This window comes from Camelus ferus, chromosome 2 (assembly GCF_009834535.1).
Source record: "Camelus ferus isolate YT-003-E chromosome 2, BCGSAC_Cfer_1.0, whole genome shotgun sequence".
NCBI classification, from domain to species: domain Eukaryota; kingdom Metazoa; phylum Chordata; class Mammalia; order Artiodactyla; family Camelidae; genus Camelus; species Camelus ferus.
Genome location: NC_045697.1, coordinates 61,028,452 through 61,172,630, shown reverse-complemented (window position 1 = coordinate 61,172,630; position 144,179 = coordinate 61,028,452). Strand labels below are relative to the sequence as shown.

General features: G+C 34.4%; 2 long non-coding RNA genes across 2 annotated transcripts; one reads left to right on the top strand and one right to left on the bottom strand.

The window, feature by feature from the left end:
* Positions 1 to 26,982: 26,982 nt before the first annotated feature.
* On the top strand, positions 26,983 to 111,369 carry LOC116657458. Its single transcript, XR_004312546.1, has 3 exons — positions 26,983 to 27,047; positions 29,393 to 29,428; positions 109,213 to 111,369. It is a non-coding gene; the product is annotated as an uncharacterized LOC116657458 (long non-coding RNA).
* LOC116657456 lies at positions 68,019 to 108,080 on the bottom strand. Its single transcript, XR_004312536.1, has 4 exons — positions 108,054 to 108,080; positions 93,322 to 93,372; positions 91,551 to 91,608; positions 68,019 to 68,119 (listed from the first exon to the last, which is right to left on the bottom strand). It is a non-coding gene; the product is annotated as an uncharacterized LOC116657456 (long non-coding RNA).
* Positions 111,370 to 144,179: the final 32,810 nt, after the last annotated feature.

The following is a 144,179-nucleotide window of genomic DNA, read 5'->3' as shown; positions in this document are numbered from 1 at the left end:
TTTTATGTTTGGTTTAGATGAAGGGAAGGGATCGAGTGGTATGATAAGATCATTGCCATATTACATTATTTGTAAACGTACTTTTCTTTTAAAACATGCTTTTACGTATTAAAAACCTAGGAGTTTGAAGAGAGCAATTTGAAAAATAAAATATTTATGTGTGTATAGATACATATTTTTTTCTCCTTCATATGTTTCTTATGTATTGTTTTCTTTTCTGGGGGAAAAAAACAAATTAAGCTCCCTGAATCTAAAACTTTATCTTGATTTTGGATGTTAAATTTTCTTACCTTATAAGACCCTTATAAAAATTGTCTAATAAATCCTCACTTTCCCTTTGTCCTGTCACAAAGCCAGCCTAAAGTTAATTTAACATCACCAGTAGGTGAAGATGATGTTGGAGACACAACAAACTGGGAGCCAGCCAAGCCCTGTAGTCAAGCACTGCAGGTCCATGCTGCTTCCCCCAACCATGGCCTATTGGTCAGTACTTCAAATTTTTGGTTTCTTAGATCTCATTAGAAATCCTCAAAATGCCTTTGGGCTACTTTTTAAACCAACACCCCAGTGGAGAAACAAAGTCTGAAACCCTTCTCACCTGTGGTTTTACTTTTGTTTCTTATAACTATGTGTATTCTGCTGATTCCATACGTACAAAGTACTAGGAATAAAATCAATACTGACATTTGTCTGCAAACAATGTCAAATGCCTGACAGTCATGCAATTCACTTCACAAAGTGAGAAACCAAACATTTTGATAAGTGAAATGATTACCTCCCGGTTCTCCCTGATATCAAAACTGTTACTTGCTAGCCTTCATCTTAAGGATGGAACTCAGCTGTTCATAAAAACTTCTCTTAATGAGGAATAGTTGGGCTAGTGACAAATGATCATTATCCTTCCTTCTTTTCAAAAAAAAAAAAAGCCTTGACATGATGAAGTACTCTAATCTATTCCAACCTCTCTTTTGTTGTCAAGAAATCCATTAACCTATGGGGAACTGTGGCCTTAAAGCCCAGAGATTCAGCATTGCTGATTGAGGAAGATCCGTATTTTTTGTTTGGCAGTGTTACCTAAATTAAAGGGATAAGAAAAATGGCCATGGTTTTTTCCCCCCCTTTTCCCCAATAGTATGTTTTTTCTTCCATTCTGATTACTCCTCCTGAAGAGAGAGGGTTTTTAGATAGATCAAAGTGTGTTCGGCCTGGACCTTTCCCATATCTGGGCTACTTCTAGAATTTTATAGGCATGGTGCAGCTCAAACTAACACTCCCTTCTCCTTGGCAGTGTCTCAAATATTTATCTGAGGTTTCCTCTAGACTCCTTGATGGTATCAATCTTTCAGAGTCAACTAACCTTACTTTTCCATAGGGAAAATCACTGTTTAAATCAGCATTAGTAATAGCATAGATTCTGGGTTCTACTTTAGAATGGTCTCAGTATTGGAATTATTAAATGAACTCGATATGATTGACAACTTTTGAAGAAAGTCATCTTTGAAAATTCTTTTGACACTATCAAATAATAAAATAGCTAAAACCTTTTTTTTAATTTAGTGAGTTACCATAAAATGTTTGCAAGTGCAGACTATATATATGCTAATTTTATAATTGAATAGAAATAAATATCTTAGGAAGATAGATAGATAGATAGATAGATAGATAGATAGATAGATAGATAGATAGATATATATGTACATATATATGTATATGAAGTTTTTCCCACGGGAGAGGAAGAATATATATCCACGATCTGAGAGAGAAACTCTAACAATCTAAATATGGCCATTCCTTGTCTTGGGATTCTTCTTTCTGTGAAACAGCTAAAGTATTTACCTTAGTGAATGGGTTACGACACAGTCCCTTTCTTACGGTTTTCCAGTATAAAGACAGGAAGGGTGTGCCAGAGAATGCAGATGTGAGCGAAAACAACTCTTAGGGAACAGACTCGATCAGTTTCTATTAACTCAGGCCTTCACTTTCCATACTTCTCTCATCCACCTCCTGGCCCAATGAGTTTTCTTTTATATTAAAAAATATACAGTGTATTCATGCCCTCTTATTCATTACTTTTTTTTTTCTTTGTGTGTGTGTGTGTGTATATTTTTAAGTATAGTCAGTTTACAATGTATCAATTTCTAGTGTACAGCATAATGCTTCAGTCATATATGAACATATATATATTCATTTTCATATTTTTTCCACCATAAGTTATTACAAGATATTGAATATAGTTCTCTGTGCTATACAGTATACTTACTGTTTATCTATTTTACATATAGTAGTTGGTATCTGCAAATCTTGAACTCTCAATTTATCCCTTTCTACTCCCTTCCCCACCAGTAACCATAGTTTGTTTTCTATATCTGTGAGTCTGCTTCTGTTTTGTAAATAAGTTCTTTTTTTTTTTTTAGATTCCACATATAAAGGATATCATGATATTTTTCTTTTTCTTTCTGGCTTCCTTCACTTAGAATGACAATCTCCAGGTCCATCCATGTTGCTGCAAATGGTATTATTTTATTCTTTTTTATGGCCAATTGTATTCCATTGTATAAATATACCACAGCTCCTTTGTCCAGTCATCTGTCAATGGACATTTAGATTGTTTCCATGTCTTGGCTATTGTTAATAGCGCTTCTGTGAACATTGGGGTGCATGTATCTTTTGAATTAAAATTCCCTCTGGATATATGCCCAGGAGTGGGATTGCTGGATCAAATGGTAAGTCTATTTTCAGTCTTTTGAAGAATCTCCATACTGTTTTCCAAATGGCTGCTGCACCAAACTACATTCCCACCAAAAGTGTGGGAGGGTTCCCTCATTCTTTATTAAAACTTAACTTCTAAAAATATATGTTTATAACATGTAAGATTTTCAAAATATTAACAACAGGTAGAGCATAGTAAGTGTCCAGTCAGAACTGGTGGGAGGCGTGGTGCTAGAACAGGGTCGTAGGGAGCCTCTACTGTGCCAGGCACTAGCCCTGGGAGAATATCTGTCAAATATACATAGACTTCCCAGCACCTCTGAAATCACATTAGGACTAGCTGCTTTTTTCTGAGGTGAGTTATAAAATAGTGTATAATTATGTGCACTTAATTGGTTGATTTATTTATAGCACTTTGGGGCTGTTTTATTATTGACATTTAGGAAATTTATATTTCTAAGGCCTAAAGTACATTGTTCCTGGAATTATATGCTAAGGGACTACCAAGTACAGAATCAATGAGTTTTAAATTTCTTTATCTTAATGATTGCTGAAATGTTGATTATAACAGTATCAGTAAAATGGTAAAGTCAAAATATTTTATTTCAGTAAGTTAGTTCAAGCTATATTCATTCAATATAATAAGACATTGCTTAGATATATTTTCTTTACCTTATAAACATTCTTTCATCACTTATGAAAATAGATGTAAAAATTCTGAGTAAGATATTAGCATTATAGTTCAACCGTGTATCAAGAATAATATACTATGATCAAATAGGTTTAATTTAAGAACTGGAAGGGTGGTTTCAATACAATTATATATGCTTATAGTATCAATTACATCAACACATAAGGGGGAAAAACACGAAGATAAACATAAAAATGTAGAACATTTGATAATATTTCACTATCATCATACATAAAACCCTAAACATACATAATAGACGAAAACTATATAAATATTACAAACTACTTAAATTTACTTAGTAAAAATACCATCCCACTGTGGAAATCTTAAAAATATATATGTTTTAATTAAAACAGGAACTAGCCAGTGTTGCCAGTTATCATCTGTATTTGTTTAATGTTGTCTTAAAGTTTGTAGCAGATGTACTGGACAAGAAAAGTAAATAAGCAGCATAAACATTGGAACATAAGAGGCAAGTTTCGCTCCTTTACTATGATTGAATTACTTATGATTGAATTCCTCAAAAGCCAGAGAGCTTCCAGTAAAAACTGCCAGCAAAAAAAAAGTTGATAATTTTGTTCTATATGATATTAACATGTAAGTCAATTGCTATTTATGCTAGCAATATGCTTCTAGTAGTAAAAATAGGAAAAAGATGCTATTCACAATACCACATAAACTCTAAAAACTTAGAAATGTGTTTTAAGAAGATAATAGAAATTATATTAAGAATCTTAGTGAAATATAGAAATGAGATCTAAACATATGGCAAAATACATATGTCCTTGGTTATGAAACCAGTATCTTACAGATATGAATTCTCCAAATACTTTTACCTTTTCAAAATAATTCCTGTGCCCCCAGGTAAACTAACTTCAACATTCATCTGGCACAGTAATATTTTACAATATCTAAGAAGAAATTTTAAAAAGAAGAAAAAGAGTGCTAAATTCTCAATATCATTATCTCTTAATATAATCATAACATCAATGTGGCACAAGCATTGGACTAGATGAATAGAGCAGAGCCAAACAACATGATTTGCAGAGACAGATTTCGGTATAAAAGAATATATTATATGAAAAATGTTATTTCAATTCAGTGGGAATGAGATACACTATTTGTTAAATAATCTGGCCTATACTGGTGATGCTTCTAGAAGAAAATTAAGTTTGTGTACCAACCTTATAGTACAGATGAAAGATTTTTCCAAGGATAGGATTGTACATGCAAAAAAACCAACATATATATATATATTTTATATATATATATATATAAAATCTTAGAAAAATCTAAATCAATCCTGTACAGTTTAGAATCATAGAAAATATCATTTGCCAAAAGTAGAATCTTAGAAACCATAAAAAATAATACAAGCATGCTATTTGGAGAAATTATATATCTACATATTCTTTAATTTAGAAAATACTCAATTGGTAAGAGTCTAGAGTCTGGAATTCACAAAGAGTTCTTCACCATTACAGAATTGACAAAGTAAAAGCAAGCAACTTCAGTGCATAAGTAGACTGAGATTTTGAATAAGAAATTGTGAGAAAAGCGTGTTCAAATGGTTAACAAATGTGAAAAAGTCTTTAATTCACCAGTAGATAAATAACAATTTCAGTAACATGAGATAGTTTATATACATTAGACTGGAAAATATTCGAAATAGACAATTTTTGCCAACTAGGAGGAAAATGGTATTCTCACACACTGAGATTGTAAAATGTGAAATTATAAATACACTGAAAAACAAACTGAAAAAATATATTAAAATTTTAATTTATGTACTTATTATCCTATCAAGCCTAATCACAGAAAACTATTTTCTCAAGCAAATTTTAAAGTACAAGTGAAAATAATAGGCTTTATTTTTTGAACTACTCACTACATAGTCTGAAATCTCTTCCTTGAAGACAAGTATAGGCTGATTTAATAGATCTGTCTTCAAAACGCCTGTTACCCTCCTCACCTCTCTTACCTCCCTCTTCCCCTCTGTGTAAACCAAGATAGATAAACGTAGAACATAAACATGTAAGTGATATCATATGATATCACTTGTATGTGGAATCTAATAAAATGATACAAATGAACTTATTTACAAAACAGAAACAGACTCACAGACTTAGAAAACAAACTTATGGTTACCACAGGGGAAAGTCAGGGGAATAAATTAGGAGTTTGGGATTAGTAGATGCAAAGTACCATACATAAAATAGCTAAACAACAAGGTCCTCCAGAATAGCACAGAGAATGATATTCAGTATCTTGTAATAACCTATTATGAAAAAGAATGTACATAACCTATTATGAAAAAGAATATATATATAAGAATGTACACCAGAAAGTAACACATTGTAAATCAACTGTACTTCAATAAAAATATTGTAAACATATATGAAAGTTTATTGCAATATTTTTATAGAAACAATATAGAAACCTATCATTCTTTGTGATGATCTAAGAAGTTATACCATATCTACAGCATGGGGTAATATGTAGCCATTAAATAAAGAATTAATTTAAGCTCCATCAATTGACTTTCAAGGTATTGCAAAAGGTATGTCAAGAAAGAAATGTGAGTTGAAGAAAAATGTGTCACACTTGAATCTTTTTGACAAAAATGATGATGAATAGTCTCTTATAAATCTATATTAAGTAGACACATAGAAAAACGTGGTAATATGTATATTCCATTATTAACTTGGTTTACACAGAGGGGAGGAGGTCAAGTAAGAGAGATGAGAGGGTAAGACAGGCATTCTAAAGACAGCATTTTGAATCAGCCTGTACTGTGTAAAATTTCATATGTGTGCATAAATGACCTTAAATTAAACTTATAAATAATTGTAAAGAATTTTTAAAATGAGGAAGAACTTTAAAGAAGAGACCTCAAGACTAGGTAATGAGTAGTTCAAAATATATAGCCTATTATTTTTATTTGTACTTTATTAATCAAGCTTATTTCAGTGTGGTAAAGGGGTTTCATTTAATGATGTTAAAAAAAATCTAACAAAATCACTCTTGCTTAACTTTGTGTATAATGCATATACTGTGTGAATTTCTTCAAAGATGGTCAGAAAAAGATGATCAAAGAAAAATAAGCAGTGAAATGGCTAAGTAGCTGTCATTTGTAGATTGCATAGCTGATGTCACATTTGTTTATACTTCAGTAACTATTATCTTCCTGTCTACTTCAGAAGTTTCATTTCACATGTGACAGACTGCCAAATTGAGGGTGTATTTCTATTTTCTTTATGAATATTCATTATTTTAGGGTTATTTAAAATGTATTATTGTCAGAAAACTTGGAAGATTATTATATAGTACATTTATTGGTATTTATTTTGTGTATGAAAATAAATGTTTCACCTTAGGACAGAGCTAAAAAGAACACCTAACAAAATCTTTTCTTTAAGAATTTATATTTTAGAGCAATTTTAGATTCACAGCAAAATTGAGGGGACTGTACAGAGACTTCCCATATACCCCCCTATTCCACACATATGGACCCCTTACCAGCATCCCCAACCAGAGGGGTACATTTGTTTCAAATGGTGAATTGTACATGGGCACATCATGAACACCTAAAGTTCATAGTTTATGTTATGGTTCACTCTTGGTATTGTACATTCTGTGGATTTGGACAAATGTATAATGACAAGTATCTGTCATTACAGCACCATACCGAGTATTTTCACTGCTCTGAAATCCTTTACGTTCCACCCATTCATCCCTCTCATGCCCCTAACCCCTGGCAACCACTGATTTTTTTTCTACTCTGTCCATAGTTTTGTGTCTTCTAGAATGTTATATATTCTGGAATGAATACAGTATGTAGACTTTTCATATTGACTTCTTCCACTTATAATATTCCTTTAAGATTCCTCCTTGTCTCTTCATGGCTTGATAACTCTTTTTGTTTGTTTGTTTTTGTACTGAATAATATTTCATAGTCTGAATATAGCATAGTTTATTTTTCCATTAACCTGCTGAAGATATCTTGGTTCCTTCCAAGTTTTGAGCAATTATAAACAAAGCTGATATAAACAGCCATATACAGTTCTTTGGGTGGACATAAATTTTCAGCTAATTTGAAGAAATTACTAAGGAGTGTGATTGCAGGATCATATGGTAAGAATATGATTTGTTTTGTAAGAAACCTCCAAACCGTCTTCCAAAATGACTGTACTATTTTGCATTCTCACCAACAATGAAGGAGAGTTTCTATTGCTTCACATCTTTATCAGCATTTAATGTTGTCAGTGGTCCATATTTTGGCCATTTTATCAATGTGTTTTAATTTGCAGTGTCATTTTAATTTCCCTCATACGATGTGGAGCATTTTTTTCATATGATTATTTGCCACCTGTAAATCTCTGGTAAAGAATCTGGTCAGGTCTTTGGCCCATTTTTTTTTTTTCAGTTGGGTTGTTGGTTTTTATTATTGCATTTTAAGAGTTTGTATATTAAGGATAATAATCCTTTAGCCAAAGAACACTTTTTTACATTGTTCATTGTTCTTTTTCTTACAACTTATTACTTTGTCAAGAACTCAGCTGACACAGATATACAATAAGAATCATTATGACTGAGATAAAGTGAAGGACATCTACCTGAAAGGACAGTAAGGGTACTAGCATGTTATGGGAGGAATGAAGAGTATAAAAGCTGAGAGCATTCAGCCTTCATTCTCTTGTAATTTAGAACCAGTTGAAATAACATTTTAATTATGTTAATATGAAGCAAAAGTATACCACATTAAAAGCAAAATCAGGTTACACAGAATTTTTAGTATAGCCTTTGTATTATTAGGATATTTACAGTTGCTAGGAGAAATTCTGAAGAGTGTGCTTTCTAACGTCTAGACATTGATATTTTCAAAGTCCAAGTCAGAAACATATTGCAATTAAAATATAGTAGGATAAAAATGACCCCAAATTGGAGTCTGCAATGTAGAATTTATAAGGAAAATATTCCTTAATTTTTTAAAGTGGTCATTAATCATTCCAACTGTATAACGCTCTGAAAATTTTGTATTTATAATGAAGACAACAGGGATTTCATATAGATTATGAAATAGTGAAAAGGCCACCAGAACTAGGAACACTGTTTTGTCCTTCTTTTTTTTTTAATACAAATGAACCATCTGGCTTTGGGGAAATCAGTTAATATTTATTCTGCTTCTATGTCCTATGACCATATAACCCAGTTTACTTTGAATACTCCTAGTTTGTGTCTGTGTCCTAGTGAAATGTTAATCAGGTACTGAAGCAGGAGGAAAGTGGGCAGGGCACAACCACTCAAGGAATAATACAGCAATTGAGGACAAGACAAACTAGTCAGAACCAAGGTGGTGGAAGATTTGACTTCCAGTAGACCTTGAGCCTCATGGCACACCCACAGGTGCCATGACAGTTCCTAGGATGACCATAAAATGTCAAAAGTGGGCGGAGGGCATTTCCTTGAAATCCTTTCCCCTTCCCCAAAGTAACTGGAATAATTGTCCTACTCATTAGCGTATGAAATTACCAAGCCCATAAAGCCTAACAACTCGGCACCTCGTGATCGCGCTGTCTTGCCTTCTGATGTGGCCCACGTTCTGCTTACAGAGTGTGTATCTCCTTCTGAGTGAGACAGACTGACCTCTGTCTGTGGAGTGTGTATCTTTCTAAATAAACTTGCTTTCACTTTAGCATGCCTTGTTCTTGAATTCTTTCCTGCATGAGGCCACAACCTATTCTCCCCCAGCAATACCTTTCACTGTTAAAAGTGTGTTGCTTTGGATAATGTATTATACTTGTAACCTTGCTTATGTACATAGACACACACACTTTTCTGCATGGTATTTAAGCCTCCTGGAAGACTATCCATGGAACCATAGGAACAGGGTTCTTACTTTTAGTGGTCTTATGGGAAAAAAAGTGTTGCAAGAATATCAAATGGTCACATGTGTAAAATGCTGTGAAGTTAAGTAAAATAAGGACTTAAGGTATGTATTAGATTTAGTTATGTGCTGACCATTTTTCTATTTAGCAAGGAAAAATTTCTGTGAAGAGTGTTGATAACTCAATGATGAAGAAGGCCATTTACATAACTAGTGTAAATTACTCTTAAAGATATTTTGCTTTGAAGGGAAGAAAAGCAATACAGTGGTATCTGGAAGACATGTGTATACTGGGAGAGATAATTTTAATTATATATGAGAGACTATAACAGAGTTTTTCAATCCTGTTCATTAAAATAATCTGGAGAATATTTTTTAAAAAGATGTCCAGGACTTACTAATGGCCAATTAACCGGAGTCTCTTGGTATTAGTTAAAGCACTCCGCATGACTATATTGTAGAGTTGCATTATGAGAACTACTGACAAAAACTTATTTGAATTCTAATGGGTAGAAATGAATGGATTGAAAATGACTCTGAGGGATGGAAAAGAAAATCTATAGCAAAAGAGTCCTAAAAATTCCAAAGAACATGGAACCAAAGCTCAGATGGACCTTAAGAAAGAGAAGACTTTTTTTTCCCACATTATAGCATCAGAGCAAGAGGAGAATGTTTATAGTGCATATTGTTCTGTTTATTGGAGAGAGACAGTTGACAGAGTCTGCATCAGATAGAAACTTCTATTTTTATCAGTGCAGCAGAGAGAAAGTAATATTCTTAGTGCAGAAAGATATAAGGAGGTCAGAGGTTTAGGGAGAGCTAACTTACTGGAGAAACACTATGATGTCTCTGGGAAATTTTGAAGTCCCTTGTGAGGCTGAAAACCACAAATTATTATAAAATTCTCAGATATGTAATCTTTCTCCAGAAATGTCCAGCTACCTGATTGTAGTCACGGGCAAAGCTTCTGATTGGGTTCACCGTGGATGTCTATTTGCCACGAAGTTGTAATGGGAAAGCAGTGGTGCAGAGATCTGGACATTTTCAAGATTGTGACTGAAATGAGGATTTTTTTTTATTTGGAATAAAAGCTTGATACGGAGGAAATAAAAGGAAGATGGCATTGATTTTACATCACATACTGTTGATCTGCATGATCCCTAAGAAGAGGATGTTGAAGAAGGCAGGGATTGTGGCCAGAGACTGGCATGTTTAACAATTTAGGAGATGAAATAGCTTTAGGTCGTGGGGAGAATATAAGATCAGGTGGCAGAAAAGTACTGGAGGATAAGGTTATCAGTGATACAGAGGCAGAAAGACTGGCTAGTACTCTGGAAAACTGTTTTCATTGACATTGAAATGTTAAAATAATGACAGGGGTTAGGTTGGAAAGAGTAGATTGGGAAGTCTTCATTGATCGATGACTAATGATTCCTGACTAATTGATTAGTGATAAAGACAGAGAAATTTGGGGACTGCTGCAATGAGGAGGAGGAGGAGTTGTAGAGTCGAATATGATTAACTCACAGGAGCAGCAGGATCTATAAAGTCGGGAGAGCAACTACCTAGAAAAGGCATTGGAGAACTGTGAAGGCGCTGCCTCTGCCTTCTGACCTTGAGGTATATGGGGCAGGAGAGAGACAGCTGTGAAAGAACATCATAGCTTGTCCCATTTCAGTTACAGTGTGGGTGGTGGGAATAGTGCGATGGCATGAGCTAGTGAACAAACACTACAGTGAGCTAAGGGAGTTGAGATGATGTTGGGAGGAGATAAATTCTAAGAATCTCATTTCTGAGGGTCTTTAGCTTTTGGATTTCTACTGATTTCTTAGAGGTGATTTCAGCGTCTTCTGCTTTGGGGAAGGAAGGTGGGTTTTGCCAAACAACCTCTAAAGCCTCTTTTCCAGTGCTCTGAGGCTTGAAGTGTTCTTGACTTCACATGAGAGTATCAGTGCTTTAAAGTTGCCTCAGGTAATTGTATAATACAGTGATGATATGGGAAGTAATATAACTAAAACCCCAAATAGAAAAGATTTAGGAGCGTCTAATAGGATATAGGCTACTTTCCTGAGAGACAGAGTTCTAGCCGCATGGCAACAGTATCCCATTAACTATTTTAAGCTGCTTCAGTTAACTGTTCTCTCCTTTGTCTGAACTGACTATAGAAATGATGGAAATGAATATCATTGGGAAACTTCTTCAAAGTCACAAAAAACTTCCCAAGGCTTCTAATATATATGAAACACTTACATAGGGAAAGACGTTTCTGTAATGAGTCAAGTAATGAATACAGTCGTTTACTAGATACATTTACCTTTATGACCAAATACTGTCTTTTCTCTGAAACCTAAAACACAAGTGTTAGAACAGATTAACCCCACCTACTTGAATTGGCATTTTGAACATCGTTTCTTTGAGATCTAGTGATAGTTTCTTATGAAGGAGTCACCACCAACACACTTTAAACTTTTCAGTGTGACTTTTTAAATATAAATATGTATTTCCATCTGTCACAAAGTAAAAACTAGATCTGCAATTTGAACTAGGACAACTTAATGTAAATCATTATTAACTAGTAAAAAAGGGTAACTACTAAAAGGACTCTAGGAATACTGAGAAAGCCAATGCAGGGGGCACTATCTTTGGGGCTGAGTGAGTGAGTGAGTGAGACAGGAAGGGGGCAGGGCACAGCCATTCAAGGAATGCCACAGCAATTAACATCAAAATAGTGAAAGATTCAACCCCTAGTAGGCCTTGAGGCTCAAGATGATGGGAGATTTAACTTCTAACAGACCTTGAGCTTCATTATACGCCCATTGTAATATGTTAGCATGGTGAATAACATGCCCCCAGGCACCATGGCAGTCCCAAGGCTAGCCACACAAGGTCAAAGAGTATGAAATGGCCAACTTCCTGGGAATCCCAGCCCCTTCCCCAGGATACTTAGACTGGTCCTTCCACTTACTAGCTTATAAAGCCACTAAGCCCATAAAAACTGGCAACATGGTGCCTCACGCCTGCCTCTCTCTCCATTCAGAGATGGCCTGCACTCTGTCTATGGAGTGTGTACCTACTTTTAATCTGAGCACCCACCCCCACACCTTGTGGCCTTTCTCTTGCCTTTCAATGTATCTCTCTGAATAAATCTACTTTTACTCAACTGTGGCTCGCTCTTGAATTCTTTCCTGCGCGAAGCCAAGGACCCACGCATGGCCCGGCACGTTCCAGGGGCTCAACCGAAGCCTGGGACACGGCCCTCCTCATGCCCCACATCTGTTTTCCTGCATCATGAGCAAGGAAGAGACTAAAACCTTAGGGAAACATCCTCTGACCCCACCTCCATCAAACAAGAGATTCTGAACTTGCAGGAGAATGTGTGGCTGCCGCAGAAACACTGTCTATCAGAGGCAGAGAAACCTGGCAGAAGGAATAGGGGAGGACCGAAGGGGTCAAGGATCAGGAGAGTGTGGGTAGGCTAAAGATGCCATAGCCTCACAAGGACCCTCCTCCATCCTCTATGAAAAGGCCTAACAGTGCTGTTGTTAGCAGAAGAGAAATGTTGACAGAATTCAGCCTCAGAATCATCATCGCAAAAAGCATCTCAAAAAAGCATGCACTTAGAACTGAGAAGAACTATATTGACTGTGAACGAAAAACACTGCAAACCATATCAGTAAACAGAAAATGCTGAAACCATCAAGTCATCAGCCGCTGCCGCCACCCCCCAGTGAAGACAAGCCTGCAGCCCAGCCTCTGCAGCCACTCACAATGGCGCACTCTGAGCAGACTCAGAATAAGAAAGGACAGGATACTGGCCCTAGACAGCTAGGTGCTTGTCAAAGGAGCGGATTCAATGAGCCCAAATGTTTGCTTCCTCCCATACATAGAAAAGCACTAACTTCTTTAACTTGAGATGCCTGGTTTTCTTTAGGTAACAAGTAATCTTTTATTGTTCCAACTACCTGGTCTTTGTTGTAAAGCTCTTAGGTATCCTAGCTTCTCCCCTACCTCTTCGGAGCAGTCCCTCAGAGCGATCTGAGAGGCTGTCATCCCAGCTCAAGTCCTCCTGCCAAATAAAACATAACTCTCAACTTTTAGGCTGTGCATTTATTTCAGTCGACATGACTGTCACAGCTTCTATATGGAAAAATCAGAGAATAGTCTCTAATTCTGAAGTCGCAAAAGCAGAGAAACAAAAGTAACTACGATGTATATACAAATATCTGTCTGATTTTATGCTCAGACATAGTCATCCCAAAGATGATTTTTGGAGTAATTAAATTTAGCATTGTAAGCAATGTCTTTACACTAAAATACCAATTCAAACTTAGATATGATTGAAGAATCTATTATAAGCCTTAATATACTAAGATTGCTGTTATAAAATACAAAGAGAAAAATTTAATAAGTGGTGAGTTTTATTTTGTAAGCATTTGAAACATTATGTGTCAGTTATGTAGGTTGATATAAACAGAGTGGGAGCAGCCCTGTGCCCAAATACTCCATAGGGTGGCCACCATCACATATCATTCACATGCAGTCTCTAATGTCTTGGGTTAATTGTCTTCTTCCCCAGCTTCTTCTTTGGAAATGTAAATATTCCCAGGAGGATTATCCTGTTTAACTGTTGTCAGCTACCTCTAGTGTCAAAAACATATGCAGCTTTTCAACAGTCATTACTATTCCTAGAGGCAAAAAGTACTCCCCTGATTCTCAGAGAAATCGTCAACGCTATTCTTACCAAAAGCCAAATGCAGCACTTAGCAATTAGCCTAAAATCATAAATATGAATGAATCTAAATTTTCTCAGACTTTGATATCCAAGTGGATTTGAGGCTATCTTGCTCAATTGCTCATCTTTTCCATTTCAGAGAGGGGCAAGTGAGTGTACCTCAGATCAGTTTTAGTTACTGTGGGAACGCAGTAAGTCTCACGTCATCAGACTACCCAGTACAATTCAACTTCCTCTATTACTGGTGTGGCAGAATGAAGACAATGCACACAAAAAAAGTGGAAGGGCTTAAAAAGATGCACAGAGAATCATGACAGTTAAAGTGGAATCATGTGACAGACACCTCAGAATTTTAACTAGGACATGCCCCAATTCTAACTCTATAATTGTCTCGACATCATTCCAACTCATTGTTTAAAAAATATTCAGTCAGCCACTCAGCTGATTTTTGTGGCTGTTGTTCCTTTTATTGGTCTCTCTCTATAATAGCATACAACTGACCTGCTATTATATTTCTCATTGAATTGACTTTTAGGCTAACCAAATCATTGCATCTTTTGTTATGCATCAAGCATACCTGGAATCCTGCTGGTGAAACATAAATAGCATTGTTAATCAGCATCTATAAACCATGCTGAACAAATGGCAATGCAGAAATCCCATCAAGAAAATTTAGTTTCGTTTCTCAGTTCGCCTTTACTCAATAGGTCTCATGAAGAATGGCAAAAGATTTCCAAACATTTATTGGACTGTGGGGAGAAATGAGATCACTATGTGCAGTGTGGTCACAGGGCACATTTCAAAGAGAATCTTACACTGGAAATCATTTGACATGAACATGAGTTTCTGGAAGGCAGCTAGTACAGGCCAAACCACTGACAATTCAGTCTCAAGAATAATACTGGATTCTACAGCTACATTTGAGGATATTTTTCCATTTCACAATGACCTCTTACTGCTGAGAGTTGCCTCCCTAACCCCCAGGGATTAAGTGCTATTGCTGTCCTATGTGACACTGTCATTTTAGCCACAATTAATCAGAAGAGATAACTGCTACCTCATGCTGGGCCGATCATATTCTGTCCCTGAGAACTCTGGGTTGGGATTCAGGGACACTGTTGAGTCTCTGTGTGCGAGCTGGAATTATAAATTGTAAACTCAGGAACTGTGGGGTGTCCATCCTCAACCATGAGAGTGGGAAATGATGTAGTCTGTAGTCTTGAAAACTGAGGCAAATATTAGAAGCAGAGCCAACCGTACGGGAGGAAATCATTCTGGTTTTTTATTTCCTGATTCGTATCCCTTGGAAGTAACCATTGCTTTTTTTTCTATCATTTCACTAATTCCTCCTTTTATTTTATTTATTTACTTATTGCTTAGGGTAGGTCTAGTTATTAACTTAAGAATCTTTTTTAAAATTATAGTTCTTTTTTAACGCGTACCACAATTCCTTTCATCAGACTTTCAAAATACAAATGCCTTACAGAGTGTGAGTGCTCAAATTAAACCATACAGGGAAGTAATGGAATTAATAACTAATGACACTTTGTGCCTTATGTTAAATTGTCAAGTAAACATTGTGCCCAATTATTTTTTTAACTAAAATAAACCCTTTGTAACACAGGTAACACTTTTTCCTTTAATATTGACTGTTTTATATGTGCTAACACAGGCTTCAGGAGAGTATTTTGTCAAATAATTTCTTCATGTGTTTTATTATAATTTTTTAATCAAAGAAAATGATTGGTGTATTATTTTTCCTAAATTTTAGCTGTTTGACAGCATTTCTTGGGAGGTTTTGTGACATAGATTATTGTAGCAAATGTAAGGAAAAGCAAGGATAAAACATCTCTCTTGTATTTAGGTTCTTATGTGCAAGTAATCAAGCAAAGAGAAGGAGTTATTAATAGGATATATAAAAATAGAATACCAATAAAAGCAGTATAAATTATTATTATCTAGATTAATATTTGTAATAGTTAAGATGTTCTTTGAAGTCCTGGTACTAGGATAACCGACATTTAACAAGTCCCTAGTCTGTGCCACGAACTCTGCTACAACTTTTATGATTTTCTCATTAAGCTTCATAGAAACTGTGATAACTGTTATTATCATTTTATAGATGAGAAAATGAAAACTTCCTGACATTAATAATAATTTTTACAAGTCTGTTTCAATTGAGTATTTTAATTTTATGTTTTGAGAAGATGGATTTTAGTGTATGAGACCCATACTTCACATACAAAACATACTTATTATTTTTCTTTTGAGACTTTTCTCCTACCATTTCCATCTGCCTTGAAGCAGACCTTCTCTATATCCTTAAGTATTTAATAAAGAGCATGAAAAAATCATTAAGTCTTCCAACTAAAATATTAAATCCAAAATATTTGCTCTAGTACCAGCCAGCTAAACATTATTGTCAGGGGAACAGAAGTACCATATCTTTTACTCTTCTTTCTTCAATTTTTCATCATTTTTTTTTCTTTCTGATGTTAATTTTCTCCTCAGGGTATGACATCTTCTGATATTTGAAAATGAATGGCAGTTTCCTCCAAGTTTAGAGTGACTAGGTTGTTAAGATTATAAATGTGTGTTCTCAGACACTTGAACATTGTTCACAAATTGGATTTTTGAAGTGTTAGCAATGTTCTCTTTGAGGGATTAATCTCTCCTTCAATAGAGTTGGGGAGGAGGAGGAGGAGTAACCTAAATGTAATATTCGCTCAACTTTATCACACTCAGCTTTTAAAACTCAAGACCCCAACTTATCTCTGGAGCAATTTTTCATCTCTTTATCTCATATTTCTGCCCTGCCAGCCAGACCACACATCACATTTTTATCGCATCTTCAGAATTTTGTCTATGTATCCAAAATATGTTTTCATCCCTATTTTCACATCATTCCATCTTATTTCAAGGATTTCAAGGCAAGTGCATCAGTAAAAACAATTTACTTTACTTATTTTCACCTTGTAAAATCTAGGGGAAAATGAATGGATCAGAGAAATGTAAGTTTGAAAGCATCTTAATCAGATAGGGATGTCCTTTCCCTCTTCAAGGAAAACTTCCCTTTTACCATGGGGGCACCTCTACGTTGGAAATTCTCATCCTAGGGAGGAGGTATAAAAGCACATTTTATTGTCTTTACTCCTAGAGAGTAAGTGAAACATCTAGGAAACTGTTTTGAAAATCCAGGAACTATACCCCTTTCTCTGATCTAAGGGAAGTGCCCGTGGTGTGCAGAAACTCGGCAGTGATACTGAAACTTGCAAGTAATTGACATGGTACTCCAGGGTCTCTTCCCACTGACATCTGAGAGTCCAGTTCTCATAGAGCATCCCATGACAACTACTTTTTTTCTTTTATTTTAAGGACATTCACAAACTGCCTCAATATTCAATCATATTGCTGCACAAAGTCTAACTCAAGTTCTCAGAAACATGGAGCCTAAGTATTACAGACTACATGGACATAGAAACCACAAAGGGCCCAAAGTTCATAAGAATAATTTTTCAATTATTGGAAAATATTGTATTAACTGTTACTTGATTAAATATATCTGAAGTGTCAAAGATTCTTTTTAAGAAAAAAGAGACAGAGAAAATGCATGCATGTGCAGGAGAGAAACAGACTTGCCGCAAATTAATTATTTTGAGGAACTATTTACCTTGTTATAAAGCAAAATTTTACCATCATATAAATAACATAATTTATTAACAGAAACAAATAAAAACTTAATATTCTTTGATCATATTTTAAAAGAGTAAATTAAATATGTAATATTTGAGACAAGTGCCTTTTTCAAATATTTCCCAAACTGAACTGTTTGAACAAGCTTAAAATCTATTTTAAAATCACTGTTTAAATAATAATAGTGAACTCTGTGATTAGACTGATTGGTTAAGGTTTAGATATGCAGATTATTCCTCTTAATACAGTCCAACACATTGAAAAAGTTTAAAATGTTTGATTCAAGCTTATGTTTGGTTTGGCATGCAATGTGTATACCCGCAACTGTGTGCTTTGTCTGTTATTAAAAAAAAAAAAAAAAAACCTAAGAGAGAAGGGGATCACATTTGCTAATTTGAGAAATATTGGGAGGGATTAATGCAAAATTCTAGATTTGAGAAAAACAGTAAGAAGATACACAGTCGATCTTCAGAAAGTGTAACTGTCTCTATTTCAAAATTATCCTCATTTATAAGTTTCTAAAAACATAATATGCTTATGCATTATTCATGCACTTGTACGCACACATACACATTCACAAACTCATGTTATGAAATAATTATGGAAGAGAATTAGGGAGAGACTTAACCCTTGTGAGACAAAGCACCAACTCCTATTTCTACAAACTTAATCTGTCACTGACAGATCAATTTCAGAATGCTTGACATTTAGCCCCGACAGCTGGCTCAAACCTTCTGTTAAATTAAAATATGAATGACGAGTTTCAATTTTAACTTTGCACTGCCCTTTATGTAGAAGCAGACTTTGTTCAGATCTAAAAATCTTATTCTCCTAAAAAAAAAGTTTCTATTTCAATGTTGAATTTAATAACTGAAGGAAGCTAATTGTTTCTAAAGTTGGAAAAGCAGACCCTCAAAAGAGATAATCGTGTTTACAAGGCCATCAGTTACTATCATGGTCAGGGGCAATTGCTAAGAACTCTTGACAAAAGAGATGAAATAACAAGATTGGGGGATGACATTTCAGCTTCTTTCTTTAGAGAATTTTAACTTCATATATTTCATACATGTTGACATGAAAATGGCTATGCTAATTATGATTGATGATAGAAATATATTTCAATATTTATATTTTATAATACTTTGCAGGATACACTATTCTCTTTGAAAGATTGTATAGGAAAGGCATGGAGGATTTTTTTTCACCATTATAAAGAGGATAAAATGATATATAGAGTGGTTTGTACAAGGACACATTGTTGTAAATATGATAAATGAAGCCCAATTTCAAGTCCCCGTGTAGTATAGGGCATTGCCTTCTAAAACTGTGGTTTACATTTGAACCTCTCAGAGAGTTTCTTTAAACCAATTTCTGAATGCCACCCCTACAGACTGACTCAGTACCTCTGAGTTGGGGCCAAGGTGGGCTTTTCCAACAAGCTCCCCTGCTGATACGAAACCCAGTGGCTCCATGGACCACACTCTGAGCAGCTGGTTCTGACAGATCTTGGTTTTAAACTTGGCTTAGCAAATTATAATTCTTATTTTTTAAGTCATTAAAACTTTTTAAACCATGTTCTCTTCGCCCTTACATTGAGAAAAATCACATCTAGTTTTGTTGTGAGAACTAAATGAAAAATAAATTTAAAACATCTATTCTGTCCTATGTGCTCCTACTGCTAATTCCATTCCACTCTCTGTGGGGCCATCCTGCGGAGCTTTACTGATTCTTCCAGTTCCTTTCTCCTTGAGATTGCCACTCTATTCCATTCTGATGGAGTTGAGCAACCTTTAATGCTTCATTCTGACATCTTCCTGAGAAGGTATTGAGCAGAAAATTCAGCAGTTGAGAGAATTATTTATTATTAGAAGTATTGTTGTTGTTTTTTTTACGACACCAGCTCTCTCCTAAGTTTGCGATACATTTATCATTTTAATGTTTCTTTCAGAGTTTTATCATAAAAATGACTCATTAATTCAGACTATTCTGAAAAACTGAATGCGAGAATTTGAGAAAAGGCAAGGCTGGAGTTGAGCTTTTCATCTGTGGGACCAAATTTCTTCTAGTGAACATATTGACATAGGAGTACAAAATTAGTTGAACTGACAGAGTGAACTAATCTAAAACATTCCAATGTAGAGTTGTTTTAATTCAAAACAAATTTTATTTTATACTATTTTCCTGCATTGCAACTATGAGCTTAGATTTTCAAATAAACACTAAAAACGTTAATAAAATACATTTCCATCTATTCAGTTACAAAAAGTCACAAAAGTATTTTTATATGTTTCAAATAATTATGTTTTAAAATATGTATTTTGTATTTATTGTTATTTTAAAATTGATTATATTTAGATGTTTATAAAGAAAATGCATGGCAATGCAGGACCATATTACATAAATTAATGCATATTAAATACTTCAAAAAAGTAAAATTGAAGTTCTTACATGTCATTTTTTTTTAATTTGGGAAAACTAGAAGATATCTTTAAAAAATATTTCTTTAAATGATAATTGTTGTAATTTCCATACTAAAAGGAAAAGAAACTTGACAGTACAATGAAAATATTTTGGATTCCACGTGATTTAAACCCAAATAGTACTTTCTAAATTTTTCCCAGGCATTGAACATGTAACCAGATCATTTCAACTAGTACTTAATATGGGTTGCATTTTGTTGATGACATATTGATTTATGTTAGTGATGCTTGAGAGTACTGGAAAGTGGGAAGTCACTCAATTGCTCTTCAATGCCGCTGCTGAAGGAATGAATACCTTCCTGGATTAACCTTCCTCTTTCTGCTTTGTCCTTATCTTGCATAAGATTTGGGGCTTTGCTTTACCAATGTCTCAAACTTGTAATTCATAATTGTATTTCCTATGTCAGGGTGTCTCATATCTGGCCTGGATGATGCTGAAACTTCTGGCCTCTAGAGATTCCTTTAAATTTGTCCTCATTTTAGTTACACTGAGTGCAACTAAATGTATTCAGGACAAGGAACACCTTTTTGTTACACCCCCACCAAAGAAGAGCAGGTAGTGGATATCCTGAACTTAATTCTGAGAATGTTTCTTAGACAGCAGGACAAATAGAAAGTCTGTAGACCTAATGGCATTAAGAATTTCTTCGTTAAACATTTCTTACTGAAATAAAACCAGTGCCCAAAAATTCTCTGAAAGGACTTCAGTCAAATAAATTATTATGAGCAGATTATTGTGTTAGGCAAATGGAATTTTTTAAAAACCTACAAAAACAAATTAAAAAATGTTCTTCATATATATCATACAGTCCTTTTTTGGACCTGGGAGATCTAGATAGCACCACTGCAAAATTACGATTCTGGAGCCTGGGAATCAGAACAACTAAAGGATGGAGTTGCTATCAACTGAGATGGTTGAGCAGAGTGGCTTTAGGGGGAAATGAGGGATTCAGGTCTGGACATACGGAGTCTGAAATTTTTTTAGACATCCAAATGGAGATGCCAGTGTGTCATGGCAAATTAGATATCTGAGTCCAGAGCTCAGCAGACAATCTGGAATCAACACATAAATTCAGGATTTATGGCCATTTGAATGTTATTTTAAACTATGAAGCTGAATAATACCACTCAAAAAATGAATTTAGGTATAGAGAAAACAACATAATCAAGGAATGTGCCCTAAAGCTGCCAACATTAAAGTGGAAGAGAAAAGGAGATTTTGAGAGAGGAAACTGAATGTAATAAGTCATGAAATAGACAAGGGAGGAGCTGTTGAATTGTGACCAATGAGATGGACTTGGGGGGCCAAAAAGACCAGAATATCATAATACCTTTCAAAAAACCTTGCCATTATCTTGTTCAGCTTATATTATGATTTAAAAATTTTTTTTTAAATGTTAGGTTTTGTTCTCAAAATTAGTGGGTGATTCTGGAACCATTTCTTTCATTATTGAGAAGGAAATTCAGCTCTTTAAAGTGTGAAAGTCTGTAATGCAATGATTACTAGATAGTATTTTCACTTGAGCTGAGACACTTGATCTTAACTTTCTCTCCCCAGTGAATCTGGACTTTGGCTCCATTCTCTGAGCTGATTACTGAGGCCCACTGAACGGTTCTAATGAATTATAGTGGCAACTCCCTGGTGATTATTGATTTCATCCGGCTCACTGAACAGAAATAAGTACTTTCTAATTTGTTGTGACATTGAATAGATGTGTTTATTTATTAAAGGATGTTGTAATGGCAGCATGCCACTTTGTCAGAAGAAAGAGCAACTTTCCTTTTCTGGGGCAGAGAGAGTATCAAGCAAAGACTGGCAAAATTAGAGTATGCTCCAAGAACCCAACAAATGGCCATCTATGTAGTTTTGAAATATGACAGAAGCAAGAAAAGAAACTAGAATTAGACTCAGATACCTCTGAGTTTCTTCTCAACTCTGTCACACACTGGCTTTGACTTTTGGCAAGTTACCCAACATCTTATTATCAGGTTTTTTTATCACAGAGTTTGGATGATGACAGAAACTTCAAGGATTATTTTATGAATACAATGAAAATAAATGATTGACTCTCTACAGTTTAAAATGGTCCAGAAATACAAAATATTATTATCGTTATTAGTGACTAGATTTCCAGTGCCCTAAATCCAGCTAAAATTAAGGCTAGAAAAATTGTTGTTACTCTCAGAACTTCTACATTACTTAAACATTTGTGCTTTCTTGAGTTTTAAATTTAATGCATTATTGAAGGTCACCACAATAGCATTAGGCTCAACGCATTTGTAGGAAAATAACCCAAAGAATAAAAATTATGTACGTCTTCCACTTACAAATATCTTGTTGAGGGATTTCTGCATTTGAATTAAAGGCAAAATTTTCTTCCAGAAAATACAAACATTGTTATCAAAAAGAAGTATAGTGTTGATGAAAGGATATTTTGAATAAGTTTTTTTTTTCATATCATGATGGATTCTTTAAAAAGTTAATCTCATTATAACAATAACAGAGGTATATAATGAAAGCATGAATTATATATGCCTTCTTTATCCCAACCCAACATTTCCAATTTCTTTCTCTTAAGACAGTTGATGTTATGTAATTAGAAATTATAGTATCCTCTCAAATATTGTAAATATTGCCTTTAAAACATATGTATACATGCATTCTTTTAATGAAAATTAGTTTGGTTCAGAATTATATATTCTTAAGGATCAACCACCATTTATGAAAAGAAATAAGGTCATGACATTTAAGTAAAATATAAATATTCTGAGTATAGGTCTTCTAATATAGTCTGCCAAAATTGCAGAGAAAATTGAAATGTGTTTTCTGTCTACCTGTCAATCCATAGATAGTGAGACAAAAACATTTGTAGCATGTTTCCAAATATGCAGCTGTTTGGTACCATACGAGTAAACAATTGGATGATGGGCAGAAGTATATAAATGAACAAATAACCTATGTGAAAGCAATATTGAATGAATTAAACTTTGACTTTCCTTCAGAATTTCCCAGATCCTCCTATAAACCAAGAATAGATTTCTCCCTGATGACTCCATTTTTACTTCATGTATCTTGTGTGTGTGTGTGTGTGTATGTGTGTGTGTATACATTTCCTCAAATAATAGTATAACACTAGATAAAATCTACTGTTTACAAATCATCAATAATTTTTTAGAATCCTTTTAGAATATATTTTTCAATTGTGGTAAAATGTACATAACATAAAATTTACCATCTTAAGCAATTTTAGCGTACAGTTCCATAGTGTTAAGTACATTCACATTGTTGTGCAACCAATCTCCAGAACACTTTTCTTCTTGCAAACAAACTGTACTGATTAAACAACTACTCTCCATTCCCCACAACCCCCAGACCCTGGTAACCACCCTTCTCATTTCTGTTTCTATGAATCTGACTACTCTAGGTACCTCATATGAGTGAAATCATACAGTATTTGTCTTACTTGTGACTTGCTTATTCTATAGCACAATTTCCTCAAGTTTCACCCATATTGTAGTGTGTGTCAGAATTTCCTTCCTTTTTAAGGCTGAATACTCTTCCATTGTATGTACGTGCCACATTTTGTTTATTCAATCATCTGTTGATGAACTCCTGAGTTTCATCCAACTTTTAGCTATTGTGAATAATGTTGCTATGTATTGATAAATACCTAATTAAGTCCCTGTTTTCAGTTCTTTCGTATATATACCAGAAATGAAAAATTTAGATCATACAGAAATTCTATGTTTAATTTTCTGAGGTGCCACCATATTGTTTTCCATAGTGGCTGAACTTTACATTTCTACCAACAGTGTACAAGTGTTCTAGTTTCTCCTAAAAGTTGTTCTTTTCTGTTCTTTTAATAGTCGCCGTCCTCTTGGGTATTAGGTGGTATTTCATTGTGGTTTCCACTCGCACGTCCCTAGGGACCAGTGAACTAGAACATCTTTTCATGTGCTTGTTGGCCATTTGTGTATCTTCTTTGGAGAAATATTTATTCAAGATCTTTGCCCACTTTTATTTGGGTTGTTTGTGTTTTTCTTGTTGCGAGATAAAGGAGTTCTTTATTTATTCTGGATATTAACCTTTATAAAAGATATAATTTGCAAATAGTTCCTCCCTTTCTGTAGGCCGCTTTTTTTGCTCTTTTGTATTCTTTGATGCACAGAAGTTTTCATGCAGTCCAATTTATCTATATTTACTTTTCTTACCACTGTCATATTTTTTGGTGTCACATCCGAGAAATCATTGCCAAATTCAGTGTCATGAAGCTTTTCCCTCAAGATTTTCTACTAAGAGTTTCATAGTTTTAGGTCTAATATTTAAGTCTTTAATCCATTCTGAGGTAATCTTTATATATGCTAAGGTAAGGATCCCCCAAATTCATTCTTTTGTATGTGGATATCCAGTTTTCCCAGCATATTTGTTGAAGAGACAGTTTTTTCCATGGAAATGTCATGGCATCCCTGTCAAAATTATTTGACCACACATGTGCATGTGTATATCTGGGCTCTCTATTCTTTTCTGTTGGTCTATGTGTCTGTCTTTATGCTAGTAGCATTTTGTTTGATTATTGTAGCTTTATATATACTAAGCTTTGAAATCGGGAAGTATGAGACTTCCAATTTTTTTTTTCAAGATTGTTTTGCTATTACTAGTCCCTTGAGATTCCATGGATTTTAGGATGCAATTTTCTACTTCTGGAAAAAAAAAAAAACACTCCTGGGATTTTTATGAGGATTTCATTAAATCTGTAGGTTGCTTTGAGTAGTGTTGACGTCTTAACAATATTAAGCCTTCCAGTCTATGAGCACAGGATGTCTTTCCATTTATTTGTGTCATCTTTAATTTCTTTCAGCAACATTTTGTAGTTTCCATTATGCAAGTCTTTTACCTCTTTGGTTAAGTTTAATCTTAAGTATTTTATCCTTTTTTGATGTAGGACCAGCTGGATCCGGTGGTACCAAGTCCATTCAAAAATCATCCAGGTTGATAAAAGGGTCTAGTTAGAGATTCTATGGGGCCATTATGTTCATCTGGGGTCTTGAAATTGTGATCTACTTAGTCTTATGGTATCATGTTCATGCTGTAGTTGTCCATGTGGATAAAAGAGTAGGTCTGGTCTGGGGAATCCCAGGTGCCCCTATGTTCATCTGGGCACCAGAGTGCTGCCTTGGCAGGTCTAGCATGAATCCCCTTGGAGTGCCCATTTTCTACCTGATGTGCCTCTGGAAATGAAATTTCTTCAATGTGCTCTTGTCAGGGACTTATAATTTCAAAATAGTTCAGAACCACAATTTTCTTTTGAAGCAGTCTACTTGATAAATGCAATGTTTCTGACTAGGATAAGTATGGGGTTTAAAAAAAAACTCACAATTTTGAACATTGCTAATTTTATGGACAGTGGAGCTTCCAACTTGAACATTGGAATCAGACAAGTCCTCATTGCCAGTACCTGTAAAGGTGATGATTATGGATTATGTTATGTTACATAGAACAATTTATCTGAAAAAAGGAGAAATTATCCAGATGGGCTTTAATTAATCACATAAGCCCTTAATTAGAGAACTTTTTCTGGATAATGGAAGAAGACCAAGGCAGAAGAGGAAACAGATGTAGCAGAAGTGGCTGTCAGAGATGTGAAGCGTGAGAAGGGCTCAATACCCTGTTGCTGCTTTGAACTTGCAGGGGACACATGAGAGGGAATACACAGGCCTCTAGGAGCAGAAAGCAGCCCATGACTGATAGCAACAAGGAAACAGGAACTTCAGATCTACAACTGTGAGGAACTAGATTCTACCAATATCCTGAATAAGCTTAGAAGAGTCTTCCCAGAGCCTACAAGTTAGAGCCTAGCCTGGTCATCGCCTTGATTTCATCCTTGTGATATCCTAAGAAAAACCCAGCCAGCCAAGCTAGACTTTTGACCTAAAGAACCATGAGGTAACACATTTGTGATGCTTTAGGACACCAAATTTGTGACAATTTTTAAGCCACAAAAAAACAAAAACAAAGACAAACAAACAAAAAACTAATAAAGGGCTTAAAACACCAGAAATTGGCACATTGTAAACTGACTATACTTCAATTAAAAAAAAAAATCAAGCAACTGAAAAAAAAATACAGCCAGCATTTGGTGCACTGAAGGTGTTCAGTAAATATTTGCTCTCTGCCTGCTTTACACAAACTCTTAACAGTATCGTTGGGCACACAGACTGATTTCAGTTACATTTGTCTAAAAGAACAAAATTCTTACAATGCAAGGCATAACTGAGTGTCACCTTCTTCCATAAGATTTCTCTGATCTTGGGCAAAAAAAGGTGTGTCTTCCTCTTTTTGAACTACGAAAATGGTTTTATTTATATTGTTTTACCACACTAACTGCATTTTGATGTTAATTATAACTATGCATAGATATCTTCAAAACTAGGTTACACATCCCTTGAGAATGTAGTCTGGACGTTATTCATTTTCACTTCTGATCTTACTATTTGTCCCATTAATTTGTGCACATTTACAACTCTTCACATATTTATTGAATAAATACGTATTTACTGCTTCACTACTTGATATATTCCATAATCAAATATACTCAATAGACAAAGATATTTTATTGCTAAAAATATAAGTGGAACAATTAGCTGATAATACCTGTGGAATAAATATCTGCTAATAAATACTGAGAAACACTGTTAAGTGGAATAATTAGCTGATTGTTCCTACTTCTGTTTTGAGCCCACCATTTTATTTGTAGCTGTCCTATTATCTGATTCATTTCCTGTCTTGCAGGTGAACTGATTTCTTAGCTGCCTCAAGGTTACAGGTGTCCCATGAATGTTAAACAACAGAAAAAGGTTTGTGAAAGTATTTGAAACATTATGATTAAAGCTTTAATGTGAAGAATTCCCCACCATTTGAAGAGAGCCAAAAGTCATCAATAATCATTACAGTATCTAAGAAGGGCAATATAATTTAAAAACATTTGTCAAACACTCTTTAAAAAACACTTACCTTAATGGCTAAGAATTGAAAAAGGTTGGAATCTAAATATTTACCAGTTCTTTATCTTGTCATTCCTCCTTAGTAATTCTTAGAGAGGTCAGTGACTTTCATGTAAGAGTATCAAAAGTCTACACTTTTCTTTGCTGTCTTTCAAATCTGAAAATAAATATAAAGAGAGAAAGTAATGTTACTTCTACTATTTATATAAATTTATGCTTTAAGTAGGTTTCAGGGCTAAATATAATAATGAGAAGAAATAGCAAAATTAGAATATTAAATAAATGATGAGAATTCCTATTTAACACAGGAATGAAATTGTGCATTTAGAAAGATCAAAATTAAGGCTTTCAAAGGGAACTGACTATACATTTCAATTAAACAAACAAGAAATCCACAGTCATATTTTTCATTTTGTTATAAAAATAAGCTGTTCATGGCTATAAAAGATGTTTGAAAGTTACTTCAGATATTGCTTTCGGAAAATCCATTAATGTGGATAAAAATACTTCCCCCTCCGGAGTTGTACCTTTTCATGTTCTTAAAAGTTTTACTTTCTCAGAAGGCTAAAATTTCATTATATTATAATATATATTTCATCCATTATAAACCAATTGATTTATTCTGTGTGACAATAAAAATCTGGTTTTGTGTCATCTGGAATTATTTCTGCTGTGATAATTCTTTCAAATATAGCACCTCTTAAAATAAAAAGTAAAGATACATATTTATAAGTATCCATATATAATTATTATCATTATCATCTTTAAGTATAATAATATAATGGAAAGATGAAGACAGTTAAAACCTACAGTCCTATAACCTAAATATTCTTAGAGATTTTAACACCTGAGAATGGGCTTGAGTTGAAAAGAAGTAAAAAGTCTGTGCTAAGGCAAAGGATATAACTAATGATTAAACAAAACACATAAAGACTGACGGTAAGATTGAACTGCAAGACTGATAAAGGAATAATTATTTTTATTTGAGTGTCTATAAACTAGTTCTATTAAAGTAAACTACCATTTAGAGAGACTAGGGGCCATTAATATTACTGCATGTTTAAGAGGAAATGAGAGAAAACCAAAGAATGTTTGGTAAAAGCCTCAGAGGAGGCATTGTATTTAGATGAAATAGGTTTGTATAAAATAGGTGCTTGCTGAAAGAAATCTTTTTGAAAAGTAATGAGGCAAAGTAATAATGATAAAAAAAAATAATGAAACAAAACACTTACCTAGTTTGTCTTTTAGAATTTCCAAACTTCAGCAAATGAGACAATATTCACAGGTCATACCTTATAATTAATACCATGATTACCAATATTATCTGAATCAGTATACGCACAGAACTTTCAAGTTTACAAAAGGTACGTGTATTGATACATGTACATACATTATACATATATACATAGCTTCTCATGGCATTGATGATTATTATCCTGATTCTACTGCTGAAGAAACTTAGGCTTAGAGAGTTTAAATGGTTTGGCTCACAGTATATAAGAAAAAAAAGAGCTATAGACAAGTCAGCAATCCTCATAATAGTTCTGATAGTTTTAATTCATAATCCACACTACCTTGCCACCAAAGAATACACTCTCACTTATTTAACACCTGAATTATAAGCGACAATATTGAGGACCTGTAAGTTAGACAATATTGTGGTAGTTAAAAAAAACAATAAGATAGGGAATCATTTCCTTGATTCTTAAAGGAAAGCCAATCCAAGGATACATTATGAATGTTTATATTACTAGACAGAAGAAGTTGGATATTATCTGTGATGGACAGAGTTAAGACTTCTCACCCTGTAGTATGGACATGTGGTATAATTGATTGTGGGGAAAATCTGTGGCTTCCACGCAATAGAATAAGCAATAGAATATAGGAAAGGTGATGGAATGTTATCCCCAGGATTACATTCTGTTATATAAATCATTTTTTTCAATATATATATATTTTAATTGAAGTATAGTCAGTTTACAATGTTGTGTCAGTTTCTGTTGTATAGCACAATGCTTCAGTCATACATGAATATACATATATTCATTTTCATATTCTTTTTCACCATAGGTTACTACAAGATATTGATTGTAGTTCCTTGTGCTATACAGTGTGAGCTTACTGTTTATCTATTTTATATATGTTAGTATATGCAAATCTCAAACTCCTAATTTATCCCTAAATCTTTATTTTAACAGATGGGAGCATGAAATTCTTCTCATTTGCTTGGCAAGGTAAGTGTCCTTGTTGAGAATGTCCACAAGGTTTGTGACTGTTGGTGACCTCAAAAACCTGAGAGCAGCCTCTAGCCCCCAGCCAGCTGAAAGGAAATGAATTTAAATGTTTGAAAGCAGGTGTTTTTTCAGTCCAGCCTTCAGATGGGAGCACATCCTCACACTTGATGTAGCCTTGGGAGATCCTTAGCAGAGAATGCAGTTAAGCCTTGATAGATAATGGCACACAGAATCTGTGTGATGAGAAATGTGTGTTGCTTTAAGCCACTAAATTGGAGTAAACTTATTACTAAACAATAGTAAACTGATACCAGTTTTTGTATCAGGACAGGATGCTTCTGTAACAAATATCTAAAATTGCAGGGGTGGCTTTGAAACTTGCTGATGAATGGAGGCTTGAAGGCATTTCAGGAGCACTGTAGAGAAAGCCTGAGTCACTCTGAAAAGGCTGTTAGTGGAAGTCTGGACTGTGGTTTGCTATATTAAGGGCTCAGAAGGAACATGTTATTGGAAACTGGAGGCCATGGGATTTTTATTTCATAGTGGCATACAACCTAAGGAGAATGTCTCCTACACTTAGGTGCAAAGCAGAAGTGATAAGTGGTGAAATTGATTATATAGCAAAGGAGATTTCCAAACAAAGTGTTGAAAGTGGTGCCTGTTTTTGTTTTTGTCTTTCTTTTTTTCCCCTGTTGTTTATAGTAAAATGAGAGATTAGAGAGATAAATGGAGGGTAATTTTTAAAATTATCTCCCACTGTAGGCAATGGAAATCTACTGAAGGATAAGTGTGGGAATATGTGATCAGATTTATATTTTAGGAAGATGGCTTTGGGAGTGGTATGACTGAAAAACTGGAAGTGGTATTGGCTAAGGATATTGGTGAATTTCTACTCACAGTCCAGAATTAACAATAACTGCTTATCCAGAAAGTCTTCCATAATCAATGAGCATTTGATGCCTCTTTTCTGGACTGCCATTAGTGTCTAAAATACTCTATAACACTCTTGATATTCTATTGTAATTACTGAATAACTTGTCTATATTATATATTGACTATATATTTCTTTTAGCAGTTTCTTACTTTCATATTGCTGCTATAACAATTTACCACAAATTTAGTGGCTTAAAATAACACAAATTTATTATCTTAACAGTTCTGGAGGTCAGAAGTCTAATCTTATAGGTTAAAATAAACATTTTTGGCAGGCTTGCTTCCTTCTGGAGCGTCTAGAGAAAAATCTGTTTTCTTGACTTTTCCGTCTTCTAGAGGGCTCCTGCATGTCGTGGCTTATGATCCCTTCCTTCATTTTCAAAGCACATCACCCCAACTTCTGCTTCTGTCATCATGTCTTTCTGACTGTGTCTCTCCTGCCTCCCTCTTTGGTTTATAAGGTCCTTGTGATTACATCGGGCCCACCTGAATAATTCAAGATAATCTCCCCATCTCAAGATTATGATTTTAATCAAATCGGCAAAGTCTCTTTTGCCATGCAAGGTAACCTATTCAGAAGTTCTGGGAATTAGGCTGTGAACATCTTTGATGGGGGGCATTATTCTATTTACCACTTGAAGAGTTTACGTTTTTCTTCTCTGTATCCTCTGCCTAGCATTGTTCCAAAGGCATGTTCCACAAAGCCTTAAATAATCAAAGGCTTATTGACAGAATACATGTGTTACCAACAACTAGCCTTCTTTTTTTAATGGGTCATTTTATCAAATATTTCTTGCGATGACATATGCTTTCCAAAAATCCTGGATCTTCTGTTGGCCTCAGCTAGCTTCACTCTTCAATAACACAGGGATCTGTGAGGAAACTGCTGCCCTGCCCTGGTAATGACACTGCCATCCTGTTTGTCCTTTTGACTGATACTGAAAAAGCCACAGCCCCATTTCTTCATTCTCCACATCATCATTTTACAAGTGTGTATGAATGTAACATATTTAATAAAGTTCTGATGGAAGTGTCTTAGGGAAGATTCTGGTACTTTTCCTTGTCTCCAAAATTAACTACTTCAGATCTCCAAATTATCACTCTCATGCCTTTAGGCAGGTCCCACTCTTTACCACAAGAAATGCTTTTTCTCTGAAGATTCATTCATCTGTTTCTATTTTCTCACATCTTACTTTGTCATCATAAAGATACTTCTCTGTATTTCTTTTGGCTGCATGTTTTCCCCAATTCTGATCTGATTAACTTAAGTCATTGCATGGAGGGCTTTTGAATCCCTTATATAAATCACAAACCTTCATAGTTCCCACCGAATCCACAAAATATGTTTAAGTATATACATTTATTGTTATGTGATTAATCAGGCCTCTCAGGGGCTTCTCACTTCCTCTCGTGACACTGTATGTGAAACTCATCAGAGAGGTACGGCAGAAGTGACACTTGCCAAGAGAACATTTTAAGCTCCTGTTTCCTAGTTGATTACACACCTGGAGGAACCACCATTCCTAGCCTTCCAAGGTCATGCCAACTACAATGATATGTTTTAAATAAACTAGTGCCTCAAGGTAATTCCTATCACCTGTCTTTTTATCTATCAATCACTGGAAATAAGTGTGTTGCTTCTAGATGCTTTGCAGTATTCTCTCTGACTGAGAAATTCTTACAAGGCAAATCAAAGTTGTCTTTATGTCACCTTTAATAATAGGGATTGAGTACCACTGATTACTAAATCTAAACACGAAATCACGAGCTTACCATTAGGCAATTTTGGACACAACCTATGGCATTTAATTTTAGAAAATATGTCCAACTTAAACTTGTATCTTTTTTTTAAATAAAAATCTTGCTATTGACATTGAATTAATAGGTGTATGGACGAAATGGTAAGTAGTTATTTAATGTAATACGTTAGTTTAGAAAATTCAGAAAGAGGGAGTCTGCCAGACTATTTTCTCAAATGTCATGAATGCTATGACAGTATTCAATAATACTTTCTCTGGGTGGCAAAAGTGAAAATGATGCTAGATGACATTCATTGATTGCTGAGCTGTGATATATATTGCCCTACATATTTAATATAGTGAATAATTCTTTAGCTTCTATTTTCTTCCTATTTTATGAGAAGAAGACCAGGAGAAAGTCTAGAGAAATTAGGCAACTTCTCCCCAGTTTTACACAACAGTGAGTGATGGAGCTGGAATTTGTTGCTAGCTTGTATGGCTCCAGACTGTTACCTGGACAATCATAAAAAAAGAAGAGTTTTTACTACTACCTTGGATTGATTCCTCAAACTCCTCCCCCATCTTTTTTTGGGTTACTAGTGAGTTCCAGAAATATGAAATGGAAAAAAATGAGACCTAAGAAGTTATTTATGTTCTTTTCTTATGTGATTTATTTACTTCCATATGTTCTGTTTATATTTTAATGGAACAACCTTGAGTTCTGTTATCTGCTGAGCATAAGGTCCACTAGAAAGTCAGAGGAGAGAGAATGGGTAATTTGAAGGAAAAGAAAGATGTAAAGGAGAAGAAAAGAAACGGAATAATGGGGATCTAGGAAGAACAATGATGAAGTAGCCACTGGCACTTTTCCTTAGAGACAGAAGATGAGTAGGTAAATGTGGGCATGAGGTCTGCAGGGCAGAAATAGGGCAGTTTATGCACATTAACGTCAGTTCCTCTTGGGTAGAGAGTCATTGTCAGCAGTGAGCAAGGGGGATTATGAGAGTTATGAGACTTGAATAAAAAGCAGTAACTGCTTGAATATTTCATGTGTCAACTCAAAAGACTTAGAAAAACAAACAGGCAAAATTACGTTTGTGATGGATAATGATGATATGTTGGAATCACAATGGAGGCATCACAGTTGAGGCACGCAGAAAGGAGTCAGGCGGCTGTTGAGGATCTGATCTCACATCCCTCTGGTACACATCCCTGTACCTTCTGTGAATTGTACCCAGTCCAAGGACACCAGCCATTTTTAAAACAACACCTGCTAGCTGCAACCTCATGATCTCAAGGTTGTTACCCTTGTAACTATGCAACCATTTCAGACCCCAACCAATCCTTGCCTAACAAGCACTCTTACTTCTTGCCAGCTTTAATTATAATTCTTTTTTAAATTGATGCAGAGTTGATGTACAATTATTATATAAGTTGCAGGTGCACATTATAGTGATTCACAACTCTTAAAAGTTATACTCCGTTTATAGTTATAAAATATTGGCTATATTCCCTGTGTTGTACAATATATCTTCATTGCTTATTTTATACATAATAATTTGTACCTCTTAATGCCCTTACCCCTATAATTACCCTAAGTATAATTCTTGATAAACAACTCATATAACTAACTGCAGCCTTGTGGTTTTTGCCTTTACAAGCTTCCTCTATTTTGTAGTCCAGGAAAACCCAATTCAAGTGCTTCTTGAATTGGTAACTCTTAGGCTGTTGTCTTAATAAACCTCAAACAGATGCCTCTTTATTTCAGTCAGGTATCCATTTATGAAATTTCAGTTAACAATAAATATGCAGGATTGTGGTTGCAGTTGTATCTGTGTATATCTGTGTGTGTGTAAATCTGGTTGTAGAGGCAAAGAAAACACTTAACCTGGATTCATTAAGGTTTAGAAGTTTACACTGTGGTGCTGGGATTGATAAAAGTGCCAGCTAGAAAGTTTGCAAAGGGAAATATGCAGCCCATGCTGGACAGAGAAAGAAGAAAAAAAAATATGTGGCGAATGTCCCACAGGAATTTAGAGGTTCTAAAGTTTGGGTTGTAAAGAATAGTATACTGACAATAAGGCTGTTCATGTACTAGAATGATGATAGTTTAGGTAAGAGGGTGTTATGTTATATGAACATATCAGACGTGGACTTTGTGCTTCTGTGATGTACTAAATGTACCCACGAAGTTTGGTTGTCACAGAGGGATTGAACTAGAGTGGGGGTTTAAAGAAGGTCAAAGAACTCTGAGTGTGGAGTGTGTGTCAGTTTCCACACATTAATATGGACAATACTGAGAATAATAGTTGGAGCAGGAAGATGAAGACTATGAGTCCAAGGGCAAAACTGTCATGGAAAGTGATAGGGTAAACTTGTCAGAAATTCTTAAATGATTATTTAGGTGAAGTAAGTCAAAAGAGGAATTTCATGCACAATTGCTGAAGAGACATAATGTGCAAGTAGCAATTTCACTATTTAACAAAATATATACTATACTTCTTTATCTCATTAACTGTCTTCCCTAGCAGGATATAAGATCATGAAAGCAGAGAATTTTACACATAATTTGTCATTGACTTCTCCTTATTCTTAAAATCTGCCTGACATATAGTTAGTGCTCAAGAAATATCTGCTGAATGAAAGCTGGAAGAATAAATCAAAGAATGATGAATAAAATGGTAATTGAAAAATTAAAATGTGGACTTTGCCTTCTAGTCCTTTGATGAATATGAGATATGAGAAAAAAAGAGTAGATGAAAGAAAACTGGTATCTTAAGGGAAAATCCATCCTGTTTTTAGTTAAGGCAGAGACAAAAGAAGATTTTGACAGATTATATTAGAAAGTGGCTGGGTCCAAGATGAAAATATGGACAGTAATAGGAGAAAGGCATTAATGACCAAATAGAATGCTAATTTGGCAGAGATGAGGTAAAAATGATACTAGTTTTATGGCATGAGTAATATTAGGTAAATTACTGTACCATTATATCAATTAGGGTAACAATAAAAAACAAGTGGTACATGCAAAGGATTAGTTGCAGAGAGTGTAATAAAGAAGCTATTTACAAGGATGTGGACAAAGCTAAAGAATCCAACAAGAGATGGTAAAGCATGCAGGCACTAGCACCATGGAATGTCAGTACCCTTGAAGGGTAAGGAAAAATGGTGGTGCTGTTAAACCTAGCAAGAGCGCTAACTGTCAGAGCAGGCAGATAGCTAGATATGAGCAGAGAAAGGGGGACACAGACCAAATGGCAGAAATTGGGCAGAAAGGAGGGGCACAGGCCAAATGCAGGAAACCACACATCATGTAAGCAGCAGGGATCCTTGGGCAGAGAAAGAAAAGCAGGAACCTTGGGGCTGATAAGGGATCATGCCTTTTGGGATGACAAGTGGTCTGGAGAAGAACAAAGAAAGGTGAGAAAAGGCAGGAATTTCTAGTGTCCGAATGTAACCTTTTGCTTATTATGCCCTCATTTCAAAAAATTAGCCTTGCAGATCAGAAGTTCCCATCATGCACTGACGCCATGACACTTCCGATCCAGACTAAATAAGGACAAAAATCCCTCCTCCCGTTGGGAAGGTGGAGTTGGGATGATAATCAGGGAATAGGACCCCAAACCCTTCCCTCCCCAATGAATATTCTGCCCATCCATTTTTACACCCTATGTAGCCAACTTGCCAAGGAAACTCAAGGCAGCTGCTCACCTGAGCCTTCCCGCTCTCCCCTGAGAGTGTACTATCCATCCTTTAATAAATCCTCACTTTACCTTTTTTAACCTCTAAGTCTTGTCTCTGAATTCTTTCTGGGATGAGACAAGAACCTGGAACACCGGTTGCATCTATCGGCAACATAACTATGAGATGGGCTCCAAGAAGGAACGATTGTTTTAGGTAGAGGATTTCAGCCACTGTCAAAGTGCAGGCTGCCAAGGAATGATGGGGGTGGGGGCAATAGACACACTGACCCTCCTCTATTTCCTCCTGCTTATTCCCATTGGTGTCAAAGGCTGACAGAATCAAGCCAGGAGCAGGAGGGAGTGGAGAATGGACCTAGAGATAGACAACCATTTATCATAATGTTGAATACCAATGGAGGAGCAGGAATATGTATATGGACTTTTATGTATAGTGTGTATGTGTAGGTTTGACACCTGTTTGGTTTGATATGTCCATGCTTCATGCAGGTGGCCATATCAGGCTGGCAGCCAAAGATACGGGTGTAGAATTGAGCTGTCCAATAAAGTAGCCACTAGCCTCATGTAGATACTGGGCATTTGCTATGTGGTTAGTCTAAATTGAATTGTGCTGTAAGTATGATTTTGAACAGCTAGTATGTAAAATTATATAAATATCTTCTTAATATTTTATATTTCTGGAATAGATTGGTCTAAGTATATATATATTTTAAAATAATTGTATGTCTGTTTTCACATTTCTAGAGGTGGCGATCAGAAAATTTAAAATACATTTCAGCCTTGCATTTGTGGTTCCCATTGTTTCTGCTGGGCGATCCTGGTCTAGGGCTACCGAGTGGTCTTCACAGGGAATATAAAATTAGATGGGGCTGGGGACTCCTAGCCTTCATCCTGGGGCAGAAGCAAAGACAATTTTATTCCAGGAGCACAAGCATTTAATTTCATAATCTTACACAAGCTTTACACATCTTTCTGTCCACAAAGATATATGGATCAAAGTTATGACTCACAAGGGAACAGTGGTATGTTTATATTGATGCTTTACAATTTCTATGGGGAATTTTGTTTCAAGTTTTAATTAAATGTTCTCAGCTTTTACTGTAGGCCTTGAAGAGTTGGACTTCAAAATTATAATTCATTATCAGCTAGACTGGGAACCTTGCAATATTTTCTAGGCTTATTCTTATATTCTCTCTTTTTTTTTTAGTACTTATTCTGTAGTATTTATCTATCACTTTGAAAAACTTTAAGAATATAACAGAGATTAGGTAAGTTTTGGTTTTAATTTGTTTCAGATCTATGGCAACAATTTCATAAGGTTCTTAATAAAGAAGAAGTGAATATTTTTAAAACCCGGAGAAGAAAGAATTTCAATATGCTTATAACTTTGCTATTCCTTAATTTTCTACTACACTAGTTCCTGGAAGCCGTCTGTAAGGTATGCCAAGCATTGCAAAACTGAACAGGACTCTTGGGGTTGCCTGCATGCCATTTGTTCCCATTATAATGAAATCTTAAATCCCAGATCCCTATACTTTGTGGCTATTAACATTCTATTGAACTTTATAAAAGAACTAAGCTATATAAATCCTATACCTTAGTGAAGTTGCATTGAAATAATAATATTATGCTTTCCAAGAAAAGGATACCTGCTTCCTAATCCATTCAAAGTATTGCAATATCCAGCATTAGATCTGCAAGAAAGATGTGTCAAAGGCTGCTCTCAGAGTTCACAGCCCCCACAGTACCAGCTGGAGAGAGGTGAGGAATGGTAGTCTCATGATCTTTTAGTGCTGATGGAGCAATCTGGAACACTGTGCTTTGTGTGTGCTGGTTGCTCAATATTTATAGAATTTAATTTCACTAGGAAACATGTACTTCAGAGACACATCTTTTCATAGTTTAGAAGGGATATGCTGCATCCCGTCTAAGTTTTAAAGTCGGGCACACAGGAGTCTTTGACTCCCAAACCTGTGTGTTTAACCCGAGTTACAGAAACACAAGCTCACAGTTTAGTTTCAAAGATGTAAGGGCTTGAAAAAGAAGAGTATGAGAAATAATATTCCCTTTTTTTTTGGTAAGATTGAGACATTGAAAATGTACAGTCTTTTGAACTGAATAATTGATACATAAATATTATTTGAGAAAATTTATAAATTAAAATCTGGTGAGAAATAAAACTTTGTTTAAATCGTTATTTCCTAAATCAAAATGAGCAGGCATCATTGCATAAGAACATTTTTTCTTCAGTTCTTAAAACAAACTTTCAATTAAACAACCAGTTTGTATTTTATAGCTCTAGCTCTTAATACTACACAATTATTTCACTTGACTCCTTTGTTTATTAAGCGTTTTCAGATTACTCATTGTATGGATTCAGTCAGCCCTTGGCCCATATCCTTAAGGCACCTTTACATTTCCATTTGCAGCTGGACTTTGCTTTGTGGAAGAGCTGCCCGCAGGCTGCTGGGCCCTCTTCGCCCACAAGCCCAGTGGATTGGGAATGCCTGAGAGATAACAGGCCCCAACTGAAGCCCACCCCATAACCAACTGTAAAAAATTAATAAACAGAAATCTCAATAATATAGAATTGAGAGACCAGAAGGGGGAGCTCTCATGCTCTGAGACAAAAGCAGAGCCCACCAGGACGAGACTCCTCTTCTTTCTCGGCAAAGACTCAGTAAAAGCCTTGGACTCTTCGTTTCCTCTGGTTGCAGACTCAAATTGCAGTTCTCTAGTGAGCCCCAGTAAACCCATCTTTGCTGGATAAATGTCCAGCGGTCCCTTTGTTTCAGGTCAATACAGTAACAGAAGGGTGGAGGTGAGTGAACAATACTCCAGGTCCCTCACTTTTGGCCACGCTGCTTCTGAAACATGTTTCACACGGTTTTCTGGGGTGTCCCTGCGGAGCTGAGCCAGTGATCACAGAAGCACATTTAACAGTACACCACCTGTTGCCTGCATTCCTCTCACTGCGTCACCTTCCCAGGGCTCTGTCAGCATTCTCAAATAAAGAACAACACCCAGCCCTTGTCTAAGAATTTTCTTCCGCCAGGCAAGCAGTTTGCTTCAGACTAAGGCATTTCTCATGTGCAGAAGCACTGTACTGGTAGTATATTTCTATGAGATAAACATAGTTCTTGACCACAAAGGTAAAAAAAAAAAAAAAGCGAAATCAACTTCATTTCTAATCACTTTTACCTACTTATATGTTTATATGAGACCATATTAGATAAAAGCAATGCGTGAATAATTGGCATGCATACAACATATTAGCATATACACATATATAGCACACATACAGTCATGACATAACCTTGGTAATTCACAGCAATTTTAGCTTCATGAAAAACTGGATACAAAATTTAGGTCTCTAAGAACAATTTTTCTAGTGCGATAAAGTGTTAATATAGATTTCTTTAATATAGATAATACACAAGATGCAAATTATAAAAATTTCTCAAGAATTGTATAACTTCAGAGTTGTCAGGAAAAAAGCATTTTGTTTTAGCTATGGCCAAATGGGAGATCTACTTAAGCTGGGAAACCAATATGTACAACAACATCAATGTCTTGACTACAGTTTTGTTGTTTAAATGCGCTGGATTTTTCTGTGAGTGATTTCGGGTGCCTGCTGTGCTGTTATTTTACTCTTACCCGTTTTTTCCAATTTGAAATATTTTCACTTCCAGTATCAGTGTCATCCAAGCTTGCTTTATTTAGTATTGCTAATGTCACTAATAAAAATCATTTCTAAAATCATGAATTCTGAATCGAAATTAGAAACAATACCAAAAAAAAAAAAAAAAAGAAGAAGAAACAAGTAAATAAAACGGGACAAACTCTGCTGATAATTTAGGATTTTATACCCCTCGATGCAGAGGTAATGCAGCAATTGTTTTAAAGGGCACTAAAGCAGAAATGCTCATAATTTAAAAACCAACATGTAAGCAGGCAAGGATGATGAAAAAGTGCTGGTGAGGTGGATCAAGAGCCACACAAAGAGTGTGTAGGTTCGTGTGCTCTGGCAGTGCCTCTCATGTACTTTATTCCTCTGGGGAAAAGTAAGTTTTGAATAATACAAATTTTGAATTACAAGAATTCTTCAAGAATAGATCTCTAGCACAAAATGCAAGTATTCTCTCTTCAAGGTTGTCAAGGTGCTAATTTTACATCATCTTTGATGAAGTGATATTGAAATCTACCTAAAGTAAGGATTTTTTTTAAAAAAAGATTGGTTTGTAAAAACCAACTAGAAATTAATTTTTTCCAGTAGTCTGCTTTGGTTTTATAAAATACAGTCGGCTTAGTTAGTACTGAAATCCTCAACAAATATTTATTACATCCTTCTGGTTGAATATTTTGAGTGGTTATACAGATTCAAATGGCATACAAATAACTTACATAAATGAAGTGAAAACATAACTGATGGCTATTTCATACTATTTCCTAAATCAAATACAGTATTTCTAATAGGGCCAATTTCAATGTCAGGTTTTGTTTGTTTGAGGCTTTGTGTTGTTTGTATCAAAAACGTTGCAGGTAGTCAAACTTCCCTAAAGACGAATCCTTCCTTACAGGGGTTCTATGGCATGATTAGAAATATGGAGACCGTTATGTACCACTTTGCCTCGATATAAAATGTGCCAAAAGCACTTAGATATTATAATTATTCCAACATTATGAAGTGTTTATTTTTATTATTAGTGCCTCAGTTTTCCATTTTTTGGTGTTTTTTCCCTCTTATCACCTATCTGGTCTATTCTTTTTACCATATTTAGTTAATATACACTATTGTATAGTTTTTTTTTTAATTCCGAGAGAGAATTCTTTTTAAAAAATGAATTTCTCAATTAACTTGATGAAGTAAAGTTTTCCCCTAATCTTAATAATTTAAGCCTTGTGCTATAGCACATAATATTTGCTCTTTGATTATAGTTTTGAAAGTTATAAATACAATTGAACAAAATCAAGTAACTGGAAATATATAGCTTTTCTTTCTGCATTAACTTCTCCCACTCTTTCTATGCCCTTCCTCGCTCCCACCCTCCTCCTGCATATTCCTCTTTCTGTTAAAACATTTAAAAATCTTTAATACAGATAAATGCTGTCGCTTTAGAGGAACACTTTGTACTGAATTGTGCTCAATTTTAGTAGTGTTTTTCAACTCAAGAAATAAACCAGCATTTATGTTTAGTGAAACAACCATCAGTTTATAAAAACATCAGATCATGTCTGTGAAGCATTAGAAAAAATGCTAAACATTTTTAAAAGTTTGTGCCTCTGAGTCGAGCCACAGAACCATCTCAGCTGTTCCATTTCCCTCCATAGAAATTGCTTGAGGGGCTTTGGGAAAGCAGAACACTTTTTACCTCTGACTTTTGCCAACTGCCCTGAAGGAAGGTTCAACCAGGAAGGAGAGTATTGATCTTGATTTCATCTGGGAGCTATATTTGGTCTGCCCTGGGCTGTACATCTAAACCACTGAGTGATAATTTCTACCACATCTTAACTGAACCTAGGGGCCCAGCTAAGGAGGTGGCACACTCAAAGTTTCTGAGCCCTGTTTTAACCCAGAGTGTGCAAAAGAAGACTGGTGTCAGCAACCTGTCAGAGACATTCTTGAATATCATGTCCTGTATCCATACCACCACACATTTACAAGATAACAAGGGACACACTGAGACCATGGAGACAACTGACACTTCCTCTGTATTGTGAGCAAAAGTATGTGCACTGGTTATTTTCAGGTGTTACCTTGGCTAGGCGACCTCACCTGGTATTCAAACAAACACCAGTCTAGGTGGTGTGGTGGAGACATTTTGTAGATGTGGTTAACGTCTACCATCAGCTGACTTTAAGATAAAGAAATTACCTTGATAATGTAGGTGGGCTTCATCTAACCAGCTGAAAGGCCTGACGTGCAAAAATTGAGTATTTCTTTTCTTTTCTTTCTTTTTTTAGGGAAGGAAAAATCCTTTCTCACATTTGCAGAATCAGCTCCTGCCTGGAAGTTGTCCATTGCCAGTCTCCACAATCACAAAATCCAATTCCTTGAAACAAGTCTATTTTATAGATAGAAACATAGAGACAGAGACACAGACACAGACGTAGAATGTAGATGTCACTGGTTCTGTTTCTCTGGGGAACCTTAACTAACACATTATCATTTACACAGTGCTCAGTAATAACATTCTATGCTAGCAAAACTACCTTTTTAACTTTTCCAATAGCAGGGCATCGTCTAGGTTGTTTATGTAGAATGTAATCTTATTAAAAGACTGTAGTCACAAAATAGGCCCGACACCTGTCTTAATTTTTTTCCCATAATACTAAGATTGCATGATATGATTTTGACTACAGAATATAATGACTTACATCATAACAATATGACTCGAGTCTGCTTTCACTTATTTTTGGTCTATCATACTTCTCTTTTATCCCATAACTCTAATTTTTCTATGCTTTAAATTTTGCTTTAGCTCCTCTGATAGTTCTACTAGTTATATTTGTGCTACAGTTATTAAAATCGTTCCTTTAGCTTGAAAAGGAAAAAAAAAAGGAATTGGTTTTATCTTATCTGTCAAATGTAATAATTTTATAGTGCTATCTGGAAGGTTAAGACTAAAGTTTCTTAGTCTGTGTTCCTGATCAGTAAGAATAATTGATGTCTTTGATTTTTGCCTTGTGTGTGGAAGAAAAAGGGTGGGAGAAAATATGGTACTTTGGGGAAACTTTTATCTATGTGGTGATGCTGGAAAAATCCTTACCAACAGCCTTGACCTCTCTTCTGAGCTCTAAACATAGACCCAATTATTTCTAGATTTTTCTTTTTAATGGCACTGCCGTTCATCTTATCATCTAAACCAGAAAAGATACTCATCTACTCATCTTAAGCTCCTCTTTTCTCCATGTCCTTCATTCTAGCTGACACTGAACCTTGACAGTTCTGCTTCCTAAAATATTTATCTGTCCACCCCTCACACGCAGCCTATCACAGCCCTTAGTTAAAGGTTACATTTTGACTCTTCCACGAAACAACAGCTCTCTTAAGGACAGACATTCACCTTTCTCCACACCTAGTGGCTAAAACTGTGCATGACACTGAGCAAGTGATCAACAAATATTTGTTAAATGTATGGATATCCCCTATGAAGACTTTCCCATTTCCACCAAGATTAGGTTTAACTTACTTCCCACCTCTCTGTGTTTTCACTTCCTCTGAAATGCTTCCTACGAGGGAAAGGACTGTAGAACTTGTTTGCACTTACTTGTTTGTATGACTGTCTCACACTAGTGCATGATAATTATTGATAGAAACCACATCCGAAACCATTCCTGTACCACTTGTACTCAGCACAGTTCTTGATTTTTATTCTCACAACAAAAGCCCAGTTATAGGAAAAGAGAACTAGAATTCTTTCTTTTTAAGCACCTTTATTGTGGTATGATTCCTGTACAGTAAACTACAGGTATCTCAGGTTACAATTTGATGAATTTTGGTAGATGTATACACCTATGACACCACGACCGCAGTCAAGGTAGGTAACATTTCCATCACTCCCCCAGAGGTGCGCATTTTGAACTCCCGATTTATCCCTTTCAACCCCCTTTTACCCCCTGGTAACCATAAATTTCTTCTCTATGTTTTTGAGTCTGTTTCTGTTCTGTAGATAAATTCCTTTGTGTCCTTTTTTTTTTTTTTTTAGATTCCACAAATGGCATTTTTCTTTGAATTCTTGAGGAAAGAAGGAATCAGAAATGGTGCTTATGGTCTAGGTGCCAGATGCATTTTCAGGCACAGAGAATGCACACAGTGTTTTTAATATTAACTTTTATTAATTTTACTCAGAATATATACATGAGTGTTCTGGATCAGAGAGATTAGTTGTTATTATTTAAATGATAGTCATAGCACTGGCCCTCTTTGGCCCAGTTTTACCCCTGAGATGACACAATGAAAACCAGATAGAAAAAATCTCCTACATGTGTGGCCAAACACTCCGTAGGTGAGGGACAAAGAAAACAAAGAACAATGGATTTTCTCTGCTTATATACGGAAGAAGAAGGCAGTTGCCTTGATCTTCTCTGCCGGGAGGAGGCACAGAAACCTTGGCAATGGGAAAAAAGAATTCTGGGTTCTCATTATAACCATATGGAAAGAATTCTGGGTTCTCACTCTAGGAGCCAGATATACCCAGTGTTTCTGGATTTCACTACCTAAGGATGCCTTCAAGGTCCTGCGTATGACTTTCCCTTGAAACATACACGCCTGTCTCAAGCGTTAGGTCAGTGCTCTTGAGTGCTCTCATTATCTATGTAGGTGACTGTTAACCTCCCAGTACTTGTTCTAAGACCAGGTCTCAGGTCTTAGCAAAATTTATTCAGAATGCTTCAACTCTGGAGAAACACAAAATTATTTTCTCTACATTGCTAGAATATGGGTGCAATCTTTCACCTCAGTGAAGTCTGTCTTGAGGAACCATAGCTGAACATGGGAATGTGAACTAAGACAACCAAAGTTTAGGAGCTTTAAGGCCCATGCAGGGAATGAGACCAAAATAGATGTGTCTGCAGAGTGGAGAGGCGTCTGTGTGACTTCACAAGTGTAAGCTTAAATAATGATGCCATGGCAATGAGAAGCAACCACATGATTGGAATGAAGTGAAAATCATTTTAGTATCAGAATATTATGAAGTTTATACCCCACACACATGCCTGAAATATTAGGTCTAACAGATGAAAAAGCTTAAATAAAAATGTTAGTAAATCAAGCTGAGTGCTACATTAAAATAATGATACATGATTACTTAGAATGTTTTTTTCAGCAATGAATACGAGACAGTTTAAAGTATTAAATCTATACAATTAAGCACAACAAAAATTTAAAGTTGAAAGAAAACAACTTCCATTACCACCATGTTTAACAAAGTAATGAAAAGCTAAATACATGATTAGTATCAAGTTAGAAAGGCAGATCTATGGGATCAGTTAGAAAATTCAGAAATAAATACGTGTGTGTACGTTTGTATGCCTTTAGTAGAGATATACAGTTAGTTTCTACTTAACAAGGAAAAGATGGGTCAGTTAATAAGTAATGCAGGCTAACTATTTCTTTGAGGGAAATTAGGTGAAAGTATAGTATCATTGCAGATCTTTTTTTAATGAATTTTTTTTTTTTACTTTTCAGTGCTTACAGATCCACAAACAGTTGTAAGAAGTAACATGAAGAGATCTCTGTACCCTTTAACTCAATCCCCCCGAAGCAATACCTTGTGAAGCTACTGCACAAAATCACAACCAGAATATTGACATTGATACAATCAAGACACAGAATATTTCCATCACCACAGGGTACCTCATATTGACATTTTATCACAACACACCTTACCTCTGAAACTGACCACTCTATTCCTTGAGTGTTTAGATTTTGTTTGTATTTATTCACAGTGGAAAAAAACTAAAATTATTTGTGGGCTGAGCCTGCATGTAAATGACATACTGTAGTAGATGAGGCAAAAAGATAACTTCTAGAAAAATTAGAGTTCAAAAAATCTTACAAATCAGATTTTTGAAAAAAAGATAGAGATGCTACAGGCTATATCCACATAGATTTATACATGCATACATACTACTTATACACACAGAGACATGTATGTGTGTATACACACACACACACACACACAACACACACACACACACACACACACACACAATAGATCTCCCCATGGCTTCATTAAGATATTATCTCAAAGAATCGCTTGGGAAGATGCGCGAGGAATTAAGTAGACATAGATGAACAGCACTGTGTTTGTGTTACTCTGATGTAGGAATTTTATTGCAGTTAAAGTTTTAGAGCACAGAAACCTTAGACTTACAATTGCTTTGTCGATCCCCAGGTTTTAACTTGGTTAACAACAATACCCTGATAATTTAGGGAAATGAATTGTAGTCTTTGGGGACAAGGGCAGGGTTTACAGAAGTAGATAAAATAAATCTTAAAGTTACCATTAAAAAATGTGAGATAATATTCTCCTCTGCTTTCACAATATCACTCTTTTTCTGTTTCCATTATTCATATTGTTTTGCTTTCTTCTTTCAGTTTCTCTTTGAAAATCCAGGCTGCAAAGAAGTTATTTGTTAATCATCTCATTTATTTTTAGAAAATGGGATACACATTAACTTATGAGTTACAATTAAGATATTTTAGCAATAAATCCAACTATAAAATAAATTCACTTTCATCATTCACTGATACTATTCATATTTATGTATATATTGTATATTGTTTACTTCCTTGAGTCTCACTTCAGATGTAGACATTAAGTTATGTCAGTAATTATGAAAGCTAGTATTGTAATAACAAAAGCACACACATACACACAGCTGCCCAAACACCTAACCGGACAGTAGGGCTGACATCCTGAACACAAAGGCAAGAGCTCAAAGCTGTTTTTCAGTTTTAGTCAATGTGCACGATATCCTCAAAACAAAAAACAAAAAACAAAAAACAAAACAAGTTGCTGAATCCACAACCTGTTTTTCAAAGGTTGGCTTGAAAGGAACTTATTCTGTTGTTATTCTCTTGTAAGTGGGACATTACATGAGGTCATGGAAAGATATCCCCATCATAGCCTCCAGAGCATAAATGCAATGAAAATTTATTCAACTTTTCTCAGAGCCGCCCTTGATTCCTATCATGTAACATCAAGGCACAATTTGGTAATGGAAAAACTTAGTTTAAATATATGTTTGATATAATTTCACTTGTTAAGACACTGCTTAGACTTTTCACTGATGTATCCTTATCAGTGAAAAAAGGTGAGCCCCTCGGGATGAGGGCAGATGCCCAAAGAAAGACGTTTGTGTGCAAAATCTATTTGTGTACATTTTTGCATTCAAAACCACAATATTTGCATACATTTTGGGTGAGTCATTATCAGTACTATTTCTGACAGATTTTGGAAAGAAGAGATTTTTGAAGATACAAATTTTTGACAATAATCTGGCAACCACATGGCACAACTTACTACCCTATGTCACCCCAGCCATATGCAAACACTCAACCCAAAACACCTGCATTTACTGTTACATACAAAAGGAAATATTATGATTTTGCAGATAAAAAATATGATTGAAAAGAAAAAGTTACGGTAACACACCTAATAGGAAAAAAAAAAAGCATGTCTTCTGCAAATCCATTAGACCAAATACTCACTTCTCTACAACACAGGCAAAACAAAATTCCACAGGAGTGATCGAAAGAGACTGAGTGAGTGAGAGCATGTGAGCTGGAACTTAAAATACTAAAGAAAGAGCAACTAATAATTTGAATGGAAAAAAAGAGGGAAAACATCTCACGTGGAAATAAACTCATCAATGCCGTTGAATGAAATATTGGAAATGTTATCTGATCTTAAGCCCAATTTTCTCTTCAGCAAAGAGAAGATTTAAACAAGAGCTCTGCCTCTAGTTGGACCTATGTATAAGCAGTGCCAACAGTACACAGTGATATTCTAGGGGTTATGCGGATAACATTCCTCTAAAATAGCTACTATTCTCAAAGTACTGAGAGAGATGTGTAATAGAATCATTTGTTCATTTATGTATTCATGCATCTGAAATATATTTATTAGTCATTTAATACATGCCAAGCATGGTGCTCCATCCTGGGTATAGAGCAGTGAACAAGACTAAGTCCTTGTCTTCACAGAGCTTTTGTTTGTGTGTGTTTGTGAACATGCTCTCTGCTTATTGGGGGTGTGAGGAGAGGGGAAGAAATATATGATTTTGAGTCAGAAAGGGGGAAATGACATATATTGAGTCACCAGTTCTTGGTACTGGAAAAGTATAAAAGTTTTAGACAAGTATATGACATAATCACTGATCTACTTAAGAAAGATAATTCTGTGGCCATATATCCTACAGACTCATAAGATGAGAGAATGACAAAGCTGGGTTAGGTTGTAGGCTATTATAAAAGTAAAATCACATCTTTTGAGATCTAAGGAGTAAGCTTTTTTGAGCAGCAGTGTTGTGTCAAGAGGGCGGAGAGAGAACATCTGATGTTATTTTACAAGAATCTAGACATCAAAAGCAGTACGGATAAGGGAATTGAGTCTAAGAGTTTGATATTAGCTACTTTATTTTTGTCTCATTCCTGGAGTAAGCCAATATGGAGTACTCCTGCATTCCCTGTGAGATTTACATCCACAGAAACTAAGGCAGGAACAATTGTTGAGAAAGAGTCAATTAGATCATACATTCCAGAAAGACCAAGTCAGCGCACTGAGGAAGGGCTGCTAGATGTGACAGTTACACTGTTATCAATGATGTCTAAAGCAGAAGTTCTAATAGAATTAGGATATATGCTTTGCAAAACAAAGCTTGTTTTTAATACCGCCCACCCTGTGACTATTTCATTGCTCATCCAACCACCATCGGTTTGGGGAACATAATAGGAATTCAGAAATGATTATTTAATGAATAAATAATGATCAAAATAAGAAAGGGTTAAGAATAAGATTAGATGTTAAAGTTGGGGGAATGAATGCAACACATAATGTCTAGAACAATTCAGTAAATAAAGATGTGATTAACTCCAAAGTATAGATAAGTCTACAATTCTTAAAAGTTACATTATGTTAAGAAAAAGCTGTTTTGGAGACTAGAAAACTTGACTATAAACATAGTCAGAGACAGTGATTGGAAGGAAACTGGGGAGAGATACAGTGTGAGAAAGGAGTAGAGAACTGAATAGAGGGCATAGGATGTAACTGTAGATAATCTTAAGAAAAAGGAGAAAAGTCTCTCATTTTTTTAAAAGATTTACCTTTTTTTTTTTGACCTGTTTTAGATTTACAGCACAGTTGAGAGGAAGTTACAGAAGTCTCACATGTTCCCCCAGCCTCCACACACACAGAGCCTCTCCTGTTATCAACATCACTTACCAGAAAGATACATTTGTTACACTTGATGAACCTACATTGACACATCATAATCACCCCAAGTCTCTAGTTTACCCTAGGGCTCATCCTTGGTGCTGTACATTCTGTGGGTGTGGACAAAAGTCTAATGACAAGTATCCGTCATTACAATATCATAGACTATTTTCACTACCCTAAACCTCCTCTGTGCTCTGTTCTCTTTCCAGTGTTACACTGAATATTAAAAGATTAAGAAAGTCAAACTTTCCAAAAGGCTTTCAAATATTTTTGATGTTGTTAAGTATTTTAGTAGAAAAGCAGACTTAGTTTCAAGGTAATCAGGCCAATCAGGCCTCAGAGCCATGTACCCAGGGAGACTGGTAAATTTCTCTTAAGGGAAATTTTTAATGACAAGACAGATAGCCATCTGATAGACTCCATTTGTTTCGATTGCTTCTGCACGGTTGGAAAAGGTGACTTTGAGATGGCTTCCAGCCCTACATTTTTATAATTCACTGATTCATTTAAACTGCCAGAACTAACTTTAGAATAATAATTCAAGCAAATCATAAAATTTTGGTCCCTAGGTTGCAGTCAATTTATGTGGGTTCTAATGATTCAAACAAATAGATTTTATTACAGTTATGAATACATACATTATAAAAATAGACAGTTTAAACTGTTATACATTATTTGAACACAAATATTACATTCTTAAATTCTCATCTAGTACTACTACATGTGATTTCTAATTGTTTGCTTAACTGCCAGAGCTCTCAAATTAAGGTTCAACATTTATGAATTAATGTTTCTAGTATATGCTAAAATGTGAGAAATAGAATTGCTGTATATAGAACACATTATTTGACATATTTATTTCAGTCTCATGCTATGCCTGTTGTATTTGTGCTTGTTATTTGAATAGTTCCTTCCTTTATTTACATGTCTAGGTAATCATAAAAATGTATTTATATAGAGGTTGCACTAACTTCTGATTTATTAAAAAGTAGATACGTGTCTTGGATTTGTTTTTGCTAGTGATTTTCAAGGCTGAAACAATAATTACTTCTATCCTTTTATAGTATCTTTTAAAATTGTTGCTGGATGAAACCAATATTACGGTTCATTGTTCTTAATTACTTTAGGTCAATTGGTCCAGCATAACTACTTGTAATACAAAGTAGATACACAGTATATCTCATTGTCTAACAACTTAAATCTATAGTAACATAATCATAGTAACAATTTTCAGTATAGATTTTAAAAGAAAAAGATCATGATCATTTTGTCAGTGTATTTTGCATAAATGTTCAAAAATTCATGTATGTTAAGATTAGCCAAGTATCCTGAAATGCCAGCTCAATAACAACCATTTCACCCCAGTCTGTGCTAAAATATTTGTGCCCAAAACCTGTACTGTGCAGATAGATTATACAGTATAATACTGGGGACAGAGATGAGGGATATAATAAAATGGTCCATTCCAAGCCCTTGTTCCTATTTGAAGTTTTCTCTGGCTGATCGTTGAATAACTTATTTAGCCCTACTTCATGATTATTGATACAACTCTATCTTGCTGTCTCTGCTAATGGAATTTTAAGTCTGGGACACTCAGATCTTGCCTACTACTCCTGCAAATCCTCAGAGCTTGCTTCACCTCACTCCTAACCTGCCATCTTGATATCTGAAGTCCTTTCCCTTCTAATTTATTCCCCTGGTCAGCCTAACATGTGGTAATAACACACAAACAATGCTAATAAAAAATTCAAGCACTACAGAAAAGTAGAAATTTAAAAAGTCAAAGACAGTCTGTTACTTCAGTGAACACCCATAAAGTAACCACTTTTGCTTATTTGGGTTTTGAATTCTTCTGGAAGTTAAGCCCATAACTTTAATATTATTCTTTTCTCTTTAGGCAATATCCATGCACTTTGCTTTGAAAGATGAAGATGACTTTATTTTTCATCTGTATCACTTATTAGATATTCTAGGGGTAGGGGAAACTGAAACACAAAAAATCTGAATGATGGATAACTAACAAAAAAAAATTTTAAATGAGCTTGATTTTCTGCATATTATGGGAAATATCCAGTAGTCAAGAATAAAGAGGGCTTCTGCTGAGGATACAGAAAGTGGCAGGAGAATGCAGCTCCCATTTTAACAAAAACAAATTGGAAAATCTACAAAATTATATGTTTCATCTTGAAAAGGCTGAAATAATCAAATAATCTAATGAGCCAAGTTTTAAGAAGTGACAAACCCTTCTTAGAGGGGCCAGGGCCCAGGCTGTATTACCTTTGCCAAAGCAGTAGGAAGAACAGGAAGACACCACAGAAACAGATAAAGAGCTAGACTTATAACAAATTCACTCATCCTGTGGGTTAGGTGGACAGATAGTTTTAAAGCCCAATAAACCCTGGAAATAAGGGACGTGTACCCCTATTCACTCTTTTTCATGATTTTTTTTTAATGTTTGGGGTAAGGCAGGGAAACAGAGGGAAACAACCTCATAATTACAGAATTACAGGCACTCGGATCTTGCCTAAATCTGAAGAGAAAGAACCTAGAAACTCTAATCATTCTTGCCTTCTGCGTAAATCACTAGAAGTGGGTATGCAGTAGCTGCATCTGTCTCTGCAGGATGGGAATGAAAACTGGAAAAAAAAAAAAAAAAAAAAAAAAGACATCCCCAGACTTGCAGGCACTCAGGGCCTGCATTGGTCTGAGAGCGGAATAGAACATCTGAGAAGAATCTTTCCATACCTTGGGCCCCACGACGAGTCCCAGGAAGCAGCAGCCCTCCCCTGAGGGAGCAGGGGCACTGAAAGAACACTCCTCCGAAGAGGAGGAGGGACACAGGGTCTGCCTAAGTCTGCCGGCAAAGTCAGGACACTGGAAAATACCCTTTCCGTGCCCCAGGCCCTCCGCTGAGTTTAAGTGAAGGCTACCGCAACCCCAGCGGTAACAGCAAAGGCCAGGCCACTGAGTAACGGTCTGATCAATTCAACTTCTCCCACAGTAATTGCCTGATAGAAGCAAAGTCATCTTTTCTGTAAACAAAATTAAACTTAGTCACTACTGTACTTTTACACAATGTCTAATACTCAATAAAAAATGACACACCCACAAAAAAAAGCCAGCACACATGACTCATTGGCAAGAGACAAAATAATCAGTAGAAACACACTCATATATTAACTAAATCTTTGAAGAAAAATTAGTATCACATGGAGAAATCCCACCCATGAATAAGGGAAGGCCAAACAATACAACAAACATAATGCAAAGGCTATAAATTTGAGCCACAGAAATAAATTAATTTTATTTGGTTGATCTTTTCCCATTGATTTTCACTTTTTCTACTGAAGCTCCCATGGTGAGATTTCATGACTGAAATGCCACATGTTAAATTTTTTTATATTTTTTTCCCTTTGATCTAGACTCTGGAAAACCTCCTAGTCTTTATCTCCCTGAACACAAACTTATTTAAAGATAAGTATTTTATTTATTTCACGCTTTATTTTCTTTTCTTTCAGGAGTATTGTTTCAAATTCCTTAAAAAATTTATTATTTGTCCATTTTAGTATAACCTGTTCTATTTGAGTAATTGAAAAAATATATTTAATAAATCTTACCTTTTCTTCAGAATCAAAGTTCTTCTTAGTCATCTGAGTCACTAACTATATTGTTAGCTTCCCATGGTTTCTACTTACACGAATTCCTCTAGTATTTTTTTTTTACTATTGAACACCTTAATCATATTTTAAATTTTGAGCCTTCAAAGTACATTAATAATGCCTAGGTTCTCCAAAATACTCTCCTTGAATTTGTATGATTTATTGAAATCCTATTTCTCCCCAAAAATGAAGCTTCCAAAATTACCAGCACACTTAAATGAACAAACTTTTCCAATACATACTTAATGGAATAAAATTTTTTGAATATGTTTTAGAGTTCATTGCTTCGTTTATCTTCCATTTCTTTCTTTTAACAAGACTATATTACAATCCGGTGACTGTTAACATAGTCTTTAACTAATGAAACATTTTACTTTTCTCTGGAAAAACCCATCCCTTTCCTTTTGCTGTAATATTTACATACTTAATGCTCTTCCATGTTATGTATCACTATTTAACAGATTAGTCAATGCAGTATTATCAATAGTCATTGAGTTATTAAGCAGAGATTGACCATCTACTATGTTCATATCACTGTATACAGAAATTAATAGAATAGATCCTGCTTTTTGATGGATACTCTCTAGTGGGAAGACAGACATTAGAAAGGACACAAATAAATGCATGTAACGGTACTTTGTAAGTAAAGATATGAAAAAGACATAGAGTGAACTAATATAAAAATATTTTCTCTCATTTTGTCCATAATATAATCCAGTAGTTTTTCACAATGCAGTTAGCATTTTGAACAAATTTGACCACTTTCAGTAGCTCACAATTTTGTTTTTGTTATACTTGTTAATTGTAAAAGGATTTCTGGGAATTTCCCTTTTTTAATGGTGATAATATATATATCTTTGGATGTTCAGAATATGGCAAACTATTTTATTTAGAGGAAAAACATTGTATATTTTTTCCTATGAAATATAGTCCATAAAAATCTTATCAAATGAAAAGACTGATTATACTACTTTCTATTAGAAACTAATTTAAATATAAATATATACAGAGGTTAAAAGTTTTAAAACATGGGAAAAGTTATAACATATAAAAAAAGATATAGCTAAGCATGAGATAGTAGGTGTGATTATTTTACTATCAGAAAAGTAGACTTCAGAACAAGGAATATTTCAGGGGGCAAAGAGAACATTTCATAATGTGAAGGGGGAAATCTATTAAAAATATATAGTACCCTAAATGTCTACAAACCTGGATAAAAAATCTTTATACCAAAGAAAAGGAAAAAAACTCTGTTTTCCTCTCAAAACTTTCAGAACATTTCATTTCGGACACCAGGTGCGTGGCATTTTTCCACACTAAGCAATTCTCCAATTCTTCAGACACCATGTGGGTGTCCTGCAATTCAACTCAGTACTGAATCTACCTGGAGTTGGCATCATGTCCCACAAGTTAAGGGTTCAGTCCTATAAAACCCTCTCCACTTGAGACACCAATTTCAAGTCCCAGGTTGTCACCTGAACTTATGACTGACCAGTTAAAAATCAGGCCTTCTTGGCTTGATAATTTGCAAGAATCATTCTCAAAACTCAGGGAAGCACTATGTTTACCAGTTTATTACACAGTAAAGGTTATGATAAAAGACATAGTTGAACAGCCGTATGAGGAAATATATAGGGCAGGGTCTGAAAGACTCTTGAACACAGGAGTTTGTGTTCCTCTCTCAGTAGGTGGATGTATTCACCATCCCAGAAGTTCTCCAAACCCCATACTTTAGAGATTTCTCTGGAGACTTCGTCGTACAGGCATGATTGAGTATTAACTCAGTCTCCAGCCCCTCTTCCCTCTCTGGAGGATGAGCATGTGAGGCTGAAAATTCCAAGCATCTAATTATGGCTTGGTCTTTTCTGGCGACCAGTCTTCATTATGAAGATTTAATTTTTAGTAAACATTTTAGAAATAATTTTAAACATGCATTCAAAGCACATATGCCATGAAATACTAGAAATGAATGAAATAGTCAAGAAGCTTGGGTGGATCCTAAGGAAATGACTGCTTTTAAGCACTAATCCAAAGAGAGAATTCACTCATATGGAAGGGTGGCTTGTCAGCATCAGCTTTGTGTTTTATTTTTAGGATTTCCAAAATTACACAGTTGATGTAGGTCTACAGGGCTTTATTTGAAATTTTAAAAGCCAATAAATTCTGAAAATCTGAAGATTTTAAAAAACGACTTACCTGGCAATAAAATCTGATTTGACTTAAACTTGTTTGGTGAAAATGCCTGACCTGAACTGGCAGCAGCCTAATGATAGTTTTTATTAGTTCCTATTACTGTGAATAGTTATATGTTTCCCTGAATATATAATAATATGGTCACTTAAAGAATACTACCCTAGATCCAATGAAAGATATTATAAAATAGATTGCATATACATTCTTACTGCTTTTTGTACAATCTGATAATTACTGAAATCAAAAATCCTCTGGTTTTAGTGGCTTTGAACAAGAAATTGTCAACCTGAGCATCCTTGTGAAAATAGATTTTAAACAACATGGTTGGGTGTTCATTGAAAAGTAATGAGCCTAAACCAATGCCTGGCATGTAATATGGACCAAATTAATGTTTATTTTCGTGAACTTGAATTATTGTTCTCTAAACAAAAAGAGTGTCAACTAGACATTAGATAGAACATAAACTCAACAAGCCTAAAACTGAGATGAATTCCTTCCCACTGCCAAAATAAACAAGCAGAAACTTCTCCACCTGCATCCCTTCCCATGCCAACTCACTTACTGCAAATCTAGTCTTCCACTTACTCAGATTCGAAACGTTGGTACCATACTTGATACACCAATACTCTTAATCCTAGAATACGACACATGCTAGTATCAGAAAATACTATTGGAATCTGTTGACTCTATCTACAAAATATATTCAGAACCTGACCACTTTTATTCACCTCCATTGTTCTAAATAACAGATCTAGCTCATCTGGGTGATTGTGATACTTTATAACTGGACTGCCAATTCTATTTGATCTTTCTCCAACCACTGTATTCTCAACGAGGTAGCTTAGTGATCTTTTTAGAACCTTATTCAAATCATGTCACTCCTCTGAAAAATTCTTGAAAAGGCTCTCAAATTACTCAGAGTAAAAGCTAAAGTCTGCAATAATCTTTAAGAACCTACATGATCTGTCATAACTTTCTTTCTGAAATTACCTGCTAACATCCTTTCACTCACTTAGCTCATTCCAAGCACACAGGCCTTCATGTTCTCTCAATATGTCAGGCCTCTTCTCACCTTTCAGCCTTTTCCTGGCTGTTCCCTAACCTCTGTAACTCTCTTCCTACAGATGTTTCCATTGTAAAATTCCCCTTCTCCAGTATTTGTTCAAAGAACATCTTTATTCTCAGAGTGGATTACTATGCGCACCCAATTAGCATATCAGCCTCCCTCTTCCAATCCTAATACTCTGGATTGTACATTTTTTCATAATGTTTAGCAGCTTCTAACATAATATACAAATTCATTTCTAAAGTTAGTTTTTTATTGTCAAAGTTGCCCCACAAGATTATAAATTCACAAAGACAGGGATCATTGTTTTGTCCACTGTTGTGCCCCAAACACCTAAAACAAAGATAGGCACATAAGAATTGTCCAGTAAATATTTGCTGAATCAACGAAAGAACAATATTCAATTTTTATATTATTTAAAAAGAAAGATTCAGGACTGTACATAGGTTTTGTTTTGTTTTGTTTTGTTTTGTTTTTTGCTACTTTCCAAGAAGCAAGTCTCACTTTCACTTATAAAGATTTTTTTTGTCCTTAATAATTGTTCATTTCCTGTACATCATTACAGTCCAATATACATTGTCCAGAACTGAGAGAAGACTGAAGGAGAGCAATTGCAAATATAGACAATACATTGCATCATCTCCCAACATAGAGGATGTGAAGTAGCTTAAGTATGACCCGTTGTTTCTTGTTTCCTTTATTGTTTGTTTTTCCAAACCAAAGTGTTTTCAACTTAGATCTGCGTGGTTGATAAAGATAAAATGGTAACATTTATACCATTAGGAGGTTAGGAGAGTGTGGAGTTTTCCTGGAAAATCAAAATCAATCACTTCAATACTTTTAGTATAATTTAGAAATGATTTAAAAGGATTAAAAACACAACTGCTGAAACTCATAGTTTTCCAAAACCCAAATTACAGCTCTAGAAATAAAGATGAAAAACATTTGCTTTTTATAATATCCTAGTTAATATTTGTTGCTAGTATAGAATGTCCTTTTGAGAGGAATGAACACTGGCTTATACCTATTCTAGCTTAACAAGTTACTTGATGACAGATTTTTATACCAAATCTTAACAAAATTTGTAATGCATAAGAATATAATGAATACAATTTGACAATTCATATTTCCCATATGACTAAAAATCATATTGTAGTTTTCATATTAAAGCTGGTGTGATTAATTTTATGAAGTCCATAAAATTTACAAATATAACAATAGTAAATAAATAATAAGAAACACTAATATTTTATATATAGTTTTATTTCTGTTTCAATGAAATAGCTGCAACTCTAATAATATTGTGCCTGCTCTACCTTAGGGACTGGGGTTTTTACAGCCAACCAAAACAGACCTAGTGTCTGGCAAAATGAAGCTTACTGTCTAGTGGGATGTGTGTGTGTGTGTGTGTGTGTGTGTGTGTGTGTGTGCAGAAGCAAAGATCTCAGTAAAGAATATCTGCAAGATGGAAGAATTGGTATTTTAGAGAAGGTGGTCATAACAAACTTTTTAAGGAGTTAAAATTTAAGTTGTAACAAAAAATGAATTAGAAGATGCTAGATGTTTGAAGATGGAATGGAAAATAATCCAGGTATGGTACATATCATATGCAAATGTCCTGAGACTGAAAGAAGTTGGCTTATTCTAAGAACTCAAAGATCATTAGGGTGCTTAAAGCACAGCTGGCAAGAAAGGGAGGAATGAAATTACATAAAAACTTTCAAACTGTAAGTAATATGGTTTGATTCTAACTATAATGGGAATCCACTGAAACACTTCATCTGCAAAAAATACAATGAGATTTATTTTTTAAGGTTGCTTTTGCAGCTGGATAAAAAAGGTTTGGAATGTAAGATGAATAGAGGTGGAGAAAGAAGCTTGGATGCTACTAGTAGAGTCTAAGCAAAAGGTGATGGTGGTGTGAACTAAAGTTATGAGTGTAAAATGAGCAACAGAGAATGAGTGGAACATACATTTTGTATATAAGATCAACAGGATGGCTGAGAGATTGGTTTGGAGAGACCATGGGGTTATGCAAAGGAAGAATCAAGATGAAGACTCTGGGATGGATAAATTAATTAGGGAAAAGTCAGCAGAGAGGTGGTCTTTAATTTCAGGGAAACTTAACAATATCACAGGTTAGAATGTTCAGAAACAAAAGAAGTGGACTCACGTTGGTACCCAGTGGAACCCAAATATGTGGAGTTTACATTCAGAAAGAGGAGTGAACATCAAAGAACAAGGCAAATTCAGAAAAGTAAGAGGGAAACAAGGAACGATGATATAAGTGATGCTGCCTCTCCCCTCCAAATCCAACACCACACAGTTTTTCAAGGAAGAAGAGATCAGTTTGAGATAGTAGATCATAGTTTAATGCTGATATTCATAATCTAGGAAGAGTTTGATGATAGAATGATGATAATAATAAGGAGAGGCAGGATTAACAGACATGGACTTTGAGAATGGGGTAAGAGATGAGATCTGATCAAAAGTGGTGGAAGTACTCTGACAAAAAAAGAAGAGGTTTTATTATTGTAAGAATAGGTTAGAGAGAAAATGGGAGTTCACACATATCTAGGTTTATAAATTCAGCAGCATTAATTGCTGAAACTGCGTATCACATTTGTTCAGGCATTTGTGCTAGATATAGACAAGATTCTTCCTCTGCTGTTGGTATAATTTAATAGATTGGACCTCATTAAGAAGTTACTTTCTTTTGCCTTTATTTAAAAATTCACACCTTATCATCATTCTATTCTTATGCAAGTGTAAATTACGATTTTAAACATTTAGATCAACACTTAAGTCAAAATGGTCTTTTATTAAGTTACTGTACATTGTATAGTTCATTACAGGGTACAAGATACATTATGAGAAATCGGTAATGCATTTCAGATTTGGTGACTTATTTTTCATAAAATTTCTGCATTTTAGAAAATTCTAAATTGAAATATTTCTTTCAACTCTTGAAAAATCTATTTCTAGTAAATCTCACTTGCTATAAAAGTAATAAATTACTCTTTTTCTAGTATTAAATGTCATTTGAATAATTAGTGTTGGGAAATTTAACTAATGAATAAAATCAGTTTTTGTTATTCAAAAGCCCATATTTTCACTGAAAGTCGAGCATTGTAAGGCACTAGAATCTGGATTATTCTGAGAAATTTCATAATAGCTTTCAGAATGTGGGTTAGATCTGGATAACTACTTTTTTAAAGTTAGGTTTAAAGGAGTATGTCTTTCACATAATTTCAGGTACTTGCAGAGTAACAAACAATATTTAGTTCTCTTTTAATTTCTACCTCTTCAATTCCTCCCCATGTAAAGATTTGTTACCAACATATTGACAGACCATATAAAATATACACCAGTGATTTGTGAGCAGCTTAATAACTCTCGGCTTTTTTTCCACATGATTCAACAAATGATTTAAATTAAGGAATTTCTAGTCCATTCCATAAATTTATGTATTTCTTTCTTGGATCAAAGAGATATGGAGTCCCCAAGGATGGAAACATGCTGGTTAAGGCCTTTTTTCCTTTTTCTTTGATGACATCTCATAGACTACCAGTACTATATGGTATTTAAAGAATGATAAATTGTGACAGAATTTCAGTGAGTTATAGAAAAAAATTGTTCAGGGCACATGATATGTATATTCAATTATTTCATTTTTCACATATGAGTCATGAAGCTAAGATTGGCCTAAACTGCAATAAATGGAAGTGTCATATTTAATCACACTAATAAAATGTATATTCTCAATCACCAGCTTGTTTAAAATACATTTGAAATTCCAAAGAGCTTACTAAGTGAACAAATTAAATTCACTCGGCCTTGGCAAATTTAGGATATGATACATAACACAGTTTACCTCTTAGGCACTCAGTATACATTTCCACATGATACTGAAATAGCTTTTAAAAACATATTATTATTTTGAATGTGTAGCATAGGCTTGGCTCAAGAATTAAACTTTGAGATGATGCAGAACACAATGTGAATTAATTCGTGTCTGCCAAGTATTTGTTCAATAACTGTTCTTAACAAGTAAACTTACCTCGAGTGTTGCAAGGAAAACTCTCTTGCATATTGAAAAGAGTCATCAAATACAAGTATCTTTATTCCTGAATGCTTGCTTTTACATGGATTATGGTACTAAAAAATTAAGATCTACTGGAATATATAACTTCCTAGATGTGGGACAGAAACAAATTGATATGGAAAATTTGGGACTCACAGAATTCACGAAGCAAATGAGTTTAAAGCACATAATCTGAATAACCTGCTGGAACCTATTCATGATATATGGTGGTACCACTGACAATATATGATATAGTTACTTGAATTTATTGAACACTGATAATGCCTGGCCCAACTTAGCACCTTTATCCCTGGGATTGTTTTACTGGCCAGGACCCAGCATAGGACAGGCCACATTCTGGTGTCCAGTATACCTCATTGCCTGAGATCCATTTAATCTATCTTACATTCTGCTTTTTGGTGCTTTTCTCATCCCTTAGAATTCTCCTTCTGGCACTCATATATTGTTTCTGGCTTTTCTCCTTAGTGATGAGTCACAATGACTGCTTTTATTATAAGGTTTTTTCAGGGGTTTCCAAGTTGGTGCCTCATCTTCACAGTCTGATCCAGAGACCTTATCCCCAAAGACAGGACCTCCTGGCATCTCCATAGGACAGATAATGGAACACTGAAGACGTGATGTGTCATTTTAAGTCCTTTGGGAACCATTAATTTATTACAGGACTAGGAAAGATCAGGAAGACACCTGTCTCATCATCATTATGCTAAATTGCAATATCCCCATGTTCCTTGATGCACACCACTAGTTCAGAAGAATAAATTGGTATTTGGGGGTGATGTTCTAGTCAAGGAATATGCATTTGGTTGGACTGCCCATTCTTGGAATTCTGGAAGAGGGCGTGTCAGCCATTAGAGGCAGGGATCACGACACTGACCGTATCTTTCTTTACTTGAGATTGGCTATAGGTGTTACTCCTGTTATTGTTCTGGCTAGTCACTTTTTCCCAAAGATAGAATCTTATATCTCTAGTTTCTACCTAAGACTCTATTTTTTATCATAAGTGGATCATTTTAAGATTATGCTGATACTACACACCCTACTTGCTGTATAATCAAAATTACCTGCTTTAACAAAGCATCTTCCCCATTAGACATCTTAGATACTACAATTTCATCCTGATTTATATTTATTACAGATCCTGGAGAAATGTGGTTTTCCTGTTGATTTACCAGCTCTAGAATAGCATGTTTCTGTATTACTTCTTTTTTGAAGAAATCTGGCAGTTAGATCCTAGAGACCAAGAGCATCATTAGTTTGACTTTGGTTAAAAAAAAAAAAAAAGAGAGAGAGAGAGAAACTCGTGCTCTAAAATGCAGAAGTTGACTACAACAGTTTGCCTCATTTTGATGGCATATCATATATTTTCTTCCATGGACTTTGCCATCTTTAGAATTAGAAACAAATGCTCCTAAGATGACTGGTGGTAGTCAGCAGTAGAATTTGTCCTGTACGTCCACATATCCCAAGATCTGGGCTTTATAGTTACAGTGTTTAAATCAACTGATTATAACCTGTTAATGATATAGCAAGACATTATCTATTAAAGTTTTTGCCAAAATATTTTAATTTAGTAGTCAAATCCAATTGAAAATGGGAGTTACATAAAAATCACTTAAAATTTTGCTTTATAGTCAAGTTTACTGGCACTTCAGTCAATGTAATGTAAACCATAATATTTAGTTAAACTTTATAGTGTGAGTTGCATTTTGGGAAGGTACTATTAAATTGTATAAAATTATTTAAGATTTAAAAATCATAATTTAGATGCAGAATTTCCTATCCTTTATTTCTAGTCCAGGGCTCTGTAGAAACTGTGGTGTAAGGCTCTTTCTTTTGGACCACTTACTTTGGGCACCTTATTGTTAAAATAATAAGTGAGTAAAAATCTAGATGACTTTCTTATCCTTGGAATACTCTGCAGTTGTAATGAGCTTTCTAAAACTTTACTTATAAAAGTTTGAATTTTTTTGTTTGCTTAGCTCTGTTATCTGAAGTGAATGTGTGCCTTTTATTAATTTACAAGGATTAAGATTGTTATCAATGGTAAAAATATTCTTTATTATTGCTCTTATTTTGAACCCTACTGTAAATGATAGACTTCAGAAATGCTGAATATCTGGCTTATAATATCAGTTCAAGAGTATTCCAAGACTGTGCTAACAGGTAATCCTTATCTCATTTCTGCAGGGTTCAAGTATTTATCCTGCGAAGTCATAAGTACTTAAAATGGAAATGTAGAAAAAGCTTGTAATATACACCATGACAGCAGGATAGACAATGAAGAAATAGTGCTGTTAGTGCCACAAGAACACAAAATAGATCAAGGTGACAAATGAGATGTGGATCTATTGTCTCTTCAGAATGTCAGAGGATTAGGTGGACCAGGCTTATTAAGCCCAAAGTCATTGCCTTGTTGTTACTCTTTGGTAGTTATATGAATTGACTGTAGCAGCAGTGAATTCTCCTGAGAAATATGTAGTCAACAGTTGGTGTTCATGAATACATAGTTAGTATTAATGAATTTTTAAAAACTTTTTAGCCATTGCTGAGTTAAGCGGTCACAAAAATAGAGTATGTACGACCAAATACAAACTGAAAATGACTAGTAGTAGTATGACTTGGACAAGTTATTTAGTCTTCTTCAACTTTAATTTACTCTTCTGGCAAATTATTTCAATCATACGTGGAAGGGGATTTGTCAGGATTAATTGATATAACAGGTGAAAACAATTAGCACTTCTTTGGCATTGTGGTTATTCAATATATAAATGTGCTTAGTTCCATTCTTGTTTGAGTGATAATTTTTTGGTGAACACTTTTACATGATAGATATAATTATTACTGAACATACAATTAGTACAAGTTGAAATGAGAGAGGAAATCAGAAAAAGATGAAAGAAGTACAAAATTTTTATCAAGAATCTACACTTAAATTCTATAAAAGATGTAAGGTAGTGTTTAAGAATGTCATTTCTGTGATCAGGAAGACTATTCAAACTTTGGCTCTGCAACTGAAGCAGCTAGTGACCTCGACCGCACTATTTACCTGGTTTGGGTAGCTCAGTTTTCTTACCCATTAAGGGGAAAGATAACAACAGCAACCACAGCAACGATACTACTACTTAAGTCAGAATTACTTTGTGGATTAAATATAAACGGCTAAAGCACTTAGAGCTTGGGACAGGTCTATTCTCCTAACTTTACAGATTAGGGCAACAAGGCCTGGAAAGGTTCAGCGCTTCCTAAATTCGTGGCAATCCACTGGTATCAGGACTGGAATCCACCTGCTTTTTAGCTAACATTCTTTCCACTGTACAAAAATTAGATTATGATAATTATAGCTGTAAATTATTACCAGTGAGATTGAAATACAAATGAACCGCGCCTGAATGAAGGACGATGGAAGGAGGTTGGCAGGGGAAACAAGTAGACTTGATAGTAGTCTTTATGTAATTAAAAGAACGTGAATGTACGGCAACACAGCAGTTGATATAGATGGATCACAAGACTTTTTGGAAGGCTTGAGGACTCACTTGGGGTGTTTGCTGTCCTGTGGCTTACTTCTCTCTGAAGATGTATTCACAGCCCTCTCTACCTGTCTTCTTCTCATTAAGCTACATGCATTGAATTTCTATGGAACTGCCCCAGCCTGCCATGGCTAAATTTAAAAAAGCTTTTAGTGGAAACACAAGTCTTTTAACAAAAGCATTTATCACCATAGTCAGTGACAGTCATTCCTCCCCTGGGCTAGTGTAAAGGTCTGCTTACTGATGCTTCTTCTGTTTATTCCTTATATATTAGCCAGCATGAACTTGTAAACAGTGTAAATCAAATGATATCCCCCTTTCATCACCCCCCACAAACCTTCCAAAGTTTCCAAATTTATTTTCACTGAGACCCAAACTGTTAACCATGGCCTCCATGGTCATAGATGACTAGGCTTCTGCACACGCCTCCCGTATCAATTTATAATGCTAGTTTAGTTTTTTCAGATCAACACACTAGACTTTCTTCTTTCTGTTCCTTGACATGGAAATCATACTTCCACTTTTTATTATTCCCTTTGCCTGGGATACTCTCATTCAAGGTCAGGTCTTATCACTTACCTCTATGGAAATTATTTTCTTCATTCATTTTTTTTAACTTCCTTATTTATCTACCTCCTCTCTCACTCATATATGAAATACAATATAAGTTTTATGAAAGCAGGGATCTGTGCATCATGGTCAGTTCTGTAACCCTATTATGCGTAAGTGATAAGGGAATAAAATAGCATGTTGCCCCTCACATGCAGATATGAATCATCAGTACGGCCCACAACTGGGATAGTGTTACTAGTGAATTTGCACTAATCCATTTCCTTTAGTGTTTCATTTACTACGTGACTGAAAGGAATTAAGGGTGTCTCTAGTGATCAAGTATGTACATGAAAAAGGAAAGAATTAAACATTGAACCCATATGTGTCTGAGGAATGCAGCTTGTATTTCTGAGGCAATCCACTGATTCTGGGATTCTCGGATCAGTATGCTGTGACCAAGCTACTCGTGATAACGGAGGATTGATTTCCCTCTTACACTTCCCTTCCAAGTTCAAACCCTACCATAAGAAGAAACAATTAGATTCCCTCTAAATGCAGTGTTAACTGATGAGCCTGTTCCATGCTCAATGGTGGAAATCAATTTTCATTTAAGAACCTACAGTACTTAGCCTTTTTCCGTTTTTGTAGTCTGTATCGATTCTTCTTTCCGTGGAAAGACGCTATCCATTCTGCTGTAGCCAAGCACTGTTTCCATGGTCCCAGGATAATGGGGTAAAAGTCCCAGAGGGCTTTCCTAAACTGGCTGTATGCCCACTTTTAATATGTAGATGAAGGCCATTCTATTCATTATGGAACGTGGGAGCCTTCTTTTCCATTTAAAAGAAACAAACATTATTGTGGCAAGACTCAAAATAAGTTCTTTTTTGGCCTTTCCAGTCAACTCAGGGGCAAGAAAGAGGTGAAAAGAATACTGTAATGAATTATAAATTATTCTTTTCAGTTAAGTGTGGCCATTAACTCCTTCAGATCCAAGAGGAGTTTGGAACAACTGTCTCTGTTCTTCCTAAGCCCTAAGCTAAGGGTGTTTCGTGTAACGAATATTCAGTAGATATTTGTTGACAGGAAGAACAGTATCCAGCAGTGATTTTTACATCAGTATTGTACACAATGTAGTTCCAGAATTTATACAGACAAGGAAGACTGCCTTCTGGGGAATGACTCCTTAAAGGCAAAGTTGTTTTGGGAACAGGTGCCTTTCAGATTAGGCAATCGTCCCCTCTTTGTGTACAGTGAAGATCACCATAAAAATGGTCTCTATCACAACGGTTTTCATTAAACGGTCTTCTCTGGCATGACTTTTTTAATGAACATTTTATGAATTTTCCTTCATGAAAAATTGTCGTTTCATGTCTTTTGTAACGTATCATCTAAAAGCACAAGTCAACAGGGGAAACAAGAACAGCAACATGATTTAACCTCATGATAGAACATAACATTCCTGCTATTTTCCTGTACAGATAACAGCAGGCAATCGCCATGTAGCCTCATTTAACAAGGGCAGAAAGAAAAAAAGCCATTTCCAGGATCCAAATGAAAAAACTTGAAATCAAACAAGTTTTTTACTCCAATACTTTGGCATTATACCTTGCCAACAAAATTGTATCTTAATTAACTTTTTTCCATTGTTTAAACAAGTGACTCTAAAATAAAATCATCTAGCTATATGTATTTTTTCTGCCCTACTTTATGAGTTATTTCTGCTATTTATTCTTTCCCAGTGAAAACCAGAGAACTTTTATTATTTGAATCATGTTATAAAGTATTCTTTATTATAAAATAAAAACTTCACTTGGCAATAAAATGAGAAAATTATTTTCTTTTTACATCATGCTTATGAACACGTTAATTATCTAGCATTTTTAATAAAAAAAAAGGCTGCTTGTAGTAGCTAATAACTTCCAAAATGAGCTTTAGCTGTGCTTACTAATTAGAAATTTATGTTCCATTTTTATTTGAAAGTTTTATACCGTATGTGTTTGACTACTTCCTAATCCTAGAGACTTGGTGTGGTCTTTATTTTATTTTGTTTTTGAGATCTCTGCTTTTGTAGCATTTTTTTCACTACCACATGTAGCTTTCACTTTCTTGGAGATGCTGGTAGATTTGAGCATAGTACTCGCTAGTCATTGGAGTGAGATAATCAGAACTAACCTGGTTTACTTAAGAAGAAGAAAGTCTTTTGAGTACAAAAATTTGAATTGCCTTGGCACAGCAGCCAACACTGTGAGACTTAATGGGTTTCTTAACAATAGTCTCTCTGTAGAATGTTTTTAGCTGCGTTGTGATAGTCAGTCTTTTCTCTCCTGGGAAACTGACCCACATACCGTGATGCTTAGAAGATTCCATGGCCCTCTGGATGCCAGTCAGACTTCTCTAATCTAGCTGTTAGGTCAGGCAAAAAAAGAGGAAAGAGCTAAATCGATAAAGTAGATCTAAGACATGCTTTCTCTCGTCACCTAGATATTTATACTTTCTAGAGTGAAAATGCATGAAAATCTATTTTTAAGACCTCTTGTAGGAAGGTTTGGAGAGCAATGTATATATGTGTATATTTAACTGTGAGTTAATGATAACAATATAAGTTTCTAAGTCATCTACAATAATATTTTGTCATCATAAAAGTTTGGTTTTGCTTATTATTGTTACTAGAGTTATTTATCCAAACAGGAAATTACCATTAATTGAAGGCCAGATCAAAAATTTAGAGAGGAAAAATTGAAAGGAAATATTTGTGCCAGAAACTTCTTCACTAACTGTGGGTTTGTTTCTAGCTGTTTCTTATCCACTTGTGGTTCATTAGTGTATTCAGATTCTAATATTCTTAGTGGTCCTTTTTATAGTTTTTATTTCTAAAGATTTTTTCATCATAAAATATATAATATTGCATCATCTGCAACTTAAGGAGGAAATAGCTGTATCATATTTGTGCATTTTCTTCCAAACCCAATAAACTAAGTATATTAAATTAAATGATACTTTTCTAAATAAAATAAGCATATTTTCTCCTGGTGGATAGAGTTACCAGATAAAATATAGGACGCTGAGTTAAATTTGCATTTGAAATAAATAATGGATTTTTTAATTATCATAAGTACGTTTCAAATATTACATGGGGCATAAACTAAAAATATTTGTTATTTGAAATTCACATTTAACATTACTGTAAGTATGACCTTTGCAATATTTGGGACATACTTATAATACAATTTTTACTCATTTTTTTCTGAAATACAAATTTAACTCAATGTACTTTATTTTTATTTGCTAAATCTGGCAACCTTAACTGTCAACAATGTGAAATTTGAAAATCACAAAAAACAGTTAAATACCTATAACTCTAAGATGTTCGCATGATTACTTGTAACATTTGAATGTACTTCCTTATAGACTTTTTATATGACTCTTTGACCAGAATTGAGCTCATAATTAAAAAAAAATACAAAACTAGTTATTTCTCAGGTAATCAGCGATCTCTTCAATTTACATTCACAAGTTTATCTTCAGCTTAGTTTTCTTATTTTCTTATTTTCTTACTTGTTGTTAATTATATCTTAGACTTTTTTTTCAAATGGGATAAAAGATTTCTGAACATAAGATCAACATTCTCTTTCCTTCATACTTGTGTTATTTTAACTTGCTTATAAACTTCCTTTTTTTGTAAGTCTTTTGAGACATATTTTATATATCATACAGTTCATCCATTTCACCTACACAATTCAATATGATTTAATAAATATATGGAGTTCTGTAATCATTACCATAAATCAGTTTTAGAACATTTTCATTACCCCACTGAGACTCCATTTACTGTTATCTCCCATTGTGCCAAACTGCTGGTCCCAGTAAACCACAGATTTACTTTCTGTTTTTAGAGATTCAGCTTTCTGAGCATGTCATAAAAATGGAATCATATGATATATAGTCTTTTATGACTGGCTTCTTCCTTTTCTTTTGATTGAGTACTGCTGTTACTGTGTTGAAGCTGCTACTGCCTGCCATGTGACAGGCCAATAAACCGAGAGGAGGTGTTGGGGCAGAGAGTAGCACATTTATCCGGAAAGCCAAAATACTCAGAAGACGGCAGACTGCTGTTCCAAAGAACCATCTTACCTGAGTTAGAATTTGGGCTTCTTTTGTACTAAAAGAGGAGGTAGTGTGGCTAGTTGTTGCAGATCCTGGAGGGGATGTGATGTGATAACCCTTTGTTCTTACAGCTGTCCACGTAGGTCTGGTCACCAAGTTCCTGTAAACCTTCAACAAAACAAATGTTTTTTGTTGTTGTTGTTCTGCAACTACTTATCTCAATATGAATGAAAAATGTCATTGTTTCAAGGTCAAGCCGGGAGGCAGAGCCTTGAGAAAGGGCTTTTATGCGTATTTCAGGCCATAGGCAACATTATTTTGCTGATTGATGAGACAAAGGAGCAGATCCAGCATGACTAAGCACAGGCTACAGAGTACAAAGGTTAGAGCTAAAGGACAGATCCAATGTGGAGTCAGGTTTGTTCTTCTCTGTTACACTACTTTTGCTTCTTCAGTGAATGCTTCTAGTTTGTTTCCTATATCAACGCTAAAACGTTCTACAGCTTCAAATCTATGCTCAACCACCTTCAATACAGATTTTGATTCTGATAATTGCACTTCCTTGAAATTCTTCTTTGAGGGAACACACAGACACACATTTAAATCTCATTCTGTTATTTTATCGTCTCCAGTAGTTGGCACTATGTGCTAGTTTGTAGGAGGTAAAAATAGTGTTATATCCTCATGAAAAGTAGCATCTATGAAATAAAGAGAAATTAACCAGTTTTGGGTGGAAGGTATTGTCTCTGGATCTTTAAGAACGTAGCATACATATGAAGACAATTGATATATTCTTTTTTGGTGGTTGCAAGGTCATTAGAAAAATCCTAAAAAAAAAAAAAAATTAATTTGTATGATAATTTTAAAGATGTGTCATCTAAGAGAAGACTATGATGAAGTTCAAGTGTTGAGACAGGAAGGGATGCTTTGCCTGGGCCAATTGCCACAAACCCCAAATGAACCAATAGCTGAGTGAGCTGGAGGCGGGCTTCAAAGAGATTTACTTGTGCCCTGAAATTTTATGTGTAATTTTCTTTGTTGATTCATTTTTATTTTCCTGGGGACTATTTTAATGACCTTCTTAAAGGGAGTTATCCTTGAACCCAAATTGTAAGAACTTCTCTCAAGTCTTAAATTAATTTCTTCTTACTAATAAGACAGTGTCATTTGAGGCATATAATTGTTCATATTTGATTTCTTTTTCCTTCATGTTATTTTGTCCAGGTTGCTCTACACAACAAAAAAAAGAACTTTTTTTAACTTTTCTTAATGGAAATGTAGATATTTTGTAGTCAACTTTCATAAAGAGAAAAATATAGTTGGTATTCTTATGTATATACAGTTTCAATCAGAAACAACTGTACTAAGGATAATTGTCCTCATAAAAATTTTATCAGAGAGAGTAGTCTCATAAAATCTGAACTCCTCCTTCAGAAAATCCATTTTTAGGGTATCTGACCTATGGAACAAAGCAACATTTCTGACAAGTTCTAGAAACACTAGAACTTAAAAAAGTTTAAAGTTTCAGAATATTAGCAAGTAGATGAACAGAAACCCTCCTTTTAAATTATTTTGGTGCTTAGATGTGTGTTGGCACAATCACAATATATTGTAAAAAATCATTCTCATTGTCTTTTGTAATCAGGTTCTAATCTGAGGGTAGACGCTGAGTTATATATAGAAAAATAATCATCAGTGTCTGTGGAACAAATAAATGCTAACAATGACCTTGATTCCTTGAGTAAGGGTACAAGGTTTGCTGAGCAAAATATTGGTAATTACTCTGAGTTTACTGTTGTTGAAAAATGTTAATTATTTAATGAGTCCTGAAGTGCTGAACTATGTTTTATTTCCTCAATGAAAAATTTATACAAGTAGGTAATCAACACATTTTTATTTGCCCATTGAGGGAAAGAAAACACACAAAGATTGTTTTAATAACTTTCTTAGTCTAAATTTTAAGAAAAGTGTAGCTCTTATAAAATTTCTCATGTTCTTAGGTAAACTGAAATATTGATGACAATTAAAAAAACCTAAAATGAAATTTTCTTTAAGGAATATAAAACATTTGTTCCTAAAACTGATCATTAAAAGAACTTGAAACATGTATTTAGACTCTTTTTGGTGTACTGGGATTCTCTTTAAAATTTTTCATTCAAAATGTAACCATGTGGTGAAAGTCAAATCAAATGATTCAGCTATAAACTATGTTACATCAAATACCTCAAACGCATATTTCAGATTCTAAAGTTTCGATTTATAAAAGTGATTAGAGTAATAATCAAGGATCGCTTCAAAATATTTATTGAAATCATTCATGAGAAAATTTACAGTAGTACAGAACAATATCAGCTTGAGTAAGCCTGAGATGGGCTTGGGCCCAGGACCTGGGACCCTTTTCTGCAGTGCTTGCACTTGGACAAATGTCTCCTCGACACACACAGCACACACACACAGCACCCCCAAGGGGGTGGGCAGACCACCTAAGTCACCCTTCTTCTAGCCCCACCCACCAACCTGCCCCTCCCCTCACCCCATTAAGGGACTAGTTCACCTCTGCTCGGGAAGCGAGCCAGAGAACCTGTTGCTTGTTTTCTCTCCTTTGTGCTGCAGCAGGAGCCCCCAGAAAGCCTTGCCTGAATTCTTCATCTGGCCTCTTATCAATTTCTATTGAGTAAGGAGTCTAAGAACATAGGTCGGTAGCAGACCGAATTTTAGTAGAGTTGAGGGCTACCGGAATTTTGGATCTATCACTGAGTTTGTCTTCTCTAATACATGGGAAAAGTGAAGATAGATGTAAGAATCTTGTATGCTCAGCATATGAGGCAAAATAATAAATACATAAATAAATACAACAAAACACATAAACAAATTTACAGACAGTTAATAGTCAACATATAGATTTCCAGGTATTCATCTAAACCATACTTCCATCAACACATGCTGAGTACATACAAGGCTGTCATGAAAGCCATAAACAAACAAATTATTTTTTTGCATATGACATAATGTAAACAAATTTTGTCCTGGTATGATGAGAGCTGTATCCAGTAAAGAAGGCTAACATGCAGAGAGCTTAAAGTTCCAGACTTGTTTTGTTTTAGAGTCATCTGCTTCTAAATGTGTAATTTCAGGTTTATATGAAGTGTGTCTAAAATGTAGTGCCAAGATGCATTGCTCTTACTACCTCAGACGAGAACAGTGAAAAATATAGTTTGCCATTTTAGAGAAAGAAATACTCTCAGGCTTTACCTCATATTTCAGCTTCTGGACAAGAAGGAGTTATTTCTGCTTAAACTTTTGTCATCTTCTAAACTGAGAGGAGCAGAGGGGAGGAGAATAAACACTTCTCTTTCCACCCTCTTACTACCTCCATGAAAGGGAGAAAGAGATTGCTATTCTTATGGCTCAAGCAGTACGAATCAGACTTTCTTTAATAGCTATTGAAAGATGCTGTGCATCCTTAAGGACCCCACACCCTATTTTTTAAGCTTTCCTTTTTCCTTAGGCAAGCCAGTAAGAACATAATTGTCGGGGCCTACACCTGGCAGCTCCAGGGTTAAGATCTTACGCATCCCTGCAGGTATGCTGCTGTATGGAGCAGAGCCTCTGCTTCCGGTCTGAAGACAGAGCTACATCTCTTTAGCATTCCAAACATGAGTCTCAATAATTTGCTTTGTAGAGGAAGTTAGAAAAAACTGATTCGTCCTTTCCTAAGTTTTACTCACCAGTTCATCCTTTATTAAAGTATGGCCTTGTGATCTGATGCATTTTTCTTACTACTAATCAAATATCCATTTTTCCCCCATTTGGCGATTGGCCAGATTGAAGGGGATCAGATTACTCATTCACTTTTGTGAATGGGTGATTTACTCTTTTTTGTATGATAGATTATTAGTCCCAATTTGTTAGCTTTCATTGCATCCATAGGAGCACATAATCAGAACTGTTAATGTAACATTTTATATTTTTAATAGGTTGATTGATAAATAGATTTAGCAAATATTTAAAGACTTAAAGTAGTGATCTTTTTAAAGATTTTTTTTTTCCTTCCACCAAGTTCTTATTTTGAATCTCCCCTCATTGTTTCCATATGGGAAATAGTTTACCCAGAACTAGGGTTTCCTTACTGGTTAAGTGGCAGCATCTTCAAAACCACTGATCGATGTAAGACATAGCCTGGCATTGATTAGTAAAAGAGCAACATTAGATGGTGAGAGGATATTAGAAACAAACTAAGAAAAGCCCTGAAAGAAATCTAAGCCGTCTGTGTTGGGAAGCAGTAAGGCTCCTTGAATAAAAGAGAAGAAAGGAAAGAAGAAAGAGAAAAAGAAGGAAGAAGTAGAAGATAGGATAAAATGTCAGAGAGGCACAGCTTATAGGCCGCAGTGGTGAAACCAGACATTGGAAGCAAAGGCTAGTCTTTTAATTGGGTCACTCAAAAAAGTTCTCGTGTGTTGTCTTTATTAATTATCTACATGAATTTATAAGAATGGGCTGTTCTAATTGTCCTTTTTTCCCCAAACTAATATTTTCTTATTTTATTTTTTAAAATATTATTTTATTTGGAAGCAATAGAACAGGGCAGTTAATAGAAAATAGCCTTTGTGAGTATTTTATAGAAATAAGGGATTTACATTTCATCATTTAAAAATATTTCTAAGTTAAAAGTTAGGAGATGAAACAGATGAACTTAGCTGGGTGGATTTTTCATTCAGCAATGGATTTAGTGTATAACACATGCTGTGACCTTTGAATTAAAAATGGAAAACTTAATTTGTTTATATGAATAAAAACAGTAATTCTGTTCTGAAGCATAAAGAAAGGCATTGCCTGAGTTCAACTTTAGAATTATGAAAGAGGTTGGCTAAAATTTATGATTCTGAAATATTCTGTGCCACTGTCCTAGTTCTTTATTAAATTTTATTTTCATATCTCGTTGCATGGATAATCCATATGTCATACTTTTAAAATAAAAGGAAATAGCATATGAACTAAGAAAGCTGAAACTGGTTGGGTATGTTTAAAGACTAGTTAGTAATGAAAACCCTGAATAACTTACAATACAATAATATTTTATTTTGCCTTTTGATGTCTTCCACACATGTGCAAGAGATTGATTTTTGTGTTTGAACTTTAGTTTTTTGAATGAAATGTTATTTTATTTTTCTACCTGCATTTTTATGACTGTTCATTAAAAGATAGCCTTTCATTAACCATATAACTTTTCTTCGTTCTATGTCAATGGATAATGAAATTCATACTTTTGAAGTAAGAAACTGCCTATATGTTATTCTAGACTGTAGAGCCTCAAAGGCAGGCTTTCTCTCTGTGCCTTTTGTTTACTTTCCACCAGTGCTTGGTTAAGTTAGGCTCTGAATGGGAGGAAGTTTATGAGGGGGCTCCCATGATCCCCACCTGCTGGTGTTCACATACTTGTATCATGTTATATCTTTGAGTGTGGCCAGGCTTATGGCTTGGTTCTAAATGTAAAATACCACAAGGGTGACAGATTCCATTCCCATTATTACATTATGTTACGTAAGACTCTTGTCTTGCTAGCTGACCCCATCTAGAGACGGTCTCTTTCATATCTGGCTTTTAAGAAGCAGCTGCCAGGAATACTTGAGATACAAGAAACTGAATAAAGCCAACGACATAAGAAGGGAAGTGGATACTTCCCTAGTCCAGCCTCTGTTGAAATGTATTTGAGATATAGCATTATGTAAATTTAAAGTGTACAAGATGTTAATTTGGAGCATTTATATATTATAATATAATTGCAATTGTAGCTATAGTTAGCACTTTTGTAACATCATGTAATTTATCATTTTTTTGCAATTGGGATAATTAAGATTTAGTATTTTAGCAAGTTTGATGATCATAATACAATATTGTTGTCTATGTTCACTATGCTGAGCATTAGACCTCTAAGACTTACTACTCCTTTCAAGTTTATAACCTTAAACAACATCTCTCCTATTTACCCTCCACCCAATGCCTTGTAAACACCATTTTACTTTGTTTTTATGAGTTTGGCTTCTTAGATTCCACATATAAGTGATATCATACAGTGTTTGTCTTTCTGTGTCTGATATCTCAGCATAGTATCCTTAGGCTCATTCATGTTGTCACAAATGGCAGGATTTCCTTCTTTCTCATGGCTGAATAGTATTCTGTCATGTATATATACACACATCATATATATATGGTGAGTGTATATATACATGACAGAATATTATTCAGTTCATTCACCCCTTGATGGGCATTTAGGTTGTTTCCATATCTCTGTTATTATAATTATAGATATATGCCATTAGGCATTTATCCAAATACATGCAATGAACAGCACCAAAAGTGAATGTGGTAAACTATGTATGGACTTTGGGTGATTATGATGTCTCGATGTAGGTTTCTCCTTGGTAACAAATGTATCATTCTGATGAGTGATGTTGATAATAAGGAGGCTACACATGTGTTGAGAAAAAATATATGGAAAAATCTCTGTACCTTCCCCTTAATTTTGCTGTGACCTAAAATTGCTCTAAAAAATAAAATGTTAACAAATTTTTTTAAAATTGATATTAAAACATTTTAAAATAATTTCTTAATCTGTTTTAAATATTAGAATAGATTTTATCTATAACAACATCTAAGGTAAAACAATGTAGTGTGTAGAATTTATGTATTTAAAACTAACAAAGACATTGGCAAACTATTTTGAAAATTTATAAGGGCTTGTAAAATTTATTATTACAAAAATCAATAATAATAAGTCATTTTATATAGATCCATCCCTTCTTTTTCTTTTATGAAAATAGCACAGTGTTTGTACATTAGTGGTTTTCTCCTGTGTTTGCAGTCAAAACAACAACAATAAAAACACTTGAATTAATTAAAACATGGGAGCGGTAATGGTATACCAAAAATCATTTTCTTAATTCTGTTAGAAAGTCACTGGTGTTTGCTTGTGACTAAAAAGAACAATTTTTTATTCTGGGAAAAAACTGGTCATTAACATTGCTTTGTAAGCCCACTGAATTGATTCTGTGCAATACTAGTATCTGCTCAACTATAAAAATAGGCTTGTGATTTTGAAAAAACAGTATTTTAACTGAACTTAAGTGCTTTGGAAAAAGTGTTTCCAACAGTGTTGTTTCTTGTAACCTGTTTCTAGTCTGACAGAACTGAATGCTGTCTAAAATAATCATTAGTGCTTGTGGAATAAGCAAATGCAAACAATGACATTGATCACCACAACAAACATGCTGGATTTACTGTGCATAGATACTGGATAATTAGCTGTGATTTTACTGTTGGTGAAAACATTAATTATTTAATGAGTGTTGAAGTGTTTGCCTCTGAAAATCTAAAATACACACACACACACACACACACACACACACACATACATGTACTCTTTGGTAGTCTACAGTCAGGCTACATCCAATGAAAGAAAACTAAAATGAACTGTCAAAATCACATTGACAAATTCAGTTATGCCTTTTGGAAACAAATAAGTACAGATAAGTTATTTAGGTTCCAGAGTCTATGGTCCTTGATGCTGAAAAACATATCAACATGACAGGTAAGAAGAGAGAGATTAGTTGAAAAAAAAATATTTTTAAGTAGAATAAGCATGTTACTTTCAGATTTATTTCAAAAATAAAATGTGAAATGTAAGCAAATTGGAGTTTCCCATTTTAGGAGACAGCCATGAAGGTATTCTGTGTAAAATTAAGTAAATCTTGGAATATAAAACTTTTTACTTTATATGAAATACATTTAAGAAGGCTACTTAATCTGAATGGTAGAGGGCTCTAAAAACAGTGCATAAAATAAGACAGGACACTTCTTAATAAAAAGCTTATAAGAAAAATATAAATGGTGGCAAAGAGGAAAATTGTCTCCCAATATGCTCTGTCCTTACTGAAAATTTTCTGTTAAGGGGATGAAACCTGGTCCAGTGCACGATAAAGTACTGCAGCGAATTACAAATATAAGCCAACATCATAAAAGCAGGTTATTAATGAGAATTTTACAGTTTGAAAAGAGAAGGAATGTTTATCCTTCAAAGAAAGGAAAGAAAACAGATCATTCAACAGATGATGTTTTCAGCTAATTAGAAGTTAAAATTGCTATCACTTAGAAGGATGTTGTGAAATGAAATTTTTAAAAAGGAAAGGAATGCCACGGACTGGAAAGACTAAGAATAAGGTGTAATGTCGTTAAAGTTAAAAAAAAATAAGTTGAAGTAATTTCAAATGTTTGATTTATAGAGCACAATTTTAAAAGGGGCTCTATATGAAGACATGGTTCAGCCATAAACAGTTTTCACTGTGAATCGGAAGAGGATCATATCCCTAGGGCATGATTATGGTATGGTACATATTTTCTTTACAAAATAATTATTTTGGGCAAACATAAAAAAGAATTGCTCTAAAAAGAAAGCTAAAAAGCAAGCTAGACTAAAAATTAAATCACAGCAAATATAAAAGAGGTAAAGTGAAAATCTACATGGAAAGCCCCAAATATATGATTTCTTTCCTTTTCAATGAGTTATCAATAACATGTAATAAAAGTCAAACATTTTACAATATCTTGGTCTGCATTTATATATTCTCATTTATGAGTTGGTTTTGGGGACCTCCATTCTGCAATTATTAGAAAAATAGTATTTGCTACAAATTCTATTCCAATCAGAATATTTCTTATGGCAATATAAACTCTTTAAATTGAATTTTCAAAGATATTTTCAAGGAGCAAGCAATATAAACTATTCTGTTGCCACCTGGAAACTTTTAGGATAATGGGTCTTTTTTCATAACTTCAGCAAAATTTGTGTTTATCCAATCCAGCTTTGTGCTATTTCTGATCAAATGAGTTCTAAATCCATTATAAGAGGAACATCATTATAATGAATAGTGCACTACGCTGAAAGTATTTTAGGATCCTAGATAATGGCCAAGAATAACACCACTTTTAAAAATCGTTTAGAATGAAAATCATTGTCAAAGTTATTCAGTACAGTAAATTCTTTCTTTCTCAGTCCTTCTTCATCTCTTCCTAAAGTTAAAAATAAAAGGCAGCCGAAACCTTGATTAGGCATCTTAGCACAAATTCAAGGAGGGCATAACCCTGACTCGTTGTCACTAGAATGAGATTTGACCTGCGTATGTTCTAAATATTCTCTTCTCACAGGGGAGCCCATATTCTATAGACTAAGAAGAGAGACTCCTTGCTTCCTGTTCCCCTCCTATATATTCTTTCTAAACAAGATCTGAACACCTTCCAATAGCAGGCCATTTTGTCCCAGTTACAATTCTACCTGCTATTCAGGGCTGGTGCCCCAGAAAGATGAGTAAGGCAATGTGATATAATGTGACTTACAGATTATCACTTAATGGGTCAAATACAGTTATAGGGAAGGTTCTTCACAAGACAGTCTTTTGAACCATCCTCTGTTCCCTCTATGCCAAGGCAGAATTGTGCTCCAACTTTGCCAAATTTTAGTCTCTGACTGCCAAATGCTCTCTTAACCCCTTGTGTTCTTTCATGTACTGCTCCTCCCAATTGTCTATTCAAGTTACATTTCTCTCTCTCACTCAGACTCTCTGCTGCTTTGACTTATGTAAAAGTTTCTTTTAATACACGTTATACTATTTAATACGTGAAAAATAAATGTGATATTTTGTACTCTATTAAGCATTGCACTAATGAACTATCATCAATAAAGCACTCAAAATGGAATTTTGTCATCCCAGCAGCAGCAGTGTTTTTCTTCTAACCTATACATAGTATAATCAGTTAGCTTAAGGTGGGTGGGGGGGAATTGAAGATGGCCCTCAAGTATTAGTATTTTAGCCTAAAGCCATGAAATATAGCAAGTTTTATTTAATTTCTTATTTTTCCTATGCCCTTTAATCTCATCAAATAAATCCCTCTTCCATGTTATATTAACCTACTTATTCAACAAATTGGAAACCCAAGTGAAAAATAAGTTACCAATATAAGGATTCTTAATAAATACTTGAGAGTTTCCAAATCCTTAATTTATAAACTTGGTAATTCTAATCTTGAAAATTAATTCAATGTTTATGCCAATGGGCAACACTTTTATAAACAAATAATCATACATATTTATTTGAATAATTACATTTAAATGATTGGATTATCAGTTAAAATATTTTGCATGTTAAAAATTGGTGAAAAAGCTTGTTTTTCTTAAAGCATTTTATAAAGAAAATCTAAGAAAAACATTCCTTGGATATAACGATGAGCAGTCAGTGATAAATTCTTGTTTCTAGTGAGATCATTTCTTTGTACCTTTGCTTTCAGTTGTAGAGAGCAACTAATAGTTATGTACGGCAGAGTCTGTAGCTCTTCACTGCTCTGTGGTGCTAATTAAAACGGACACGTTGTAACACTGGACTGAAAGCCTAATGTTTGTGGATCATGAATAATGATTAACCGAAAGAAAACAGCTTTTCGGTATCCATTAGACTTCATCATCAGTATCTACGCAACCCCTTCCTGATTGCCATATATACATACACTGGGTTTGCCTTTTTCTACATCTGTCTAATGCCTGGGATAGTAAATATCTTTTTGAAGGAAAATCAAGTATTATTTTGTTTTTGAAAATTCTGATTTCCTATCACAGATTGCTAACAAGGTTTGCAGAAGAAGAACAAAATCAGTGAAAACATTTGCTGGTAATTAAGGATTAATTTTTATGTTCCTCGATTTTGGGGGGAGTGGTGACAGCAATAACTGCTATTAATGATGATACAGAGAAAACATCAGTGTTCCTACCACTTCTCTGCGGGACTAAGAAGCCAACAATGTGGTGGGAAAGAAAGAGGGTATTTTTAAAAGATAATTTATTTTTATTTTTAATTCTGAACTTATAACCAACCAAGGTGGTTATTGTTGTTGCCGCTTCTGTAGGTTTAATTCTTACTCCAATTTTAGTCCTCCATCAAATATCTGAACACTCACTAAGTTGCACTGAATCAGCCACATTTTAATCTCTTTTATCTTGCGCGCTTGTAAAGCTTTGTATTCAAAGTTTTTTATTCCCACTTGTTCTCTGGCCTCTTCATTGGTGTCCTGGTAAATGTAAGTCAAATTGTAAAGTGACTCTAACTTCACTATGACTGCTCTTCCTTAATAGCTATTTCCCTGTTAAGTGGACATTTTGGGGTAGGGTAGATGGTAAAACAATATTCCATCTCTCCTCTGAGCCTGTAAAATTCCTATTCTGTGTAAAAGGGAGAATTAAGAGAATGTGTATCTTTTCATATCCGAATGTATATTTCTTAATATTTTGATTACTTATAAATTATTTTGATAAGCATCATGAACATTCCCAATATAAACACAAACTGACATCTGGAAAATATAATTTATTTTTTCTTTAAGATGGAATACAGTGATTAAGGTAGATGGGGTTCATGGGTAAGGGTGATTTTCCTTCATGGATCAAATTTGTTCAGAAATCAGGTACAATAGAGGAATTTCATTGATTGGTATAGTGACATTTAGGGTGACTTGTTATGAAAGAAAGCCAGTATCACTACTTTAAAATAATCTGTAAAATATCTATGGTTTTCCTTTAATTATTTTTCTTTTATTCATTTCAAAGCTTTATGAATATAGAACATAGTACTTCTTTACAAGTTCTCATTATTTCTTTTAATCACATTGTGCAAACAGGTGCTTGTAGATTTTTTTGTTCCTCGCTTATGCAAGATGTTATCATCCTTTGTTGCTATTTTAATAAATCTGAATTCCTTTTCATCTTTCTTTCAAATACTCATTCCTAAGACCTCAGGTGTTTTAACAAGTTTCTTGCTATATTTGGCTCACCATCAACATATAATAGGTTTATTTTGTGTGATATTTGAACTGAATAAAATAAATTGATTTTGCAGTCCTAAAAGCTTTCTCAATATTAGAAGATAATATAACTGAAATTCTATAGTTGTAAATAAGGAGTATTTGCTAGTATTATGCTAAAAGTACAATCCAGTGACAAAAGAGATGAAAAATGTAATCTAAAGATATTAATAAATATATTTTTTTGCTTTTTTTTTGAGGGGAGAGGTAATTAGGTTTATTTATTTAGTGGAGGTACTGAGGATTGAACCCAGGACATTGTGCATGCTAAGCATGCGCTCTACCACAGAGATGTATCCTCCCCTCTAATCAATGTTTTATTATTAAATAGAAATCAGAAAGATACACCTGAGAGTATAACAATATTTTGGAAATCACATTAAAAAAAAAGATTTAAAGGACAGTTGTGTGATGTATAATTCTATAATTTCACATTTATTAAGCCAGAGTTTGGCTTAATTTCCCTATTGGTTTACTGGTTTCCTTCTTTACTTCAATACTGAGTTTATTCTTCTCTCATGTGTAAAACCTGACCTCACAGATATATCTCTCAAGAATCAGGTGTGCAGTTTCTCCCACTGGATTCTCATAACTTCACCTGCCACATCTAGGCTTGGGGATTTGACTCTGGCGTGAAAAGATATCTTATATGCATAAACTATTTAATCACTTTACGTAGTTTAACTGCTTTCCTTAGGGTGTAAAACATCAGTAGCAAAAACAAAGTCTCTAACTGGTTTTGCACACATTAAAAATAAATAAAATGCTAAGCATTCACTCTTTAAAAACCACTGTCCTTAGTTGTAATACTCCAGTGCATGTCCACTCACTCTTCCTTTTCTCTTAACAGCAATCATGCCATCTATATTTTTTGCTCTCTTTTCAAATTCTGCCTGTCCATTCAGGGGCTCTTTTTCACCCTATGATTTTATTAACAGCATATTATTACATAAACAGGGTGTCTTTATTTTGTTAATTTTGTACAACCATAGATTTTTACACAGATGTTTAAAATAAAAGCAAAGCAACAAAGAACAGTCATTCCTTCTTGGTAACTTCAAATGTTATTTTTTCAATATAAATGTTCCACAGTCATCTTTCAGCCAGAGTACGGGGGGCTGGGGCGGGGGGGCAGTCCAGTGACTTATGGGATAGGAGGCATTTTCATTTGAATCTCAAAAGATAGAGTATTTCAGCTGATATCTTCCTTATATTAATTTTTGTTGTAATTTGTAACAAAAAAGTATATTCTAAGAAGCTAGTATTAATAAATATGGCAAATCAACATCAAATATGGCTAGAGTTTAACTTGTGGAGTCAGGAATCTGAGAATTATACTCTCAAGCCTGTTCCTTTGCTCTGGGTAGCATATAGAAAATAGACATTATAGCAGAGTCAATCCCACTAGGTAATCCGTGATAAAGTAGGTCAGATAGATCTGGAAGATCACTGCAGGCCAAATATAACCACATGTATTGTGCATATTCACTTGGAAAAAAGCACATGGAAGTAGATACCCTCAGTAAAATCCTCTTTGTGAGTTCAAATAAACACATAAAAATGGTTGTCCTTATTACAAAAGGGTAATGGAGTCAACAGGTTTTGGACTTAAGCCAGATAGATACATCAGTTAGGAAATGCCAAGTAATGTGACAGTAACAAACACCTCCCCTCCTCAGCACCCTCAGCTCTAGGGCAAACCTTTAGTTGTCTAAAACAGCAAAGGCTTATTTCTTATTTGCTATACATGTTATTCCCTCCAAATATCTATTCCATGTTGTCATCATTTTCAGTGTGGGACCCGGGATGTTGGAGGAGCCACAGTGCAGAATATATCCACTTGTTCTGATAAACGTTATATAACAGAGGATGTTATAGAAACAAATGCCCAACCTAGAAATGACACACACTACTTTCTCCTCATAACTCGTTGACTAGAATGATCACCTGATCCCCCCAAAGTATAAGGGGACAGGGAACAATGTCATGCTACCAGATGACATCTAGCAAACAGCAGTGATAAGTAACATAGTAGGCCAAGGTCTTTGTGTCCCTTATGGCCATTTATTTTTAGTAAAAGAGAACTATAATATCTACAATTCTAACAGCTTCTTTCATGGGAAATTTTACTTTTTTTTATGTTTCTATAAAAGATTTCTGTTTACTATTCATGTTTTAAAGATTCAAAAAAGGTATTTAAATATTTTTATAGACCTCCCATTTTCTGCCTTGTGTTAAAGAATAAAAGTAGTCAGCTGACTTCTTCCTTTAGAATATCATCCTGTACCCCTACACAAGTGAACTGTGTCAGTGGCTGGATTTCAGACAGGCAGAGATTTGAAGATTTCCACCCTCAGACAGAGGGCAGGAAAATGCGAGCAGCATCTAGATGCCACTTGACACTGCCTTTGAAAAGGAACAAAAGAAGAATAAAAATCATTTCAGATGTTTTCTGTCTCCTTCTACACTGGTATTTCTATCTTTTTTTTAAAAAATAGGCTAAATTAGAGCTTTGTAAAAAAGAGGTTAGAAATGTTTGATTCTGGGTTCGGTAGGATCGTATAGAAATTAAAATAGAAAGAGAATTACCTTTGCAATGTGAAGGTTTTATGCTTAATCCTGGATCAGACTACTTATATGTCCTTAGGCAATTATTTATTCTTTCAGAGCAGGGGTTATAGCCTTAGGGGACAGATTCAGCTTGCTGCTTCTTTTTGTGTGACCTCAAGCTGTTATTTTTTTAAATAGTTGAAAAAAAATTTAATTAAAAATATGTGAAATTTAAATCTCAGTGTCCATAAATACAGTTTTGGAACACAGCCATACAGCCATACTCATGCGTCTATATATTGTCTATGGCTGCTTTTATGCTACAATGACAGAGCAGAGTAATTTCAACAGAGACCATGTGATCTGAAATTCTAAACTCTAAACTCTAGGTGATTATTCCACAGAAAATCTGAACAACAGAGGCACTGAGATTGGGGAAAGAAGTCACAAGATAGTATAGAAATAGATACCGGACTGAAAATGCGGGGCAAAATTACGTCCAAAAACTGATTTCAGAGAGATGATGGAAGATATTGCTCTGATGAAATAAGAAAGAAATCTTTATTAAAAGAAGCATATGAGAATAAGAAAGGACATTTGGTATCTGATAACACAAATAAAATGTTCTAAGATTAATATAAACATTGGAAGTTAAAGAAATTTTCACAGAAAATAAAAACATGGACAATAAGAAGTAAGAGATAAGAAAACTGAAAGATAAAAACTGGAGATCCAACATCTGGTCTAATAAGAGTTGAATAAAAAAGACAACAGATGTAAAGCTGGGTGTGAGATTTTTAAAAGCAATACAGTCAGCCCTCAGTATTTGCAGGTTCTGCCTCCGCCTCTGTGGATTCAGCCAACCGTGGTGGATTCCCAGTTGGTTGACTCTGTGGACGCAGAGCCCGTGAATATGGAGGAACAACTGCATGAAACTTGAGCACCTGCAGATTTTGATGTCTGTGAGATGTCCTGGAACCAACCCCTGAAGATACCAAGGGTCAACTGGATATATTTTTTAAAGCAAATTTCCCACTAATTGAGGGATACGTGTCTCTGGATTGAAAACTACTATACTTTGAAACTTCAGAATATGAAGTACAAAGACAAGACCTAAATGCTCCCAAAGAGGGGAAAAAGTGATGTGTACAGTCATCTGATTGTTCAGTAGCAATACAGGAAACTCTTCTCTGTGCTCATTTGGCTCTGATCATACCAGGCTAGTCCTTGAATCTCTAAGTCCTTGTATCTGCTGTCCCCCATCTGTCCAAGCAGGTTTCATTTTATCGCACTTTGCTTTATTGTGCTTCCCAGATACTGCATTTTTTCTTTTCTTCCTTTCTTTTTTTTTCTTACAAATTGAAAGTTTGTGGCAATCCTGTGCCAAGCAAGTCTGTTGGGGCCATTTCCAACAGCATTTACTCATTTCCTGTTTCTGTGTTACATTTTGCTAATTCTCACAATACTTCAAATCCTCTACCAGCAAAAAGATTATGATTCACTGAAGGCTCAATCATGGTTAGCATTTTTTAGCAATAGATTATTTTTTAATTAAGGTATGCACAGAGTTTCATTAGATATAACGCTATTTTACACTTAATAGGCCACAGTATAGTGTACACATAGCTTTCATATGCACTGGGAAACAAAAGATTCTTATGACTTGCTTTATTGTGATGTTTGTTTTATTGGGGTCTGGAAACATATCTGCAGTATCTCCAAGGTATGCCTATAATGCCTCTTATACAGATATTCATGTGGCTTGCTCCTCAGTATTTTCAGAAATTTATCCAATTATTATCAAGAAAGGATAACAGAATCCACAGTCATGTCAATGTATCTCATTAATAATATACACAAAAATAGTAAATTACTTTATACTTTTGTAAAACAATACAAAATTTTAGGCAAGATTGACCATTTAATAATACGAATAATTTGGACACTTCAGATCTTAACCAATCTCTGTCATTCTTTAGTAACAAGTTATATCTTCTGATACTATTGCTTAGAGTTGTGTTTCTATTTAAAAATTATTTTGCCTGCCTAATAGTTCCGTATTTAAGAGATGAATTAATAAAAGTCATGCCTGAGATTTTCTAAATTCTGTTCCTCATATTTTTGTATATTAACATTTTTGTATTTTAACTTTATAAGCATTATGAATTTGCAAATTTAAACCATCTATATCCCACATCCATTCTACTCCTTTCCATTCGCAGAACAGTGGAGGTGATTAAGATTAGGGTGAGGAGCAGAGCTTTCAGTGCCAGGGACTGTATTTAGGATTTTGTATACAGCACTACAGGGGACACAGAAACTAAAGACTGAAACAAAACCATGATAAATTTCAGAAACCTAGTCAATTCTGAGGATATGGGAAGTGGAAAGTCACCATTTTAAGGTAGTAAAATTAGTATGAAAAATTGGTTTATAGAGTCAGCTTTATCACTGAAGAAACAAGAAAATACATAAATGGGGCAAGAATAAGTGTGTGTGTGTGTGTTTGTGCGTGTGTGTGATTGTGGTTATAGTGGTTAAGGGAATAGTGAGGTAGGATGGAGCAGGAAAATCTGGTCAGTTGTGAAAACACCAGCTGGCGTTTATACATTTATTTTAAGAGCTGGTATGGATCGTGGCGTGTGTATCATCAGGGTAGCTTAGAAAGGCAGAGGTCAAGTGGACATCACACTACAGATAACACAGCCAATAAAGTGAATCAAATCTATCTGACCACATTAAATTTCAGAAAGTCATCTGATAGCACTGATGTGACTGATGAATCCCTATTCTCCTTTTACAGGTAGGGCAGGTGCTGGTTCTGTGTCTGCTGTGAGAACTGTGGCTTGTACTGTAATCTTAATAGCCTGACTGATGATGAGACTGTCAACATTATAATGCTGTTTTCTAAACCTTGAGCCCGTGTACATCAAACACAGAATAACTGTATTTGTCCTAATACACTGTAGAAACTGCATCATTCATCTTCTCCTTCTTATTGAAGTAACTCCTACAATCTTTACTTGTCACAGATGTATAACCAGAACCACCAGTATATTCATACTTTCACCCAGGGTTCTGTTTTCATTATTTAAATACTGTCACTCTTCAAAATGTATCTATTATGGTCTCCCCCTCCCACAGTTTTTCAGGACCTTTCTCCTTACTTGATAATAATTTATATACACCTAAATATTACTGTGATTAAAGGTTAAAGTGACATCTCTATAGCTATAATTATTCCTATACTTATATAATGCATACACACATACACATACATACAATATAAAAGTTTATATACATATACATCTGTATGTATATAGGTAGATGTAGTTATCAAATAAAATCAGAATGTAAGGTCTCCAGCAATAATATAAACCTTCCAATCACAGTCTCTGTGTCTTCTTAAAATCTACAGTTTAAAAAAAAAAACAATAAAATCATTGTATAAATACTATTTAAAATACAATAAAGAAATAAATTACTTCTGTTATTCATGTGCTTTTCATATTGTTATAATATGCAAAAACCTTCCCCTCAATATGATTATATTTGGATTCACATATAGATATATATATGTGTATACACACATCACACACACGCACAATTTCAGAGTTCCTGCTTTCAACAGGGATTAAAAGTAGAAAGAACAGACTAGCATCCCACCTTTGCTTAGTTCTTCATTTAGCAGGTGGTGTGGTTAACCCCGTGAGACACACAGGGACCAAACACTGCCAGTCTGCCTAGACCTAGTAGGGGCCTCATGGAAGGGCTGTTAAAATGGAGAAGGCATTGGGCCATTAGGGTTGTCAGTAACATTAATGCTGTTAAGTGGGACATGGTAAAAGAATTTTAATTATTCGTCTTCTGATGCCTTTCTGTCACACACTGGCTCTTGGAAAGTTTCTGTCAGATAGAAGCCCCCGGGGCAGATTTCTGAGGAGATTATAGGGTAGACAAAATATGGCATGTATAAGAGACACGGACCATCCATAAACAGAACTGATACTGCTGCCCCATCAGGGTAATTTTCTCTGTAAGCCAAAATATGCACACTCTACTCAATACAGAACTCCAATCTATTCAAGCCCCCACTTGAAGTAAAACCTATTTCCCATTCCAGGAGGACTGAGAGTTCAAAACAATATGGTACAAGGCCGGTGTTCTTGTCCTAAGGTTTAAGGCTGGACTTTCTCTGATAACCCCATTCATTTAAAGCGCCTTTGAGAGGAATTCCTTGCACATTTAATTGACAGAGTATGCAAAATCAACCAAATAGAACTGTATACAAAAGAGTAAGTTGCCAATCACGGGTGATTTAGATAGCTTAGAAAGGGCTCTCTCATAACTACATATTTTTTTTTTCCTTGTGCAAAATAAACTGGATTTTAAGAACTTCATCTGTCACTAATTGCAAAATACAACGTGCCTGGTTGTTCTGCTGATTTGTTCAGGTAATTTTCTAACTATTTATTTAAACTTTGTATGCATAATGAATTTACAGCTGATCCCAACCATGATTATAAATACAAATGAAGTATTATAAATTATCATGTAAAATGCATAACTAGAGAGTAATATCTTAAACTAGCGCTACATTTAAATAGCAAAAATGGAGTGCTTACAAGTTGGATAACTATTAAGTTGAAGACAATAAATATATCTCCATTAGGGGCTGACTGCTGCTTCTGATTATCTAGTGTTAAGTTGTTCCCCACTTTTAAGGGCCTGTTTATTTCATATGAATGTTATACAGTAGAACAAAGCTATTCTAGATTAGAACATATTGATTATGTGCTTGTATTGAAAGGCGATGCTGTACCAATAGCATTCAAAATTGTGAAGAATTAAAATAAATATGCAGGCTAAATGAGACAGATCTGTAATAGATATATGACAGGAAAAGTTGAAGTTTGGCCTAAATAAAAGACTAAGCCAAGTAGCCATTGAAACCTATTATTTGTCAGATCTACCCATTTACTCAGGATCTTACATGTACACGTATACAAACACACAAGTCCAGCACACACATGCGGCTTCTGCCTTTGCCCGAAGCCTCCACCTTGGGCAGGTAGGACCACTTCACCTACACCTGTGGATTTACTCTCATTCCAGAGCCTGGGACCTGTTCTGATCTCAGCAAAGCTTAGTATAAGTAGTTCTAGGTTAATATATTGTCAGTGACACAGGCAACTATAGAGGAACTCTGCAGTGTGTTATGTTCAGATAATTGAAAATACAGTTAGCTTCTGGTAATTAATTTTTAAATGTATGCATGTATGAAGTTAATGAGATTAGTTGGCTTTTTCAGAAAGCACACAGATCCTGACTCAAACCTTTGCTCTAACACATCCATTTTAGAGACCCTACATAAACCACTTATAGATGTTTATAGTCTTAATTTATAAAGTGTGAGTATAACTTCCATATAAATACATCCATAGATAATCATTATCACATGAGGATTTTATGGAATTTAATGAATTAATACACAAAACATGCTTATTCTAATTCATAGTGCATACTGTATGCTCAGTAGATTTTCTTAAGTCGGGATGACTTCCTGATGAGAGGAGGAGAGCAGAAATGGAAGTGCATGACGATGGAGAAGCAGAGAGTAAATGTTTGATTGTGTTTCTCTAGGACTGTGCTGGCAAGAGCTACAATGAGGTCTGGAGACATGAATATCGTGTTGTGGGGGAGTGTGGTGCACTTGGCTTCGTCAATGGACCAGAAAGAGTATACATCAATACCAGAAAGAGTATACATGATGCTAGGTCATCTTTGATTCCTCCTTCTTCTGCACAGGCCACAACCAAACCATCAGCAAACTGATCTGACTAGGTCTCATCCCGTCCACTCATCCAATAAGCCAGGCACAGTGTCAGAACCGCCTCACTGGCTAAGGCTATTTTCAGTGCAGCAACCAGAGCTATTCTTTAAAATGTATGTCAGTTGTGTTATTTTTCCATGATAAACCCTCCAATGGCATCTCAAAGTAGTGAAAAGCCAGTGTTCTTTACAGTAGCCTGCAAGTCTCTAACCAGTCTGGCGCCTGCGTTTCCAGTCTTGCTCCAGCCCCAGGGCTGCAGGCTGCTGCTCTAGGGTTTCTGTACTTGCTGTTCCCTCTGCCTAAAACTTTCTTTCCCGGATACCCATGTGGCTTCTCTCTCATTTACTACTGGTCTCTGCTCATCATGCAGCTTCTACAAATATCATCCCACCCTGCCACTAGACACTCCCTAACTTCCATCTCTGACTTTTACCTCTCTCTGTAGCATTTATTATCTTCTAACATAAGGCATATTTTCTTGCTTTTCTGTTTATCTTTTCCTCTCCCCTCATGCATGCCTTCACAATCCAAGTTCTCTGAGTCCAAAAACTTTGATTGTTTATATTCCTAATGCCTAAAAGAATCCCTCGCTAATTGCAGGTGATTATTAAATGTTTATACAATTAATAAAGATTATTCTAATGCTGTGCTCTAAAAGCAATAGTATAATTATTCTTTCAGTTTTTCATACATAATATAGGAAAGGGGTATAATGTATTCCAAGCAAATACTCAGAGGAAAAGAACACTCTTTTCTTACAAAGCAGTACATTAACAAAAATATCCACTTGGTGGAATATAGTGGAGGAATTCCAGGATCAAGGTCTGATGATGTTTGACTAAGTAGAATTTTCTTAAACTAGAAAAGGAATGTCCAAAACTTACCTAGCAAGTCACTTTAGTAGGAAGCTCATAATATATTTTCATGGTGAATTCAGTCTGTCCTTCTACCCCTAGTGAGGCTGTCTAATTATTCCTCAATAGATATTACCTATTCTTTTCAGGTTCATCTTATATTTTTAAAAAGACCAAACACCTAATCCTTAGAATTTAAAAATTTGCACCTGTGATCATTTCAGCATTCTTAGAATACATGTATTTGAATGTGCAGTTTCTTTAATAATTTACATAATAATGATAATTCCCCCTGTATCTATAATATTTTAGTCTTATCAAAGTTTTTTGATGTTCATTATTATCAATGTTGATGATGTTTCGCTTATGAACTACCTTCTAATCCCCTGGTTAATTTGGTTATTTAGTCACAAATACTGGGTGGATAAAAGGTGAGAGTGCTTGAGAATCGGTTCTGAATTATTTTCATGAATGGCAGAATCTGCCTGTAATCTATTCACTTCACACAGCAAAAGCTTCTGGGAAGCACTGGAAAAAAACCTCAGAGGAGCTGTCATCTCCCCCAAGGGGGTGACTACATTTAGATTAATGTTGGTGCTACTGCATTTCTCTGGCGCTTAGGAAATTACTGCCCCTGAAAAGGAATATCTGAGATTAGGGAAGAGGGCAGACATAGGAGCTTCAAAAGAGGAGAAGCCAAATTTTCTCATTTTCTCAGAAGCACAGTATTACCATTTTTCTGGCTATTTTGCAAGAAAAAGCCAAATAAAAAGGCTGCTATTTAAATGCATATTCACTCTATAAAATTCCAGTCATCTGCTATCAATATAAGCAGATTTTTTATTGTTAAAGGGCTATATATTTTTAAAGTTTCCTTATCTCTTAAAGGAAGACTAAACAGATTTGAAAAGTTTGTGTTACACACTTGCGTGCCAAATACAGAAATAGTTTAAGTGTACATCATATTTTAGACAATGGGTTGGGGTTTTATATTTATTAATTCATTCAACACACACACATGACACAAACTAAAGATGAAAGATTGAAGCTCAGAAGTTCAGGACCATGCTCAAGGTCACGACACCAGTGGGTTCAGAGATGTATTTAGCCTTTGGTCATCTCATTCAAAGTCCAGAAATTGTTCTCCTATGGTCATCGCTACCTCTTTTGATGATCGAAAATAGAATGAATATATTCATAACTATATTTTTAACAGCATGTTTATATGCTAGTATTCTCTGTTATATACTTTATGTCCTGGCATGTCTTTGAAAACGACATCTTGCTTTACCTGAGGAAAAGTAATTGTCAAAGTTAGTCTTAATGATATCATTTCTCTTGCTTGTTCTACTTCTGAGTTATATTTATCTTGTGGTTTATTTATTTTGGCACAGCAAGATTCACAGCTTCCCCTGCAATTTCATAAAATGTTTCTTGCTTCATAACCTTGTTGGCTGCCCTAATTGCAATGTTCCTCCAAAATCAAGAGAGTTGGGGCTGTTACAGTTTTTCTGTCTAATTTCATATACTTTAAGCACATATAGGCTAGAGCATATTTGTGAGTGTCATGCACGGTTCTCTTCCTCCATTTTCCATTCTTGTTGTCTATACTCCATGATCTTCATGGAGATTATTACACCTTAAAGTTTTGGCTTCAGAGAATGTTGAGATAAATAGTTTTGATTAGTTTTCATATTGGATTTACATAATTCATTTTTTCTATGAGTGGAGAATATTGCTATTCACCTAAAAGTCGTTTTTTTTTTTTTTTTTTTTACAAATTTCAATATTTGCTGCTCTATTTGAAAATGCTAGCCAATTGGAATTCATTAAACAAGTTGCATAGTCATATCTGCAGTATCAATATGACACATGTGTTTTCACTTGACTCTTTTTTTTACATGCCTATCCTAATTTGGAGGACACTGTTACATTGTCCTTTTAGTGATGGTTTATTGTCTACAGTAAAGCAAACTTCAGGACAAGCCTTGGAAATGGAAGACAAATAATACAGATCTGCCCTCTCGAGCCTTATGAAGGTAGAAAGTATACCATGTATCTCAATACAATGCAGTGCTAAATTCATTCCAGATAGTCAAACAGGACACTGCAAGTTTATAAAACAATGAGAAAAATAAGAAATGTAAAATGCAGTAAAAAATTCATGTGTGGAGGCCAGGTATCTCAAACCAGATTTTTTTTTTAAATGGAGCTATTAGGAACCTGTGTATTCCAAGCATGAACTCTACCACTGAGCTACACCTCCCCACCTCAAACAAGATTTTGCTATTAGGAATTTGCAAGTTCTTTCTCAAAGCTGGAATGAAAATTGTATATGGGGGGATTGGAGGGAGAATTAAATAGAGAGAGAGGCAGGAATCTGCTTATAAAATAGCTCTGGAACCTAAGGCATGAAGTTAAATTTTACAATAAAAATTAAGGAGAACAAGAGTAAACATACCATCTATTGGGTCCTTTTCAGATTCGTCTATTTGTGGTAAAAGGACTGTTGATCACTGCTATATTTAAAAAGCCAGAGAGAGAAATTTTTTTCAGTTAAATGCATAATATGTATATGCTTGAGACTTTCCATTCTGATTAGCTTTTGGATAATTAACCTATAAGAAACATTCAAACTGCATTTCTCTCACCTTATGTTTGACTATTTCTATTAACTAGCAGTACTCTAATTAGAAATATAAAATCTAATATTAGAAGATGTATTTGGGATGTAGAGGAAAAATTAGGAGACCTGAGTCCCCGTTCCATTCTTGCCAATAATTGGCTAAAATATGGACTAAGCAAGGATATTAATCACATACCATTCTAGATTTAATTTTATTCTTACTGCTGTTTATGAAACTGGCATCATTAACTTCATTGTGTAGGTAAGGAGATTTCTAAAACACATTAAATGTAAGTATCTTGTCCAGGTTTACAAAGATAATATGTGACATAAGTAATTTTTAAACCTAGAGTACCTGATTTAGAGTATAGACTTTCTATCCCTTTTTCATTTCATCCCTAGGCAGCCTTAATTATGTATATTTTCCCAGGTGATTTTAAACATGTAGAAGGTTGAGTAACACTGTGCTGGATCAGTGCTTCTCATATTTAATGTGCATTCAAAGGATCTGAGCATCTTGATAAAATCTTGATAACCATATTCTGGTTAAGTGTGTCAGGTTGTGGCCAAGAGTCTGCAGTTCTAACAATCTACCAGACGATGCTGACGCAGCTGGTCCGCAGAGCGTCCTGAATAGTAAAGTATTGTATCCTATTTAGCGTGCCACTATACCTGAAATAAAGCATTCTGTGAAGCTTACCAATTTGCTGTCAAAAGGAGGCAATGCTGCGTTTTCTATAAGGGGGGGGGCTCTGTTGTTATTGTGGATTTGCAATCTTGCCTCACTGTGGACTAACTGCATAAACGAGCAAATTTCTGATCCCCTTGTGCCTCAGTTTCGTTGTTTTTTAAATGGTAGTAATAAAAATAACTACCATATACAATTTTGTGAATGTTTAATAAACTAATCAATGAAAAATGATTATTATAGTGTCTGCCATTTAAAAGTGATTAAGAACTCATTATTATTAATACTGTTCATTAGAATGTTTCATTTCTAGTTTGACCCACATTAGAGAAGTTCAATACACTTCTCACAGAAGTTAGAACACACATGGAAATATCTACCTGTAGTCTTATGATTTACAAAGGTCATGCTGAAAAATTATAAACAAAATATGAATAGAAAGACACGACATATTTATTTATCCTTAGCACCAAATTAGGCACACGTAAGATGTACAATATTAAAAAAATGCACACTACAATGTAATTTGCTACCAGGTAAGGCAATTTTAATCATCTATCTGACTAAGTGCTTTAAAATATTTAGTATGAAGCTTATGACCTGTTTAGGCATATGTGCTTTTCTGAAAGACCTTGAGTTCTGAGACATATGGCTTCTAACAGAATTATTCTTTGATCCAAAGGCTTCCCTATTAAATACAAAGAATTTCCTATGCATTTCTTCACAATGTAGTATTAAAAAAAAAAAAGTTTGTTGGATATAATAACGAACTAAATGTATAGTTTCTGATTTTAACAAACCCCAAATTGCTTTATATTCTCCCATAGAGAGTTTGACCTACTTAGTAGATTGGAGAACTTTGCAATCTAAATCATATTCCTTCCTGACAGCAGGAATTCAAATCCCTTGAGGACTTACCTTAAGTAGGATTCATTAGTCCTCTGTAGTCCAGTGCCCCAGCTGTCCATGCTAAAGACAAAAGGGTAGCCAATTTAATTAACCACAGCCTGGAGCAGCATAATTCATTATCAGTTTTTCCAAGTAATCTAAAACTATATCAATGTTCCCAGTGGAAGGATAGAGCCAACTGGTCTAATCAGGAAAGAAATCCCTGAAATCTAACTGCTCTTTTGACTGTTTAATTGAAGGTAAATTAAAGGCCATAAGAAGACCACAAAACTTATCATCAGAGAAGAGAGAACTATATTTCTTTTATGTGATAAGAAGTCAATAATGTATATAATTAAGCTTCTGAAGGAGAATTATCTGTAACCCATTATGCCAAAACACTGTAGCTCTTTTGTTACCCTTAGTGTTTATAACTAATTTTATGGCCAATGAACAGTTGAAGAGGTTATTTGCTGTTTACTGTAAGTGTCTGACACAAATCTAGTGACTAGAAACAGTTTCTTAATGACTAATTTACTTACTCATCTATGAATTAAGAGCCTACTTTGTGCTGTGCTAAATGCAGAGAAGGTAAGGTAAAATAAGACATTTTTTCATCATTTTGCAATGCTACCTGCTTATTAAGTGATGAGAGATGATGATACATAAAGTGACATTTTAAAAATTGAGTAAAGGGATGCATACAACAGTAAGGATTATAGGAATATTAGAGAAGATGACCTATAGGAAATGTTGTTTGAAGTGTTCCTGAAAGACAGCTTTAGAAATTATCAGGGCACAAATAGGTGAAAGAGATGAGACTTCATGACATAGGGAGCACTGTGTAAAGTGTGTCTGTAACTTTGCTGCGGTAGCGTGACTGGAGGAATAAATGGAAGCGAGTTCGACAGAAGATTTGTTGATGGCAACTACCCCCTGACAGATTATATACTTGAATATGTTTTTCCCAAATATTAACTCATTCAGTCCTCTCAATATGTATCAGGGTATTCAAGCTTATCTTTGCTTTGATAAAGACATTGAGAATTAAGAAGATATGTCCGTTGTTACTTACATTTCACAAATGATGCTCATGGCATCACTCACAAGGCTGCCTGATTCAAACCTGCAATTTTTTTTCACCCTCTGCACTAGCAAGAACTTGTGTGTTATATTAAGTCAATATTCTTTAGACAAGTATTGATCTATTATAATTATACTTGAAGTTCATGATTATACTGGATTTGGGATACACATACACAAACACATACATACACACATATACCAAAAACAAGAACAAACAACAATAAAACCAGAAATCTAGCAACAGATTGGGTATTGAATGGAAAGGATATTGAACACAAGTAAGAGATTAAGAGAAATTGACCTATTTTCAAATTATTTAAAAACTAATATGATAGAATACATGTTAAAAATGTGAATGTAACTTTTTTATCTTCTTTAATTAAAAATATGTATTGAATACATTGTATACGAATTGGCTTGCTTTTTATCCCCAACAAACATGTTCTTTTATTTGTTTATTTTTACATATATATTCTTTTTCAGATTCTTTTCTGTTATAGATAATTATAAGATATTGAGTACAGTTTCCTGTGTTATACAGTAGCTCCTAACTGCCTTTAAAAAAAAAAAAAACAGATATATGGTATTAAAGAAGCAGATGTTCCTTGTCATTATGTCTCTATTAAAAAAGATAGACATCAAACAAATTGATACATGCTTTAACATAAATTTCATTGAATTAAGAAAACAGTAGCAATATCACATAGTGTATAACTCAAGCAGAAGTACAACAACACTTCTTGCAAATTCCAGCACCAACAATTTTTGAATGCCTATTGTGTGCCAGGAACTTTTCAGACGACATCATGAACTTCAGCTGCTTGAGTTCTAATAAAGAATAAACCTGACATTTTCCCAGAGTAACTGGGTGTTGGGAATTGAAGGCTCTATATTGATTTTCATCTACATTCCACTACACTAACTCTTTGCAACTAGATGTGATCATTTCAAATTGCAGCATCCAATTTCAAAAATGTCTGTGTGCGTGGTCTGACAGAAACATAATAAAATAAGTGATTAGGGAAAACTGTTTTTGACAACCTCTTCCAACTCTTAAGTTCCCATTTATGTATGCCGGGCTCTGCTTTCTCCTCAATCCATGTGCCACTGAAATGTGTGCCATTCCTCTCCGCTCTCCAACCTGATGTACGAGCGTCTGTTTCTATAATTTCAAAAACTTAAGCAACAGATACACAAATAGGGTTTGATGGTCAATAATACTCACTTCTCACAGTAGTAACTTGAAGATTGATCAGATAATTGTGTTATTAAGTATAGAGTGACTATGATTTCACCAGGTGTAAATGGAAGGAAACATGGATTTAAATTTAAAATAAACAAACAAAAACATTTTGAGGAAAGCATTTTAATTACTCATGCAGAGTGAGGGCCAAAAAACAAAAGTGAAAGCTCTAAGAATATTTCAAAATGGACTCTGAATGTGAAGGAGCCTGTTTCAATTATCAGTTGTTGTGTAATAAATTATCCCATACCTTAGCACCTCAAAATAAGAAGTATTCATGGTGTCACAGTTTTTGTGGGTCAGGCACTCAGCACAGCTCACTGGGGTCTTCCACCTCAGGGTGTCTCACAGGCTGCCATAGGTGTGGTGTGGGCTGAAGTCATCTCAAAACTCAACTGGAAGAGAGTTTGCTTTAGAGCTTATGTAGGAGGATTTAGCTCCTCACTGGTTTTTGGCCAGAGGTCTACCTCAGTCCCTCGGCATGGACGGCTCTGCAACATGGCCGCTTGCCTTTTTAAAGCATGTCATCCATGGGAAAAATAGGGTCTGCTAACATTACAGAAGCCACAATACTTAAGTAATGTAATTGTGAAAGTAATGACCCATTATCTTTGCTGCATGCACTCTATTCAACAAAGCCAGTCAGTAGGTCTATCCCATTCTCAAGGCTTGAATGCCAAGAGACAGGGATTATTATGGACCATCTTGGAGTATGCCTACAACAGAGCTTGTGTGCATATCTGTGATGGGCGATCTCTCAAGAGACTGTAAATAGCCGTTGCTGTAACTTTGATCTCAAAAAGTAGAAATCTGACAAATCACCACTTACTGATAAAAAACCAAATTCTTTTTTGAGCTTCCAAATGTGTAAATGTTTATGAATATATTTTTAATCTAATGCTTATCAAACATAGAAAAAACAGAAATTTTTTCTCATTTCTCTAATTTTAGTGCAATTCAAAATAACAAACAGGACTTATTATACAATTCTAAAATTTTGAAAATTGCAAAGAAGAATATTTGTAATTATGTATCATTTCTTATCAGAGCAAATGTTATTGTCCAATACTATGTATGCCAGATGCAGCAATAAATAAAACAAAAACTGTCCCTGCTCTTATTGTGTTTGTATTCCAAAGTGGTAAAACTATTAAAAAGGCAAGTCAACTGCAGATAGTGATAAGAGGAAAGTAAAATAGGTGATGAGAGTGACTGTGGTGGGGGAACGCTACTGAAGATCGGTTAAGTATTGCAGGACTCAGGGGAGAGTGGTATTTGAGAGGAGACCTGAATTATATTCTGTTATTGTCTGAGGGCTGAGCACTCCAGAAAAAGGGAAAAGCAAATCAAATGGTCCTTAAAGCAGACACACTGCCAGCCTTCTCGAGGACCAGAAAGAAGATTAGTGCTGCTGTACAAAGAGTCAAGAATGTGGAGTCTTTGAGATGAGTTTGGACAAGCCATAGGGACTACCAGGTCCACATAATTCATGTAAGTAACTTGAGCTTTATTCTAATTCGGAGAGGACATTGGAAAGTTTTTAGGTGGACTGGCAGGAACTGGAGACAGCTTTTTGGTAAAGTCTTACTGCTGGAGGACCTGTATCTGGAAGGGCTATGAGGAAAAGTGAGGTAGTTTTTAAGATAGAAAACTCTAGACCATTTTACCTAATGATAGGAAGAATCCAACAGAAAATTATGTTGCAGAAGAAAGGCAGCCAACTGTAATTCAGGCGAAGACAGGAGGCAATTTCATAGGACAATTTGTCTTACCACTTTAATCAAGGTTTTAATATATTTGCATAAGGTATGGAATTAGAGCACTTACTTAAGGCAGCATGTTTTTTGCATTTGCTTTGGTTCCGGTTTGGTTTGATAAATAAATATCTTATTTCAGTAAAGTTGTGTATTTTTAATAACTTACATTTAACCAATTTTCCTCCAATGTCACTGAGTACATTCTACATATAATGAACTGACTTAAGTGATTGAGATATATATCAGTGAAGAAAATAGACAAAGATCCTTACTTTTGTGGAGCTGACACTCTGATCAGGAGAGACAAATAGTACAAATATGGATCAAAAGTATATGTTGGAATCTGACAAGGTACTGTGGAAAAAGAAGAATTTTAAAGCAGGATAAAGGGGCTGAGGGGAACCTGAACAAGGGTTGGGAAGTTAGGATTTAAATTTTGGTAAGGGTAGGACTCACCCAAACTGTGAAACAATAGTTAATAGATAAAAACTAGGAGATCTCATTAAAACATAAGACAGATTACATCAAAAACTCTGTTGATCTCCCTTCTTATGCAGATTAAAAAGCTCGATCTTTACTGTGGCCTGAATTTCCTACACAATCTGACTGCCTGTTAATCAGTGGTCTCTTCTTTATTAGCTATGACAGCAATAGTGGTTCTAGCAGAGAAATCTCAAATTTCAGTGAATTAACACAATGTAATTTACTTCTTACTCATTCAAATTTGAAAATGGATAACTGATGAATGAGAATTTCTCTTTTGAGCAGTGATTCATGACCTAGCTCCTGTCAGCTTGTGATCTGGCATTTTCAAGCATGTTTCTCCTTAGTTTGTAAGTTCCTCTGTATCAGGCCTGAAGGAATGTGTGGGTGCTACTGAGTGGGAGTATTTTGGGGCTACATTGGGTCTATACGTATAACTTTCACTCACATTCTATTGGTTCAAACTCAGTTACAAGGTGACTTCTACAAAGGAGGCAGGGAAACTACACTGTATGACCAGAAAAGAAGAGGTAAAGAGTTGGGCCATCAGGTTGCACTCTATAAGATAATTATCTCCTTTCACTCCCCTCTTTCTCACTCTGCTGTAGCCATACTAGCCTCTGTTGTTTCTGGTACCCTCGGATATACTCCTGCCTCAAGATCTTTGCATAGGCAATTCTAAATGCCATATGATTTTCCCTAGATTTAACGTGACTTCCTCCCTTGTTTATTTCTGCTTGGTTGCTCAATGCTGCCTTACTGTAATGGCCTTTCCTAATACTGCATTTCCTCTTTTTTCTGCTTTTTTTCTGTTTTATTGTTCTCCATATATATATATTTATATATAACTGTCAAATATATATTTATATTAACTATCTAATTATAAATTATATGTATTTATTTTATTCATATATACATACAATTCTGTAACATACAATATTTTTTTCACAAAAATACCCTCTCTTTTAATAACTACCCTTTAAATCTTGCTCTAGGAAGTTTAATATTGGATTGAGGGGTTATAAGCTGCTTAACTTCTTTCTTTCTAACATATTTGTTTATTATCTGTATCCTTCACTAAGCCAAAAACTACGTAAGTACAGATTTATTTTCTTTTATCATTGTATCTCCAGCACAAAGAAATGTCTGTACCACAGAATAGGTGCTCAATAAATATGTTTTGGATGAATGAATAAAGGTAGGAGTATGTAAATAACTCTACAGTGGCATTTATATTATTTTAATTTTGCTTTCATATCAATCTCCCTTACCAGGCTTCTTAAAGACAAGAAACTGCACATTTTCTGATACATAGACGATTGATGATAAACATTGGATGAAGGAATAAATAAAGAGATGAGGAAAGTGATGCCGAGAGAGTTGAATAAATTTTCAATCATAGTAACAGGTAGAAATCAAGTCCTTACTTATTCTGATCTTACTTGAAAACTCACTGTTTTCTCCACCAGATTGCTTCTGAGCACTTACAAATCCTTGTGTTCTCTGTGTTACTTCAGTGAACAAAGTTTTGTTCTTCATCATTGCAATAACCACAGTTCGACATCCTTACTTTATTTAATATAAACCCAATCAAATGATATACAGTAAGTTATTAAATGTGGGTGTGGCATACTCAGCTAGGTTTTACTATATTAAATGAAGATGTTTTTCATTTAATTTTGTTTTTGCTTGTTTGTATTTGGGGGGGGCAAGTAATTAGGTTTATTTATTTATTTTTAATGGAGGTACTGATGACTGAACCCAGGACCTCATGCATGCTAGGCATGCACTCTACCACTGAGCTATAACCTCCCCTAAATGTGAATTTTAATGAAACTAGAATATCATTATTTTAGAAAAGAAAATATAGTCATGCACACCAATGAGTCATTATTTCTAGAGAACATATTGAAATGTACTTATATTTTATGACATTCAAAGATATGCTGGCATTTTTAATCTGGCCTCGTTATCTCCTTTTGTGATGAGGTATTCCATCCTCACCTATTGTACTAGAGTATTTCAAATTATTGGTGATATAACTCTGCACACTTGTAATTAGGATAGGTATGTTTGATTATCACTGTCTTAGATGGAATTTTCTGGAGAACTGGAATATCATCTGTGGCTTGATTTTTTATCCCTAGTTTATGTCATTTTGCCCTTCACTTCACTTTCAATATCATCTTATTTCTCTAAGTTATAAGATGCTGTGACCTTTTATTAAAATAGAAAAAAAATTTTAAATCTTTTGAAATGAAATAGAGAACCACACTTTGTTAAATTCAAACCAAGAGAGCATCTGTGACTCATTCAGGACATAACAACTCTAAATTGCCCTAAGAATAGGAGCCATACACAGTATAATACATGATACTAATAGAGAGGGTATGATTGTGGCTGGCTTGTGGAATTAATTCAGAGAACATTCAGTGCAGGTGCTTGAAAACGATACTTAGTTTTAAAAATATTATTCCTTAAAGGTCCAGAGTCTTAATTTTTTAAGAGAAATTAAAACTTCATCTGAAAAATAACCAATGCAATAGACAACTCAAGTAGTACTAATTGTAATATGTTTGAATGAGAAATTTCACAAAAATAAATGTCACTTTCTTTACCCCTAACCTGTACATCCTGCTTTGGTAAATTAAATATTTTGATTGAGGGGCTATACATATTTTAACTCTTTTAAATCCCTGGCTTAAGGTAGAACTGTACAGTAATATATTTTAAATTTGATTTTGCTCTGAGCTGGTGGGCTAGAGTTTATTTATTGATATTTGTAGTTATTATTTTTTTCATGTATAATTAAGTTTCCTGTAAAAAAACCAAAAAACCAAAAAACAGCCACACAAAAGCTAACTAAAACAGAAAAAAATATTCTTGGAGTTTTGTGTATATAAAAAGTTTTGAGATTTTTTTATAACATGTTCTCAATATTGGACAAAAGAACAAATGTCACTAGCATCAAGAAGGTATCCAAGTCACACTCCCAGGATAAAAAGCAGTTTACTAATTCAATAAGTACATGTTGTAATATGAGCGTTTTCCATTATATGTCTTACAACAAGATACTAAGGATAATTATACTTAATAGTACTATTTACTTGCGTTTGATTGAAGTACATATATCTATGTCAATGGCAGTACAATACTATTATAAGAATTTTATACAGTTTCATTTAAGTAAAGGCCATGTAGGCACTTAATCTTTAGGATAGTTTCAAAACTTAAATTTCATAATCCATAGCTGTTGCAATAGTTGCAATAGCCCTCTATTTTTATAGGAATTTTGGATATTTTCTGAAGAATTCTAGGCAACATTTCACTCCAGTTTGCTCATTTGCTTTATTGAGAGTATAAACTAGCTATCAGCTAGATGGGTCTCTTTTTTTTTTTTTTTTTTTTTGTAGCAATTTGACCCTCGGACCTCAAATAGGCAAGAAAGTTGAATAAAACATTCATTTTCCTAAGCTATCAAAGTTCAAGAATCTTAAGATAGTCATCTGTTATTTATTTCCAATATAAGAAAGAACTTTTTCATAACACCTATTAAAATGGAAATTCTGAGAACTGGAATTGAAAAATCTTATGACACTTTGGGTAAATCTCAACTAATTTATTTCTCAAAAAAGCACACTATCGTCCTCTTGCCAAAGTTCTGGAGTAGTTTTGAGTGTTAAAATAAGACATTACATGGAAAAAATTTTATATTCCTAAAACTGCAAACATAAACCTTTACTGGTTTAGTTAGAATATTTAAACTTGTATTTTCTTTTTATATAAACTACTTGATTTCTAGTTATCTTCTGAATTCATCAATATTTATTGAACTTATTTTTTTTGTTAAATGACTATAAAAAGAAATATAACCATGATAACAATAATGATAAAGATAATAATAATAATAATAATAATAATAATGATGATGATGATGATGATGATGGATGGCATCCATACAGTCTGCATTGCTATTTCAAAAAAAAATCTCCAAAATTTTAGCCATAAGCTTCTAGAAAACCATATTCTCAGTATGTAGTTTATTAATCATTTTTATCTTGGAATAAGACATTTATTTTCTCTTTTGCATACACATAGGACAATGTTTGGATTATATTAAAGAAAGCCATATTTAACCAATGTCTTCTATCTGAGCTGGATAGATAAAGCTACACTGGGGCAATCACAATTGGATAATATGTATGTTTTTCAAAGTCTTTAACAGGCTTATCCAAAGTTTATAATAATCTAGAAGAACATACTTTTTTTTTGACTTTGCTATTTACTTTTTGTTTAGTATTCAGACACTATAAATTTACAGGTTGTTATGGACTAAACTGCATCCCCTCAAAATTCATATATTAAAGCCCTAACCTCCAATGTGGTGGTATTTGGCGATGAGGGCCACTGGGAGGTAATTAGGGTTAGATAAGGTCATGAGGGTATGGCTTCATGATTCTATTAGTGACTTTATAAGAAGAGTAAGAAAAAGAGAGATCACTCTTTCTTCTCCTTGTGAGGACATAGCCAGAAGGTGGCAGTCTGCAAGCCAGGAAGAAGGCCCTCAGCAGCAACAGAACTGGCTGGCATCTGAACAGGGACTTCCTGGCTTTCAGAACTGCGGGAAATAAATGTTCGTTATTTAAGCCACTCAGTCTGTGGTATTTTGTTATAGCAGCACAAGCAAGCAGACTAATATATGTAATCATATAGAATTCTAACATGTAGAATTGCTGACAGTAAATTTTGCAGCAGAATTTGTGTCAGCTGTAACCAAACCACTTGAAATTAGGACACTTTGTGAGTGGAGTGGTGAAGCAGGAATAAGGATAAGTGGCCTTCCAACCATATCATTGAAACAGTTGTCAAAAGTCACGCTGTCTGAAAAAAAGGACATGGATGAATTTATCTACAAAACAGAAAGACTCACAAAACTAGAGAACAAACTTACGGTTACCAGCAGGTAATGGGGGTGAGAAGGGATAAGTCAGCAGTACGAAATTTGCACCTCTTGGGGAGTGATGGAAATGTTCACTGTCTTGAGTGTGGTGGTGGCGGTTTCATGGGTGTATACATCCATCAAAATTCATCAAATTGTTCATCTGAAATATGTGTAGCTTACTGTACAGGAACCATACCATAATAAAGGTGTTTTAAAAAAGTCAGGCTTTCTAACCTAGAAAAGAAAATAGTCAAGGTGTACGCATTAACCATCTAATTTTTAGGTAAAAGGAATACTCAACTGTTTATATCATCATGAAAAGAACTAAGACTAGAAAACAAAAGTTTTGGCTTATTAAAAAGAGCCATTTTGTGACAGAGGGAAATGTATAGGGATGGAATGATCTGTCCTGGCATTCATTCACCAAAGCCATATGATCCCTAAGATTTTAGTTATTTGCTGGAGATGTCATGTAAGCATATCAAACATGGGAAGGAATAAACTGTCTACACAATTCTCTCTTAGCATAAAATATAAAGTAATAAACAAGCAACAAATTAAAATGGATTTCTTTACATAATCAGTTCTTTTTTCTTTGAATTTTACACTTTTTAATCCACAAACAGTTCAGTTGTTCATGTTCATTATTGAATATGATTTATTTTAATCTCAAATTTTTCTCCCACTGTGGAGAGAAAGTCTTTACATTCAAAGACATTTGGGTCTTATTTGACATTGGGAAAGTCTCTCAGGTTTTATAGCTTAGTTTCCTTATGTGTACAATGAATATTATTACATCTACCTTAGGTAATTGTTCTGAGAATAATCTAATACAGCCATGGTTGATGATTAATTTTATGGTGAATGTGCCTGGGCCAGGGCACTCAAATATATGGTCAACTATTACTCTGAATGCTTCTGTTAGGGTGTTTTTGAATAATGTTTACATTTAAATCAGTGGATTTTGAGTAAAGCATATTACCTTCTATAATGTGAATGGATCTCATCCAATCAGTTGAAAGACAACATAAGAAAAGGCTAATTTCCTTCTGAGCTAGAGAGAATTCTGCCAGCAAACTCCCTTTGAACTTCATTTGCAACATCAACTCCTCCTGGTTCACCAGCAGACTGCCTGTCTTCAGCCTGTTAAACACACTGCCTTCCATCATATTTTGGACTCATTTTGCCTTCACAATCACGTGAAACAATTGTGTAAAATAAATCTGTTTCTTTCTATATATGCATCCAATTGGTTCTGTTTGGAGAATGCTTACTAACACACCATGTAAAGTATCAATTTTGAATTCTGTTAATTACAGTTCCTTCTCAATACTGAAAGAACAGTTGAAAAGAAAATTTTAAAAACTATATCAATCTAATTCAATGGAATCATATAGGCACTACCTAATAGATATAAATCACATTGTTGTAGAATTATTCTCTATTATAGAAATCTAAAATGTCTCAAATTTTAATGATTTATATTTAAATATCAAGAATAGGTAAGAGAGAAAATATACTGTTTACTTACACTGTGCTAGGCAATCTACAACCACATCAGTTCTCAGTATTGTCCCAAAAAATCTCATTTCCCTTTGTAGGTAACCACTTTAAAGGCAATTGTTTAATTTAGTGGTTTTCAAACATTTCATTATGTTGTCACTAAAATAATTTATAAATGTATATACCTCCTTTACATTTATAAATAGATATCTAACATATTTATTATGTTTTCAATAATGTCAAAGGATGTAATTTCCATCTTATTCTAAATATTGACATTTTAAAGAAAATCATATGTATCATCTTTTTATATATTTTATGTATTTAGTTTTAATTTGAGATTATATTCTCTTTGATCTATTTTTCCATACTATTTCACCCAAAGAATTTTACCATAATGTAATATATTACATGTTTCTGTGTTACACATTTTCTCCAATACATCTTTTCCTATTATAGTCCTCTCCATGTTAAAATTTACTATTTGAGACAGAGTTAATATTATAACTATTATCAGTATATAGTTGATATTACTACCATATTTACTATATATTAATTTAGTAATTATTATGTTATAAAAGTTAATTTAAATTAATAGTTAATTTAAAGAGCAATTATAATGAATGAAATTATTACTTTGGAATGTATTTTAAAGGATTGATTTTTACTTCACTTAGTTCATATATCATACTAGAATGGTAAAGATTTCACTGTTAATTATTTTACTATATTTTGTTTTAAATGTATAGATTTGAGTCCTGAGAAGTTTTATGTACATGAAAAAAGTAGTTGGAATTTGAAGGAATTTTCTTACGTATTTTGGTCACCGTATGAATTATATGTGAAAAATTACACAGTGTTCTATCACTAAAAATTATTTTTAATGGTTTATTAGCTGAAAATGTGGTGTTCTCCTTCAATTTTCTTGAAAGCAAAGAGTTGGAAACTTGCTGCTTTACAAAATGGTTTGTTACTTATTCATTAAAGTCATTCACTTTCTAACTACTGATACCAATATTTCAATTGTTATTTTTTTTTGCATACTGGGGGTTTTATACCCTTGGGCAAAGCACTCTGTTAATATTAAGGAATGTGTAAGAAATATATCTTCCTTTTAGGATGTGGGACATGGAAATTTGTGGGGGAGAAATAGGAAAAGACAAAAATCACAGATGTTTTCTCAGGAGAATTAGTTTTAGATGAGAGAAGAGGCAAAAGTGGATATCCCAAAATCAATGCCTTTAAGCTGTGTGTGCCTGAGTATCTCTTGGAAAATTATCACACATACCCAATGGAACACTTATACTGTGTTGAAGATGGCAGGAGCTTGTTCACTGAAGTATCCAAAGCATCTAAGATACTGCTTGTCACTGCTCAACTTGAGGAACACTGTACATGTGAATAATGAATTAATGAAATAAATGAATAAAAAAACTCTATGTATGAGCTTTGGTAGTATGATTGCCCCCATAATATCAAAGAGGAAAGTTAAATCAATGTTGAGAATTCATCATATTTATTTTTAGGTTGATTGCCGAGGTGTTTTTCCACTGTTGTAGAAAACATATTTGATTGTATATAAGTAGTGGTTCCCCTGGGATCTCATGAAAGCGACTTACGTATCCTGGAGGCTATTTACATGGATTCAACTTCCAATTGATCATGGCAATTAAGATTGCTAGAGGAGACTGTCTTTACTCCATTGTATGTTCCTGTTTCCTTTGTCAAAGATTAATCTTCTAAGTTAAGTAAGCCAGAAAGAGAAAGAAAAATAACATATGATATCACTTATATCTGGAATTTTTAAAAAAGTCTAATGAACTTATTTACAAAACAGAAACAAACTCACAGACATAGAAAACAAACTATGGTTACAAGCGGGGGAAGGGGTGGGAAGGGATAAATTGGGAGTTTGAGATTTGCAGATACTAACAGTTGTATATAAAATAGATGAACAACAGGTTCATGCTCTATAGTACAGAAAACTATATTTGATATCTTGTACTAACTTATGGTGAAGATGAAAATGAATATATGTATGTATGTTCATGTATGACTGAAGCATTGTGCTGTACATCAGAAATTGACAAAACATTGTAAACTGATTATGCTTCAATAAAAATATCTTAGAAAGGTTGCTAGAGGAAATTTTAAACTGTAAAACAGTGGTTATTCCTATATCTCCCAGCCTGTTTTGTATAAAGTTATGGTATATACAGGATAAGTATATACATAGAAATGTATACATTTTATATATATATATTTTAGAGGCATATACACTAATATTATAAAAATGTTATTTTCTTTTTATAAAACATGAATATTCATATTATAGTTAACACAAACATGATTACCAATGCTTTTGTAACTCCAAATAATTTATATACAATGTAAATATTACATTGAGAATATGAGCTATTCTCTCTAGAATAGTTGTTGTTTTGAAGATAAAATTCTGAAAGATATCAAACAATCTTCTTAATATGAGCTTGCTTTATAGTCACAGAAAGTGTGTAGTTTCTTCATGTTTCCTTCAAAAATATATTGGAAGGAATATAAACTAAACCAGGATACAACAGGCCACTTTTACTCTTTATCTAGAGTGACTTTTTTGCCCACTTACATATTGAACATAGATACAGGAATAAGTGAAGATATAGATATATTTTTCTCAGGTAAATAGATACATAGTTAGACGTATCATCAATTTTTTCATCTTTTAATAAAACGATTTTATACTCTGGTAACTCCAGTGTGTGTGTCATATCTGAGTCTGGTTCAGTGAATTCTTTGTCTCTTTGGTTTTTTTTTTTTTTTTTTGAATTGCCTTTCAGCGTGCCTTGGATATTTCTTTCATTAGAAACTAGATGCATTGTGGATTATGAGGCTAGTAGAACTTTAGTGTGAGGAATTATGCTTATCTGGCTGAGACATAGTTGATGTCTGTGGTAGTTAGGTGGATGAATGGCTTAAAATTTCTCTCCCAAACTTACTTATCTTTCCCTTCTTGGCCTTGAGGCTTCTCTATGTACTGCTCTTCCAAGTTTCTAAAAAGCTCTTCTCTGTAATCCTCTGTTATTGTGACTGGACTTTATTAATATGGTGGTAAGATATGAAGGGGGGGTGTTCTCTAGTCATGAGTTATAACTCAATCTTTAGTCTTGGGAGAGTGGCCTTCACAAGTTTTCTGTCCCTCCTTCAAGGTTCAGCCTTTTTCTCCCTACGCCTTAACTTATTCCCAGGCTGCAGTGGGTATGCTCCCGTTTCTCCAGTCTGTGTCCCTGAAGCCCTCTCTTCATATTAGGGCTTTTTCCCTCTAGATGAGACAGTGCTGAAAATCGGCAGAGCAGAGTTCTTTTTCTACATTTGAGATAGAACGACACTGGTGATCTCTGGTGATGTGTAAACTTCGGGGATTAAGTGATTGGCCTGTAAGGGAGAGAGTGGTTGGTCTGGTGGATTTCAGGGTGACACGCATCCCTCTCTCTCGCCGGAGCTCTTGGTGGGAGGCACGGGAGGCTTTCTCCACATTCTTCCCAGTCTTCCCTGTGCGAGCCTCGCGAAGTTCCTAGGGGAAAATCCGCAGAACTGTGCCCCCTGCCCTGTGAATACAGCCCCCAGAGGGTTTTACTCTCACCTTAGCTCATACTTGTCCTCCAGCAACTAATCAAAATTTGTAGTTTAATGTTTCTACTGGCTTGTATGAATGACTTTTAGCTACCCTCTCAAGATAAGCAATTACTCACACCTTGTGTTTCCCTGGAGGTATCTGTCTCTCCAGATTTCAGGATGGTAGCTTCCTCTGCAACCTCTTTTCTCTAATGGGTCCAAGAAAAGTTGTTGTTTTTCAGTTTGCCCAGCTTGTCGTAAGAATGAGGATGATGAGGTCCAAGCTTTTTACTTTTCCTAATTGAAACCAGAGTGTTTACAAGATATTTTAGGTGAATAGTAACAACAACAACAAAAATGAGTCGATGAAATGATTATTATCATAAAAGAAGCAGTGATTACACCATACAATTGTAATAGTTTTTCACTCTAGTTAGAACAAAGAGTGGTATTATTTTCTTCTTTCTACTTTCTACTTTTCTGTTCTTTCTCAGTTTTCTACAACAAATATATCTGTAATTAATTCTATACAGAGCATGTGGTATATGCTTAGTCTATTTCAAAATCATATTAAAACAAATAGTATAAAAACAAATATCTGAGATTTAAAAAAAAGAGAAAAAGAAAAAGAAACAATAAGCATTCAAAGAGTGTGTTAACTTAACCAAAGGAACTGATGTTCACATTTGTTTCTAAACTTCTAGGCAGCAAGAGAAAAAATGAGATAAACATGAAAAATTACCTAGTGTTCTTCAGAAAGTCCTCAGAGAAATAAAAAACTTCTTAGTGCAAAATTACACAGTACATTTCTGACTTGGAAATATATTTCATAGGCAAAATTGTAAAATGGATAATGTCTTCAAAAATGTGACAATGAACTTTACAGTTATAGTAATTCTTGCAAATGTAGATAAAAGTCAAAAGCCAAACATAAATGATGGTCACAATTATAGATTAATCAGTGAAGACAGTTTTGTAAGTGATAAACTAATTTGGTCCAAGTATTCATTCTAATAATGAGTCCTAATTATTCATTTTGATCTTAGAATAAGATTTATAAAATCCATGGGAGGAGATATTACATACTGAATGTTGTTTTAGCCCACTTCCAAGATAACTCTCAGTAATAACAAAATACTTCTGGTATTCAATGCATTGTGTAGTAGTCTCCACTCACATTGTATCAGGTTTGGTCTGTATGATCAATAAAACATAGCAGAAATGAACCACAAATGTGGCTTCTGAGAATGGGATACAAAAGGCAATGTGACTTATTCTATGATGTCTTTCTCTTGGAGGTTTTGTTCTGGTGGAAACAAGCTGTCATGTCATAACTACACTCAAGCATCCCTGTGGAGAGATCCATGTGGCAAGGAACTGGAGACTTCTGCCAACAACCCTTGGAAGCGAAACTTTTAGCCTAAAATAAGCTTTCAGATGACTGCAGTGGAGGCCAACATCTTGACAACAACCTCGTTAGAGTCTGAGACTGAACCATCCAACTAAGCTACTGCCAAATTTCAGACCCACAAATATCAGTGTTGTTTTAAGCTGCTAAGTTTTGTTACCCAGCAATATATAACTAATTCATATTTCTTTTTTTAAGTTGTCCCTAAATTCCATATGTCTCATCTAGATTTGGGACAGGAACTGGAGAGCAGGGCATGGTTGGACTTCTGAAAAACTGGTTTTTAGTATTGCTTTTATTCTTACACACTGGTGGAATGTAGCGTATTTTGCTTTCAGAATAAGATCTTACCAGTTTAGGAACTTCACTAACTCTTACTGAAATTAAAGATCATTAAAACAATTAGGTAAAAGTGGGTTATATTCATTTATGTAATTAATATTTAAATTTCAATTTACTAAATAATAAATTTAAATAAATATTTATAGCATGCTTTCTCCCAAGCGTTGTATCAGCATTAGGTCATGCAGGAATACAGACTTATACTTTCTCCTTTTTTGTGAAATGGTTCTACTCCTGTTCTACTTCATAAGCAGGTTCTCGGTTGAATAATCAGAGGTGTTACACCAAAAACGTGGACAGTGAAATGCTGGGCTTAGAAATTTTCAATAGTCTTTACAACACTGGGGAAAAAATCAATATACCTCTCATGGATTATCTGATTTTAAGCAACTTGGTTTCTTAGTGCACCTGCCAGGATTAATTATGAGCAAACTGTTCCTGTAAGTAGCTGAATGAACTGACTTACTATATGAAGTAATTTGATAGAAACCTGCTGATTTTAGTAGACTACCTATCAAAACCAATGATTTTGGTTTAAGAATAATTATCATTGAGCCCTTATGTTTGATTGTACATTTATATAAAAATAAACAACAAAAAGATGAGAAGGAAGCAAAAATACTGGCTTGGAGAAGATTTTGATGAATAAAAGTAGGCATGTCTTCAATCTCAAAGAGTACTTATTCAATGTAAGTGTGTAGTAGTAGTTTCTGATAGCCCCTATTAATTTTAGGTAGAAAGTAAAACATAATTGACATAGATTCTTATTTGTTTCAAAATCCATGTCAACATGGTTAAGTTAAATATACAAACATACATTTTCAAAAGTTAAACAATAACATTTTAGACACAGTCACTGTTCTGCCCATGTGGATTGTATGCACATACACTTCTGCCCCAGCACCAGTGTGATCCTCTCTACTTCAAGCTTTAATGTCTAGAGCTGACTAAAAACTATTCATAATTACTCTATCGAATGTACCATACTTCACTCAGATAGATGATAGCTCTGGAAAAAAAAAAAAAAGGAGCATCAATGCAGAAAGAACTCAAAAGCACTTCAGTAATTTGCCATTACTGGGGTGTATGATGTTTCAGATAAGCAAAAATTTTCTGATTACGGAAAATTGGCTCATTTTCACTAAAAGGACCACAACAAATATATATATTTTTTTGAGGGGAAAAGGGCAAGAGTACAGATGGAAGTTCCAAACTGCTAAATAAAGTATGTTCAATCCTTTATGCAGTAAACTTCCATAATAACAAAACTGAAAAATATGTATAATTTATAATTTTATATGATTAAGAGTGGACAGAATAATAAAGATTAGTGAAGATGGTTATAATTGCATGGATCTAGGGGGTTCTGTTAATATTTCAGTAACGTTTAAATGAGTATTAAAGATACATTTTTAACAAAAACATTTATTCTATGAAATGTTTTTTGTCTTAGTTCAACAAAATTGCTAATAATGTTTTTACAATCATTGTCAAATCTTAGATAGATTTTTATTAATTTTAATTTGTAAAAAAATTTGCTCTGTTGGGACAATAACAATTGGAGTTTTCTACAAAATTCCTATAGTATTTCTAAATTCATGAAAATAAAGCATACATTTTACACATCATATGGAGACATTTTAATGTGGTTCCATACATTTAAAAAATACTGTCAATAATATTGTTAACCATGTACATCCCAAAAGACCACCATAAAAACATGTTAATTTAGCAAAGTTTAGACTACAGAAAGGAGAATAATACCTTGACTGAATCTTTTCTGTGCTTCTGAAAGGAGAGTTCAAGGAAATAAACACTTGTGTATATATATAAATTTGTATTTTTATATTTATTGATAAATGTATATGTTATATACATTTGTGTACATTTATATTTATATATAAATGTATATATGTATACATTATATCTTTTAATGTGTTGAGAATTGAAAACAAATACAATCAAAATTTTACTTTTTATAATATCTAATTAATTGGACTTTAAAGAAAAATATCAAATCAAGACTAAATTTCACCTGTAAGCCAGCATTTATGACCGCAGCCTTGAACGCTGACTTGAGTAGATTCTGTCATCTATGGGTTTAGATTGAGTGTCACAATGAATTCACATGTCTACCAAGGACACCAGTAGAAGAAGTTTCAGCAAAGTTGTGTTCGTCAGCTTTGTAATCTAGTTTAATACCCTTATGGATGTTCTGGTAGATGTTTGGGGCTCTGTATAAATTGAGCTAAGCTCAGCTGTGGTGAGGCAAACATCCACAAACATAAATGAATTAAAGTAAAACATTATTTCTTGCTGAGATACATATTAATTGTGAGTTATGGTGGTGGGGGGAGCACATCTCTGCTCCTGCTCACTCAGGTACTCACATCTCCACGGCAGGGGTGGAAGTATATGATTTAATTATGTTCTGCCTCTCAAAGACTTATCTAAAAGTGACTCTTCTCACATTTCATTGGCTCAATTGGTAATGATTAACTTCAAGGAGTTAGAGAACTCACCATGTGCCAGGAAAGAAGAGAAATAGCCCCATGTGTCAATGATCTCTGAATCCATGTCATAGTATAGTGGCTTTTGAAACAAAGTTATGTTTTGTAGCTTTATCAGAGTTGTGGTTACCAAAAGTCTGTTATTTAGATTACTGAAACATTTCCATATTTTATTAAGTAAAGCAAAATTATAAAAAAAATTAAAGTAAAATTTCAGGCTGATTTCTCATTGTTCAAACTTGTTTAGAAGCCAGAGAAGCAAAATTAGTGAATCTATTTTCAGTATGTCAGCAATTATAGGAAAAATAGTACCTTACTCCCAGAAAACTTAAGTGTATTAGTATAATTTTTCTAATCACCATTTCCTGTAAACTATATTTCAGTAATAGCAATCTATGTTTCAAGCAGCCTATTTCTCTATAATTTAAAATTAGAACTGGAAAAAATAGTTAAGTGGATTTATATCAGGACAAAAGAATGATATTTGGATTACATAGCAACAGAAAGAAGTTTTATCCCTTACATGGTTTTAAATAGTGGTTTCTCCATGTAGACTGCAAGGAAATACAAAACCATATTACATTACTGTTATATTTACACATTTAATAGTTTATAGATTTTTTAATTTTATAAACTGGAAGGTTTCTTTCCTCCTTCAAAGCCAGTTAGAAAGAAGTTAACAAAGCATTAAGTGTACACATGTTATGGATCTAGTTGTAGCATTTCTAGGATATACAGATAAATTTAAAAACTGAAAATCACTTCCATATTTTACTTTCTGCTATTCTGAATTTGAATATGGCTTTGTGTATGTGAGTGTGGAAAGACAGACATGATTAAATACAGGTTCCTTAATAACTTGCTAAGTTGCATGTTATTATAGGAAAAACATTGATTTGGGCATTTTGCTTGTTGAACATGATCATCTATATAACTTATTGAATATCAGCATATACAATTAGATAATGATATGTTTATAAATTGTTCCATAGTGGTTGGCAAATAAATTGAAGACAATTACAGTGATTATCAATCAGGATTGCTGATCTGTCCAGATCCATTTTAACTGTGAATTAACAGAAATAACAACAGCAAAAATATGTTTTATTGAAGTATAGCTGATTTATAATGATGTGTAGGACTTTTTGTTTGTTTATTTTGTATATAGTAGTTTGTATCTGCTAATCTCAAACTCCTAATTTATCCCTCCCCCACGCCTTTCCCTCTTTGGTAACCATAAGTTTGTTTTCCATGTCTGAATCTGTTTCTGTTTTGTAAGTAAGTTCATTTGTGCCACATTTTAGATTCCACATATAAGTGATATCATATGGTATTTGTCTTTCTCTTTTTGTCTTACTTCATTTAATACGATAATCTTTAGGTCCATCCATGTTGCTGCAAATGGCATTATTTCATTCTTTTTTATGACTGAGAAATATTCCATTCTGTCTCTCACTCTCTCTCTTTTATATATATATATATATAATCTATCCATTTATCTGTCAATGGACATTTAGATTGTTTCCATGTCTTGGCTATTGCAAATAGTGCTGCTGTGAACACTGTGGTGCATGTATCTTTTCAGATTAATTTCCTACTGATATTTGCCCAGGAGTGGAATTGCTGGATCATATGGCAACTCTATTTTTAGTGTTTTAAGGAACCTTCATACTGTTTTCCATAGTGGCTGCACCAAATCACATTCCCACCAATAGTGTAGCTGAGTTTCCTTTCTCCACACCCTCTCCAGCATTTATTGTTCATGGACTTTTGAATGATGGCCATTCTGACTGGTGTGAGGTGATACCTCCTTGTAGTTTTAATTTGCTTTTCTCTAATAGTTAGCAATGTTGAGCATCTTTCATGTGCCTATTGGCCATTTGTATTTCTTCTTTGGAGAAATGTCCATTTAGGTCTTCTCCCCATTTTTTGATTGAGTTATTTTTGTTTGTTTGTTTGTTTGTTTTTATTGAGTTATATGAGCTGTTTGTATATTCTGGAAGTTAAGTCCTTATCAGTGGCATCATTTGTAAATATTTTCTCCCAGCCCATAGGTTGTCTTTTCATTTTGTTTATGGTTTTCTTTGCTGTGCAAAAGCTTTATAGGTTTGATTAGTTTCTATGTGTTTATCTTGGCTTTTATTTCTAATGCATAGAGAGACTGACTTAAGAAAACATTGGTGCAAATTAAGAGAGCTTTTTGCCTATGTTGTCTTCTAGGAGTTTTATGTGTCATGTCTTATATTTAAGTCTTTATGCTATTTTGAATTTATTTTTGTGTATGGTGTGAGGGTGTGTTCTAATACCATTGATTTATAAGCGGCTGTCCAGCTTTCCCAACACCACTTGCTAAAGAGACTATCTTTTCTCCATTGTATATTCTTGTCTCCTTTGTTAAAAATTAATTGACCAAACGTGTGTGGGTTTATTTCTGGGCTCTCTATTCACAACAGCAAAAATATTTTGACACATTTTTGTGACAGATGATTTTTTCCCATATCTTAGAAAAAAAGAAAAGAATTGTTTAGTTTACAGTGTTATTCCTTCCAGCAATATGAGGAGCCAGGTACTTGAAGTATCAGGATAACAAGCCATGTAGGCTGAAATTCATAGTCTTTCAAACTAATCCTGTATGAATAACCTGTAGACACCTCCACTGTCTATCATCAAGGTTGTTAAGATATACTAGGGTCATTTTGGCATTGATTTGCTGGATATAAAATTATCACTGTCTTCATCTTATTTGGTAACAACACAGTGATATGTTAATATATGTGCTTTAGACAAAAAATTAATGACTCCTGCACAGAGTTCTTTATATCATTACCTCATTTTATCTGTATGGCAAATACCCCTGCAAAATAGTCATTATTAGACTTAACTTTAACGATGAATAGCAAAGTGCTCAGAGAGCTTATGTGGCTTCTCTAGAGTCCCCCAGCTAGTTATCAGAGGATTTAGAATACAATGTTGGATTTTAACACATGTCCTTTTTCCACTGTATTGTACTGAATAAAGTCTAAAAAATTTTTCTTTTCTTGTGGCTCTGAGCAAATAGAATTTCTTTTTTATCATGTGGTCTTAAATATATTTACATCAGTATTATAAACATTGGTACAGGTACAGATAGTATTTTCAAAAATTATCTAAATATTGTCTCCTATCCTGCTTTTTCCAGTGTGACCTTTGAAACTTCTCGTATGGAGAGGTGGCGGGTAGGTTTCCTCCCTTTGAGTCTGGGAGAGGATGTACTCCTGGCAGATGTGATGCTCTGGTGACAATACACCTTCCACTTGGTTCTCATGGGATGCTTCCTTTTGGAACCTGGCCACCATGCTCTGAGGAATCCGAATCACTCTATGGTAGAGGAACCAGGGTCCACAACACTGGCTGAGTTCCCAGCTGAAAGCCAGCACCAGCTTGCCAGCCAAGTGAGTAAGCCATCTTGGAAGTGAGTCCTCTAGCCCCTATTTCAGCCACGCCAGCTGACAACATGCAGTGCAGAGATAATTGTCCCTGTCGAACCCTGCCCAAATTGAATATTTGGGACCAGGATAAATTATTGTTCTTGTTTCGGACATTAAGCTTTGGGGTGGTTTGTTATGCAGCAATAGATAACTCAAATGATTATCTAAGGCACAATTTTCTCCAAGGACAGTTTCAAATTCTATATATTTCAGGTAGAAGCACAAAATGATTTAACAGATATTTGTAAGAGTTTTTATTTGCTTACACTCACAACTACTCATCTAGGATGTGACTTTGTTTTTTTTGGTCTAAACTACTGTAAAATAAAATATGCTCTACCTAACAATAGATAATTGCCTCATTAACTCATTAAAAGATTTTCTCTTGTTGAGAGAGTATGCATTTTAAAAGAGCACTTTCATAAGAGAAATATTTTAAAACCTCTGGTTTGGCAGGAAAATTCAAAGCTTAAAAGCATTGGTTGTATTCATGAAGCACTTTTCTTATTAATTGTTAGAGAATGCCAAGGTCCCTTGTGGAACACATGGCAAAACAAGCTGATTAAGAGGCTTAGTATTATTTTTAAATTACTTAATTGCCATTTAATGAAATAGGGAGCTCTGACTTCCATGCTACCTAATAAAATGGTTACTCTGCAAGGAATGAATTGCTGGTTGCACTGACCTTGCAGAGCAAGCTGGGTTTAAAGAAGCCACATAATACATTTCTACAATGATGGTATAGGGACTGAAAGCCATATTACTGGAAATGTGCATGTTAGCATTTATATCCCTTTTATAATTGCTCAAATAATGGCCAACATACATTAAGAAACGTCTGGGTATTCCACTGGGTGCCCTGATTGCAGTCAAACCACATATATGAACACCTCTTAATTGCCAAAGTAATTTCTAAGGAACTAAAAACACAGTTCATTTGCTTTTCCACCCTGCCCTTGGGAACCTGCAATTTTGCTTCATTACAACCACTCAACCTTTAGCCCTCATCCACTCAAAATGGTTTGCAGTGTTTTATATATAATAAAATAGCACCCATAAGCAGCCATGAACAAATCTGTTATTTTTGTTAGCACCACTGCTTCCAATTTTGAAATTAGCTAAGGTCGAAGCCAAGAATTTAGCCATATCAATGCATTTTTATTATATAAGCCTACTTTAAATATATATAAATATATGCATATATATATATGTATATATATGAGTGATTTCCCTCTCACGTAGTGAATATATTTTTCCTTGCAGACCTGGGAGAGCAAATGCATATTTGAGAAGGGAGACTAGGCTACCTTCTGTTTTATTTACTGCAGCACCTAATCAAACCAACAAGCTTGGTAAGGAAAAGGAATTTGAGAAGGGCAGACTGTACTCAGATTTTCCGTCACTACTACGAAACACTAATTGCTGTGGTGAATTTACTGTTAGGTTTAAAAAATAAATCTAGGTATCTATTTCATATATGTGTGTGTGTGTGTATATATATACACACACACACACACACGCATACCCTTATGTAAATTAGTATATATGTCACATATATGACATATATACATATATATGTTTTGATTATGATCATATTTTCAATCTTTTTTATGTCCATCTTATTTTCTTTTTTAACCCTACTCCCATTATTCTCATTTTCAACTTTTTGTTTTCATCCCATAGTCTTGTCTTTCTGTCACTGTATAAGCCACCTCTTCCTGTATATATTATTTGCTTATTTGTTGGTAACTGTCCAGAATTAATTCCCTCATTCTCAGATAACAATACCCAGACTTGTCTTTTCCTCATCCACTCTTAGTTCAGGTTGAGGTTATGATGTACATTTGGCCAATGGAGAAAAAAAATACAGATCTGCTAGGAAAGACACATTCTCAGTCTACTACTTCTGTTAAGCTTATTGTAGTAACTGGTAGTCATCTTTAACCTCAAGTAAGGAAAGCATGACTAAGAAAGAAAACAGAGTAAGAGATGCAAACAGATTTTAATGGTTTAAGTATTTGGATCCCACATGGTTTAGTTATGGACCTCTCAGTTTCATAAGGCAACATCAGTCCCCTCCCTGCCACCCCCATCACCCCAGACAGATTCTTTTCTATTGTTGTTAAGTCAACTTCAGTTGTTTCTCTTACTTGCAACTAAAAATTTTCTGACTACAGAATTCTTGATTGGTTTTCTTTTTCTTAGATTTCTTCCCTTTAGATCTCTCTGTTGTCTAGTACAACCCCCTAATCCCATGGTCTGTCAAATTTTATTTAGTTAACTTTACTTTTTCTTTTTTTGTTTTCAGTTTCATGTGGCATTATCTCCTTTTTCCCCTTAGTATTTCTTCCATTACTCTGGTACTAGCTTCATTCTTTTGCCTTCACTTATCTTTAGCTAGATCTGATGAAAACTGTTCTTCTCTAAGATACCCTTGCTTTTAGCAGCCAGCCCATTTTATAAGTAATAATGTCCAGAATCTTTTGGAACAAGAAAATTATCTTGAAATATATATGTAACTTAAGGGAAACTAGGGGTATATTATGCATGGTAATTATTAATAATAATTTATAATAAACAAATAATACAGTTGCATTCTATATATTATATACATGAAATATGGAGGAATCTGAGTATCAACACATGTGTTTTTTAAAAATGATTGCATCTGCTCACATTGAAAATTTTGCTGAAGAAAATTTCTTTCAAGCTGTCATTGAAATGAACTATGTTTATAAAAACCAAATTAAGTGTAATTAAAAATGATACATAAATGGAAATAGACATGTTCTCATCATGTTTAAATGACAATCAAGATTCATTATCCTTCAAATAGGAACTTATCTTTCCCTTGATCACAATTATCTTTGGTCCAAAACATTCAACTAAATTCAAAGAGTACTTATTAATAAATGTGTAATTATAGCTGATAGTGACAAGTTTCACAGATCATCTGGGTAACATCCAAAATTCCAGATAATTTTTGAGGGTTATCCAACTGTAAAAGGTCAAGAAGTCCAATTGAAAGTGTACCTTGTTATACTTGGGAACTAAAATATTAAATCAGACATACTCCTTGTGCTTAAAGCTAGAGTCTGTGACAGAAGATTTAAGCACAACATTACCCCATGATAAGTACTATCATAGTAACAAAAGTTACTATAGGGAGACCAGACGAAGTTATATCTCATTATTTCTGAGGGAGTTAATGAAAGACAGCATGAAGTGAAATAATACTTGGATAAGAGCATGAGGACACACTAAATACTGGGTAGAAGTGAGGAAGCTATTTCAGGCAGAGGGTTCTGAATGTTCAAAGAAATGAAAAGCTAAGAGCATACTGACAAAGACTCTCTCTTTGATCAAAATTTAATCAGGTTCTTCTGAGCTTTTTTTTTAACTAGTCCTAGATTTTGGTCCCTGTCCTTTCTTTTGTCTGCCTAGCCCAATTTTAGTAAGCATCCTGCCTATTCAGTTCAACAAGAATCTTCTCACCCTTGATATCTGATCAATTTCTTTATCTCCTCACCTTTAATATATAAATCCTTGGCCTGCCTTTAACAAAAATCCTGTTTAGGCCAGTTTAGTAAAAATCACCACCCCAACCCCACAAGCTTGATGTCTCCTCTTAGTAATTTTCCATCCATTACCATTCACATTGGCTATAAATCCCCAGTTGCATTTCTTGTATTCAAAGTTGAGCACAGCCACTCCTTACTGCTCCTATTGCAGCAGTCTTGAGTAAAGTCTTCTTTGCCATTTTAACAACTGTCAGAATAGTTTTTTCTTTAACAATATGACACATCTGAAAATCTTTATTCAGTATGACTTAAAAATTGTGAGAATTCAAATTTTTCTTATGCTTAGGAACTTGCAGTGTGTTTCAGGAGACTGATAAATATTAAGCATAATGCAGACAAAATGCAATAAAGTTTAAAATAAAGACAAAGATAAATATTTTTAGGCTCTGGGAAGCCATTTAATTCTAATTTGGTAAGAACTGGGATGATTTCAAGGAGAAAGAAACATTTTAGCAAGCCATCAGGGAAGAATAACATGTCAATAAGCAGAGAAGTGAGTGACAGTGGCGAAATGCATTCTAGCCAGAGGGAAATGAGTATTTTAAGCCATTGAATCTTAAAAGCTTAGAGACTGTTGGGAAACCAAATGCTATCAGTATAGTGAATAAAGTAAGTTTTGAATTTGGAAAAGTAGAGTGAGAAAATTCAGCTAATATTTTCTTTAAAGATGACAGATTGGACACAAGTGTCTCCTTTCATTCTCTATCAAAGTGTCCTATAAATGACATGGAATAGCATATATTTGTAGGACAAAGAGAATGAATAAAGAGATAAAAGTAAAATATTCTGAAATATGGAAATGGATGAGCGATAAATGACAACAAAAACAAACAAACAAAAAACTGATACTAAAGGAACAGTGGAATAAAAGCATAATATTTCAAAAACCCAAAAACACTCAGGAAATGGTAGCAGTGTATACATCTTGAAATGAGGATGCACTCTAGAACAGAATTCAACAGGCTGTAAAGGGAGACAACATAATCAAACTCTGTAGAACGTATCAACAAATTACAGCATAAATTTTTTTAAGTATATATGTGTTACATATATTAGATATGAAAGAAGTGAAAAAAATGGATGTATAATTAAGGGGATAGGAGTAGCCAATATTAACAATAGTAACAAGAAGACAAGGATTTTAAAACCTTGTCATAAATATGTTCAAGGTAACAAAGAAAAGGATGCTCATAATGAATAAAAAGAAGAGAAATAAAATCTATCCAGATGTCTGGAATGGAAAAGGAAATTCAAGAACTTAAAAGGTAATATCTGGAGTGAAAAATGAATGGGATTACCAGAAGGTTAGAGGCTGCAAAAATATTAAATAAATGAATAAATAAATAAAGAGAAATTGAAATATATATCAACAGAGATGATCCAATCTGAATTTAAAAAGGGATTTTAAAAATTGAGAGAATATTAAGAGATCCTCAGGATTATGCTGGACAATGGGACAATATTAAGGAGTCTTTATATAAATAAATTGAAATCCCTGAAAATGAAGTGAGTAAGTAATTCAGATAAAAAAAAAAAAAAACTTAAACAAATAATTGCCAAAATTCCCAATATGTTAAAAACCATCCAGATCCAACAAGCTAAATAAATTCAAGCAGGATAGATTAAAAGAAAACAGTCACATAATAACCAAACACCAAAGATAAAGAGAGATCTTAAAAATATCCAGAAAAATGTGATAAAATTTTAATTACCAAGGATATGCATATAAAGCCACAATGATATATAATCACACATCATGAGAATGGGTCAAATTAAAAATATTTCTAAGGATGCAACTCCACGTTTCTATACATCGATGAGATTAAGCTCCTATTAACTATAGTGAAAAAGTGCTTAATAAAGCACCCAGTATTTCCTTCCTTCCTTTCCCTTTTTCACTTCTCCACTCTTATCAGTCTTTCCTGGCATTCTGTTTACACTTGAGTTCTTGACTCAGAATCTGCTTTTATGGAAATTTAGATCAAGATAGTTTCTGTGAATGCTATTGATCCTACTTTCAGACATTCTTGGGTTACTTTCACTATCTGCCCTCTTCCTATTCCTCTAGCATGTTTTACTTCTAGGGCTACACTGCTCTCCCTAAGGGACTTCCCTTGGGCTACTAAGTATCCTTTTCTACAAGTGCCTTACTTAATTGCTTGCACAGATCTCCTCTCTCACTGTTTGCTTCTAGGGAATCTAGCCTCAGACAATTTTCTCTACCTTTCCTCTAGTTACCTGTCACTTCCCATAATTAACAAACTTATTATTTGAGTGTTTTACATTTATTTCTTTCATAGTATAGGGAACTACCCATCCTTACAATATTTTTCTAGGGTAATGTTTTTAGACTAGTCTGTACCATGATATAGGGCATTTTTTCCTTTAGTGGTATTTTTGCTTAGTCTTTTTTTCTATTTAATATTTGCTTTTAAACAGGAGCAATTTTGAACCAATTTATCAAAAATAGGGTAAGAAAATATCGAAGAAAATTTAGATTTAGAAAACTGTCTTTCTAAATTGCTGGTCATCTTTAAAATGTTGTGATGCAGCTTAAACATGAAAATATAAACAGTCATCATATGACTTGCAGAGATATTCTAGAGAAAAGAGTTCTCTTTGTTTCTATATGTTTGGTGTCTGCTATCAACATCTGCACAACTGATTTCTGCTGCTTCTCCTTCCTCCTATGTTTCTTTGTGTTTCAAAAGTTTATAGGATTTTTTTGTCTGTATTGAGATAAATATTTCTTCTGTAATTAAATGAAAGAGAGTAACATTACCCCTATTAACAGAATAATAATTTAATTTCTGTGTTTATTCATATTTTAAATGCCAAGTGTACAATCATACTAAGCAACTTCAAGTGTTCCCTGCTTTGCATAATTCTTGATTTCTCTATAATATTATAATGGATCCTTAGTTTTCTTGTCAGTTTGGGAAGATCATCAGTTCAAATCAGATCATCATTCCTTGTTTGAAAAAAAGGATAGAATACTTTTTGAGTTCTCTCTCTTCTGTATGATTTTTTAAATTCAACTCCATAAAAATACTTATGAGAGAAGAGTTAAGTTACAGCTAAGAAGCTTCTTCTCTAATTATGAAGTTATAGTTCAAAAATTGGTAAGATGCTAAACTTTTATGAGAATTTCAAGATTTGGATAATTATAAAAATTTTAAATGCTGGGGGGAAAAAAATCTAATTTTTACTAACCCACTTAAGAGTATTCCATTGAAGTTTACCTAAATGGAAAATTCAGATAAATGTATTATACAAAGATATGACTTGAAGTGGTCTTAGAATTATCATCCTTAAACTCCATTATACCTGAATTAATAACAGAGTAATAGTTCCAGGGCCATGTATTTAATTCTAAATGTCATTTTTAAACTACTTACATGTATGTTCTTCATTTGACCATAGAATTAAAGTTTTTAAGGGAGCAGGGAGAGCATCTAAATTCAAGCTGTCAATATTACAGATGAAGAGTTGGGGCAGAAGAACCAAATGCCTTTTTCTTTATCACATAATATGCCATTTTCAGGGCTACATTTGGAATCCACATCCAGAATTACATGCATAGGCCTCATTTTGTTATAAAAGAAATAGATTGATTTGGAGCCCTTGCTATTTTGTTCCTGATTATTCACTAAGAAGCTGAAAGGATTGTGGCACTGAATTTTTAATTAACATATATTCACTCAGATAATAAATAAAGGTTTTTCAACATTATATAGATATGGCAAAGACTTCTTGATCTACTTTCAAATCAATGCTAAATGCTTATAGAAGTGTGATCATTTGTTTTGGAAAAAAGAAAAAAAAAAAAAAAAGACTGCCCATAAATTTAAATCAGTTATCTCTGGAATACCTCTGTGACTTATACTTAAAAATCTGACAGGAGGAAATAATAAATAAGGCACCTTACCTTCAGCTTTCAATTTATCAGATTTCAATCACTGTTTGATCATTAATTTAAGAGTAGAAGTATAATCAGATTAAGAAAAAAAATCTATGATCTCAACTATCATGTTAAGCACTCAGTGCTTATTTTTAGGCATGTGTTCAGATTCTGACGTTAAGGATGATAAATTGTACACATCTGTCCTGGCATCTGTTGTAAGCATATTTGCCAAATTCCAAATTATTTTCAATTAGGAAATAAGAAAATCCCAAATTATGTAAATAATTTTGTATATGTTGATCATGGAGTTATGAAATAAGAATGTTTAAAAAAGGTGTTAACGTAGTGAAGTGTTTGAAAGGAATTCTAATATACAAGGCTGCCTAGAATGGCATTGTTTCTTTAAAGAGTTCAGGCATATTATATAGACATGTCTATGACATAATACAGAAAAGCAATGATATATAACCTGGTAATTTTTTCTGAGAAGCAGGTTACATTAAACACCAACAAGCACAACCATATTGGGACTCCCTTTCCAATCCTTCAGTCTTTTTAACAGAACCATTTGGAGAGAAGAAAAGAAAAAAAACCAGTAAGTGATTTTTTGTTTTTTTACGCCTATTGAAGTTCTGTCATGCAAATGCAGTCTTCATAGAGTCTTGGAATAAGCAATGACTTAGCATTTTATCCAATTACTTTTGCCAAGGTCTATATTCACCTTGTGTGAGCTGAGTTGAAGCATAAATTGATTCAAAGTCTATCCTCAATTTGAACCCCAAGAAATGCCACCTTATTTAGTATTGGAAAAGATGGATAACATTTGAAAGAAAAAGAGATCTTATATCAGTAATACACTTACAATGGTAAGAATCCGATCAGGCTATCAAATAATTGCAAGAATAAAATATATTATTTTTCAAAGTTTATTAACTCTATTTGAGACATTTAAGAAAAAAAAATAAAAACAATTGTTTTAATCAAATGGGGAAATAGCCAGAGAAGCTATTTCCAGAGAACTGGAAAAATCAAGGGAAAGCCAAGTTGCTCTGAGTAATAAAGTGAGGACAGTGGCCAGAGAGGAAATGATGGGTATGGAAGATGATGACAGTCAGATGACAAGTGTCCATAGAGAGGCAGAAAGGTGCAATTTGGAAGGCTTGTTATGTGACAGGAAATGCAATATCTACTCCATACCTCCAGGAAAGCTTCAGTGAAATCTATCATTTCTATCCATGGCTTCTGAAGGTTTTTTTTAATGCAAAGATATGGGAAATTATTCTTGATCTTTCTAAATTACACAAGCGTTTTCTTTCCTTATGATACCCAAGTTGTTCAACTCAGTAACAGAAAGAAACTAAGGCAGTCATTTAAGATCAGACTTGTCAGTTTGGAGGGTTTTTCTATTGCAGACTTGGGTTTTCAGAAAGGTCACCAGAAGCATGCTAGATTATTTCTGATGGTGGAAATCTAAGAAGCTACCTCAGAACATTGTAGGATGGAAATTATGCTTAATTCTATGTCTATAAACTCACAGTTTCTTAAGAAATATGAATCTTTCTTAGGAAAGGAGAAGAAGTGTGTGCCAGATATACTTGGAAATAGGATCCACCAAAGAATGGGCTGCTGATAAAGCAATATATAAAACAAATTTGAAAGTGCTTGTACAGGCTACACACCACCAGCCACTAAAAGAGTTTCAAGGTGGTACAGAGGCAGGGATAATCATGGAAGGTGCAGCAAGAAAATGCCACTGAATTGTTGTAGGGTTGGCAGGTGTGTGACAGAGATTAAGAGAGCTAACTGAGCCTGCGTTAGTCTAAGTGGAGCCCAAACTCTCAAATCATTATGCTTGCTGGGAGAATAGCAATTGTACTTAAAAGGATTTGGGGCACTGTAGTTTTTTGCCTGGATTTTTGTGTAAAGGAGAATGTGTTTCAACAGAAAGGGGAAAAAAGGATTTTTGAATATATTTGAATATATAGAGATGAATAGCTAATGCTGAACACAACAAGAAACTTAAGGAGAAAAAGTCACTGCATCAGGTCAGGGCTAAAATAGTATTATAAAAAGCTATATTTCAACATGTCAAAATTCTTGCCATCATTATAAGAATAAAGCATACTTTAAGGTCCAATTATAAATGCTGTTGGAGAATTTCAGGATGTGGCCTGATTCCACGCTTCAGCATCCTTCTTCTCTCCAAAGGGATACTAAACCCTGTATACAGATTCAGCTCCACTTCTTTCTTTTTTAATTAATTAATCAATTTATTGTTATTGAAGAACAGTTGATTTTCAATGTTATGTTAGTTTCATGTATATAGCAAAGTGATTCAGTTATATATATATATATATGCACACACACACACATATATATATATTCTTTTTCAGATTCTTCTCCATTATGGGTTATTACAAAATATTGAATATAGTTCCCTGTGCTCTATAGTATGTCCTTGCTGTTTATCTATTTTATATAGTAGTGTGTATATGTTAATTCCAAACTCCTGATTTATCACTTCACCCCCACCCCTTTGCCCTTTGGAAATCATACTTTGTCTCCTATGTCTGAGTCTACTTCTGGTTTGTAAATAAGTTCATTTGTATCATTTTTTAGATTCCACATACAAGTGATATCATATGATATTTGTCTTTGTCTGATTTACCTCACTTAATATGATAAACTCTAGGTCCATCCATGTTGCTGCAAATGGCATTATTTCATTCTTTTTATGACTGAGAAATATTCCATTATATATATACCACATCTTTATCCACTTATCTGTCAATGGACATGTCTTGGCTATTGCAAATAGTGTTGCTATGAACATTGGGGTGCATGTATGTTTTTAAATTGGAGTTTTCTCCGGATATATACCCAGGAGTGGGATTGCTGGATCATATGGTAACTCTATTTTCAGTTTTTTAAGGAACCTCCACACTGTTCTCCATAGTGGCTGCACCAATCTACATTGAAACCATACTCAATGGTGAAAAGCTGAAAGCATTTCTTCTAAGATAAGGAACAAGGCAAGGATGCCCACTCTCTCCACTTTTATTCAACATAGTTTTAGAAGTCCTAGTCACAGTAATCAGAGGAGAAAAGGAAATAAAAGGGATCCAAACTGGAAAGGAAGAAGTAAAACCGTCACTGTTTGTGAGTGATGTGATACTATACATAGAAAATCCTAAAGACGCTACCAGAAAACTACTAGAGCTCTACAATGAATTCAGTAAAGTTGCAGGATACAAAATTAATATACAGAAATCCAATGCATTTCCATACACTAACAGTGAAATATCAGAAAGAGAAATTAAGGAAACAATCCCATTTACCATTGCATCAAAAAGAATAAAATACCCAGGAATAAACTTACCTAAGGAGGCAAAAGACCTGTACTCCAAAAACTATAAGACACTGATGAAAGAAATTGAAGATAAAACAAACAAATGGAAAGATATACCGTGTTCTTGGACTGGAAAAATCAATGTTGTTAAAATGGCTATATTACCCATGGCAATATATAGATTCAGTTCAATCCCTTTCAAGTTACCAATGGCACTTTTCACAGAACTGGATCTACTCCCTTCTTAAGATGGAATTTAACTTTAGGCAGAGGGATTTTAAAAGCTGCTGTCTGATATGTTAATACCCTGAATCATGTTATACTTGATTGCAAGGCAACCTTCTTCATGTGGCCCATTTCTTCAAACATGGTTTCTGTCTTTTTCCCTGAAATGCCATCTCTAATTTATTATGGTAAATGTTTTACTGCTTCCTTATACTCAAGTCCCTGTGTCAGTAACCCATCTGAGATCCCATTTCTTTAGGGCTCTGTCCCTGTCTGGTCTTTAATGCTTTTTTCCCAGAACACAATTGTGTCTGTGGTTCTGCTGTCCTCTGGTAAATGCCGTGACACTCCTTCCCACATCAGTGAATAAGTGCTGCTTTGGAATTCACCACAATGAATTCCTATGATTCACCTCTTTGCTAAGATCAAGGCACCTCAAATACTCATGTTGGGACATGGTACCAAAAGTGCTTCTTGTGTTTACGAGGCTGTCTCCCACCACCTGAAATGCATCTCTCTAATAACTGGATTCCACAATCTAGCCCTTTACCAGTCCTGCTGTAACTCCTCCTAATATAAGAGATCTAAACTGAAGGACTATCAGGTGCAATTATTCTAATGGTATTCTAGAACATGATGTCCCAGAGGGTGCCTCGGGAAACCCCAGGTGGAGAGTATGAGGAGTTTACATGCTTCGAGCTCCAGAACATCCAGCCCTTTGTTTAATCATTAAAAAAATTATGTAATGCCTTCTATGTGACAGGCACTGTATTAGGAAGTTCATTCAAAAAAGGTGCACTTTTAAATCTTATAGTCCCACTGTTTAAAAATATTTTCAAATTGATTATGATAAAATGCTAACATTTCATTTTAGTAAGAAAAGGGACAGAGGCTTTTTTTGTCTTTGCAACCTTACAAAGCTAATAAAGATTTCATTTATTGAGTAACTCCTGTGTGCCAAGCATTGCACTAGGTGTTTTAAATGTGATATATATTTTTTATCTTCTCAATAAACTTCTTGGATAGGTACAATTATTATTTTAATTGTCAATATGAGAAAAGACAACAGATCTAGTAAGAGATAAAGCAAGCTCTGCATCCAGTCAGTCTGTCTCCAGGACCTTCCATCCTTACCATGTTGGAAAGTCTGACCTCCAATCCAGAGACCTTTGGAACAGAGCCATGGTTAAAAGGTGTCTCTCCTTTCTTTAATTATTTCTTTGCATAAGCAATAGTCCAAAAACTCATTTCTCAAAAATATGATTTAAATTACTTTTTGAATTAGCTACATATCCTTGCTTTAGAGTAAATACATAGCTTTTAAATGTCACTATCAATGGAGGCGCATTGTTTCTCCTTAAATGCAAATGATCGTACAAATCCTCTGAAAGCTAAGAGACTTCAATAGTCACTTGTAATTTTGTTACAGATGAATTATAGCTGGATTTAGTAAAATATTTTTGACATGCCAGATTATTAAATCTTACTTGGAAATGACCAAATTGATTTTCACATGATTTCTATTTCATAGACTAGAGGTAGACTGAATAGCATTGAAGAAATATATATATAGTTATACATAAACATATAGTATTGATTTCTTTTATTGGATACCATCAAAATATATTTAACAGAATTTCTATAAAGCAAATTCAGTTTCCCAATGAATTCCATCATAAAATTAGAAATAGTCTTTCAGAATAAATTTTTAAAAGATCAATTTAAAATATTTATTAAAACATGATTTTTATTAGAGATGGTTAACGGCATAACTACACACATTGGGATTGTATTAGCATCCTTTGACACTTGTATAACATACAACTCTGCGCTCCTGGAATATGTCTTTCTTTTCCTCTGGCTGGGTTCAATTTGGCAGAGCCTGGCACAAATAAATGCCAATGAATGCTCCACACAGGATATGCTTTACTGATAATACCACAAAGTTATATCCGAGATAGAGAGTAAATATTAGTAGAGAAATGTAAATAGAAAAGATGTGCCTATTTTGCTGAAAATGATAAAGGAAAACTTTTAGTTTATATCTTCAAATATGCACACATATTTTAATAGTTCACTTATCTGTATTGTTAAAGGGAAAGAAGGTATTGAAATATATGTGTTTTTCCGGATATTTGAAATGTAACTTATAGGACTATGTACTAAATCCAGATAAGAATGAGGAGTAACAGAAATGAGGATTTAATATAGCTCTAGTGTATTAAACTAAGATTACACCAGTTTTATTTTGTTCACTCACAAGATTACATTTTATAGGGATATTTAGAGATAGGAGCCCATCAAAGAATGATATTCAGAGTGGGAAAATATCTAAAAACCATTCACACTGAAAAAGAGCTATAGAAGGAGGAGAGAATACTTATTAGGTGTACTGGTATCTGTTTGCAAATAACTGAATATCCATTATAAAAAACCAACACAGAAGAGGATTCAATATCAAAAAGTTGAGCAAGTCCTAAGAGTTGAAAGTATAGTAGATTTCAGTTCATTATGAGAATCAATTTTCTAATGATTATAATTGCTCTGAAATGAATCCTGTGTCACAGATCTATTCAGCCAAGGACAGAAAAATATCTCTTTCTTACAGAAGTCCTTATATGGAGAAATTATATACTACTTTCAAAAAATGTGGTTTGTTTTCAAGGCATAGGTAAATACTGAAGAAAATTTAGAAAGCACTAAACTGGAAAGAATATTTAACTTAACATTAGTTCTAGGACACCAATAATCACAAGAAATTTTTGATGTGCACCCAGGGTTAGGAACCATGATGACTGACCTAGCTCCAAATGCAAGAGGAAATCTAATGAGCAAGTTGGGGAAGATCCCTGGAGAGGTTGCTATCTAAAGTGTGATTTGAACTATGAGGGGATAAATATGCCAAAAACAGTTAAGGGAGTGAGGAAGGCTGAAGCAGCAGAATAAATAGAGAGCATAAAGTGCAGGTAATTGCAGGTGTCTATCGTACAAGGAAGACTGCAGTGAGAAGTGAATAGGAAAGGTGAGGAGTCTGGTGCCTGGCTAAAATGCATACGCCTATGTGTGATTTTTCAGACCCAACCAAAGGCATATAAAAAAGGACATAACTGACAGGTCTCACAGGGAAAAGCTGCCCTCCACACACTAGATCTGTGCGCAGCTAGTTCACTGTCTTCTCCAAAAAGAGTTGCAGTCAAGGGCACAGACCCACCGACGAGCCAAACTCTTAGGCATTTCAACATTTCTAGCCTGAGCAGAAGCCCACCTGGGGCCTTTATCTGATGAAAGGAAGAGAAAGTTTGAAAACACTCTTCTCTGACTCAGAACTCAGTACTTTTTCACATCTAGCCCTTCCCCCTTCCCCTCTCCCAGCCCACAGGTCCATAAAACTACAGGAGCCTTTTGTTCCAGGCTCCCTTAGTAGGGATCTGTGTAGATCTTCCTGCCCTTCTGCTGGTGCCATCCCCGGGGCGGGGATGGAAATGAAGCAGTGGGGGAATCAACGCTTTCTCTGGCTTAGCCTCTCCTTTCTACTATTGCAGGAAGTCACTAAAGGCTTAGTTGTTACCTTCATTTTTTGTTTGTTTGTTTTCATTGGTTAGTTCAACACCCAACACCTGGCATCTCAGGAATTTACAGCTCAGCTCCACCTCTGACAAAAGGAAGGAAGTGATCATTTAGAATCTGAATAGTGTGGAGTTTTCCCTAAAAGTAATACACATGAGTAGGGCAGCTGCATGTAAATCAATGAAATTAGAACACTCCCTCACACCATACACAAAAATAAACTCAAAATGACTTAAAGACTTAAACATAAGACAAGACACTATAAACTCCTTAGAAGAAAACATAGGCAAAACATTCTCTGATATAAATCTTAGCAATGTTCTCTTAGGGCAGTCTACCAAGGTAAAAGAAATAAAAGTAAAAATAAACAAATGGGACCTAATTAAACTTATAAAGCTTTTGCACAGCAAAGGAAACCATAAGAAAAACAAAAAGACAACCTACAGAAAAGGAAAAAAATATTTGCAAAAGATGAGACTGACAAAGGCTTAATTTCTAGAATATATAAACAGCTTAATAATAAAAAAAAAACAAACCCAATCCAAACATGGGCAGAAGACCTAAACAAGCAATTCTCCAATGAAGACTTACAAATGGCTAACAGGGACATGAAAAAATGTTCAATATCACTAATTATCAGAAAATTGCAAATCAAAACTGGAATCTCCTCACACGAGTCAGAATGGACATCATTAAAAACTCCACAATAAATGCTGGAGAGGGTGTGGAAAAAAGGGAACCCTCCTACACTGTTGGTGGGAATGTAGCTTAGTGCAGCCATTATGGAAAACAGTATGGAGATTCCTCAAAAAACTAAAAGTAAACTTACCATATGATCCAGCAATCACACTCATGGGCAGATATCCAGAGGGAACTTTAATTCAAAAGATATGTGCACAACAATGTTCAACGCAGCACTATTTACAATAGCCAAGACATGGGAACAACCCATATGTTCATGGACAGATGACTGGATAAAGAAGTTGTGGTATATTTATACAATGGAATACTACTCAGCCATAAAAAATAAAATAATGCTATTTGCAGCAACATGGATGTACCTGGAGATTGTCTTTCTAAGTGAAGTAAGCCAGAAAGAGAAAGAAAAATACCATATGATATCACTTATATGTGGAATCTAAAAAAAGACAAAAGAACTTATTTACAAAACAGAAACAGACTCACAGACACAGAAAACAAACTTATGGCTACTAGAGGAGGAAGGGGGTGGGAAATGATAAATTGAGAGTTTTAGATTTGCAGATACTATCTACAATGAATAAAATAAATAAACAAGTTTATACTGTATGGCACAGGGAACTATATTCAATATCTTGTAGTAACCTATAATGAAAAAGAATATGAAAATGAACATATGTATGTATAAGTCAGACTGAACTATTATGCTGTATAGCAGAACTTGGCACAACATTTTAAACTGACTATACTTCAATAAAAAAGTCCACATGAGTAATAATGAATGTTAAAATGTTAGTCTTTGGCAGTGGTTATGGGAATGCTGCATGTATTTGGTAACTGTCTAGGAGGTAGATGCTACAGAATTTGATGATTTATGATGTAAGATCATGGTAAATCATGAAGAGTAATCAAGGTTGACTTTTAGACTTACTTCTTAGGGATTTGGATAGCCTGAGCTGTTCACTTACATGATAAGAATACCAGAGGCAAATCAAATTTGGGTGGGGATAATTTCAGTCTAGGGTATGATGAGATGCTATGAAATGAAAATGGCCAAAATGAAAATGGCCAGGAGTGAGTTGGACCAATCAGACTTGTGTTTAAGAGAAAGGAGGTGGAGGGTGTTGGGGGGGGGGAGAGAGAAAGAGAGAGTGAGAGTGCGAGAGCTTTTAGTATAATAGGATAATGAGGGATATTTTTGAGGTAATTTCAATCTGTACCATAGTTTAATCATGACAGTGTTTAAAGTCTTCAAGGAAAAATGAGTATAAAGAAAAGAGAAATTAGAAAAGAATTCTGGGGCATGCTGATATTTAAGGCATTGGCCTGGAGTGTGGAGCTGATGAGTACACTAAAATGTAGTGGTCAAAGCAACATTTATCCCACTGAATTCTGCCACTTAACACTTTTAAGATTCACCAGAAGGGTCTTCTTCCACATTCCCCCAAACTCAACTTCCTCCTACTTCAGAGTCTGAAATAAGTTATTTTCTCTACTTAGAAAACACCTGCTGCCTTCCCCTAAATCTGCCTAGTCATCTACTCTATATTTGCTGGCCTCAATTTAAAAATCCTTTCCCTCCTAAGGTGTATAAAAAAAAAAAAAAATCAGGAAGGTGGAACTAGACAATCTGCTCAAATCCCAACTCCTCATCTTAAAAATTCCGTGACATTGGCAACTCTCTTAACATCTCTGCACTTCAGCCTCATCATTTGTAAAACAGATAATGAGGACTAAATACCTAAAGCGTACAGAGCAGTGCTGGCCCAGAGGAGGTGCTCAGTCAACATTGGCAATTACTGTGCTGCTCTCTTAGCTCCCTTGAAAGCCTGTAAGAGGAGGGACCATGGCTGCCGCCCTACTGGTCTCTCCAGAGTCTGGGGTGTAGAAGATGGTCAGTAAATCTTGATGGAATATGTGACTTGGGATTTTTTTTCAGCTTAGCTACATGTGGAAGTTTTTATCATCTTTGAATATGCTGAATGCTCAAAGAATATTTCCAATGATCAGGTTATATCTGGCTTCATTTAACTCTGGTTTTAAAAGTGTGAGAGCATATGGTTTCCAAGTCCAGTTTCTTTTTCAGCTCAAAAGTTTTTACTTATGTTTATACTGCAGCATTTCTTCTGACATACTTGTTTTCTACTTTTGGAATAACTATAATTTATAGATGAATCTCTGAGATGCAACCTACTGATCTCCTTGATATACTTTACATCCTCTGGTTTGGAAATATATTTTTCAATGCTGGCTTCTTACTCACAATTTACTTTCTGCAGAACAAATCTAATTTTATTTCTCCCAGGGTGCACTTAATTGCTGTTTGTTTATGTATTTATGTAGGTGGGTACTTAGTTTTTCATCCTTGTATTCTCTAATGGTTGTCAGGTCTATTATTATTATTATCTCCATTATCCCTGTCTGTTTCTCATATTTAACAGAGGTAATGTTCTCTTGAATCTCCTTTAGGACTATTATCCAGATATTGCATAATCTTTTGCCATTTCATTTTTTATGGAGTAAGTCACTCATAATGTAAAAATCTTTCTCATTCATGTGAGGCTATCACTCTTCTGTTCCTTCCCCTCCCTCTCTTACTCCCTCTCTCCCTCCTCCTTCTCTCCTTCCTTCCCTCCTTCTTTCCATACACAAAAAGAACAAAGAACATTGTTCATCATTCATTTATACAAAGGGTTACAACTCACTGCAATCACCCCATGAAGTGTACTGTAAGAGGAATTCCGGATGGAAGAAAAACGGGAGGAAGCATTCTGTGCTTTGGGGCCCCTAGATAGTTAAGATGCGTATCTAAGGAAGAATTTCAGTGACCCCCAGATTCTTGGCATCTTCCCATACATAGCAAAGCACAAAAATCATTAACTCAAAATATCTCTTCTTTGTGATTTGCAGTAATCTTTTCATGCCTGACTACATATATTTCCCAGCCAAAAAATTTGTATATATATAGGTTCCTCCCCTATCTGTTTGGAGCAGTTCCTCAGCGCTTTCTGACAGGCTGTCTTCCAGACTATAGTCTCAGTTAGGTCCCCAAATAAAACTGAAAGTCACTGTTCTGATGTTGTGCATTATTTTTAGTTGATACTTCCTTCCATCCTTCCTTTCCTTCTGTAGGGGATAAAAATAACTTTCCCTCTACCCTTCCAGGTTCTTGGCTGAGGCGACCCTGTAATAAGTTAGCAGGAGAAAAACAGAAGCTTAATAACACATACACCTGGGGGATGCTCAGGAAAACTGAGTAACTCCCAGAAATGGCACAAGTCACTACCTTAAATACCATCTCAAGCTGAAGACAAAGAAAGATATCAAAGTAGCTGAAGGTCAGTTACTGTAGGAGGTTACCAGGAAAAACATAGTAAACAAGGTATGATTGTTATACAGATTTAAATCTGTACCTTCTTCTTTGGTGAAAGTTTCTAGAGATTTTGTCTTCCTCCTCCTCCTGGTACAAAGAGGAAGACACACCTTTACAAATGGAGATTCTCTTACAAATGTAAATATTCCTTACCAAAGGGTCACTTCTACCCTGTTTGCAGAGCTTCTTCTGTGTCTACTGTTTCTTAAAAATAATCATCAGCCTAAAAATAATTCTTATGCCAAAAAGACATATTTGGGGGTGTAATTTCTGCTCCTTCTTTCATTTTTTTTTTGTTTTGCCTATTTTTTTCTTGACAGTAGATTGATTTATGTAGGTCTATCAGATTTAGCTTTTTATCTATGTAGTATTTACATATTCTGCCATCATTTTCTGCCATTAAATCTTTTATCAGGAAATGCCATAAGAGACTTAGATAGTTTTTAGATAAAGCTCATGCTCAATGAATGCTGCTTATTTTAATTCAAAATATATTATAATTTTCCTAGTAAAAGTAATCCCAGTTTGAGGCCAGGAGCACTTCTTTGAAGTCATGACTAAGAGAACAAGAATGAAGTTGAGAGGTAGGTAAAGCTATGAGTTAAGGAACATTATTTCTGGGGTTCCAACACTGCTTGGACATACAGATGCAAATGAAAGCTTTGACCAAAATAACTATCTGCTCTCTGTCCCACACTCCAGAGACTTGAATTTCTCTCTCAGGCCATTTATCTTCTTAATAATTGTTTCCTTTATGGTGCTATCTCCTGAGCCATATATCTCTGGCAGATAGAACCAAGTAAACTGATAAATTACAGGTAGCAGTGTAGTCAATAAATGGCTCAGACCCCCAAATTTGTTTTACCATGTCTTCCATGAAAAGACTGATAAATTCAAGTATGGAGACCTGAAACTTTCTTATGACACAAGGCAGGAAGTAGTGATTGAGACACATCATCTGCTTGATACGAATCAAAACTATCTGGTTCACAGGAAAGATGACCACAAACTGGGGAAAAAAGACATGTCAAATAAATATTTATTTAATAAAACCACCATATTTATATTTGTTAACACAATATGAGCTTGTAACTTGATGACAACACACATGATTAAGCTAAAACAGGGATTCACACTAATGATGCACTAAAAAAGACAAAAATTAAACATATAACCTTTAATCAGATGTATGAATTAAATCTACAAAACAATAAAACATAAAAGCAGAATTAGTAGCTAAAGGCCTAGGCAATTGTAAATATAAGCTAAATGGAGATGTAGGAAATAAACAAAGATCACAAAATCAAGAATTTAACTTTTTTCCTGTGTAGCTCCCATAACTCTGTTAATTTTAATTCTTATGATGCTGAAGGCTTGAGTTAGTATTTCCCTTCACCTAGACAGCCCCAATTTGTTGCAAATTTGGGACCTAGAAAGCAAGAACATTCTCTCTTTTGCAAAATAATACCATTTACAGTGCATCTGATAATGTCTACATAGCATCACTGAATAGAATGTTTAGTTACAGACTCAGTCCACTTTTTGTTCTTCCACCTCAGTTTATGTTATTAACTGCCCACTTATTGGTGCTAATTCTTTGTGTATTATCAGTCTATAGTGGTTACATTTAATAACTCAGCTTGAAAGGACTTGAATTCTGTTTGATACAATTTCATTTACAATATCTTGCTGTGCTCAGGGCATACTGGCTGCCACAACTGATAGTAGGACTTTTCAAGTATTACTTGAAAAAATATATGCATCATTTTAATTAATTAATGTATTTTCAATAATTCTTTTAGGGACATATCTTACGTAGTTATAGGTAACCTAAATAATAACGTTATTTTATTGGCTAGGGAAAAAACACTGAATCTCAGAACAAGCATGTAAATTTAGATCAAAATTTGAAAACTGAAGTGTACTTTAGTTTGTAGATCATCTTAATCAAAGTAAATATATTTTAGAAACATCTTATCTCCCACTATAAGGCAGAGCATCCACAGAGTTAGAAACTAAATAAAATCAACAAGGAAAAATTATTCATTTATTTCTTTATTAAATAAATATGTGTTGAGTATTTAATATGTGTTATGCTACCTTCTAAGTATTAAAGAATGGTTAAAAAAGGAAAAGTCCCTACCCTCATCAGAGCAATCCAATTTAGAACTGAAAATGTAGCTTTGACTGGTAGCTTTTAACTCTTACCATTACCAAAGCATCTGTCATTATTCTATTATGTTCATACTGTTGCCAGGCCAGACGGTCACCTGTCTCTAAGATTCACCTTGGAAAATGGCTGTATGGTAGGATTTACGAAGGTTTTTGAAGCCTGGGCCTACTGGGACAGTGGAGAGGACAGTGGCTCACATGCGCTGGTAGACCTGTGAATGTCCAGCCTAAGCAACAGTAGGTTCTTCTCAACGTCGGCAACCTGGTGATGACCCTTTACATGTGTTCTGTTGTGGATAATGAACTTTGGTCTTATACAGCCCTCTGGCTGATATCTGTCCTTTGCAATTATGCACTTGTCACACGTTGTCTTCTAAACAGGACACTATAATTAATTTCAGAATGGCAAGGAGAAGGCAATCTGCCCCATTTTTGTCAACACTATGCTACAATCTCTCCTTATTTTTCAGACGACCATGGGCCATAAAAAGAAAATGTGAGCCACATCTACAGATATTAAGTTTTCTAGAAAAAAGTCAAAAGAAAGTTTATTCTATGTTTTATTTAATCTAACATATATAAGTATTACCACTTCATCATATAATCAATGTAAAATTTTCAGTGAGATGTTTTGCATTCTTTTGTTTTATACTAAATCTTCAACTCCTCTATTTAACACTCACAGCACATCTCAATACAAACTAACCAATACTGAAGGGTTCAATAGACACATGTGACTAGGGGCTACAGTATTGGACAGTGCAGTTCTAGAACACTGATGTGGGATTGTCTTCAAAAACAGAAGATTCAATAGTCCATTATAGACCTTGGATGTCCAATTTCCAGACCTATATATCAAGAACTTGGAAGTCATCACTCCCAGCTTCACAAGAAGAGAACAGCTCAACAAACTGAATCCAGAAACTCTACTTATATTAGTCAGAGAATTGAGCTCACAGGGTAAACCACCATCTTGAAACTTGAGAGAGAGACAGATACAGGGAATCACACCTAACTGGGAGCAGAAACTGCTGCTGGAGCTAACACTGGGTAGCAATACTTCAAAGGTAAGTGACTAATTCCTGGAACCTGAGAGTAGACCAGTATGAGACAAAATTCTTGGAGACTCAGCCTTCAGGGAGGGTCCCATACTTTTGCCAATTTCAACTCTAGAAGCCCTACCAAATTCTCAGGGTGAAGATCAGAGAAAATTCCCCTCATGTTTCCTTCAGGGGAGGTGAAAAGTAAACATTTTGAAATGTGCCTAGAGTGACAGTAGCAAAATATTCTACTCAAGCCCACTCTAGCCTTCAACATGATGAAATGGAAATACTGCAGTCCCCTCTAGATAAGAATGGAAACAAACAAACAAACAGGCTGAGAAACACTGATAAAGATCACAACCCAGAGGCATAAACTCACTAGAAGACTGAGATCTAATCATAGGATTATACATCACCTCTCTACCTCATCTTACCATCCCATCAATAGGGCTCCTGTATAGGAGGAGGACTACAACTGAAAAGACCTGCAAGGCTCAGATAACACTTAGGAAGAGATCTCTAGGGAAACCCAAAGGCAACAGGAGAGACAAAACAAGAACACTATGGGACATTTTAGCCTCTGACACCTACAGCTACAAGGACACTTGATGTACAACTACAGGTGCTGCATCTTATTCCGTCTTCAGAGTTGTCATGTGGGCCCTTATCATCAAACTAATTTGAGAATGCAGTGTCTCCTGCTTACTTACATTACATTGAGATATTTTTGGATTAGGGATTTTCAATGATGAAAACTTTTAAAGTATTTCTATTCTAACAGGGAGCAAGTCTGAAAACGATTACTTGTTTGTATCTCTCTATGAGTAGGTGAGTAGGTATGTGCATTTATTTCTCCATTGTCCCGATTAATGAATCTTCTTACACTTTTTAGGGAAGATTTTGATAATGGTGTCTCTAAAACCATTACTGCAGTGTCCATTTTCCTAAACATTTCTTTTCTAAATGCATTCCGTTATATAAATACAACACTAACTCAAACACTTCTCTGGACTTCTGGATTATAAGACACGTATGTAAGAAGTTTACTCTATGCTACTATTCATATATGACACCTGGAATTTGGTTGCTCCCCAAACCATTTTATTCATGCCTAGATTCTGTGCAGTATTATAGGTAGCTGGCTTTGCTAAATATTTGATGTGCAAATAATTAAGTTTTTTTACTTTCTTTCTCACTTTCCATTTTTAAAATATATGTGAGATAGCTAAAGTCAAAACTCTTACTAATATCCATGATAAAAAAATAAGTACATTAATTGTATTTCTTTACACTGCCCGTTATTCAAACAGTTCTGCTCAATTCACATTAATAAAGATTGTTCACATGCGTGAATTAATGTTCTGGGATAATTTAATCAAGACAACTTTAAAATTTAAAGATACATAAGGGGAAGGGGAAAAAAAAACTTATGGGAAAAATGTGGTAAACTATAGCTAAGAGATTACAAAAGTCTTGGCAGAATTTCTCTTTAATGTGAAATTGATGAAGAATTGAAGGTTTCTTTCTTGCCCTGTACAAATACAAACTCAACTAGCCCCAGATCACTGCTACAACCCTAACATTCGACTAAAAGAGCACAGAAGGCCACCTTTATCTTGTAGAATTCTATTTACCCTAATGTCTAACCATAATTCTAGGAAACAAGTTTTCAAAAATAATAAACACAGATCTCTAGTCATGAGATTCCAGGGAACTATCTATTGAGCAGATTCTTACTTGTCTACCATTGACCTCTTCAGTTTCTACATCAATTCAACAGATACAACTACTAGGACAAAATTCTGGTAGAAATGAGCAGAGACACAAATCACCACTGAATACTTGGTTAACTGAGGAAAATAAATTGAAAGTAAGGCTAAATGTTAGAATACAGAGGTATTTTATATTACAATGATTTAAAGAGAAACTGCAAACTCTAAAAGACTCATCTCAGGAATCCTTGGAATTGGAGAAGTGAATAAAATGTTTCAAGTCAGTCCAGAAGACCAGATACAAATGTCTGGTACAAACTGGAAATCGTGTTCAGATTTGTTCGTAACAATTCCATGAGTTTCCCAAGGGAAATATAACTACAGAGGAAAAAGGCAGAAAAATGAACATTAATATTGGGTATATTAGACCAGGGACTCCGTTAGGGAAGACCTAGGCAAAACACCACGCCATAAGGAGAGTGTTCACCTAGCAGTTGGGAGCAGCAGCAGCAGCAGCATCACTGTCAAAACCAGCCCTTCTTGAGCATCTACTGCATGTAGGCATGATTCATGCTTTGCACTGATTTCTTATTTAAGCTTTAGAATAAATACATGCTGCAGATATTTTTATTTTTTCCATCTATCAGATATATCAGTTTAATCTATCAGACTAATCAATTTGATCTTTCAGATAAATCCACTAAAGTTCAAGGTGGTTACATAACTTCCTCAATATCACATAGGTAGTAAAGGTGGAAACTTTAGTTCTTGAGCCCTTACTTAAAGCCACCATACTATATTCCATCTAAGTGATCTTTGAATCTTCTGTATTATTTTATAAGATATTCCACATTTATCAAAAGAATGTCTCCAAGGGAAGTCTTGAACATTCTACTAAACTTACTTTGTTTTAAATTTTGACTATTCCTTCATTGCAAGCTAGATCACCTAATTTTCAAAGTCATGTATCTACTTATGTTACAGTAACTTTTTGTCAGTGCTTCCTGCTCTGGAATTCTTTGGGCTGAGAATTCTATTTTCCAAGGTAGTTGCTCCTTTTTGTCCCCTTACGTTTATCCAGCAAAAACATTTTCCTCAAGAAATATCTTAAGTCGATATTCACAGTTAAATTTCTTCTGGTTTTGCTTCAGTTGGTGGCAAGTCCATTACTTGGGTCATTTTCATATTTATATTGTTACTAGGAACAGGAACCCTGATTCTATTTTAATTTCCACTTAATATATCATTTTGATGTCCCTTTTCTTTTCCAGCAAGTATTTTTTTTTTATTGAAGTATAGTTGATTTACAGTATTATGTTAATCCCAGGTGTACAGAGAAGTGATTCAGTTATACCTATATACATATATATCTTTTTAAAAATTATTTTCCATTATGCACTATTACAAGATATTGAATATAGTTCCCTGTGCCATACAGTAGGTCCTTGTTGCTTTTCTATTTTATATATGGCAGTGTGCATCTGTTAATCTCATACTTCCAATATATCTCTCCCCCCTTTTCCTTTAATAACCATAAATTTGCTTTCTATATCTGTGAATCTGCTTTATAAGTAAGTTTATTTTTACTGTTTTTCAGATTCTACATATAAGTAATATCATATAATATTTGTCTTTCTCTGTCTGGCTTATTTCACTTAGTATGATCATTTCTAGATCCACCCATGATGCTACAAATGGCATTATTTCATTCCCTCTTTAAGGCTAAGTAATATTCTGTTAATCATACACACACACGCTATATATATATATAAAAATATAAAATATAATATAATAATGGGGGTGGCACCCTACCACTTTTTCCATATAAAGTAACATAATCAAGGGAGTGATCTCATCTCCTTTGCCATATTCTGTTGGTTAAAAGTAAGTCACAGATTCCACTAAAATGAAGGGATTATCCAGGCTTGAACATGGGGTCATTCATTCTAGGGTGTGTCTGCCACCGAAAGGCAGAGTTGAGTTGAGCCAAGTCAATGCTTACAGGATCAAAAATTAAAACTCTTGTGTGAATTATAACCCAATACAAAGTCTCTTTTACACCATCCAAGATGTTCAGTTTGCAATAATTATTTCCTTGAGATATGCATAAAAGGGAAAAAATGAGGGTTATATTAAAAAATAAACATTCTATTGAAATAAACCTGAGATGAAAGTTAATTTGGGCTTAACTGACTAAAGAGAAATAAAGGCCAAATGCAATGAGTAATCATGAATTTAATTCTGGACAGGGAAATAAAACAATTATGAAGGACATTAGTCAAACAACTCATACAATTTGAATGTATATTATAGTTCAGATGATAACACCTTATTAATGATAAATTTTCTGGTTTCAATAATTGTACTACAGCTATGCAGTAGAATGCAGTTGTTCTCAGGAATTAAACACTGAATTATTTAAGGTAAAGTGCTATGATAACAGAACTTACTCTCAGATGGTTCAACAAGAAAATTATGTATATCTATTTATTAATGTCTTTCTCTGTATCTAACTACCTATTAAGGAGAAAGAGGGAGAGCAAGAGAGTGAGAAAGTAAGAGAGAAAGAGTAAGAGAAAAAGAAGAAGAGTAGTGATAAAGTGAATAGGCAAAATTATTACAACTGGTTAGTCTAGGTAAAAGATACACAGCATTTCTTTTTAACAGTCTTATAATCCCTCTGTACATCTGAGGTTATAGCACTACCAAATTTTACAAAAATGTTGATATTGGTCATATTTAATTGGTATTTATCTATATCTGGCTTTCCTAAAAGAATAGATGTATATACTGATTTGAAAATAAAGAATTATACAATTAAAAAAAAAGGCTGGAAAGAAATATTTTAAAAATAAACTCTGTAACACTAGATTGCAACTAGGTATTGGGATTACAGTTTATTTTCATGTGTTTTCTTGTAATTATGTTTTATACATTTTCTAACCTATGCACATATAAATATAATAAATTGTAAGTTAAACATGTTATATAGAAATGTTAATAGAACCAACTTAATGTATTTAATATTCTGCCCTCCAGTCTGCCATGATACAGCTGGGTTTTTATTCATAACAGAAGTATATATTAATAATATTACTTAAAAATAATTTATTAACAGTGGTTATTATTTTGTCAGAAACATGTAAACTTTCTTTAGGTATCCTGAATAACTTCAAGAGTTTTATCTGGGGGAAATAAAACTATATTCAATAGTGAATTAAATGAGAAAAATTAATATATCAGAATTTGAGGAAATATAAAATGCTAATTTAAATCATATTTATATATTGCTTTTTCTTCTGTGTTTTTTTCCACTTCAATCAGAAATCATTAGTTTCGCATGAGTGAAAAACAGTAATGTGCTAAATAGATGACATCATGGAAGAGGAATGCACGTGTATGTATTACCAAGGAAAGACAGACTAGAGGAAATGTTAAGTGAGAATAAGTTAATTTTCAGCTGGAAATATGGAAAAGTCATAAATACCATCATTTTTATATCAACTAGCAAGATTATTTAGTGAATATATATGTTAGTAAAATGTGGAAATGTGGAAAGGTTGGCATCAGACACTTCCAAGTTGTTGAAATTTGGACTAGAATATATGCAGTACTGATAGCCCTGAATTAGCTCCTTCAAGTAGGCTGAATTTTAGCTGTTAGAGCCATTTCAGGTTGTATTCAATTAAAGTTATTTCAACTTAATATACCCTATTATTAGGGGGAAGGGTAGACACTGTATTTGAAATTGCGTCTATGTCTAAAAGGAATGGTGTTTTCAAACTTAAAAGTTTTCGGTATCATTCTTGAAATAAAAGCCATGACGTTAAGTTATTTACCAAGTAAACACTTACTAACAAATCCAGCCATTACAACTAGATTGTCAAAATCAGAACCCTTTTGAGTATTTGGTCCCATATAATGCAGTGAGAATCATCCTAAACGGTTAATTTAAATCAAAATCTTTCCCGAACATGGATTTCATATAATATTACATGGTTGTGTCTGAAGTAAATTAGCACTGGAAAAAACTAGTTAACCTAAGTTATTCAACTCACAGACATACCTGAAGAGGAAAACAAATAAAATATTCAGGAACTCAGCTTTAACTCATTTGTTTATTCATTCATCAGCAAATACTTGTTGATTTCTACTGGGCACTAGGCATTGTAATAAGGAATTGAGAGAACTTGAATAAATCTATACTAAAACAAATGTTAATCTGCTGCAATTTTAAATGTCCCAAATCTACAAATATACACATGGATGGTTAGATAATTAATGGATGGTATGTACTGGTATCCTAAAATAGTCTGTAAATTATAAAGCTAGACTTTTAGTTTAGTCCCATCTCATGTATGGGGAATGTTATTCATTAGTACTGAATGCAACTGGTTTTTAACTTCATTATACTCACTCTGGGTACAGTGTAAGACAAAGGATACTCAATATTTGAGCTGAGTTTTAGATTTAGTAGAAATATCCTAGCTTTTAAGTTTGAATAAACCTTTAAAGATCATTGTACTTTTAAGAAATGAATCTACTGTCTCACACTTTAAAGATTCACTGACTGACAAATATGAATAAAATAATACTTTACCTGAAATAATGCATTTCTCACGTTAAATGTTCTCTGATGGTTCTTTTGCTTTTATATTAGCTTTTTTCCACTGTTAGCTTATGATTTCAATGAGTAATTGTATTTCAGAGAAACAATATCACTATTGATTTTTAATGACAGAACCTCTGTTTCTAAATATATACCACTAAAAAATCCTTTACATTTACAGGGTATGCTAACAGATTCTATCATATATACATCAGTGCTTTTCTTTTTGAACCCAAAAAACACTGAACAATGTAAAATCTTATCTTGTGGCACCAAAGATACGTATGAAGTGAAGTGAAATAAT